The sequence below is a fragment of the Chrysoperla carnea genome, chromosome 3, assembly GCF_905475395.1.
Source record: "Chrysoperla carnea chromosome 3, inChrCarn1.1, whole genome shotgun sequence".
NCBI classification, from domain to species: Eukaryota; Metazoa; Arthropoda; class Insecta; order Neuroptera; family Chrysopidae; genus Chrysoperla; species Chrysoperla carnea.
Window position 1 is genome coordinate 55,684,160 of NC_058339.1, and position 129,663 is coordinate 55,813,822.

The 129,663-nt window shown below is 27.9% G+C and overlaps 3 protein-coding genes across 8 annotated transcripts; all 3 read right to left on the reverse strand.

The window, feature by feature from the left end:
- Window positions 1-12,290: 12,290 nt before the first annotated feature.
- LOC123296747 (eukaryotic peptide chain release factor GTP-binding subunit ERF3A) lies at window positions 12,291-26,383 on the reverse strand. Of its 5 annotated transcripts, none has more exons than XM_044878381.1 (9): window positions 26,019-26,383; window positions 18,199-18,477; window positions 15,200-15,346; window positions 14,764-14,909; window positions 14,387-14,688; window positions 14,133-14,307; window positions 13,803-14,066; window positions 13,560-13,728; window positions 12,291-13,092 (listed from the first exon to the last, which is right to left on the reverse strand). In XM_044878381.1, exons 1-9 carry the CDS (start codon window positions 26,260-26,262, stop codon window positions 13,049-13,051), a joined length of 1,770 nt encoding a protein of 589 aa, XP_044734316.1. In that variant the 5' UTR covers window positions 26,263-26,383; the 3' UTR covers window positions 12,291-13,048. The 5 variants fall into 5 exon arrangements, with proteins under 5 accessions (XP_044734316.1, XP_044734312.1, XP_044734318.1 ...); XM_044878377.1 differs by having other exon boundaries at window positions 25,977-26,383; XM_044878383.1 differs by lacking the exon at window positions 26,019-26,383 and adding an exon at window positions 20,244-20,390 and having other exon boundaries at window positions 18,199-18,480.
- Window positions 26,384-31,992: 5,609 nt separating this feature from the next.
- Window positions 31,993-111,254, reverse strand: LOC123296748 (protein singed). Of its 2 annotated transcripts, XM_044878385.1 has the most exons (8): window positions 111,168-111,254; window positions 73,729-73,773; window positions 51,157-51,427; window positions 49,828-50,291; window positions 49,558-49,765; window positions 33,898-34,054; window positions 33,019-33,317; window positions 31,993-32,342 (listed from the first exon to the last, which is right to left on the reverse strand). In XM_044878385.1, exons 3-8 carry the CDS (start codon window positions 51,380-51,382, stop codon window positions 32,140-32,142), a joined length of 1,557 nt encoding a protein of 518 aa, XP_044734320.1. In that variant the 5' UTR covers window positions 51,383-51,427; window positions 73,729-73,773; window positions 111,168-111,254; the 3' UTR covers window positions 31,993-32,139. The 2 variants fall into 2 exon arrangements, with proteins under 2 accessions (XP_044734320.1, XP_044734319.1); XM_044878384.1 differs by lacking the exons at window positions 73,729-73,773; window positions 111,168-111,254 and adding an exon at window positions 51,508-51,546.
- A 9,904-nt stretch (window positions 111,255-121,158) lies between these two features.
- On the reverse strand, window positions 121,159-124,313 carry LOC123296121. The gene is made up of 5 exons (XM_044877583.1): window positions 124,171-124,313; window positions 123,818-124,047; window positions 122,895-123,213; window positions 122,301-122,516; window positions 121,159-121,401 (listed from the first exon to the last, which is right to left on the reverse strand). Exons 1-5 carry the CDS (start codon window positions 124,311-124,313, stop codon window positions 121,197-121,199), a joined length of 1,113 nt encoding a protein of 370 aa, XP_044733518.1. The 3' UTR covers window positions 121,159-121,196.
- Window positions 124,314-129,663: the final 5,350 nt, after the last annotated feature.

Below are 129,663 nucleotides of genomic sequence, written 5' to 3' on the forward strand. Positions count from 1 at the left end.
TTATAAATATAGGCAATAATTACTAGATTATTGTAAACATCATTGCATAACATAACTTTTCAATCTACAATACTGTTATTTGAATTTTTAATGAAAATCTATTTTATAGCTAAGGTAATTTGGCCCCCACAAAATTTTTTTTCGAGTTAATTAATTATAAATCTTTTTTAATCCATTGTTCGTCGTTTGTTCTTCATTGTTTGATCATTAAAATTGTTTGTTCGATCGTTGTTTATTTCATTATTAACTTCCCAGTGGGAACATATCACCACGTTTCAAGGCCTTTAGAGTTGAATAGCATGGTTTTTAGAAGGATGTCCGTATGTGCACATGTATCTATGTATGTATGTATGAAAATCTGAGAAATATAATAAATAAATGATAAAAAAAGGATAGTTTTTTATCCTCTCCACTGGGAAGTCGTGTGGACCTTTCGGGTCGCACCTAGACCGCTTTGATATTAAACAATTATTTGTCATTAAGTTAGCCCCCCCTCCCCATACTATCGGTTTCCACTTTTTACTTTCTTAATCAGTATAAGTATATGTATTAGTAAGTCCCTGGCGGAAAAAATATTTAAAGAAAGAATAAGATTTTCTGAAAAAGTCTTAGGAACTTTGAATTTCGCAACGTTTTCGGACTAGTCTAATTCAGAGTTATTCAGAGTTCTTAATACTTTTTTAAAGTTTCTAAGACTTTTTCATAGTTTCCTAAGACTTATTATTTTTTTTAATATTTTTTCCACCAGGGTAAGTAAGTATAAGCTCGAATCAGACGTTAATCTAGGAATTTTACTTATTTTGTATAAAAATTTTAATAAGAAAAGAAGAATATTTGTTGATTTGTTTTATGAAAATATACAATATGATTTTCATGAAAATTTAAAACATTTTTGTTTGTTTGTTATAAATAAATAAAAATCGTTATACATTTTAAATTTTGTTATATTTTTTAAATTTTCTGTCCTATTTTTTCTTTCAGAACAAAATTATCAATTAATTAATTATTTAGTAAAGGTAAGTATCAAGTTAATTATATTGTTATAAATGACCTGGGTGGCAGGGTTGATATAGCACTTAGCTATGACACCAAGGTACGCTGGTTCGTATCCTGGTGTGGATAAATATTTTTACTTTTAAAATAAATGAATATTTCCTGTTGGTTAAATTTTCCACTCTTTTTATGGTTAAAATTATTTATATAACCCGCCCTCTTGCCATAAATAATGTCAATTACACATATGTCATAAATCACTATTCTGTCAGGGGGTGGGAATTTAAATAATAATCATAAATATATCTCACTCTTTAAAACCATGTTCTCCTGTTACAAAATATTACAAATATGTACAAAAATGCTTTGGCTATGCTAAAATAAGAAACTTTGTAATAGGAGAACATGTCATATAGTTTAGCTCACTCATATTCTCCTAGTATTAAAATTTGTATTTATAAAAATTAAATCTCTCGTTAAGACTAAAATTTGGAATTTTGTAACAGAAGAACATGTTATATATTTTATCCCACGTTTATATGACATATTCGCCTATTACAAAATATTAAAAAAATACTTATTTTGCTTGAGCTCCGCGATCTTAGCACCTCATGTGCGGAATTTCGATTGACCAATTGTACATCTGAAAGGTCAGAAATTGGTCATAAAAGGTCAGTTGGTCTCATTAATTGGTCAAAATCAGAAAATTTTTTATTAAAGATTAAAGTTCTTCAAGGTCAATTAATAAGTTTAGCACCTCATTCGCAGAAAAAATAAAAAACTCCACCTATGCGCGATCGGGAAGCATTCGCTGATAATTGGTCAGGTAATATAAATAATTGGTCAGTTTAATTTAATATTAAAAAAAATTAAAAAAGTTGTCTCTGTCGTAACGCGCATGCTTTGAGCCGGATGGTTTTATCAGGGCAGTGAGTACTTACGCACAGCTCTTCACTATAAACCAGACAGAGTAGGGGAAATATTTTTTTTATAATATTTTTTTTTGATATGTACTACTATCAAATATACATGTATATTTGATAGTAGTACATATCAAAAAAAAAAAAAAATGGATAAAATTTTTACTTTTAAAAAAATGAATTTTTCCTTTTATTTAAATTTTTCACTCTTTTTATACCATGTATATATGAAATATACATAGTATATTAAGTTTAGTCCCAAGTTTGTAACGCTTAAAAATAATGATGTTAGTATAAAAATTTTGTCATAGGTGTTCATAAAATCACCTAATTAGTCCATTTCCGGTTGTCCGTCCGTCCATCCGTCCGTCTGTGGACACGATAACTCAAAAACGAAAAAAGATATCGAGCTGAAATTTTTACAGCGTACTCAGGACGTAAAAAGTGAGGTCAAGTTCGTAAATGAGCATCATAGGTGAATTGGGTCTTGGGTCCGTAGGACCCATCTTGTAAACCGTTAGAGATAGAACAAAAGTTTAAATGTAAAATTTTTTTTCATAAACATCACTGTTTCCTCGTGAGGGCGCCAATTAGGCGGAAATTTTATAATAGGTACTATACTTGATTATCAGTTATGTATGTGTCACATGTTTGTATGTGTAATGTGATAAATAAATCAACACTGACTATGCATGGTATTTCAACAATTAACTCAGTCAATTGTTTGTTTTCACTTGTATTATATATATTTGTACATATGTCACCTATAAAAAATTTGAATGAATAATAATAATGGTTATTTTATATAGTAAAAAATCAATTTTCGGGATAACGTTTTCAAATTAATATAAATAAATAAATATCGTTATATATTTTAAATTTTGTTTTATTTTATTCTATCCCATTTTTCCTTTCAGAACAAAATTATTAATTAACTAATTAATTTTTTTTTAGTAAAGGTACAAACAAATTCTTATAAAATATAGGTGAGATAAAGAAGTTGGATTGTAAATACGTAATATTCTTTTTGGATTTTCATTTTATTTTTGTGTGGTATTTGGTTTGTAAAAAAAAAGTTGATGCAAAAAAATTTTTTTAAGATGAAATTAATTATATGGAATTATGTGCAAGTAATTCGTAAATAGTTTTTATGTATTTTGATTTCATTTAAATAAAGTTGAAAACTCAAACCCTGTTTTTATTTTATTTTTCCCCATCTCTCTGTAGCTATACAATATTATTTCAGTTAAAAATAGGTGAGTATTTTGAACTTCACGATAGGTAAGTATTTCAAACTTCGTTTGCCATTTTTTTTGTAATAATACTACTCAAAATTTTCCGAAAATGAGTTTTACTTTTTGTTATAATTTAAGAAAGTCGAAAATATGAATATAATTATTTATTAATACGAATAACAGAGCCCTAATGGTATAATGGTTAGCGTATCTGACTTCGAATAAATAGTCCCTTGGTTCGAAACTAGGTGAGGAAATATATTAAAAAAAAGTTCGTTAATTCTTTTAAGCAAAATCTGATTTTTATTTTCATTTTTTTTCAAATTTCCACCACAGCATGTTTGCCTAGTAAATGATGAAAAAATTAGTTTTTTTTCGTTCAAAAACTTCAATTTTTTTCACATTTCTACTAGGAGAACATCAAGGACGGACGGAATAAGTAGTACCTGATAGCAAGGTAATTGTTGTCACCTCGTAAGTCAGAAAGTTAGTGGTCTGCACACCCGTGTTTGGTGAGTGTGACCTTTAGTGGGCAGACCAATAACTTTCTGCCAAAATAAAATTTTAGACTTTCGGGGTGAAAACACTTACTCACCTTTCTCCTTATCAGGAACTACTAATTCCAACTTATGTTCTCCTAGTACAAATGTTGAAAAAATTGAAAATTTTTTCGAAATTATATATATTATTTTTTGAATATAAAATTAAACTGACTGATTTATATTAGCTGACCAATTATCAGCGAATGCTTCCCGATCGCGCATAGGTGGAGTTTTTTCAATCTTTAATAAAAAATTTTCTGATGCTGACCAATTAATGAGACCAACTGACCTTTTATGACCAATTTCTGACCTTTCAGATGGTATAATTGGTCAATCGAAATTCCGCACATGAGGTGCTAAGATCGCGGAGCTTTTTGCTTGCTTTTTTGTTGTAGATGCTAAAAATTTATTCTTGTTAAATGAAATTTCATAAGATTTGGTAGTAGGAGAACATATTATTTCACTTTCCTACTTATGTCATAAATCACTCTTCTGTCAAGGGGTGGGAATTAAAATAACATAAAATATACCTCGCTCTCCTACTTATGTGTAGCTTTTGATTCTCATAACAATTTGTCTAAAAAATTGACTTTCTCCGACATAATTACTTATTTAATTAAAAATTAATCGGGACAATGCTAGATACGAACCGAAGTACTATGTAACCAAAGGGGACTGAGCTAACCACTAATCCACCTTTGACATATTATTCTTATCAATAATGTAATAAACGATGTCCCAAGATTAACTTCCGATTCGAGCTTATACTTATACTTACTAATACATATACTTATACTGATTAAGGAAGTAAAAAGTGGAAACCAATAGAATGGAGGGCTAACTTAATGACAAATAATTTTTTAATAAATAATAAATAAACAACGATCGAACAAATAATTTTAATGATCAAACAATGAAGAACAAGCGACGAACAATGGATTAAAAAAGATTTATAATTCATTAACTCGAAAAAAAATTTTTTGGGGGGCCAAATTACGTTAGTTCTACTTTATTGAATTATTCAGTCTAAACATATAAACATAAATGTATGAAACTCTGCAGTCCATCGACCCTATGTCTATCAATATTGGACATCGACCCTATGTCTATCAAAATTGGATAGTTTAAAAACGTCTGGGAACACTTATGCATACGTTTTTCCTTGCGTAAATGTAATCGAAGTATTTCAAATTGCGCTAATAATTACGAAAATAATTTAAGCTAGGAAGTAAATTCAGAAAACAGAGTTTTTAAAAATTCTGGTTGAGATTCATTGTAAAGTATACGGCGAGAGCAACATACTACAAAAAGATGAAAGGATTTGTATGAGAGGTTCGGAAGTTCAAGAGCTGGTAAACTAAATAGTTATATAGCTGTTCCAATAACATTCCAAAAAAGAAACAAGAGGCTCGTTCCTTTTGTTTAGAGAATTTAAATCTAAGAATTTTTAATTTACCATTTACTTTTAACACTTTCTATATTCTAGGATTTGGCACGTAACAAAATCCATGAAATCCATTCTCTCATAGGACATATATATGTCAAAACGGCTATTTTCGCGATAGAGGAGCCTGATGAAATCTGGGGGAAAAAGTGTAAAGCATCCATTTTTTTATAAGCCGGGAAAAATAGTGGCAAACAAAAATTTTTGGCGATTTCGGATAGAGGTGGAATTGAAGTAAACTGGAAAAAAAAATCCTATCCGGATAAATTCAAGTGCGATTTTCTTGATATAACATCTACTTTTATGAAAAAATAGTGATAGACATCGCAGACTGGCATTATGACAGTAATTTGAAATAAATTGAGAAAGAAGTCCCTAAAACTACTGTAAAACAAAGTTAATACTGAAAAAAATTTCTGCCGTTTGCCAAATAACTTCAATAACGACCGCACAAACCTTACACAATACTGGCAGACATTACCCTCTCCCCCTTTAGTTTTACACTAGTTTTCGGGACATTTTACACGCTTGATTTCAAATTACCGTCATACTGCTGGTCAGGGGTTTTTGCTACTATTTTTTCATCAAAGTTCATATTGTAACAAGAAAATCGCACTTGAATTTGTCCAGTTAGGATCCACTTTTTTCCGGTTTACTTCTGCTCCACCCCTCCCCTTTTTCCCCACATTTTACAACCCCATCTATCTCGAAAATGGCCGTCTTGCCATATACATGTTCTATGAGGGAAATGCTCCACATCGACTCGAAGCTTATTTACTACTTGGCAGAAGCTTATGGTTCATGGATTTTTTACGTACCATATCCTAGAATACTACAATTTACTTACTCTACTGATCGTTTTTACCATTTACTCCAACTTACTTCTAACTTCTACTGATTTAGCGCGAGTTTACTATTCCGAGGGAGAAACAGGAGAGAGAAGAGAAAGTATAGATATGGAATAAAAAGAGATAAGAAAAACTCAAGAAATATTATCTTTAAAAAAAATTTTATTAATAAAATTCGGATTTGTTTTCATTTAGCAGTAAATTAACCACTTTACACATACAAAGCTGCAGCTCTTTACATTATAAATAACATACAATATTTTTTATTGAAAAAATTAAAGACAATATAAAAGTGACAAATATTTGTTTATTCTATTTTTTTTTTTAATATTGGTGATTTATTTTTTTCAATCAATTTCACATTTTTAATTTTCACTATCCATTTTAACACAAAAAGAAATTCGAAACAAAAAAAAATAGCCTTTTTCATATTCTCAGATAGGTATAAATTCGTAAAAACCCATTGTCGTAATTAATTGGGTTCAAAAACTTGCAAAAATATATGATAATTTCTAGAGATCATTATCGCACAACACGGAAATTTAAAGTTGTCTCAAAATCGAATGGATGGTCGTTAAGATAACTTTTCAAATAAATTTCAGATGTCGAGTTTTGATCAAAGTACATTCTATAAGTTAACCGACCAATTTATAATTTAATTGTGAGCTAAAAACTCCATCTGTCGAGGATTGGAAAAATATCTAATGCCGGTTGAGTTTGTTTTCTAAAACTTGAAAAACAAAACAACTGCAATAGCTAACATATTACATTGCCAGTCTTCAAAAAGTTTGTAAAAAGTTGCAGTTTTCTTTTATTCGAGACGAGTTTGGATTTTGTTAGTCCGTTTAGTGGAAAACCGGCATAATATATTCATCTCGAATATTTTCACAAATAAACTTTTCAGACAAGGGAATTGAGGCAATTTATTATTTTGAGTTTGACACAACCATTAACTTACTTCTATGTGAAAATTCTCTACAAGAGCATATCTAAGAAACTCTCCGTCAAATGAACAAGTTACGAAATTTTGTATTCTAATTACTGTACAATTTTTAATTCCATTGATTTCTTTGTTACGAATTTTATACTTACTTGTTAATGTGAAATAGGCTAATGATAAAGTTATTTAAAAATCGATCCTGAGTTGAATGCAATATTTTACGGCAAAAACTTCTAAATTTAACTAAATCCAAGTTTTTCAAGGAATTAATGAATTAAAATACAATAGTTATTTCTGAAAAAAATTATGCTGTCGATGTACCACAATGATTGTTTTCAATAGCATCACCACTTGTATTTAAATCTGTGTAAACCCACCAAGCTTAAAGAAATTTAGGGGATATCAAAATTTAGGTAGCCTTTATACAAAATAGTTTATCATCTTTTGTTGATTTACAAATTTTCAAGTCCCCTTATTTGAAAAACATATGAAGCACCTGATGAGAGCAATAATAGCTCACGAATCCGAATCTGTATGCTCAAATAAAAAATATATTAGAAATTATTAGCCTTATCCACTATTCAACAAATTCTGTCCCTAATGAACGATAATTTTGATATATAGTTTTTTTTCTGTTTTCTTTTTTATAAATAGAAAAAGATTACTTCTTACAAATTATGGATCCACTAAATTTACAATAGAATTGTGTGAAAGAAGCTATCACTTTTTTTTTGTTTATCTTATTGCATAAAATATCGATATTTTTTTTTTTTTTTGATTAAAAGTTAAAGTATAAATCTTATGTAGAATTAAATTTTAATGGACCTGCCTATGAAATTTAGTTTGTTGATGCAATAACAAAGTTTTTCGTCCAATCAGTTTCTTTCTAAACGATTTCTATCAAAAGAAAAAAGTGGCTAATTTTTTTAACCAACAAGTTAATTGTTAATACCAGTATGATGCCCAGCGCAATGCACGGCAAACTTGGAATAAAAACCATTGATGATGTGCAAAACTCAAACACATCATCTTTTTTGTAAAATTGTTTTTTGTTGGAATTTCTATTTAAAAAAAGTACCATTTAGTGTGACATTTGAAAATAAGTTAAATTGACTCAAATTGGGTAGATTAGAGTTTGGTTTATTTGTATTACCATTAAATTAAGGCGAATTATCTGAAGGGTCATTTAATTTTTACTTATTCTAATTTTGATTGGATTTTAAAGACTAAAATAATTGCCTTTGCCTAATGAGTTCATTTTGGCAGATAGGCAGTTCATATATCGAGAACCTATCTTTGAGAATAGATTATTGATGCATTTACTCTGATGTATAACAAAATGACAAACAGATGAACAATATAACTTTCAGAATCTGCATATTGTGTCATCCTCAAACAGAAAATTTGAAATTTACTTCTTATTCAAGTTTTATTATCTTCAATCTGTACTGAAACTTCGTTAAATTAAAACTCATTGTTAAATTGAAATACTCTTCGCTTTGGCTTGAAATGTGTAGTTCCATTTTCATGGACAGATCCATTTTATAAAAGTACAACTTTATTTTGAATTAAAATTTACGAGGGTAATAAAATTGAAAAGCTTATACAAATTGTCCCAGAATGATCACTCATTGACTATAGAAAATAAATGTCTAAGCACTACAAGTTCTAGAAGTTTTTTATCCAATGTGATAATAATTTCATTTATTACCATCCATATTACCAGAAGAATCTTCATAAACCCCCTTGGTGCTACAAAATAACGCTTATCAAGCTTTTCACTGTAATATTCAGGCGTGGTCATTCTAGGATATTTGTTAGCTTTGAATTAAGGATGTATTATATACTTTAGTTTTCTAAGACAATTGGGTTTTAAAAATACTTTTTTTTTCAACCTCATTAAAAACTCAGATTACACAACAGTTGTTTTTAGAGAATACTTCACTCTGATTTAGAACCACATCACATGAAAAAGGGTTCTATCTCAATATAATATCGTGTACTTATCATAGCGCAAACACACGTTAGTCGGCTAAATAAACTGCAATTTATTATTTATAAAAACTTTAATTTAAAGTCCCCCATAAATATTTTACAAAATTAAAGTGGCACTTTTGTTCATATTGTTAATTATGCAATACTTAAAAAATATTTACGCGCAACGAACAAATTTAATATTAAAACTTATATGTAATTGAAAAAAAATTTTAATTTCATATTGTCATTAAATATGAGTCTCTTCCATAGAGATATTATTTTATAGGGGTTGTAAAATATTAGCGTTTATTTAAAAAATACAAAAGTAAAACCAATTGATTCTTGTCGTCGCTAGAAAATGCTCGATTTCTAGGGTTTTATTACCTCCATTTTATAATATTTCTATGGATTCTTGCGTCACAATTTTATAATTTAAAAAAAATAATAAAATAAAATAAAAAAATAAAATAAAAAAAAATAACTAAAATGAAATAGGGAAAATGGAATAAACAAATGAATAAAATGAAAACACAGAGATATAATAATTTATCAATCATGTCATTTATTCAAAAAGAAAGGATAATAATCTATTGAAAAAAAAGGATAATAATAATATAACCTTAAATATGTGCTTTATATACAGAAGTTATTTTTCTTTTCTTTTTTTATAAAATATATTTCAATTATTTAGAACGCGCATATAATGTTCTTATTTTCAGTTAAAATGTATATAAAGTAACATAAACCCAAAAAAAGGGTGTTCATTTAAAATGATAAACTTAAATTAAACAACTTGTGAATGGAGATATGCAAATCTGTTTATTTCAAAGAGTGTTTTATGACAATTTATGTGGCATGATACCAGTCAACAGCACCTCAAACATTATTTGTGCTTACTTTCAAGGGCATTCGATCAAACCTCACAATATCGACGGCGTTCGCATTTAGTTTGATTATTTATTGAATAGGTTTTTTCGCATATTGTTTAAATCGATTTAAAATTTATTACCAAACGACACTCATATTAACGATATGAGCCAAAGAAAATTATATAATACACGGTAATTAGCTCAAAACTGAGCATCCATTTTGATAAAAAGTTTCAACATTTTGCATGCGTTGTTCCAGTGAATTGTTATTACATATCACACAAATTGACATAATATACTGTTTCGAATAAGATCAAAATTTTTATGATATTTCATAGACAACTAGTTTAAGTTAAAATTTTTATCATTTTAAATAAAAACCTTATAGACAAACAAAAAAAATTTATATACTTAGGCTTAAAAGATCCAAATTATTCCATCAAAATATCGAAAGAATCTATTAAATGTGTAAAAACAGTTTAAGGCTAAAAAACGTATGTTCTAACAATGTTTTTTTCTTGATTATTTGCCGTTGGTCTTTAACTATTATGTTTTTCGTATAATTTGAGGGATAAATTTTAATCTTTTGAAACCGACATATGTATAAAGAAAGAAAAATCGAAACAAATTAATTACAAATCAATAATTCTTGTTCCGGTTTTTTTGGGGAGCATTTTTTTTTTAATATCATTTGCCACTAAATATACTTTTATAAAATATTTTCTGTTACGAAAAAATTATAAACAATTTAGTATCAATTTTTTTAACCTAAATGCTTTTTATGTATAATTAAATTTCAAATATTTACAAATGAAATAAAAAAAGCACACAAATGGACTTTGTTTTTACGTGAAGCTTAAAATTGATAACACCTTGTTTTTCAGTTTTAAGCTACACATGAAATTATTAATGATAAAATATTTATATGCAAGGCGGATATTAAATGAATTTGAGTAAATTAAAATTTAATTATAATTTATAACAATTTTCTTCTTTTTTAATCATTACTTAATGAAGCTTAAATAAATAAAATTTATTTTATAATGCTAGGACCGCGTGTACACGATTAAGTGAAACTACTATAGCGAAAAATTCTTTGTCAAGTTGCCAATGGTTTTCAGGCATATCAAGTTGATGAAATTGAAACAAAAATTAACTTACTTCCACTACAGAAGTTACACTTCAAAAGAAACACTGATTGGGGGCCACATTATTTTGGGTCCATATATAAATTTCAAATAAAATCAACATACATTTTATTAATTTTATTCGGATAAGTAAAAAAAATTAACTTAAATTGTAACAAATAACAACCCCATTTTCTTAAATCTGATAACAAGACAGAATATAATTAATATAAATGAAGAAATGGATCGTTTTTGGATATTTGAATCCATAATTTACACTCTCATTGTGGATATTTTTATATCTAAAGAAAAAAGGAACAATCGAAAAAATTATTAGGTATGGAAAAAATAAAAACAATTACTCTAGATGAATTTTCGTACTAAAATTTCCATATAAAAGTATAAAGAAATTTAATACGTAAAATATAAATTAAAATGACGTTAGCGACTAGTTGATAGACAATATGGCAGAAAGTAATTTGATGATTAACGAACGAGTATCGGTAATAGGTACGCAACGTCAAATCAATTTTTGATCTCTCTTATATTTTTCAAATACAAAATTACACATAAGTGAGACAAAAAATTGATAAAAGCTTACAAGAACATGTTCAAAAGATAAAGATATATTCGACTTACTCGCAAGTAATAGTTGAAGGAAGTATCACTTCACAAAATCAATTCGAAAGAGAAAATAGTCAAATCTTGAACGAATTGTTAGGTTCTCGAAAATTTAACTTTCTTAACAGGATACAATTATCCGTGACTTCCAACATATATATGCAATACAGGATATTCTAAAACCACCGCCCACAAACAGTACATCAATGTAGAAACATTTCTAAGCATAATAATTCTTAGAAATTTTATAATACAATGTACTATTATTAATAAAATTTTATTTAAATATCCTCACCTTCTCCCCATTAGTGGAAGGAAAATATGAGTATTTTTAGAACTTCCAAAAAAGCTCTTTACAACTTTTCTGCTTAAAATATTTTTCTGTTATGGTCCGTGATCAATCATTTTGAGATACCGTATATAATTGTTTGATTTGGTGTATAAAAAAAGTAAAATAAATTTAATAAAAACTTTTAAAGTTTCATTATTGAAATATGAGCGTCGAAATTTTTAAAACAGATGAAATATAAGAAAAAAACGATCAAATTTCAAACAAAGTTTATATTTCTAACTAATAAAAAATACAATTTCTCGTAAACTGTAAAAATCCACCTTGTATATATCATATGTATAATTTTATATTTTACTAAAAAATAAATATTTCATGTTTTCAAAAAAAAAAAAGAAAGGAAAAAAGAAACAGACTCATAGTGGAATAAAAACACTGCTTCTTAACAAATTTTTAGTTAACTTGCTTATTTTAATTTAGAATTGATATTTTTTTAAATAGAAGGGGTAGAGTTTTTTATTTATAAATATTTATTGACGCAAGTATTTAGATGCGATTTTCTCATTCTAATTCTAATTATTTATTGGATAACAAATATTTTTTTATCGTATGAAAAATCTTTAATATAAAACATTTTTTAATAAATTAATTAATCAAAATTGATGATCTTCTTTTAAGATACGCGCTTTTAAAAAAATAAGATTCGTTCTTACTTATATTATACCAATATGAATAGAATAAAATATATGCCCAAATTACACGCCTGTTTTTCTGTTCGTATCTTTCATCCGTCATCTCCATCCCCTACAAAGCAGTGTAATTACTCGGTTAAGATCATATTTCATATGCACAATAGTTTGTTTGTTTTTTTTTAAATTCCTTGCAGTAGCAATTGAGAAAAATGAAATTTGTCAGAATTTTTTTAATACACAAAAATTGAATAATAAAAATTGATTTGTTTTTTGGTCGACGGATTCGACAGTACTTGGCGGGTGTATGTTATGTATTTATGTTTTGTTTTTGTTTATAGCACTGACTGACTGCATATGTACACGACCTCTTAAAAACAGATTTTATTTTTGTTAGATCGTTATTCTGACAGCAACACACACGTCGTCTGCCAACAATTCACTTATATTGTAATATATTTTTATTTTTTATTTATTTTTTTATTTTTGTTTCATCATATTAAAATGTCGTAGTCGTAGAAATATTCTAGTCTAGCTTATTCTAGTTAACATACTTATTCGATAACTTTGAGGACTTTGCCAATGGCAATTGTTTTATCTGAAAAAAGGAAATAATAAATATAATTAATTCATATTCATTTACTTCAGAACACCCGATTCGTTTAAGTAAGGAATTAAGAACAGGATAGTTCTCCCGAATCTCAAAAACTCATATCGAAAGTTAATAGGATATACTTCGATGGTAATAAATATCAAGTATTGATGATTGACGAAAAATTGTGTTCTTTATTTAACAAATTCCCTATAATTTATAATTACGACAAAAGATATATTATTAACTTTAAAGAATTTAAGTCAATTCTAAAACAATAATATTGGATTAATATCGATTAAAAAGTTTTGAATTGATTAAAATCACTGTATGTTTCAAAGAAATTAGGTATATCCGATTTTTCTAGCCACTAAAGTACTTATATTTATTAGTGGAGTTTCAAGAGTAATGTAAAATTTGGATACGTTTTTAAAAAATGAATATCTTTAAATCGAATTAAAAAAAAAACTTACTTTCATCTCTGAGCGTGAAACGGCCCATTTGTGGAAACAATTTAAATTGTTCCAGACAAATTACACCTGCACATTCTATCCTCATAATTGCTACTTGATCTTGTTTCACAAAACGTGGTCTCGTTTTTGATTTTTCACCAGTTTTTTTGTCAACGAGGCATATTAAGGCCTGTTTTCCAAAAAAGAAATACATTAGTAAACTTCAAATCTTAAAGAATGTATTTATTAAATGATAAAACTTACTTTAACAGTAACTTCTTCGGCAGCGCAATGTATGTGCATAACAGCTGAATAACCCGCACATATAATACTCTTATGTTCTAAAATAACCAATTGAGCATCAAACACTCGACCAGTACGAATTGGAGTAGCTGCGTCACATAATACAAAACCAGGACTAACATCTTCTTCTTCAATACCTTTTAATTTGATTTTAACATTTTCACCAGGTCCTACAGCAGTTACTTCTTCATCGTCAGACCAAAGTTGATCGACAGTAACAGGTGTCTAAAATAATTATTAAGATTATTAATTTTAAAAAAATCTTTGGGAATTGTCATGTATATTACTTACTCTATTGGGCATGAGTAACAATGATTGCCCTTTTTTAGCTTCTCCAGCTTCAACTTTTCCCATTACTACGGTACCCATATCCTTATATTTGTCTACAACAGGCATTATAAATGGTCCATCCATTTTACGATTTAATGACGGCATTTGATCAATAAATGGAATAAATGCTGGTCCTCTGCAAAAATTTAAAATTTATTAGCAAATAAGAAAAAAAAACATTTTGGCAAAGCTTTATACGTAATTAATACACATACCTGTACCACGGACATAATTTCTCATCCAATTGTTCCTTTAATCCTTGACCAGTTTGTCCCGAACAAGGCATAAATGTCAGATCTTTAGCTGGATTAAAACCTAATTTTCGAAGGTACGGTAAAATTTTATCTTTACACTCGTTGTATCTATTTTCATCCCATTCAACAGTGGGATCATCCATTTTGTTAACAAGGACAATTAAATGTTTAACGCCGGCTGTTTTAGCTAACATAGCATGTTCTCGAGTTTGACCACCACGATCAAATCCCGTTTCAAATTCACCTTTTCTTGCAGAAATTACCTGTTCAAAAAAAAAATTGTATTATAGTTACGGTATTATTTTATTTATAGTTTTGAAATAAAATTAAAAACTTACTAAAACAGCGAGATCAGCTTGAGCAGCTCCACCAATCATATTTGGTACAAAACTTTTATGTCCCGGTGCGTCTAATATAGTAAAATGCTTTCTTTCAGTTTCAAAATAGGCCCTTCCAACTTCTACAGTTTTTCCTTTCTCTCGTTCTGTAAATAAACGTGATATAAATTAGATACATGCTTAATTATTTTTTTAGGACGACTACCCGATTTTTCACTTATCTGACTAATTTTTTTTAGTGATTAGGCAGATAGAAATAATCCTGAATTTATCTGGGAGTAAACAATTAATGAATATATAAACTCTTGATATAGCTCGAATAGTCTTTCCGTTTCTAAATAAATTTTTTTTAAATTTGTGTCTCTGACCCATACTAACCAATATTCAAAGATGCTGTAATGACAAAATTTATATTTTTAATAATACAACTATTTACCTTCTTGGTTAGTATCTAAAGCCCACGAAAGGTACCATGATTCACGAGACTTTTCTCTTGCTTCTCTTTCATATTTTTCTAAGGTTCTTTTGTCTACCATTCCAGTTAAGGACATAATTTGACCACCAATTGTTGATTTTCCAGCATCTAAAAAAATAATTTAGAAATTTTACTTTTCAATTTTTATTTGAATGATTTTTCAATTTAGTGAATTAACAAAACTAAAATATTTATTTACATGCTTAGGTGTTTAATTCAATATATTAGACCAACAAATTCGATACTTATTTCTGAACATATTTTAAGGGCATATAAAACTTATGTGAAGGGTGGGAGCAATATCTTGCAGATCTCGCGCATTCGACGCTTAATTGGAGACCATTTTTTCGATTTCGATTAGTCTAAGAATCGAAATTTAAAATTCCCCGGTGTTTTTAGATTTTTCAGTATAATTTTTCTCGATTTGTTTAAAAATTAATACGAATTAAAGGCACACTCAAAATGGACGAAATTAAAACGAATGTACCAAATTAAAAAATTACTTTTTACTGGGTTAATTATATGCTTTTTAAAATTTTTTTTATTAATTGCAAATTTTTTATTTTGAAATTTGATAGAATTCGGTACAGAGGGTAATTTTGACTCAAAAAAGATCAATAAAATCAGGTTTAGTTTACGATTGGTCGAGGATTTTCAATGGTTCGCAGAAAATCGTATATGAACTCCATATTTTTTAGAGATTTTCGGCTGAATCTCTAGAATCAAACATCTAATCGTTAAATGAGTAATATATTTTTTCTAATCTGTTATACTAAAAATAACATACGTTGGCATAAAATTAAATTCCAGTATTGAAAAAAGAGTTTATATTATAATTTCACATATAAACAGGAAATAAAAATTTGAAAAAAAAAATTTATATATATAAAATTATATAATAATTAATTCAATAATAATCCAAATATTAGTTAATTCAACAAACAACAATAATGCCAAGGTTGTGTTACTTTTATACTTTAATGTACACATTATAATATAATATTAAACCAGGTGATTGTGCTATGTCTAATGTCTATCGTCTGATCCGGATTCAGCCAGTTCACATTATGTGCGCTAGGCTAGTAACTACATAGTAAGAAGTAAAAAGTAGGTATATTTGTTTGTTAATAAAAAAAATTATAATAAAAAGTAAAATTTATGATGAAGAATAATTAATAATAAATGTATACAGTTAAAATTGGTTATAGCGACATCGCTTATAACGGCAAATTGTACCCGTATTTTTTTTACAAGCTTTACAATAATGAATAATTTAAGTAATTTTATTTACTGTTTAAGGGTGCCAAAAATCGCTTTTTGAACTAAATGATTTAGCAATTTGGCTTATGGGATAAAATGGCATACAAGAATAAGGTAATTTTAAATTGCGAGTCAACTCATTTGTCGGCTGTTTTGATAAAATCCTTTTCTTTTAGCGAAGGATGATTTGTAGTGGTACCGAATTAGCTCGAGGCAACATTTCTCTCTGGTCGATAATTATTCCATTTAGACAAAAGTGTCACTTATTATGGCGACTTGGCGGCTATTTTGATAAAATCCATTTTTTTAGCGGAGGATGATTTGTAGTGTTTCCAAATTGGCTCGAAGCAACATTTCTCTCTGGCCGATAATTATTCCATTTAGACAGAAATTATCGCTTAAAATGACTACAGGATATAACGACCATAGTTGAAGGAACCTTCAGTGTCGTTATAACCGGTTTTGACTATATTGTGAGAATGAAATAAAGTAAATCGTGAATAGAATAATTTTAACTATTCAAAAAGGTATGGTCAACTGATAAGTAATTGTTCTCATAGATTTGAAAATAGACAAAAGATTTATTTCTTCTACACTTCAAGTCAACCTGGTGGGGAGAAATATCAATGGGAAAGTGGTATCAATTAATGTTTTACTAACCATCTGCAGACGAGTTTTACTCCAAGATATATTATAATAATTAAAAATGCATGTTTTGGCAAGGTTGCGAACACCTTCTCTACCAATAAAAGCAAGCTTTTGCCAGTGTACTACCAAACTTTTTTATGGAGAGTACGATTTTGGGAGTAATCTTTTTATAGGAGTGTAATGTTTCGGTAAAAAGTAAATCCTGTTTAACAGATACAATACCAGGCGTCAATCGATATGTTTTTTTGAGATCTACAACTTTTCCATTTAATTTTTTTGGATTGGACGTCAACTTTTTTTAACCCCCGAACAAAAAAAAGAGTTGTTTAAGTTTGACCGCTATGTGTTTCTGTCTGAATGTGGTGTCGTGGCGCCTAAACAGATGAACCGATTTGGAATTTTTTGTTTCGTTTGAAAGGTAATTTAAAAGGGACTGTCCGTAGCTATGTTTCAAGTGCGAGTATAGGATTCCGTACCCGGAACAACAACAAAATGGCGATGATCCTCGAAATCGTTTAAGTTTGGGAAATGCTCCAAGGAAAAGGGTAATTTAATGGAGAGTGTTAGATACACATACATAGTGCCAGTTTAGAGTCCCGTACCCGAAAAATTTCTGGGGATTTTTTAAAAATTTGTTAATTTCACTTGTTATCGTAAAAAAACCGTATTGTGATTTTTGCGAATTTTTTTAGGTTAACTCAGTCATTGATTCTATAACAATGTATTTTTAGTTTTCTGATCACAATTTTTCTTAATTTTTACATTGGGCCGTAGGTTAATTGAATTAATTTTGCAGAAATGACTAATGATTTATACCAATTATTTTACACTGTTTGGAAAAAAAATTATTTTCGAAAGTGATTATTAGAGCATAAGCTTTGCATTATGATGAGCCATGTGCTCTTCAGCAATCCGCTTCATGCAAAAGAGTTTTCAACGATTTCTCTAATAAATGTATACAATTTTTGTATACATTTGCGGATATTGAATTAAATTAAATGCGCTTGAAATTAAGCAAAGTTAAGGAAATATATTTTAAATTTTGTACTCACCAACATGTCCTATAAAGACAACATTAATATGTTCCCTTTTACTTTTTGTTTCTTCAGCTTTTGGTGGTTTTTTCTTCATTGTTTTTGCCGGCGTTTCAGTATCTTCAACATCTAATTCTTCCTCATCTTGATCTGGTGTTAATAATGGTTCATCTGTATCGGCATCCCAACTATCAACAGGACCACCTGCGGGCGAACTACCCGGGGCTGATGATACGCCCCCACCTGCTCCCGGTAGCGGTGGAGGCTCCTCTGCCGTGTCACCAGCTTCCAAAGTTCCTCCTTAAAAAATTGTTTTAAATTAGAGACTGTATTGTATATTCGATAGAAAACTAAATAAGCAACTGATAATATTATTTAGAAAATATTATAAATGTCATGAAAATTAGTATTCAAGTGTAAATTCGCTGTACAAACATTTTATACATAATTATTTGCAGTTAAAGTGAAATTTAAGTAGCAACATTCTGTTAAAATTGATTTTTATTAAAAAAATAAAGCCTTGATTTATTGAAATTTATTTTTAAAAATCTTATCGATATCTAGTTCATAAAACTATTTAAAAACGATTCAAAAAAAAATTAATAAACCTGATTTAAGTTTTGTTTTCATTATTCTTCACACAAAATTTCGTAATAATTAGCACATTTAAATTTAACCACAAAAGAAACACTACGCACTTTCAATGCGCATGTATGACTAGTAAAAACACAATTATTTAAAACTGCTTTCTTTTGATAAACCAATTACAAATATTATTTTTAGGATTCCCTTCAAACACTTTTTAAATATCAAAACACGTGCCACGTTGTTAATTTCAAATTAAAAACACCACGTGTTCATGTACGTAAACCAAAATTTGTGTTTCAAAAAGAACCTCAAAATATATATTGTTTTATCTATTTTGAATAATAAATATATATAAATTTTATCAATAATTAGTATAGACACTTGATAAAATACAATTTTTTACTGCATTATAATTGTGAGTGTGGTTTTAACGCAAAATATATTCTGGATTTAACTAGATTTGTTATATAATTTCAAGAAAATATTTTAGGGTAAGGTATAATTTCACCTGGTGGTAGAAAAAATTACTATTTTAAGATTACATTGAATTAGCTGACTTATTTTTTAATCAACATAACAAATATGGTTATAACCTAACCTCATAACTTTTGTCCCATATATAGGAAAAATATTTTACAGCCGTAAAGCCAAATTGATAGATTGAAAAAAAGTTTTTTTTTCTAAAATTTTGGATTTGAATATTATAACTACCCGATAATTTGAAAGTTAAAAAAGAAATTAACTTAATACTTGTTCAAAATTTCTCGTTTAATAGACTTAAAATATCATATGTTGTGATTTTTCGTCATCTAAAATGAAAATTGAATGTCGCATATTTGGGGCGAAAGTTATTAACGAACGTAAAAATGAACTAAGTGGCTGACTATCATGAGGCTAAGTTAACGATCAGCACACATTGCCATTGTTAAATACACCCCTAGAGTTTATGTGTGGCTTATTTATGCTTAATCTAACAACTTTTTATCTGCGAAAGTGGGGCGAGAGTATTTTTGATAGATGATCGATCGGTAATTATCAATTTATCACCTAAAATTATTCTCGATTAAAGAGAATTAATCAAAGTATACCTTTAACCTCATCATCAGGCATAGGATAGTATGATTTACTGAATTTTCTCTTAACTTCTTCTTGGCTATCTAGACGCTGAACACTATTAGGCTAAGGGGAATCGATGATTTGGGTTGATTTTTGACGCAACGAATGTAGTTTATATTTTTTTGAGTTTTATTTTAACTCTGGTTCGGATCACACCAACAACAATTTTTGTTAAAACTGACTATTTCAAAAAAATAAAGCCTTGATTTATTAGATTATATTTTTTTTGAATCTTATCGATATCCGGTTTATAAAACTAGTTAAAGGCGGGTTTTTTTCAAATAGAAAAAATTTATTTTTTTTATTCTGCACACATAACGTTTCGTAAGAACAAAAAATCAAAATAGAAATTTACGTACTTTTCAAGCGCATATTCACTTAGTAAAAAAACACTATTAAAAAAATCATTTTCTGGTCAACAATTTACACATACATTATTTTTAGGATTTCCTCAAACACTGTTGACTGTATAAATACTGAACACGTTGTTTATTCCAAACGAATATAAAAGCAAGATATGTTGAAGCAAACAAACCATTAACCCCAAAATTTGTGTACAAAAACAAACCACAAAACAATATTTTTTGGCATTTATTATAAATAAAATATTTAAAATAAAAATTTTATCAACAATATAATGAGTATGGATGGGGCACTTGATTAAACAAAACAAAAAATTACATTAAACGTATAACACTTATGTGATTTAATGGCGAAATTATATTCCGGATTTTACTAGATTTGTGATGTAATCATTTTCCATATTTTATTTATGTATAAAAAAAACATTTTCTTTTTCAAAGTGGTTTTATTAACCTTCCTTGCTCATTTTTTAAATATTTAAAAACACAGTTAAGTAAAGAAAATGATTTAAATCTAGCGTGTAATAAAATTTCAAAATAGTTATTGTCATCGCAGTTTGTAAACTTTCAATTATTTTAAATGAACCAATCACTTGCCAATATTAGCAGGTCAATGTTTTAGAGAACATCTTGATTTAGACTTTCTCTGACGGTTTTATATTCTATAAATAGGCTCAAGGATACAAAAGTATATATTATCCTTGAATAAATATTAATGGTTTTTATACTTTTATTGAGTTGGGATTAGTACATGGGCTTTGATTTAGGCGACAACTCTCTGAATGCATTTAGCACTCTCATATTTCGAGAATCTACATTTCCTTAACCCGTCAGCACTCGCGCTATGAGCATTTTGCTCACCTTCGATCAAATAGTGTATGTGGTTTAAATTTTTTCTATCGTCATATAATTTTATCTATTTTCAAAGTTTTTAAAAATATAATTTTTTAAGTTCTTCAGAAATTATGAGAATTTCTCTCATCACGAAAGTAAAGGTGTAAGCATAAAAATATTAGCTTCGGGAATTTTCGGACCTGTTCGTGTACTTTTGTTAGTTTAACATAAGTCGTCAAAACAAAATTATCCATATATGGAGTGATAAGTGTCTGGTTACTGCATATCGTCAAAATTGCTGCATTCAATTCAAATTAATACACCTTTATATATCCACATATAACATATTTGTAAGTTCGTCCCATTTCAAGAATTTAAACAATTAAAACAAAATAGTTGCGACAATGATTTTGTAAGTTAGATTCTTATATTATTAACCATGCATAGTTGTGGTAACTAGCGGCAAATATTTGCACTATTGTGAAAAGGTTCGAAAGTATTTACATCCATAGTTAGTTCATTTCCGTGAAGTACAAACGAAATGATTATTGTCAAAAAATATTGCACGAAAAATTCTGATCTGAAGGTCATTTGAGGTTAATAACATTTTGATGGTATTTTTTTATTACTAAAAACATTAATATTTTGACATTTTGACCATCTTTCAAAAGAAACAAAAATTTTAATACTTTTTTTACTTGCGTCTAATATTTAAGAAATCCGAATGTGTGTATGCTTGTTCGACGTATCAGACGTAAGTTTCTAACTATCAGAGATTTTTTGAACTATAAATAAAATACGTATATCGATATTATGATTAAAATGTGGTCATCTTCAGTATGAACCATCATAACAAATTTTGAAAGTTAAATTAAAATTTATTAACATTAAAAAAAAAATTGAAGTTATAAGCATTCAAAGACTGTTGCTCGGATCTTTCTTGCAAAACAGAGTTTTATATGTAATCTGTATGGCGATACTCAAAAATACCGTCACTTTTTAAGTATCTTCCTCTTTGTTTAATTAGGAGTTTTAAATGTTCATATTTTGCGTACTTCTAAATATTTTCAAAAAACAACTTCACTTTTCTGTCCGTGCAGTGAGAATTCTACACCTGAAGTGGTAAAAAAATTTAGTCATTATACCAACTACCTATATTTTTGCATTCAAAATAAATTTCAAGATATGGTATACAAATTTTGACCTTCAAAAAGACAAAAGAAAGCAGTTGTACACCTGTACCATTCAATTGATAAGATTGGACAATGAAGCGAAATATATAAATTTCAATAATTATTATCATACAGAATGGGGTGTAAGTGGATATACAATAAAAAAATTATTAATTTCTTTTACTGTTTATCATTTATTTGTTTTGGTTTTGTCGATTGGAACTATCCGAAATTGAAACCACGGACTTCCATGAATGTCAGACTACTAAGTCAAAACAGGAATATTCTCGTGGGGATTGCAAAAATAGATTTCGGTGCTGGTGTGAGGAAAGCACACATTATTAACATTATCTATATAAACCCTGAAAGAAAATTTTTTATAAATTACTAATTAGTTTGTAGGAAGTAGGACTAGGAGAATAAATGAATTAATTTAAATAAATTGAACGTTTCGTCATTTATTTATGATTTCCATAGCAACTAATTTTTAATAAATGTTGATTTGTAAGTAATACTTTTTACAACAGTATATCCACTTACGCCTCACTCTGTATTTTATTTTAAATAGTATCGTTTCTTGTAATTAATACATTTGAAATTGTTGTAAATAATTTATCATAAAATAATATATTGGAAATTTAGATATTCTAGCAAATTTTAGAACATAATCGCGATATTCGTTATTGCAAAATTTTTAAGTGAAATTTCCTAAATTTAAACCAGACAACGTAAGACGAAAAAATCTAAATTGTATTATGGGGTTAGGTTCTCTTCAATACCTTGAATTTGAGATCAAACACGGTACCTATATCATTAAAAAAAAAATTAGATTTAGCTTGCTATACGTAGTCGGGCAATAAGATTTATGTAACTTTTAATAAGTTCTAATAAAAGTCAAGTTATAAGCGGGCAGGCAGAAAGACCTACATAACACATGAAACTTAAACTACAAGGGAAGCTGTCTAGAAACAAATTTTCTCCGGCGAACTTTTTACGAAAATTGTGAAAGCTAATGTCTGGTATTATTAGCCTGACAAAATATTTTTAGTCCAATAAACCAACTTCCTTAATGATATTAGTATATACATATCTTTATTTAACCCTTCCAACATTTCAATAATTTGATCAAGCGTCCCACTTTATAACCAAGCAATTAGCCAATCCATTCCCCGGCGTGGTTATAGCTTAATAAAATCGACGCCACAACTACCTTAATGAAAATATTAGTGACTATGACTCAATGAAATAAATTATCGCTGTAAGGAGTCGCATGTAAAAAAGTTTAAATTTGTAAATGTTAAAAGTATTATTAGTTTTCTTGATAATTAGTTTAGAAATTAGTTGTGTGATTTTATAACATAGATTTTCAAGTAGAATTGTCTACCCCAATTTAAAACATCGTAGTCCGCGGGGCAGCACTTTTTTTGTTATATGATCAATACTTACTTGAAACTTCGTGAATGGCTTTCTTTTGGCAAGTCTACCAAATTTTCTCTGTACAACTGTTTTCGAAAGATCTGGTATTAAAAACGCAGTAGGGAATTCACACCTCGAACATGTCGTACTTTTTTTTTCAGCCCGATAGCATAAATATGACGTTATCGTGTTCATTTAAAACGCACAATTTTCGAAGGTCGTTTTTCGCACAAGTCGTAGAAAGTTTGGTATACTTCCTAAAATGAAGCCACTCACGAAGTATGAAGTTATAATTTAACAAAAAGGGTGCTGTCCCGCGGACTAACTATAAATAAACGATTCCTAGAATTTTTGTCAAAATTATTTTAAGTATAAACAAATTTGTTTAAAAATATTGATTTAAAAGTAGTCGAAAAACTTTTAAATTTAATTTTTAATCTGTTTATCTATTTACATAGATACGTTTCATTCATTAATAGACTTTTTTTAATGTTACATGCTTAAAGCATAAAAATAATTAATTTTTGATATTAATAACTTATGTACTTATGTACCGTGTGGTCTAATTCAAATGGGCAATCTTATCAATTTTATATTTTAACAGAAATAAAAGGTACAATAACCGAATAGACTTTCTAATATTCAACTATAGACAGGAACATTTATTTTGCTATACCAAGTTTAAAAATAAAATTTAATAATTTAAAAAATTCATTGAAAAAAAAAATCGTATTTTGGACTGAAATTTCAAAAGAATATTTACTTTTTCTAAATCTTATCAACTGACTTAAATGATTATGATGGTCTAAATCAGTCTGTCCCAAGGTGGGCGCTAGAGGCCTACAATTAAAAGTAGTTCTTAATACGAAATCAACATGAAAATTTGAAATGAGAATAGTACTCAGTGTTGCCAACTTTCAATTCTCAATCCCACTAAACAGACAATAGAAAATCACTAGCAAACCACTAGAGAGCAGTGTTACCAGAATATTTTTCGATTTTTATCACAAAACATTCAATAATTAGCATAAATGGAATTAAAACATTAATTAAATTAATAACTCACTAAAAAAATTTTTTTATCTACTATAAAAACAGTAAAATTACTAACTTCAGTTATAAAACCACTGAGTTAGCAACAATGATAGTACTACTTTCTCTTTACTGGTAGTAAACTCTCTTACAATTAGTTATTTTCAAATTTTGATAGCCAACAAAAAGTGGCTATAAAAATGTTTTATAAGGCTACTAGATTTGAATTTTATTATTAATTGAAAACAGATTACATTCTCATCCAAAGGTAATTTGGAAGGTTACACAGTTGAAACTATTACAGATATGTTGGATCTATCCAGCAATATCACGTTTCTAATTTTAGAGTAAAGCATATCAAATTAACTTTCATTAAATATTTAATAAATTTTTTCGAATACACTAGTTTTTACTGATATTATCGTCCAACAAAACGTGCATTTTTAAAGACAAATTTTATCGTACAAACTATGCCTTTATTTATTGTATCATCCTGTAAGGTTTTAATCACGTATTCCATTAATAATTTTTAATCTTAAGTACATTTCTATTTCATTCTTTAATACAAAAGGTTGTATCGTGTTCATTAAATCACCCAGTAAATTTCTCGTCTGTATTTTGAATACTGCAGACAGTTTATTATATACAATGCAGATACCAATTATTTCTTTTTTAAATTTAGGAAAGTATAATTTTGTAAACAAAGATATTTTTATTAAATTTTATGAGTTAAAAATGTTCTGTCATTTTAATAAATATTTGGTTAAGAATACTTACGATCTTCCATAGTAGAGATAACCAAAATCAAATTCACAATTACAAAACACACGGCCGAATACTGAAAATTATGTATTTCGAGCAATACAAAATTTTTAACAGTAGTTTAAAATTACAAATAACATAAAGTAACTTGATTTTTAAAAAGTATTACGTAAACTGCTCTAATTCATTCCATTCGTATTTCGTTTTGGAATGAATCTTGAGTTTTGGAGAAAGCTTAAAATTTTTGGAAGCTAAATTCAATTTTTTAATTCAATTAATTCCACATTTAAATATGTAAAAATGTATTTAAATTAAATTTTGCTAACAAAAGAGTGACAGCTCCTGTCAAGAATATTATTTTGAACAGCTGTTAAGCGAAAAGTTAAAAAATTTATAAAACGAAACAATTTTCAAAGTATGTCATAAAATAATGCATAAAGTAGTAGGGGCAAGTCTAACCTACATTCCACATGGTTCATAGCAAGAAAGTAATGCAACCCCAAAAAATTTTAACTTCCATTATGAATCACATTTTTATCATATATTAAGTACATACCATTTAATACAGGGCTTTGATCGTTCGATGGTGGTCCACTGTCTGATTTTTCTGATTTTGCAGATGTTTCCTCTGGGTCTCCTTGTGATGATGGTATGCAATACGAAGGCACAAACTCCACTGCATTAACATTCAACGTGGAAAATTTTGCCGACAGATCGACTGGTTCATTCTGTCCACTTTGTTCGCTAGGCGTAATGTCAGCTTGTTGCTCCCACGAATCTGGCGCACTATTAGCTGACATTATTAACTAATTATATGCACCTTTTTAAATATTAAACACAGAAAAACAATTATTTTAACCAGAACACTACAGCCTAAGTATCCGCGTGTGTTCCACAAGACTGACCGGAAGTTAAAGGCAAAGAAATATAAAACTGTTATGAAGTTCGTATAGATGTTATTCTTTAATATTCAAATATACAAATCATTTAAAAATTATTTATACATATTTTATTTTATGCAAATGTATTACTTTCATGTCTAAGCTTTCATTTTAAAAGCCGAGAAATTTTTTTAATTAATAAATATCCAGTAAAAAATAATAAAATAATCTAAGCATACTATTTGACATTTAAAAAAACGAAATTAATCTTAATCGTAATGAAGGTGAAATTTAGTTATATTTTTTAACTATAGATAGCACTTCAATATGGTATTTAAATCTTTAAATTACTTAAAATTTAAATCACAAGTTTCCAATTAATAAATTTTAGATGATATCAATTTAAATACATTATTATTTATTTATTTGATTTTAATTATTTATATGCAAATATAAATACTAATCCAAATATTCCCAATTGAATGTAACAAAAAAACCACATTAAGTCTTTATGAGAATCAGCAAACATCAATTTTTTCAAAGAATTATTTAACTTCCACTTCATCCACTTTACTTGGTTTTACTTTGATACAACTTATGTCAAATAATTTAAGTTTACAATTCTAAAACAGTGTATTTATCTTAACAGAGATGCAATAGTTTTTATTTGGAATAATATTCGTTCCAGTGTGGATCCGTGGCTAGAATTAATTTTTAATTAACGTGTAAGGTTTCCCTAAGATGATCCCTTAGTTTATGCTGTAGAAAATATAGTTAACTTATACGCATTCGAGTAATTGATATCGTAATGAGTTTTGCAGTCCCTGCTGCGAGAAAATCTGTTATTTTTAGCATATATGTACTTATAAATTAAATTTTTTTTCTATGTATTATGATCAGGATTTTAAATATTTTAAAATAAATGACAAATTCCCAATAGACAATTCTTTCACAGCAAAAAAATTAGGGAGTCTTAAGCTCTCAATTTCTCAAATAAAAGTTCTCAACTTCTCAAGATGTTACAAATACAGGAATCTATTGTTTAATCAAAACCTAAATACCCGCACTGATTTTGTTGCCACCTGTTTGTGATTGGGCCAAGGAATTTATGAAAAGTGGAAATAAGACGCCACTACTTTCGTAGAAAAAAGCATTACGATTTATGATTCTCTCTTAGAACTCCCCATTTTGATATTTAAAATTCGATTAATGCATATGTGTGATAAAATGTATTTGTGTCCGACATGACATGACGATCCCTCAAGCCTTGATTCATTGCAATGAGACGCGATTTATAGGTAGCATGTATTGAATACGGGAGATGAATAAATTTTAGTGGTGGCAACTTTCTTACTTTATGTATATACAATTTTGAAAATAAAGTTCATATAAAATATATATAATGCCGAAATTGTAACTTCCATAGGTTCATTGATATTTTTTCCTACACTTACTTTCGGTTAAAGAAAGACTTCCCAACATCCTTGGAGCGATGTTTGCCGGATGTCATGCTTAGCGGTAGACTTCATGCTTTTTTACCTATCTTACGGCTCTACCGTGTTTTTTTTTTTCATAGTATATTGTTTTAAGGGTCTTCTTCGAGTGATACATTAAAGAATACTCAATATCGTCAAATAAATCTTATTTTCGTTTTTTGTGTATGTTAAGTTTATCGAATTAGGGAACAAAAAGATGATCGATTTGATCGATTGATTTTTTCAAAGAGGATAAAAAAGTTGCAAAAAATCGAAACAAATTTTTTGCTTCCAATTCGATAAAAACTCTGTACACATGATAACTTTAAACCAAAAAATACAAAATTGAGTACATTGGACAATTGGACGAGTATTTTCTGAATTCTGGCTTGATATCTTAAAAATGTAAGCGATATTTCAAAAACTTCTCGTCCAATCAAAAAATTTATGCGATTTTTGTATTTTATGGGCCAATTAAGTAACCTTTGATGAGTTTTATTAATTTTTTCTATTTAAAATCGTAAAAAATCGAGAAATTTTTTTATGTCTGATTTCCATAAAAGTATATAAGGTAATTTTGATTAAAATTAAAAATTGAATTTATTCAATGATTGGATGCATAGTTTCTTAGATATTGACAGCAATCGCATACGAAAAGCGATTTCTCGGATCGGCTTTAGGAAATTTTGGTAGAATAAACTGGATTTTCATTACTTTTAGATTTAGAATGCTACAGTAAATTTAAAAACAGAAACAAATTGTTTTTGGCTTTTTAAATTCTTTAGTTTATGGATTAACCATTAAAAAGAGAGAGTAAGATCGTAAAAATCATAAAACATATTTTCATTTTAATTAGGAGTAATTTCAGAAATTTTTATTGATAGTAGTATTTTGGCGAATAAATGAAAATATGCAAATTAACCGCATTTTTATTGTCTTTACTATTTTTTAGAGGTGATCTTTAGAGAGGTATAAGGTAAAGAAATAAAATATAAAAATTTAATTAATATTTAGTCATATAAATTTATTAAATAAACTGCTACAATCATTTGTGATACTCATATAAATAATAAACAAAAAAAATGATATAATAATAATAATTATGATATTAATATTAAATATAAGAGTAACACAGAAAAAGAGTGATAATGATAACTATGAAAAATGTATATAATATTTTTATATTTATAATACTTAGATAGACAGAGACAAATATCAATATACTTTTTTTTATTTGCTTATATAATAGTTGTTATATAATCTAAATTTTATATAAAAGAAAATACAAAATATATAAATAATTAAAATTAGAAGAAGAAGAAGAAAGAAAGAACAAGACTATTGTGTTTATATTATTACAAAATAATTAAATATTTTGAGCTATATTTTATTATTACATTAAATACTAAAATAAATACACGCATTGTTTCATTCAACTTTAATAATCCTAGCACACAATTTTGTTGTTTTAGGAATTATTTATTTGTGTTTGAAACAATTTTGTATATTCAAAAATATTTTGATACATATATAAACAAAATATAAAAATAATAGATAATTTAAACAAAACTCGAATTCATGTCGATATCATAAATGTTTTTATTAAAATTTTAATCTTTAACGACTAAAAATTCTGGATTAATTTTTGATGAATTTCAATATGTTTTGATCTTTGTAGGTGTACCACATGTATTGATTACGGGGCCAATAATCACAGCTAACCTTGTTAGGAATCATGGTATTTATTAGTAAATTTTTCGCTTGTAAAAAAAATTTGATGACAAATTTCAGAACTTTTTTAGATGTTTGAAGGCATACCTCAGGTATCGATTATGGGCCCCTATATCCATTATCACTGATTTTATCCATTGTAGGTTGATATTATGTGGATAAAAATTGATATTATCTTCGTTCAAAACTACTGTTGGTTTTCAACTGAGGAATAGAATCCTCCCTTCGAACTTTAATCGAAGGGAGGATTCTATCGAAGTTTAATCAAAACATTTATGATAGGCTCAAATTCAATGAGTAGTGCTTACTTTTTTTTTGAAATTTAAATGCATTTTCTGGTATATTCGTACATCGTAATGTGTCGTTAATAAGAAATACTATATAATAATTAAACACGAGAAACATTTATGTATAAATTTGTTTTTTTTTTTGTTATAAATTAAACGTCAAAACTTACATTTTAAAATGGAATATTACCTAGTTTTTTTTTAAAAATTGGTGATGATCTTGGTAAAAATTGTAGGCCCAGAAAATCTATAAGATTGGCAAAGTTTAACATTTAAAAAAATGTTGTTTTTTATATAGATTTACTGGATAAATTGGTATGTTCTGGTTTAGGTAGTGCCAGATTAATTTGTGAAATTGTTTTTTTAGCACATTTGTTAATTAAGTAAATATTTACATAAATGTACAAAAATTGATAAAAATTTGTTAGTAAGATTAAGTTTCCTGTTCCTTTGTGTGAATCTCTTTTTTTCTTCAAAATTTACATCAAACGATTCATTTTAGGATTTTGGTATGAAGAATGTATTATTATCAAAATTTTAAAAATTTTTGAACAATATTTTGGAACATATTAAAGTAAGTAAATACAACTACAAGATATTATGAGGTAAAATTCTTAACGTTATTTTTTTTTTTAAATATACAAATTTTTGATTGCACAGCTGAAAAAGAAAAGCTTAAAGAATTTTATCGTTGTTATTTAATACAAAAATGTATTTAAAAATTTCAGCCTTTGTTTTTACTAAAAAAGTTTATTTTGTTTTTTATAAAAGTATATAAAATTGCTGTAAAAATTGTTGGGTAAATACTTTAAAAATTAAATAAAAAGGCGTTTTTTTACGGCAGTTACTTTTTTAATTCATTGTATATATTGGTTATTATTTAAAGAAAAAAATGGATTTTAATTAATTCTAGTAAATTTTAATCGAGTTATGAAAATATTTGTACAATACTTGGTTAATTTTCTACTAATAAAGCTGTGAGTGCTATTGATTTTCACCTTTTTTTAAAGGCAGGCCTAAACAATATCGAAATGACTTGTCTCCTAACTCGAAAGTTATTTAGATTTACCAAAAGTATCGGATTAGGCCCTAACTATTTAGTTGATGAGGTACTAATTCGTTGATAATTCGTTGGTAACCACAGCTGCTAGACCATTACACTGTACTCGCCTGAAACTCACTAGAGCAAAATTGAGGAGAGTTGTAGTACTCTTAACAGGACATTGACACGATATTGAACTATAACATGGTTATATAAGGACAATTCCACTAGTAGGGCCTATATGGAGGACGATGACACCTCGATTCATGTTATTTGAGACGTTAGATCAATCAATCCTAGAAAAAATTTCGGCAGAGAAGCTGTGGACTCTTTGTAGGTTGTTCTCTCATAGGATCCCTTGGTCTAGGTGCTAGGAAGCTAGGAACCCATTAGCGGTACTTCTCTTATATATTACTATTATTGATATTATCTACACAGGTCTCTTTCTTTCAACTTGAGATGTTTTTTCGTTGCTGGCAGTTAATTCATTTTTCCTCTGATAAAATTTACTAGAATATGAAAATCAAGGATAGATATTATCATTAACGAGTTTAATTAATTTTTTTTTATATAAAAAATCAGACTTTAAATTAATACAAAGATAAAAAAAATCATTTTCTTTTAAATGAAAAATTTTAAATAAATAAAAACAGTCAAATGAAAAAAAAATACGATAAATTAACTAGATCTACTCATACTCAAATTCTCACTATTTCAAGCGAAATTTAAAAAATAAAAATTTCCCTTAATAATATACCCACAAATAATTAATAATTAATAAATTGGTTATAATAAACTATGTTATATAAATATTTTTTTAATTTTATTTATATTAATTTTACACTTATTAAATTAAATAAATGTAAAAAAAATTATAATCGTCCAGCTCTGGTTGATATGAGACAGCCTCAATCTCCTTAAAAATGAATTTTTTGGAAAAAAATTAATAAATTAATTGCATTTTTTTGTATTTTTTTAAATTGTGTACGAACACAAAATTTTTTTTTAGGACAATTCATATCAAGTGACTTTAGGCTGTTATTTATAAAACTAAAGATATTTTTTAAGCACCTGGGGGTTTTTTTTTTTTTTGTAAAAATTTTAATTTAAAAAAAAAAAAAAGTTATAAAATTTTTATTTGGAATGCGGTGTTATGATTTTTGGACGCCATATTGAGAGTGGTTTTCATTTTTTTGGAAGGTTTTTTGTTTTATAAAAAGCGATATAATAATTATTTTGTTTTGACCATTGTTTCATTAGTTTAGTATTCCCATTGTGTAGCGCTGTCAATTTGTGAATCACCCAAACGGAAGTTACCATTTTTACTGGCAGCCAAATATTGTCCGTTTACTGATTTAATACAGATACGTGTTGGTTCACGTAATTCTAAATAGAATCCTTCAGGTGTGTCAGAATCGGCGGTAACACCTTCACCATCAACATGCCAGTATTTTCCATTTTGTCCTAAAACAAAAATTTCATATAAATAAAATTCCCATGTAAAAGAAGCAACTAAAGATATCGAGATCGTGTTTTTCTTTTATTGTATAAGTGTGCCGGTCATTTCTTTCTTGTTGCTTCGTGTATATTAAGATGAAGCTTTTAATGGGCCTAATTCTGTTTAATAGGTCATTGGTTATTTTAATCTTTCAGAATGTATAAATGGGATGATAACTAAATTTTTTTATCACTTCAGGTGAAGAATTTTCAGTGCATAGAGAGAAAAGTGAAGTTGGTTTTTATAAATCTTTAGAAGTACGCAAAATATGAACGATTAAAACTAATAATTAAACAAAGCGGAAGATACTTTTAAAGTGATGCCATTGTTGAGTGTCGTCTAAGAGACTAAATATACCTAAAACTCTGATTTGCAAGAAATAGACAGACAACAATCTTTGAATGCTTATAACTTCTTATTGCCATCTATGTTTGTATTATACAACTAATACATAACCCACTAGCGCCAAATACAATTTTTTTAAAACTAATTAACTTTTACTTGAGTGGAACAATTATATAGTTCTGAAAGAGAATATTAATATTTGGCGCTAACTTGTTTATGGTGACTAACAGGATAAAACCAGACGTGAAATATTTTCTTTGCTTAAAATAATTTTTACCGAAAATAAAATATTCTTACCTTTGAAAAATACAACTCCTTTTTCACTTCGTTCAACTTGAATTGTTTCATATGTAGCTTTATTACATTCCAATTTTGGACTACTGGCTGATTTGTATCCAACAAATCCTTGTTCACATTTTAATACTAAAATTGGTCTATTAATTAGATAGAAGAAATATTTGCAATTTTCATCGGCAGTTTCAGCTGTTGCATATAAATGTCCTGATCGTTTGGTTAATAAATATTTTCCATTATTAGCACGGAAACATACGGATCCATCTCCTTGCCATATTAAATCGAATAATGCATTTGATGAGCTAAAAAACAAAAATTTTCATTTCAATTTTCATTATTTTACATCATTTTATACTAATTTGAGTCTGGTGAAAACGTTTCGAAAAATTTGAAAAACGCGATTTTTACGATTTTATCCCTCAAAAAATGTATGAAAAATCAGATTTTTAATTTTAATTTTAGATATTTTGGTGAATTGTATATTTCAGTGGAGAATTCCCGACTAATGGAAGAATTTTCCGGATTTCCAAGGAAACTAACAAGATACCATAAACGGACCACTAATCACTGAATGTTTTGCGTTTTCAAAAATGATTAATTTTTATGAGATCACAAATTTCCCGTCTCCTCCGCCAAGGAATTCTTATCTGTGCTGTAATTTATAAAATAAAAAACAAGGAAAATTCTCTACTAAATATGAATAGAGGAACTAAATCTCACTAAGAGAAACTCGAGTAGAATAAAGAGAGTTAGTTGAAAAAAAGTCTTAGATAGGATAGGACAAAAATGGCGTCAGAAAACGCAAAAAAAGTCACGGAACAATATAACTGACTTTATTGTAGGACGTAGTAGTCACAAAAATTAATTTTTTTTTTAAATTACCGTTTATCTCCAGATGCTTGAATTCCACCACCAGTTTCTAATGTCCAATAACGATCTTGCATTGTACGGATGTACCAACGTTTTGTGCTCCAATCAAATTCTAATTGGAATGTTTCGTAATCAGAGATTTCATCTTGATTTGCAGTCACATCAACACCTGTAAATCATAAAAAGAATTTATTTAATTAATTTTTATAATTATATTTTAGTAAAATTTAATTTAATTTTAAAAGTTATGAATTTTACAAATCCATAAACCTATGACATTAATTGTAAAAATTTCGAAAATTTTTTAACTACAGATTTTTCTTAGAAATATAATCGTTTTATTTAGGTTTGCTAATAAATTTCAATTTACACCGTGTAGTACAGTAATAATTTAGGAAATAAAAATTAAATAGCATAAAATTTTTTTATTTATATGACAAATTTGTTTTAAAATCATTAAAATTTAGTTTGATACACTCTACTACTAATTCAGCACTTCAAAAATCGTAAAATACGGGTAGGTATAATATGTTTAGAAAGTTAGTTTCTAAGTATCTTTTAAAAGCCTTTAAATTGCAGAATTTTGACCTAGTTTTTCTGGAAGGTAGTGGCAGTGGTTACCACCTGGGAATACTTAGAACAAATTGAATTGATTTAGAATATATCAAGAAATTTCTGCGACGTTATTAATGTTATAATTTGCAGAAGGATTTGGAAAATAAATTGAAAGAAAATTCGTTATAGAAGACTGCATTAAATTAAAAAATACCGCGAATGTTAGAGATAATTTTCGGAACCTTTCAGTTTAAGCAGAAACTAATGTATTATAGAAAATACGGATTTTAAATTTAAGCGCCATTGTAAGCACAGGAAGTTTGCTTCATAATGCTATAACCTGAGAATATTTTGAATATAATTTTAAAACTTTGGTGATCTATGTTATACTGACATAGGAAATAGGATTAATGTCTTTGATTAATAATTTAAATTGTGGTAAAAAGTTTTGGTTAATAATTTAAGGATGTAAGAGCGCCAAGGCAGACTTAATCTAAATCAATTCTGAAAATTTTAGGGGAGAGTTGCCCGATTATTTAAATAAATAAATGACTTCAAAAGTAGGCATATTTAACATTAGTCTTATGGAAAAATGGTAGATGGATGATATGTTTTCATAGATTTCTGCAAAACTAGTTAGTAGAAATTAAAAAAAAAAACGATTACAATTAAAGTTTAAACCTTAATAAATTATTGAAAACAAAAATAACCCGTTGTGTCTGACTAATTAAGGATAGGATGTATGATCACAGTATTGGGGACACAAATTAAAAAAAAATATATATTTTCAATTTTGATGGTGAATTATGTTATGACTTGATAATATATAACGAAAAGTAAGAATAAAATTTTTCAATATCTGGAGTAATTTTTAAAATATCGAAAATTGAAAATATACAAATATACAGATATCGAAAAATTATATTCTTATTTTTCGTCTACATTCATGAAGTTATAACAAAATTCATCATCAAAGTTGACAATAAGGTATAAATAATTTCAACCACAAGTCTAAACTTGCCTAGGCGCCCGTACTGCCGTAAAGTAATCTTTTGTCTTAAACTTGAAGAAGTAATAAAATATTGCGAAACGTTCTGAAAATTATTGTTATTATTAATTAAGCAAAGAAATTAAAACCTTTTTTCTTCAAAAATACGATACCAACGAATTTTGAAGAAAAATTTTTTCTCCCAAGATTGTTTAGGCATCACTCTTTATAATAAATAAAATTATGGGTTGTGTACGGAGGTAAAAATCAATGCGATTATTTATAATTGAACGCAATTTTTTATTAGATACAATTTTAATTTGATTTTAAATTAAAATTAATCGAATTTTAATAAGTAATAATTTAATTACCTCATTTTAATTATACGGTTAAATAGAAGCAGTTATTTAAAAAATTTAATAATAATGAATCTAATTAACTCTGAGAAATATATTTTTTTTTGTTTTAAGTGTGTGTACAAACATGTTGTAAGTACATTTATAATACAATCGATATAATAAGTAATTAAAATTAGTTTATTTTAATAATAAAATAAAAAATTTAATAAAAAAGTCATTACAATTTAATTGATTATTATAAATTTTTTTCCAAATTTTTTAAAATTAGGAATAATTTATAAAATACATCAGAAAAAGGTGGAAGGAGGGGGAGTATTCTGCGTTACAAAGTTAGAAAATGCGGAGTTATATTTGTAGGGATTGCAAAAAAATGTACCAAAGGTGGGACTCATTTTACGACAAATTAAAACATTTAGACTATTTTTAAATTCTATCCTATTAAGGTAGTACAAGCGCCAAGGCAAGTTTAGACTTGGGCTTGAAATTATTTGTACTTTGTTTCCAACTTTGATGATGAATTTTGTTATGACTTCATGAACGTAGACGAAAAATTAGAATACAATTATTCGATATCTGCCCTAGTTTTCGAAATATGGAAAGCTAAATAATTTTAAAAAATTTTCAATTTTCGATATTTTGAAAATTATTAAAAATATTGAAAAATTGTATTCTTATTTTTGGTCTTATATTATCAAGTTATAAAATAATTTCCCATCAAAATTGAAAACATAAATTTTTTTAAATTTGTGTCCACACTACCGTGCTCATATATCCTTAATTAGTCGGACACAATGGTTTTTTTTTTTGTTTTCTAAAATTAATCAAGATTTTAACTTTAATTTAAATAGTTTTTTTTTATTTAACTTTAATTTAAATAGTTTTTTTTTATTTAACTTTAATTTAAATAGTTTCGATTTTCGAAAATTGATATCTTTAAAATGTGAACGGTTTCCTACCCCGAAATTCTAACCACATATTCTTTGAGTAAAAGTTTACCTATAATAAGATGTTTAGCCGTAAAATCAAACATTGTTGTCATGCTTATACATCCTTTTAAGAAAATTATGTAATGAATTATTGTATGTTTTGTTTTAATATTAATGGTGGGAGCGCAAATAAATACAGACTACATAGTTAGAATTCTTATACTGAATAATTTAATTTCGTTTCCACCATTAATTTATTGCAATCAATACTACTTATATTTCAAATCAAAGAGATATTATTTTTTAGAATTCTTAATCTTGAAATTGAATGGCATTTAGACACAAACTGTACATGACATTGTTAATATTTGGTGTTTCTTTGTCGATATCGGGTATTATATTCCTTGTATTGTGTTTGTTTGAACAAACAAACTTACATACTTATACACATACATATTTTTAGAGATAAATGTATAAAAATAATTGTATATTATTGTATGCTTGAATATATGAAGATAATTCGTAAATTATCGAAAGCAGATTTTCCTTTAGTTTAGGCTTTAAAGATGTTAAGGGGGGTAGGGGTGTTTACGTTATCAATGAAAGTGAACAAAGTTCTTTGATGCTACCAGGAAACTTGGATGCTACCTAAACTTGGACACCCTGCTTTGAGAGAAAAAATTTGGTTGAAAAAGGACTTATTTGCAAATTTCACATCCGTTGAATACTTTTTTATTAGCATAAATAAATTCAAAACTTTAAAAACTAAAATATATTCAACCAACATCACTCAATCTGCTTGCAATTAGAATTTATTTTGATCGATTAAGGGACATAAATATTGATTATAAAAAAAATTATTTAAAAAATCAAAAACGCGACTGTGTTAATTATGAACTGAAAAGAAAGGACAAGTCCAGCAGTTTACTTAGCGACTTTAACAGTCGATTTTTCTTGTTCACAATATGGCGTCTATTGAATTTTCATTGCTATATTGAATTTTCATTGCTGCCATATCTACAGTAGTACTCAAAAGGTTAAGAAAAATCGATTGATGTAAGAATCAACAAAATCGGCCCACGCATTTGGTTCTAGTATGCCACATAGGAACACATATATATAATTTTTGACAATTTGCCATCTGGTGGTTGTCATATTGAATTTTTATTACTGCCATATCTTCAGTAGCACTCGCAAGATTAAGATTTAAGACTAATCGATTGACGTAAGAATCATCGAAATCGGGCGACGCGTTTGGACGTTAGTATCCCACATAGGACCAAACATATATAGACCGATAAACACATTACCACTTCTTTGAGTAGTCGGGTAGAAATAAGAAAATTTTTATAAAAGTCCAGAAAATTCATGACATCTTCCTTGAATGAGTGGGCAGATCTGAACATTTAAATTAATCAAGGCATCCTGAGAAATTGTTATATGATTTCTACAGGGAAAAGTTCAGTTTGATTTTCTTGTAGCCAAATTTTGAAAAATATTAGTAGGTATACCAATTCTACTTTCAACTTATTAGAAACTCCCTACATAAAATTGTATTGTATTGTATTCGTATGTATTCTGACTACTCCTATAAAATAAACTTCACTGTAGGTTTTAGTGTGCGTTATATACAGTGTTCGTTGTTAGGAGTTTGTATTTATGTTGCCAGTCAACGATAGAGACCTTGAACTTGGTTAAAAGAGACATTCACAACGTAAAGATACATATTTAAAAGCTTATTATTAAATTTTATCAAAAATATTTATCTCTTTTTGTTTTTAATGTTTATTTTTTCAAAATAATAATTAAAATAAAGTGTGAGGTTTCAAATTATTGTTAATTATTGTTATTTAAACAAAGAAGTTATCTTCTTCAAATAATTAGAGACTATTCGTTATTCGTTACTATTAAATTTATGAATTACAAGTGAGGAATTTCCGATTACTGTAAGAATTCTTTCGGATTTCAAAGGAAACTAACAAGTTTCCATACCCGGACCACTGGTTAGTGGTTTATCGATTTCAAAAATGCTTTTGTTTTAAAAAGATAATAAATTTCCCATTCCCTCCACCACGGAATTCTTATCTATGTTGTAATGTATAAAATACAGAGCAAGAAAAATTTTCCTATAAAGTGTACTTTACGAGTATCCGATAGCATTAAAATGGGGGCCAAAGATTTTCCACCACAGATAAAATAGAGAAAAAGGAAAATTTACTGGCTAAATATGGATAGATATACTAAATCTCAATTGGTGACTTCATCTTTTTGAGAAGTTTTTATACCATGTATATATAAAATATATCAAGATATATAAGTTTAGTCCCAACGTATACCAAGTTTTTAACGCTTAAAAATATTGATGCTAAGAATAAAATTTTGAAATAGGTGTTCATAAAATTACCTAATTCGTCCATTTTCGATTGTCTGTTCGTCTGTCTGTCGACATAACAACTCAAAAACCCAAAAGTTATCAAGCTGAAATTTGTATAGCGTGCTCAGGACGTAAAAAGTGAGTTCGAGTTTGTAAATGAACAACATAGGTGAATTGGATCTTGAATCTGTAGGACCCATCTTGTAAACCGTTAGAGATAGAACCAAAATTTAAATGTAAAAAATGTTCCTTATAAAAAAATAAACAACTTTTGTTTCAAACCCATTTTCGTAAACGTCATTGTTTATCCGTAAGGCCGCAAATTAAGTTAAGAAACATTATATTCGTTGTGTGCGTTTCCAGCGCTTCCAGTGAAAAATTTTGGAGTTAAAGGGGGCTGTTATGACTAATTTGCAATTCTTTACATGTTAATGTTATAGAAATGTCAAAATTAAAATTATTGAAAAACACGAATTAATTAAACTTAAAGCATTAAAAATTGTTAAAATAAGAAATCAAATTGAACAAATATTATTATTCAAATGTAAATTATCATAATTATTTATTTAAATTTGTGAGACAATAATATTAAATTTTAAATGTAAGTCTTAAATGCAATCCATACAATTATATATGCATCCATACAATTCTATAATTAAAGTAGTGTATCGTTACCATGGAAACGAAACTCACGCACGGAGCGAATAGTATGAATGTACCTATATACAATAGATACCTGTACCCGGAGGAAGTGAGAGGAAAGATACTCTTATAGCTTTGTGTATAAGAGTGGCTATCTTTCTTTTCCTATATGACGTAAAAAACAAACCATTGCGCATTCAACACTGTCTATGGTATTTCAACAATTAACTCAGTCAGTTCAATACACATGAGCGTACTCAGCTGTTTGTCCAACTGGGGAGACGATTTTTTGTCATAAAGGGTGGCAATCAAGAAATTTGCCAAAAAATTATAAACCATAATATTTATGCATAAACACATATGCAATCAGCTCAATGTATGAATAGTTACCTCTCCCCGTCATGATACGCCCATGCTTCAAATCGTTTTATATAAATCTTTTATTTATTTATAAAAAAAGATCGTTTTAATATCACTTTATTCAAGTCTGCCTTCTTATACATTATAATCTTTAGTAGTTTTGTCATTTGTCTGCATTTTTCATAATTCAAAAAAAATGATTAATATTCAAACATCGAAAACATAAAAAGTCGTCTTTCATCGACAACAATTTAATTCATTCATCATCATCACACACACAAATGGCTTTTTTTTCCTGTTATTTTGGTATTTGACAAAACATAAGATGTTATACAATGTACAAAAATGGGAGAGTTTCAAGGGTTAAAAGTTTAAAATAATAATGCATTTATATATATTTTGTAACAAAAGTGTGTTTTGTGTTCTAGACAGAGCCAGCAACTGTAACATTTTAGTAAGGGTGGTTAGGGGATAATAATCAGTATGGTTGTATGTTTGGTACTTATACACCTCCCCCACATTGAACAGGATTACTATTATATTTGTATGTATGTGTACAAAACCCAACGATCAATATATTTTATATAAATGTTCATTTCGTCGCTCGGGTAACACACCCTAGTCTGTTTCAAAAAAATATATTCTTGTATTTTAACATTTGTGTTACCTGGTGAAAAGACTTCTTTTCAAATTATTCATCAAAACTATTGGGAAAATCATTTTTCCATGCGACAGTCAGTGGCTTAAAAGAGAACTACGATAACATGCTTAAATAGATGTGTATTAAGAAACCATAGTAATCTATAACATTACTAATCAAATTCTAGGATATGTTACGTAAAAAAAATCTATGAACCCTTACTTTTTGCCGCGTGGTATATATAAGCTCCTGGGTCGATGTGGAACATTTTCTCTCATAGGACATATATATGGCAGAGCGGCCATTTTCGAGAGGGGAGGGGGAATTAACTCAGTAAAAATTGAAAAACGTTTCTGCTCCTTGTCAATTCAGTTCCTTAACAACCGCACAAATATTACGTAATGCTAGCAAACATATTCCTACTTCCCTTCCCGACTTAAATCAATCAAACCATGTTTTCCACGCGTTTGCAAGGAGAGAGAGAAGGGAAATATTTGCCTGCAGTATCTAACGTTTGGGCGATCATTAGGGAGCTTCTTTGGTAAGGAGTAGAAATTTTTCTCAATCCTTACTAATTTTATTTCTTCCTACCTTCTATCTCGAAAATGGCCTCGGAATTTAGAATATGTTAATGAACTTTCTAATAACAAATATAGTCCTATCTTATCATGTTTTAGTGATCTAAGCCTGGTAATGAATGCCTTATTATCAGTTTGACGTCATTAGTAATTTTCCCAATACTTACTTAAAATTTAAATATTTAGGTTAGCTTATTTCTAAGAGGTGCAGGCTATGATAAAGTTGTTAGAGGTGTATACAAGTAGAGCAGATCACCAAAAAGAAACGATAAACTTGAAAAATAAAAAAAAATCAGTCAATGCCAAATATGGAGTTGATTTGTACTAGAGAGATCTAGAGATATTCTAAAGACGTACAACTTTCAAAACGAATTGTAGCGTCGATAATGACGACTACTTCTTTCTCACTTAATATAGCTGTTCGAGAAATATCGATTCAACAAAAAGTCTGAGAGAGGAAAATGCATCAATCTATCAAGAATAATTTCCACATATATGGAAACAGGCGAAGAAAGTATTATCCGAAAGCTCACTTTAACCAACCCGTACGGTTTGCGAACCTAGCTTAATCAAAATTGACAAAGATGCACAAATCAACAATGCTAAATCTTGATTGACCCAGGGTAATATTTTAGGGGCGTTCAAGGTTTAAAACAGGTTGTAGCGTTGATAGTGCGAAAGTTTTGGTAATATCGATTCGAGATAAATAAGCGAAAAAGAAACTTGCATCGCCATGAAGCATCATTTACCTGTTGGGGGTACTATCAGATCTTTTAGAACAGTATTGAAAATTTAATCACTGAACACACCGTAAACCGACTTAGATGGTAACTAACTATGGGACGTTGAACTTTTGTAGGACTAAATAGATCCTCAAGAAAAAGAAGTAGACCTTGTCTACGGTTTGGACGATAGTTCCGAAGAGAGCTCACTGCCCAGGAAAGGGAAACACTCAAAGAATTTTTGTGATTTATCAAAAATATTTTACAAAGTTAGGCTCCAAACTTTTTTTATCTTTCATTCACAAAAGAATGAATCACAGTTTTAAAATCATGTTGATTTGTCGTTTTGAAATAAAAGAACTAACTAAATGTGTACACACATACACAAAAAAATAAACAAAACAACAAAAATAATATTATTTATGTAGTCTAGACCTTAGACTTTGTCAAAAGTGAAAGCGTGTTGGAGAGATGATATGTTTTTGTGTGGCGTAAAGATGATACAAATGATGTGTATAATATAAAATAAAACTATGTATTCGAAAAATAACTGTACTTTTAAAACAAAACTTCAATTCTTTGTTAACAAAAATGTTCTTTTTAACCCCCGAACTAAAAAAAAGTTTGACCACTATGTGTGTTTCTGCCTGTCTGTCTGTCTATCTGTGGCATCGTAGCGCCTAAACGGATGATGCGATTTTGTTTTTTTTTGTCTCGTTTGAAAGGTAATTTAATGGAGAATGTTTTTAGCTATGTTTCAAGAGCGAGTTAAGAAAAGCTCAGTTTGGAAAAGGCTTTACGGAAAAAGGTAATTTAGTGGAGAGTGTTCTAAGATGTATTTCAAATACGAGTTTAGGATGCCGTTTCTGAAAATTTGTCGGGGAATTTTTAAATTTACATTTTGTTCACTTGTGGAAAAACATTTTAACCTTCCATGTGTGTAAAATATCAGTGATCAGTAAGGTTAGGTTTTAGTGACTGTCGCGTAGTGAGGTGCACGTAAGCCAAAAGCCCATTGTAATATCTAAAAAGGCATCTTTCGCGTATCCAACCTCTACTCTCTACAATCTCATGAGGATTTGTTTAAAAGCAACAAGAGATTTTTTAAACAAATAGGTTTATAATCCCTGAATTCGTCAAAGACCCTGATTGGAAATTTTCAAAGCAAGAACTAAGCACTGGACTGAACACGTTAATTATTTTGCTTCTTCGTTGTAGAAGTTTCTACAACAGTCGCAGTGATCTGATGAGGCTAAACGTTCAGCATGATTCTTTAACAAGTGCCTCTAATGTTTTTGCCTTTAATGATATTTTTGCAAATTCAGAGTTTTTAATTGAATCTATTTCAGGGGCGCGTTAGGTCGCAAATAAAAAGTGACTTCTAGTTTCTTAACGCTTCCGCCACATGCTGTGTCAATAGAAAGGTGATTTTTAAATCTAGAAGTAGATTGCAGTTCGCCTATGTACGACAGCATTCCCTTATTTTTGCCTCGATGGCTATATAATTAGTTTAACGCTTCCGTAAATGATGATAAGTTCACGTAACATAAAAATCAAACAGTTTAATTATTCGTTAATTTTTGTGACATACGGTATTTGGCTAAGTAAACATAAAATGCATTATAAATCTTTTACTAATAAGAATGCGCTGTAGATGCATTGCACGCCTTGAATTTAATTTGTGCTATATTTAGTGTGTAAACAGAGTCATTCCCTTATAAACAAAAGAATATTATCAATGTGTAAGGTCAATTACTCCATAATTAGATTAAAAATAAAATTATTATTATTAATAATAATTAAATGCGTTGAGAATAAAATCTGAACTTAATATAAACTGTATTAATTATTATAAATTAAATTTTTTTATACTTAAAAAATTATATAGTTATTTATTCCATGGAGGAAGCTAGATCAAAATCATAAAGAAGAATTTATGCAAGCCTTCGACTGCAAGAGTAGTTAGATGATTTCGATTCAGTACCACTTTCAGGATTGAGTCTCTAATAATTGTCAACCTTTGAAACAAGTTTTCGTATTATACCTGCTAGAGATTTAATCAAAACAGCATCTATGAGCAAAATTCCAGCAAAAATAATAGTTGAAAAAACAAATATTTAGAAGGCCTGGACTAAAATGACTTGTATAAAGATTTTTAATGGGCCGGAAATTTGAAAAATGTAGAATAATGTAGTCTTTAACGGCAATATATCGTAACAGGATATGGAGCTATACATACAAAGAGCATAAATCTAGAAGCTTGTAGATTTATGTCGAGATTAAATTTTTTTTTATGGGAGTCTATAAGTGGGGATCGGAAGATGATAGTTGTTAAGCAACCGATAATATTCGCCTTAATTTCGCAAATATTTTATGAAAAATTTTCCCTCCTAAATAACTTATCTAGCATAATTCTCACTATTAACAGCAATTCGAGGCTTAGCTTGTTTCTCTGTACGAAAATTTGTCGTAAATTTAGCGTGATAATTTAGAATTATTTTATTCAAATTAGGCAAAACATGTAAAATTGCGTAAAAATATGTGCAATACAAGGTCACAAAAGTTTATTCACATTTTATACATTTTACCACAAAGATATCACAATCATTTCATATTTTTTAGTGATGACAGCTATTTTTATACTAAAAAAACAAATATTTTCTAAATTATATGCATTTTTTGTAATATTTAAATTTTATTTCACTTGCAATAATAAAATCTATTTGCATTACTAAAAAACACTTAAGTTTTCAATTGGGTAAACATGAAAGTCAAACCTCATCAAACGGAATGAATTGTTGTAGCAAATTGAAAAGAAGAAATACTAACCGAGAGTTAGTCGATCTCGTACAATAAAGGTTCTGTATCAAAGATTTATATCAAAGAAAATTATAAACAGAATTTTTTATTAAAATGATGACTTATCGGTATCAAATTCACTATTTTAAGTGTCTTTTTCCCACTGCTTCCATTATAAAAATAATAATAATCTTTTATACTCGTAGTCTTTTGTACACTATTAAGTGCTGACTAATGAAACGTATGAATCAAACAATTCTTAGAAATTTCGAATATAACAATTTGATTCAGAATTTATAAAAGTTTTTTTTGCCGGAAGATTTTAGTGAAAAAAAAGTTTATAAGAAAATTCGAAAAAGCTTAAGAATATTCGGCATTGAGCTTTTATTACCTCTAAAATAAGTTGAAGGCTGGTGAAAAGCTGCAAAACATTTATGAAATCAATTTGGTGCTATGAAAAATTCGTAGACTTTTTAAAATTTCACCCTCAATTTTTCGGAATTACCTACCAGTCATTCTATTTTTTGTGGATGATTTTCGTAAATTATAATTTAAGTGGTAGGGTATACCTTTTGGTTAGGTTTTGCTTGGTATTTTGTTTTAGTTGGTTAATATTAGTGTGATTCATTAAAATGTTGGAACAAGTTAGAGAAAATATTCAACCGTTTTTGAGATATTGAACCCTGAAACGTATTAAGTTTCATTTTATATTATTGCAATTTAGTTTAATTTATTGCTTTTTCATATATTTCTGCAATAATAGAAATTTAAAAGTATGTGGGTAGAACTAACGTTAATGTAGGCGTTAAATTTGAATTACATAAATCACTGGGGAAAAAGACCTTTTATAAATTGTGAAACAAATTGTTGTATTCGATATTTCTTACAGTTGTAATTTGATTCATCATCTCATGTTATAGAAGCTTTGCCCGGTCTTAATAAATGAAATTTGAAAACTTAAAACAATAAATCTCTTATGAGGAAATTAAGATTTTGCTCTACATTGACTAGAATGAATTTCCTTTGAGATTCGGGATGAGGAATTTCTAATGTAAAAACGTCTATATGATATCAATCTTTTTAGCGAGTAATATGGATAAAAAAACGTTATTTTTTTAATTAATTCGTTATTTGATATTTCTAATTAAGCTTACCATTATCAATTAAAATTAAGTATTATTAAAACATTATACTCAATTGTCAATGATACTAACATGTGCTTTTAAAAAAAAAATTAGTAATTTGAAACATTTGAACAAAGTGGGGGTCCTCCTCAATGCATGCAGTTATGTAATAAGTAACCTCGTGCGTGGTATTAATAAGTTATTAACAAGATGTATCAGATGTTCTTTAATGCTTGTCAAGATGGCATAAAAATATGTGAGTATATATTTCGACGTGTGTTCGACATCTTTACACGCATGTGTGTGCAGTAGATTGAAGATAAAAAAGTGTTTACACTTTACAAATAATAATAAAATTACCTATATTTTTGAGCTAAATATAACTAACTTTATCACATTCCAAAATTTATACAACTTAAAATTAAGTCAACCTGGTAAAAGTGATTGTTTGCTTCCCGTAAAAAGTAACGTGATTAAACTGAACATATATCGAACTCATAAGACTTAGACCGCAGGCCCACGTCTACAAATTTAATGATTACATAACTGTTGAGGCTTTATATAGGTTTTCTGTATGTGTTATTGGACAACTTCTTACATAAGAACTGTCACGCAAAATTTTTAATTACACGGCCAAGCTATAATTGTAATAAATGAAAAAAGAATTTTACCGATATTGAGTTGTATTGAGAAAATCACTAATGATGTCAAGTAGTCAATATGACAGTCATAAGCAGGCTTAAATCTTAAAAAACTGCAGTGATCTATGGTATGACTAGACCTCTAAATGAGTGTGCTTTAGTCTAACCTCTGACATAAAAGAAGGTTTCTGAGTGCGTCTTTGTGGCATCGTAGCTTCTAAACGGATTAACCGATTTTGATTTTGTTTGTTTGTTTGGAAGGTAATTTGATCGAAGAATGTGGTATTCTTAGTTATGATTCAAGTTAATCGTTTTAGTTTGGAATTTGGATTGTGTTACAAGGAAAAAACCGCAATTCTTATTAGACATTCGTTCATACATTTGAAGTTGAACAGTGTTTTGTAAATTACTATGGTTTCTTAATTTCAATTTATTCAATGCTTACTGAAACAAAGTTTGGGCCTATTATCGTAGTTTTATTCTAAGCTACAGATTGCCGCATTGGACTATGATTTTTCCAATTCTCAAATGATTCCACTGAACGACTCGCTGGCGTCTGCACTAATACTTAATTTTTACTAAACGACACAGAAAAAAACTTTTCGGTAGTTCTTTTAAGCAGAAGCTAATTTTACCAAAGATAACAATTCCAAGAAATTCTTTCACGTTCAAAATAATTTGTATGTTTATATGAATGTATTTCAGTTATTTAAAAAAAATATTTGATAAATCATGTCATACTGATATGCTCAGGAAGATGGAAATGGTTTAAATATTTTAACACTTAAGAGAAGCACTTAAAAGCAATCAAAAACATAATCGAACATGTTTATTAAATGAATATTAATACGATAAAAACGCCTATACATTACTAAACATCGCATAAATATCTGTTACACACGCAAAAATAATACATTTGTACAGAGTGAAACAAAATTAACGATTCACTATTAAATTAAAAGATGGTGACCCATAGTAAAAGGGCTAAAAAGTTACTTTTGCCCCTGAAACTGTTATTGATTGATGAACAAGTAGCCTTAGTGGGCTTCTTTGATTAGGAAAGTAGAAAATATACACAGTATTGAGAGAGAAGATAGAAAATACTTCTGCTCTACATATTTGTTAGCTAAGATATTCATTTCTTCATTTCTGGACAGTATTAAAATGTGTGGACATCAAAGCATCCCAATATTTTCTACAAGTCTTGGTGCACAAGTTTTTAGGAAAATCATAGGGTGTTTGAGCAATATCAAGTTTATATTATAGTTTTTCTCCAGCTACGCTATATTCGCCAAATAAATAGTCATATTGCTAAGAAAATTAATTAATAATCATAATTACTTTGATATTCTTAGTCAAGTAAGGTGATTATTGCGTTTAATCTATGGAAAATATTGATCCTAACGTTTGCATTCTAACGGTTTACTTTAGATGCACTGAAAAAGGAAGTTAAAACTCATTAATAAAACACACGCGACGGGTTTATAAAGAACCGATCATCTACCTCGTCTGTACTGCAATTTGCGGATCTTAGAAATGTTTTGATAGAAAATTTTTGAAATACAGTCAAGGCATTTTATCATATTTCCTTTTTTTTTAATTCCCACCAAAACTCTGGATCTGGGAAAGTCAGTCACGTCTATCGTCCTTTCATTTATCAGATCTGAATTGGCCTGTGCTTAATCTTTCTTTACAAATTCTTTAGGGTAGGCTATATGCCAAAGACAAAAGATGTAGGTAAGCTGTTTCACTTTTGTCTGCGTTAACTCGACCACCATTTAATCACTTAATATAAACTAGGCTTTCGTACACAAAATATTACCAATATTCAATTACCCTATCCGGGCATAAAACAATTTTGGTTTTAAAACCAAAATATTTATCTTTTTAATTCCGCCTTTAAATGAAACGGAAAATACAAATTTATAGTGAACTTGTTTTTATAAACTTCCCAAGAATTTGAAACTGATTTAAGAAAAAATAAAGTTTCACTATTATGTCGTTCGCTTTCTCAACATGGTGATAACGTCTTTCTATTTATGGACAAATAAATTCTATATTTTTTTTTACAATGATCTTGGCATAAAAAACAAATGTGTGTTTTTTTAAAAACAGTGAAAAACAATTTATAAACTTTCTGTATATGGAAAAATTCACTAATTGAATCATGATTTTTATTTCCTTTTAATAATTGAATTTATTAAATCAAATTTAATCATACAAGGATTAACAGGGATGTTTACCCCGGTGTACAAATTTAAATGTAAATAAAGAGGTTTTAAGAGAAACAGCGTTTTATCCGTGCTTTCAGGAAAAACTGAAACATATACTGCAAAATATAACTCTTCTTGACATTTATTGGCGAGTATATTCATTGTATCTGATTCGTTTCGTTTACATGGTGTGTGGTCCGCGGGGCTATGTCAGTTTTGGTTGATTGATAGTAAGTACATTACCGAGATATTCAAATTGGTATTTAGGTGGAGACATTTTATAAACGGTTCTTATATTAGTGATAAAATTTGTGCCTTTTTAACACAAAAAATACCGATCAAAGTTCGGTCATCCACGTACTATAGTTAACAAAACTAACATAGGGCTCGGAAAAATCCGCAGGGATTTTACTAGCCGTACAAGTGAATGGTTTAAGTACGGGTTTCTTTTTCCACGGATTAAGTAAAAATTTTCTGATTTATTAATTTTAAATTAAGACTTAATTGGCAATCTTTGATTGTTCGATTTTATATCCACCGACTTTTATCTTTACAAATTCCGAATACCGAATTTGTAAGATAAATTTTACAAATGCGATATCCTAGCATCCCAGCATTTCAGTTTGTATATAGAGGTGGTGTGGGGTATATCAGATATAAAACAACTGAATTTAACGTGAAATAAAAACCATGACCAATTTTTTATTTTTCATATCAATGTTAAAATCTAAAAAAAATCAAATTGACAAACCTTGTTTAACTGAGACATATCGTGAATTTAATGCGGCTACGAAACTAGCTTGTGGTAACGAATCTTCCAATGAGAATAACTCATCTTTGGTGACAGTTTGTGATCGTGTTTTAAGTACAGCCTTTGATCCAATAGGACTTAAGTAACAGCCAGTTCTATCTCTAAGTGCTAATTGCCCGCTGTGATATTCGGCTGAGAATAAGCAGTCCTGTAGCGAAAAAAAGAAAGAATTAGAGAAATATTTATGAAAATAAAACAAAAATAACTTACCTTTGTGCATGTGTCTAATAATTTTCCATCTTTTGATAAGTATTTGTTGTTACAGGTGTGTAAAGCATATTTGCCGGATTCTTCAAAACGGAATTCCAATGTGAATAATGTGTCCTCACCCCATGGAATATTTGCATCCACATGAATTTCATCCAAATTCTCAGATAAATGTGCGAAACGTTTACGTCCCACCGAACGTAAATTAATTTGAGGTCGAGCAGCTAAATGTACATGCCAAAATTCTGAGTTACCTGGTACTTTAGCTGTACATGTTAATTTATCTGAACTTGATCCCAAAAAGTAACCACGGATTACGTTACGTAAAGCCCAACGACCGGTACCATCTTCGGCAACAGATATTTGAAATTTACATCCCGGTTCTTTTTCTTCTGATTCACAAGTTACGTTACCAAATGAGTCAACGGCCAAGTATTTATCCAAATGTGATCGAAGATAGATGAAACCTAAAGAAATTAATTTTAGAATATAAATGAATAGAAAAACTCGAAACAACTGTAGATTTTTTTCTAAAAAAGTGCAATTTTTCAAAATCATTATCTTTTGATGAAGTTTGAACAATCTTTGGGGGTTACAATTTATTTGTAACCCCCAAGTTAAAAAAAGGGATGTTATAAGTTTGACCGCTTTGTGTGTGTGCCTGCCTGTCTGTCTGTGACATCGTAGCGCCTAAACAGATGAACCGATTTTGATTTTTTTTGTTTCGTTTGAAAGATAATTTAATGGAGAGTGTTTTTAGCTAGGTTTCAAGTGCGAGTTTAGGGATCCGTACCCAGAAAAACTAAAAAATAGACGATAATATTCAAAATCGGTTCAGTTCAGGAGAAGGCTCGAAAAAAAGTAATTTAATGGAGAGTGTTCTTAGATATGCTTCAAATGCGAGTTTAGGGTTCGGTACCCGAGTAATTTGTCGGGGGTTTTTAAAATTTTGTAAATTTTACTTGAAAATTTATGAGCTTCTTTCTATCAAGAAGTACAAAAATTTTACTAACATCGTTTTGAATAAATAAGCACATATTTTGAAAGTCGAGCGCGATCGAAATTTTATGTTTTCCATTTACTTTACTAACGGGATTTTAAAGTTCCACCATTAAAATCAGGCAAGAAAATGCGATTATTTCAATTTGTGCTATCTAAATAGAGAGACCGTAATAAATTGCACTCTCATTTTGATCATATTTCGAAAGGCACCACTTGGGTCGGTTATAATGGCAGATTAAAGATGTTTCTCAAAATCACGTTGTTTTTGGGAACGTCCTTAAGACAAAATTATTAATATATTACTTTAAATTTAATCCTAAATTGACTTACTTTCGCCGCCACCAGCGCTGATTGGTTCCAAAGTCCAAATTTGTTTCTTTTTTAATGATGCCCCATTCGCGTTGATTTTAAAACCAAATGTTTCAGCAGTTAAATATCGTGATGTTCCTGAATTAATCAAACCAATTGTCCAGCATCCTTTTTGTTGATTTTGTGTGATAATGTCACCAGCGCATCCATTTAATTCACCGTTTGTGTGACCGTTTAAACCGTTCATTGTCGATGTAAATTTTAATTTGTTTACGATGCTAAATAATTTAATCTGAAAATAAGAAAAATAATTCAATTAAATATAAACATCATATTCAATTTGTTCTGTATTCTTAAAGGATAATTTCGTACTTTCTTTTCCATTTTGACTCGTGTGGTGATTTAAAATCGTTAACCCTAAACTTATAAACTATAATTAAAATTAAATTTGGAAATTCGTTAAGGAAAATGTAATTGAAATTTTTTTTGTAAACATTAGATGTTTGGAGAGGTTTTAAGTTTTTGGTCAAATTTGCATTATTGAATCAGATATTTTATTTAAAATGTGACTCAAGTTTTGATGAATTAAAATTTGGAAAAATTTTAAATTTTGTAATGTTACCATAGAAATTTTTTATTATCTATATTTTGAAAAATCTAGCGACTACTTGTAAAGGGTGCTAAAAAATGATCGCACATGGGAAGTAGAAAAAAAATTCTTTTAATCCTGTAATTTTATTAATGTTTCGTTCAATATATAACGGTTTTAATCTTTTTGGAAATATGTTTACGACTTATATCAATGGAAAAATAAAACTTTCCTTGAAAAACCACCAAAATCTGGTACATTTTGTTATTGAACGACAAGTTTTTGACATATATTGACTGAACTTCCTTCGGAAAATCGCCCTTTATAAATGATTTTGGACGATATGTCGATAACGACACATATAATCTTTACATGGATTCGATTTTTGTATTTATTTGAAGGTTAGAAAAATTGTCCGTATACGAAGAGTATCTAAAAGTTCGTAATCCTGTACGAAGAATCTTGAATCGGAGCAATTCTGGAGGCATCTCGCAAACTATTCAAGTAATCGTCAATGATCTGGAAGTGTTGATTCTTTGAGTCCTGATTTACTTGTATAGTTCATAGTTAAGTATGCGACTAAGACACAAGTTTCTGAGATTGCCTGAAAAAATTATTACGCTATACCAGCCCTAGAATTCGATTTTAGTCGATATATCAGAGGATATCCGTCAATTGTCAAAGGGACCCATTTTTCAAATTTCTTGAAAGAATTAGTGTAGAAAATAATAATTGACTATAATCGGAGGGAATTATCTTTGCTCAATTTTTTAATGGCAAATAAAAAATTCGAAGGCAGCAGAATTATTTATGAAAAGGAGCGTTGTACTGTGGACTAATATAAATGTGTTCTGAATATACTACACGAAATATTTGTGTAGAATTAATCGTAGTTTTTTTTCTTTAAACCGCTTCAAATCAATTTGGATACGCCGAACAGATTTAAACTTTTTTTTTTATTAAATCAAAAGTGGATTACTGGTGTAGGTACAATATTTGTTCTAGTAAATAATAACTGTTCAGGCGTTATACTTTATAATATGCATTCAAGATCAGACCCAGTATGCTACTATAACTCATACAGTAAAAATTATTATTATTTGAACAGCTGTTATTTATAAATTAATATTATAATTTTTTAAAATCTTAAATATTTATTTATTTATTTATTTTTATATAGGTAAACATTTTAATAGTAGTTGGTTTTGTTTTATTTCTACGCCAAAATGCATTTTATGACTTACTTTGCGGATTGTAAATTAGTAGTGTATTGGGGGGATAAGAATACAGGTCGTAATAGGGCGTATATACCTATTCTGAAGTTTGATCTAACAAATTAGTTCAAATATTCCTTATAAAAAAATAAACAACTTTTGTTTGAAACTATTTTTCGTAAACATTGGTGTCTATTATCTCTAAAACTATAAAAAATAGTCAGTTGAAATTTTGCAGGTAACTTCAACTAGCGGTCTTGTGAAAGACTCATGAAAAACGAAAACAATTCTAGAAGATACCTTAGAAAATTTTCGAAAACCAAAACAAATGTGGGCCGAAAGGCGGCCATAATTGTGTTGGTTTTTTAAACATTTCTAATTTATTAAAAATAATGCAAACAGTGACATACATGGCATTTCAACAATTAACTACGTCAGTTGTTTGTTTCATTTGTTAAATCATAAAAAAAAGTTTAAAAACAGTTTTTTTTATTCTTGCGTATTTTTAAATTTTAATCGCTTATAAGTTATAGCTCAACAGCATGCTTGTCTTGATTAGGTCATTTTGCAACAAACGACCCAAATGTTTATGAAATTACAAAATTTTATAAAATTTGCTAATAATTTTAATATAATGCACTACATTTGAAAAGATTCTATTGTTCGCAAAGTATAATTTTACAAAAGTATGGTTTTATGATATTGTTAAATGGTTATTGATTTTTAAATAAACTCAAATTCAAGGCTGGGAGAATAGCTTCGTGATTGTTTTGCAAAATTTGAACATATTGGACGTATGTTTTGTGATTTTCTCGACTTTTCAATAGTTTACCTTAAAAAAATACAAAAGATAACTTTTTTTTTGCATCCAATTTAGGTAAAGATTAATTCCAAGAGAAATTTTGATAAAAAAAAAGATAAAAATCGAAGCCTTTGGGGCTAACATCGTATACGAAGGCTTCATTTGGGAGAAATTTTAATCGATATATATCGAACCGAATTTTTAACTTATTTTCAAATAAAGCAAAGGTACAGTGTTAGGAGAGAAACAAACTATAAAGTAAGATCTCCTTCCTGGAACAGAGTTTGAATCCGTTTCTCTTCTTATTTTAGCCCACTCAAGGGGAGATTATTTCGCTAACTCAGTGTACAATAATAAATATTAAACTTTTAAATCATGGCGGAGAAGAGAAAAATATTACCGGTTTACGATAAAATTATTTGAAAATAATTTTACACTCTTCATTTAATAGTTATTATTACAACTATTATATTGCTAACAGTATTTTAAATATTTCATTATCATTTGAAACAAGTTTTTTAAAATATGCATAAATGTATGAATGCGTAGGTTATAAATAATCTATTATATTTTAAACTTAATTAAAAAATTAAATTTTATCTAAACATTAAAATGTAACTTCTAATTAATTTGAATATTTTTATAAATGTTTTCATAAAATCCTATATTTATTAATTCAAATGCAATAAAATTTAACTATAATTTAAAATCATTAAAACATATATAACACCCGTCGGCAGTTTTGTCGGTAAAGTGGAATTCCATTAATTTATACAATAATTGTAAATTATTTGTTATTTGAAGAGAAAAATGTGTTAATTGGAAAAATAATTTATAAATTTTTGTTTACTGCCCTGCGCCAACACCATCAGACGTTATTTCTACAAATCCAATAGACGAGTATATTTTTATACCATGTATATGAAATATACCAAGGTATACTAGTCCCAAGTTTGTAACGCTTAAAAATATGAATACTATGAACAAAATTTTGGTACTTGGGTCTTGGGTCCGTAGGACCCATCTTGTAAACCGTTAGAGATAGAACAAAAGATTAAATGTAAAAAATGTTTCTTATAAAAAAATAAACAACTTTTGTTTGCAACATTTTTTCGTTAACATCACTGTTTACCCGTGAGAGCATAAATTATGTGCAAATTGTATAGTATGTATTATATGGGATATCAGTTATATATGTGTGTCATGTATGTATGTATGTGTAATGTGACAGAGTAATCAACACATTCTATACATGGTATTTCAACAATTAACTCAGTCAATTGTTTTTTTCCACTTGTTTGGAGTAATTTTTCCTCCACCTTAATATTAATTTTACAAATAATTGAAGTAATTCTTATGAGTAAAATGTCAAATCTAGCAAAATGTTGCATTTTTTTATTGTCAAATTTAAATATTATATATTTTTTCAATTTTGATGGTCAATTATGTTATAACTTGACAATATAAGACGAAAAGTAAGAATACAATTTTTCGATATCTTCAGTAATTTTCAAAATATCGAAAATTGAAAATTTTGTTTAATTATTTGGCTTTTGATATTTCAAAAACCAAGGCGAATATCGAAAAATGTTATTTTTATTTTTCGTCTACATTCATAAAGTTATAACAAAATTCATCATCAAAGTTGAAAATAAGGTACAAATAATTTCAACTCTAAATCTAAAATTGCCTTAGAGCTCATACTACCCTTACTCAATAATTAGCTACAGTTAATATCGTAATTATTCTTAGTAATATAATTTTTTATGACACAGAGTGTACAAACGTTGTGAAACTCATAATTTTTCGTTGTCAGCATAATTCTACAAAATACATTTTATTTCTAAAACACGCATTGTATTATATAAAATGATTACAAAATTAAATAAATTTATCTAGATGCAAGTACATAGTTTTTATAACATTAACCATAATTATTATTTCACCACCGATGGATGGATGGATGATATTTAAAATAATTAAAATCAATTATTATTAACCTCTATAATAATAAACTTGTTTATACATCCATCCATCTACACTGCATACTTTAAGTATTAATTATACATAAATAAATATAAATAATATATACTTAAATAATAGTAAATAGCATTATAATTAGTGAAAGAATCATGTAAATGTTATATTGAAGCTTACATTATTATAACGTTCAAGATGCACTGTAATTTTATATTATACTATCTTGTACAATATAATAGCATTACACATAAGAGTCGTTTTTGAAAAGTTCAGAAAAAACTGAATCAACAAGGGCAATTTTCTACAATTTTTTATTGTGTTTTCGAAAACATCGAGAATTATTGGGAAGGAATACGTTCGAATGAACTAATTTTTATAATAGCTCATTCAATTAGATCCCAACAAACAAAAAATTTAGATAAAAAATTCCTTTTAAAGGAAAAGCTTTTATTGTACTAAAAAGTAGTAAATAAATAAAAAGCGATTTCTACAATAAAAGCTTGTTTTTTAAAAAGTATTTTTAATTTAAAACTTAAAATGAATATCAAATATGGTGGAAGCGAAGGGGAAATCAGTTTCATCATAAAAACACATTGTCATCCAAACTTAACGTATATACAAAATTTCAACTCAATCGATTGAATATATGTTCGCCAAAATTGAATTGCAAGATTCCACTCGAACAAACATGTATTGCAACTTAAATAAAGGTTTGTAAAAAAGGGTTGCTATAAGTTTGAAATATTTGCCTTTTTGTGTAGGTGTTTTGAAGATAGTCAACTTTTTTCTACTTGTCTAAGGATTTTTCCTACTTGTCTATTAAATCAGTAATAAAACTGTGAAAGCGTTAAGAAGAACAAGGCGATATCTCAAATCTCGAATTGATTGTAAAGCCACAAAAGGTATGGACATTAAATTATTATGACCATTATTGAAAAGTTGGGAAAAATTTTAAACTTCTGTTTGTGTATGAAAAATGACTAAATTTCAATTATCACGGGCTTGAAGCTATTGATTTTTGTAAGTGATCCAGATTTTATTACTTTTCGTAAAGGTATACAGGGCAGATCATTTTAATCTATTATGACTAATGACTCGTTTTGTAGTTAACCAATCAAAATTTAACTTAAAAGTTTCAAAGTTTAATGGAGGTCATCATGATCTGACGTCAGATTAGACTTAGATCTAAGGGTTGCTTTAGATTCAATTGTCAATTTAGATTCTAAAAGGTGAGAGAATAAAACTTTAAATTAGAAAGTTGATGCTCATAAAAAAATTAACATTTTTTATTTAAAACTTTTTTTTGAAAATCGTTAGCTTTCGGAGGAAGTGCGACTTCCCTGTATATCATAGACAGACTTGTATTGAAATTTTGGGAAAAACTTAAATTTTTTTATAAAAAAAATATTTGATTTAATAATCGATGAAAAAGTGCCAAAAGGTTTTTCCCCATTTCAATTTTATTGTAGAGCAATGCACACACACATACCGTATAGAATAAAAAATCTGTCTATTACTATAAATTACACCTTCTGTAAATAGACGGAAATGATTTAATAGTTTACATGTAGTGGATAGTAAAAACTAGTTTTTAAATGTTATAATCATATACTTATAGCTTTTTTATTTAAAAAAATAAAACGATTTAATAAAAGTTCGTGCAGTTATTGAGTTGAAGTTGAATGCACACATGATGATCGATCAGGGGGGTACTTATATTTAATCAAGGTTGCACATGTTGCAGAATTTAATGATGAATTATTATAAATATGTTCAAGACGCATGCAAATATTTCACGATTACAAGTATGCAGTGGCGATATGTCGAATTCTTCAGGGGATCCTCTTAATGATCTATCTATATTATCATATTTTATTTTTGAGAAAGAATTTTCGAAGAGTATATCTAATTTAATCTCCTGTAAAAAGGCTTCCATCAAGAAGACTTTGTGCACGGGCGTCAGGCCCATACTGGTTGGCGATACCCACAATACTTCTGGTGGATAGCCTTATTTAATAATGTAATAGTACTTATGCTAACATAGATATTATAGTATCTGTCTGTATACTATACCAGCATTGTAGTAAACGCCATCCCTTTTTTACCGTGTAGTTCTTTCTTGCAAATTATAAATTATGCGATTTTATTGGTATTATTTCCATGCTTTGCCTAAGAAAATGCAATCAATATATTTTCTCAGAAAAGCAAAAGTACTTAACGAAAACCTAAAGTCGCAAATGAAAATCTTTGTAATATAAGAATACTACCTAAACTGATTGCCACATCGAATTTTACGAACCATGCATTAAACAGATTTCTAATAAACATTTTTTTTCGTGTCTTTGACTAATATAAATATTTCTTAGATACATAATTAAATATATAGATGATTAAATGCCAAAAATATAGAAAGAGATAAACTTGTCCCCAATTAAGATTCTGAAAATCATAAGCATACCACCAATAAAAGTAATTTCCTGTGAAATGCTAACAAAATTTAAAAAAGTACAAATATTACATATTGAAAAAATATTTATGGGAATCTCTGAAAAGTCGGTAGGTATATACAGAGTGATTTAAAAAATGTAGATAAAATATTACAAATTCCATTTTCTGGTTTAACCTTAAGATAAGGCTATTTGAAAATATTTCAGGTATTGAAATATTTCAACAACCTTTAGCTCAAGCACTCAAAATCGTTTCGGTGCTATATATTTTCTATACTTACAGTTAGGAAAACAGTTAAAATTATTGTTATTTTTGGTGTCAGCCAAGGAAACAACTCTGACAGAACAGTTTGCTACATTAGCTTGGCTGACACAGACTCCAAAAATAACAATAATTTTAACTGCATTATATTATCGTAATTGTTTTACTTTTTAGTGCACATTAATTTGTTTGGAAAAGTTTTTCTTTTGAAGTCAGTTTTCTTTTTGTTAAAAATTTTTTTTATTTTGTGATTTTTAGTGAATCCGAAGTACTAACTAATTTGTCACTAAAAAAAGAAAAACCGAAATCGTGATATTGAGTTATTCGTCCTCTTGTCGTGCATACTTAATGCAAATTTAAGACTTTTATGGTTTTCTCATGGATGCCGTTGTCAGAACTGGGCCAAAATGAAAAAGGACAACACGGGAAGCACCAGCTTTCAAATAGATAAAGAATCATCAAAATCGGTTCACCCAGTCAAAAGTTCTGAGGTAACACAACTAAAAAAAATACAGTCGAATTGATAAATTCCTCTTTTTTTGTTTGAAGTCGGTTAAAAAACAGCAAAAATTACGCTGCTCTTAAGACTGTAGCATCATATATTTTGAAACACTCTGTAAGTATTTGAAATAAAATGTAAATTTTTCATAAAACTATACATTATTAATAAGATGCTACTGTCAGTACAGTTTTTTTTATCCTAACTGTTAACTAATTTATTTATCTGATGATTTAATACAACGATAAATTTTATTTTTAAATAAAAAATTCTAATAAATTTTAGAAAAAAATCATTAGCAAAGACAACAAATAATGATATATTAAGATTTAACATTTGATTTACGGATATATAATTTTATCTTTTTCCTGTTTAAAACACTTTTTTCTTTTAAATAAAAACTGTATTATTGTTATTATTATTTTAAAATTCCAATATTATTATTAAATTAAATTTTCTCTTTGACTATTAATCGATTTATGATAATAATTTCCTAAAAATGGTAATTGTTTTAAATGTATAATTATAATAAATCATATATAATTATTACAATACGTTCGATAATTTTATACAGGATATACAGAATTATTTTATTCAATGTTTTAGTTTTTAGAATTTCAATATTTTAAGCCTCTATATACAAACAGACTGGGCAAAATAAATTCATCTTAACTCATTGAAAATTATGAAATTTTCAAATACCAAATGCCCAAACATGAATGCGTTTGGGGATTTAAGGGCTATGTCTTAACCACGACAAGAGGATTGAAAGGTTATCGGTTAAACTAACGAAATTTAGAGAAGATACTGTTTATTTTGACTGAATCTTACACACTGACTTGAATATTACTTCATGGAACCTTAATTCGTATCCTATAAGAGGCTTAGTGGCCGAACGAGCTAAATCGCAATCGACTTTAACCGTTTGACTACTTAGACTTATTTTACGAGCTCGAATGTAGGCAGGGGCAGTCTGATCAATTATAATTAATGGGGCGGTAAATGAATCACACTGTAGCCGTTTTGAAAAAAGAACATTTTAGGAAGGGTTTTCCTATCTTATATTGCGGGATCCTTTAAAAATTTTCATTTATTTGAAACCCAATGGAGTGCTCAAATTATTTTTCTTTATATGTACATAGAGATCGAGTGAGTATTTAACATCAGATTTTTAGATGTTGTTTATAGGAATGTGTAATTGTCGCAATTATATTATTGCAAGCAATAATAATAAACAAACAACTCATTAAACCATATCACCTAGACCGTAAGTCAGCGTGATATGTATATGTACGATTGTGTCATTTTGATATTGCATAATCGGCAGTCATGGTGTAAAATTATATGTTATTGTCATGAAATGCCTAAATTGTATATTTTAAAGATAAACTATTGTTTAAAAATTTTGTATTGTTTTATTTATGAAAAAAATATGTATTTTTAATATAGTTACGTTATGCTATTTTATCGGTGCCAAATACGTAACTATTTTATTTTGTTTTTTGTGATTTGATTTCTTTAAAGTTTTGTTTGAATACAAAGATTTTTTTGAAGCTTTTGGAAAAGCTAAAATTTTGAAAACATATAAATTTAAATTTTTTATTATACCCAGCGCAAGAAAATGATGTCAAACTTTGAATAACTGATGAAGATGTCGTAAAAGAAACTTTGGAAGATAAAGCAAGAGCTTCAAACTTACAATTAACACCTTTCTTTTTTATGAAGAGGTAAATTCAGAATTAATGTTTTTCCAATTTTCCGAGTGGTTTCGCTATGAAAAATGGAATTTTTCGCACTTTTCTGTTAAGTGGACTTTATTTCGAGTCGATTGGTGAAAATTCCTTCTTTCATTTAGCATGTATATAACAGAAAATCGTTATTTTTCGGTTTTTCGCGCGCTCTCTTAACAATCAACAACCAAGCACTTTAAATGTAATTAGGCCAAAAATTGTTAATACAAATAAAGTTTTATACATACTAATAATTTTTTCATACACTTTTCGAGGGATGAAAATAGTAAAAAATCACGTTATTTCAAATTTTTAATAACTAACAAAAATTGGAGGGTTTAGAGGATAATGTCTAAGAACATTTTTTGTTAATTTTGATCAAAGTTATATGATAAAAATTCCGAAGCAATTCGGTCAATATTATTCATTTGTTAAAAAGAAGGTTAGTTTAAGCAATATCGGGGCTACCCACCGACAATCCGCACTTTTACGTTTAGAAGTAAAAATAGGACCCATTAAAAACTCCTTAATTTAAGTCCTTATATATATAAAGTTAAAAACTCGATAACTCAAATCATTTAACATTTCCCTTGGTTTTTAACTTATTGAGGTTCTACTGTATTAAGACATTAATATTGCTTCAAGAGCATTGCCCGTGAGTAGAGGCTAGTCTTATGAATGAATATGCGAGATTTTGTAGATCCAAGTATTTCGTACTTTGATTTTTATTTTAATCATATGCAATACTTCAATAGGCATATAGGCTTTTTAATACATAGATGCCTTAAGAACTTGGCACAAATCCAATTCATACTTGATCGAATTTAAAACATATTTTTCTTCAAGCAACACATAAATTGTATTTTAGACCCCATACTAGTTTTCAAATAAAATTTATGTGAATATATATTTTCAATACATTTCAGATAAAAATGTTGAATAACATTGAATGTCACTTCCCATGTAAGTTATGTAATTGCAATACTTAAATTATAATACTACCGAAGTACCTCGTACACTTACGTACAAAATATATGAGACAGTTATAGTCACATTATTTGTTATTTTATTCTTAAATTATACGAAGAAGATTAAGTGTTTTACCTATTCTTAGCAGGCGATACTTTTTCGTAACGATTATTAATAACAAATATCTCGCCTCCTTGAGCTCCTATGACGTGTTGGAGCATGTTGGTACTTTCTACTGGCGGATTCTTCTGTTTAGAATTAACTGAGAGGAAAAAATTTGAAAAAATGTAGACAACCAATGTAGACTTTTTTATTTATTAAAAAAAATATAATTATTTTCCAATTAAAATCTCGTTAATTTTTTATGTTAAACAATTTATTTTCATATAATTTATAATTGTGAAAAGTAAAAAGTCAGATCAAGTTTCCATATAAGTCCTGGCGGAACTTCGAGAACTTCAAGTCAAGGTCGTGTAGAAAATAATATCTAAAGTTGCAATTAAAATTTAAAAATGTTTCTTATTAACGTTCCATAACACTTGAAGTGATTGTTTAACGCAGCTAAAAGATATGCACAGTTTTCAATTTTCTAAATTGTAAAGTAGTCATTAAAAACCATTCGCTAGTTTTTGCGTGAAAGCGTAACAAACAAAAAAGCATCCTTACTTTCACATTTATAATATATAGGGATTTTTAACTTTTTTGAAAACCATTTGGACTGACGAAACTGCGAATACCTTAAGGAGATAAAGGGAGATTAAATGCATTAAAGAGATAAAGGAGATTAAATCCAATAATTTATCATAATTCTGGTGGGAGCGCAAGATATAATTGGTTTTATTGCAAATACAGATGTTTATTGTACTGCCTTGCGCTTCCATCAAATTGAAGACCATTAGAATAACAATGAAAAAGTTATCTTTAAATACATCAACAGTTTTTTTTCTGTTAAATGTTTCAACTTTTATGCTTTTTACTGTAGAATATGAGTATATAAGAATATTTTATCATATTTTATAATCTTCTTATTATTAGAGGCTATAACTGCTCTAAATCTCCTTACTACACACATTCTTAAAATCTTTGAATGCATTTATAAAATTTATTATAATAGTTCTTCTACAGAGTAGTCTTTTTTAAATGGACATTAAGATGTCGTGAATTAGATGTCAAATAATATTCAACAAATTATTTCCTGCATTTTTTAAAACTGTGAATAGTTTTTTTTGTTTGAAAGAGAATAATGAAAAATTAAATTTTTTTTATTCCAAAAATTTTTAACATTTTTCGAAGTTGAAAATACTCATTAGATTAATTTATTGCCAAAAGGACTTTGGCAATGTTTGGCTTTTCAGCTTGATTGTTCGTAACACTTTTGGTAATGACGACATGATAAAATGTTACAGAAGGAGTAAATGAAACATTTATGATGACTCAATCAATACAATCTGAACTATGATTGAAGAGAGTATTACTTCAAACGAAATTTGTTTATTATAGTTTATTAAATCATGGAATGTTTTGGAGAGATTTTTTTGGATCAAACAGTACATATTTGTCTAAGATAAAAAAACTTCCTACATGTGCTTGATATCATATATACAGGGTGATCCAAGTTATAACAGCAGGGATTCTTCAAATGGTAGATATCGTTAATATCTGCTTAGAAAATCAGAAAATTGTTGTTTGACATAACAATTCCCGGCTATGAAGTTTATAGATTTTTTCGAACCAGTAAAGAAGGAATACAGAGAGAGAAGTTTCCAGCAAGAGAAAATCGACTTTTTTATCTATACGGATTACAATGTACAAAATGAAAGGGTCAAGTGCTGAAGGTAGTGGGGGAGGTAAGTGGTTAAATGGTAAATTAAGTTTTTTGAAAATTTCTGAAAGTTTTTTTTTTTTTTTTTTTTTTTTTTTTTTAGAATTGAAAACACAACCCCGAATTTTAACTGAGTTGATCTCGACAATCAATCGACTTCAATTTTTTGTGGTAATTGTATTATAAATATCCTTAATAGTAAGTATATTTCAGTTTTCATTATGAGTTTTCTAACATTGTTTTCCAGTCCACAATCCATCCCTAGATTTTACACTACTCTTTCTAACTTACCCCGTATGCCGTATTTTGTATTATTTGTTTGTATTTAGTTGATTTTCTTTTTAATTTGTTTTTTTTTTTTTTGTTTTTTTTTTTTTTTGTATCTATAAAATACGCTAAAGAGTTCCTATAAAGATTTAAATGACATGAAATTAATCAAACAAGAAATAAACAATCAATTCTATTTTATGTATATGAAGTATAAACGTACGTTTATATAAAAATAAAATATTGTTTAACATATGAAACAACAACAATAAATTGTTGATAGTCTGGTTTAGTATTTTATGATTGTTGTACTTGTCCGTTTTGGTTTGTTAGAATGACAGACACTTCAATTAATTATAATAGAAATAACTAAGTATATGCATATATTTATTTGCTTATACTTACGGTGTGTTGGATTGCATCGTCATGTAACAAAGATGTATATAGACGACAAGTATAGAATTTTAATTATTTAATTATCAACAAATATAGATAATATAAAATGCATTATTTTCCGCAGCTTCACGTTCTGCAGATCATTTAACAATCACTTTTATTCATCAATATACTAAGATGAATCAGGTCTGCCAAATTAAGTTTCAACATAATAATTGGAACGAAGTTGATTAACACGGCTTGCCATGGTAAGCAAACTGGTAGAGTTCATCACGTAACATTGTGAATATGCTTTGTGTGTGTTATATCCATGGAAACCACTATATTTTAACCTACTTTATATTACTTTTATTTATTATAGTACACGAATTTTGCATCCAATACTAGTTATGGATACAAGATCATAACTAGTTTTTGATGTAAATAGTACAAAAATGGCAAAATTCGTGTACTATGATTGTGTGCGCCTGGGATCACTGCCTACTCGACACTGATCAAATAATCTATTACTATGCTGTTGCTGTTAAACGAATATCAATTTATAAACGTTAATTATTTATTAAAATCATAACTAATTAGGTAATATCTTTATTAAGGTGAGCAATTAAAAACAGATTACCGATATGTATTTATTTACATTTGTTGTTGTAAAGCTTTCATTTTATAAAGTTTCAATAATTTGTGTTAAAAGAGATAGATGAAACAGTGAGGCCTTTCTTCCTAACATGCTACAAACCTTTCAATTGAATCTAGTATATATTTGTATATAATTATAGTTCTTATGCTAGTGTTTTACCATTCTAAGTGTTATAGCTATAACATTATATGAGAATTACATGTGCTGTTATAGTAATATCACTTAGAATGGTTTAACTTTAGCAATTATTTTGACTTAGAGTATATATAATTTTTTTTTTAAAGGTATACAATCTTTTTCCTGCCAGGTATATAATGTCTGCCTTTCTGTCTGTCATTCTGCTTGCGGTCACGATAGCTCGAAAACGAACATATATATTAAGCTGAAATTTTTATAGCGTGCTTCGAACATAAAAAGTCAAGTCAAGTTCGTATATGAGCAAGATAGATCAATTGGCGCTTAGATCCATAGGAACCGTTTTTACATAAAAGTTTCATAAGTAGATGATAAGCTATGTAAATTGTAAGAATTGTAAGCATCTGGTAACACTGATTAAAGGATAACGAAGAGTTTAATAATAGTATTCTATTTATTTGTTATTCGTTTATTTCTAGCGTAATAACAGATTTGAGATATCTAATTCAATGTACCTCTACTGAAGAGATAAAATAACCACTGCACCACAAAGTAAGAAGTAAGTATGTATTAAAATAAGTGAAGTGAATTAGTTTTATATTAAAAGTGCATTATAACCAGTTTTATTTTTTTAATAATAACAACAAATATTTTTATATTATTATTATTATATATCTACACATTGCAAAGAAATTCAAGTTGTTTAGATGATATTGTATGTTGATGATAACACACTCGGGAGTACCCACCCCACCAGTTAGTTATACTTATACTACTTCTTAGTATACTACTGGTTTGGAAAAACTTGTGGTAATCATTTCATTTTTTATTCTATTTTTATGATATCAATAGTAAGTATTGAATTTGTGTGGTTTAGTTAATGAATAAAAAAAAATGATATGGTGGTTGTAAATATAAAAGTATTTCCGTTATGCACTTTAATTAAATAAAGTTAAGATGCGTCAAAATTTGCTTTTATTAGCAAGGCACCCGTAGGTTAGTGTTTTGTAAGAAAATATGCTCCAAAGTGAAACTATATCAGTATCGAGGCAGGAAATAGTTTAGATAATTAAATATCATAAAAACATTTTTTTAAACTGAGTTGACTAATATATTTATCTGTCAAATTCAATGATCAGCTGTTGTTTAAATTCATAAATATAACCTCAAAATTTCCCCCTTTTTTTTACAAATAGCAACGTGACTTTAATTTAAATATTATTTTGATTATGAACAAAATAAAAATAATAATATATTTTATCATTATTTGATGGCATTTAATTATGATATCATTCATAAATCGTTATATATAATCTAAGGAATTTTTCAGCGTTATATATAATCTAAGAAATTTTTCAATATTCAAATTTGTCTGCATAATGCGTTTTAATATTTCCGATTAACAACAGAGACAGAAACAAAATTATGATAATAAAAATTAAATCAAAACTATGCAATCGAGTCGGTGCGACCGTTTAGGGGCTACGATGCCACTGAGAAACACACAGACGCACAGATAAACACTTTATACTTTACACACTCCTTCTTAAATCAATATCAAAGTGATGGTAAAGGGCATTAGATGCGATGAAAGGATACTTAGAGAGCTATCATTTTTTGTGACAAATTTTTGGAAATATTTTAATTGAAATATTTGAGTTGACTTTGTTCTTTTGAATTATTGTTTTGAATTACTTAATTATTTTACCATTTCACGTTTCATAATGAATGAGCCAGGTTTATTGAACCATTCATTTTCACAGTAATTATTTATATGTTGATATTATATGTCATGCCTTTTCCAAACTGAATCGATTTTGAAAATCATCATCAATTTTATAGTTTTTTCGGGTACGAAACACTTATCTCGCACTTGAACACTCTCCGTTTAATAACCTTTCAAATGAAACCAAAAAAATTAAAATCGGTTTATCCGTTTAGGTGATACGATGTCAGAGACAGACAAACACACAGGCACTAGGGACTGAAGAGAGAAACGGTTGACGCGAGTGCTGATGAGTTAAACATGGGTGTATCTTGAACGGAAACATCATTTCCGATTTTAAATCCCTTTAAGAAAAATTTACTTTAAGCAATAAACTACCAATTAATAAAGTTTTCAATATTTTAAGATCAAAAACACGATAACAAAATTTTTGCGGAAGTATCGTCTATTAATAACATTTCATTCGTCATTTTTTTGTTTTATAAATTTTTTACGCTTCACGTTTTTAAAATAAAACTTGTTTTGCTGCAATTCAATAATTTTTATGCTTTGCAACCCATTAAGGTAAATACTCAATCAAAATGGTACAGTAATAATAACTTTTATACCTATAAAAAAAAAAATGTTTTTTTTTATCTCGAACAATCAAAATGTATTAAATTTAATGTTATCAATAACTTTTAATGCATTTTGTTGATAATAAAAATTAGTATTTTAAAATTATACAATTATTGACATAGATAATAGAACATTTAAAACAATTTATTGGGTTTTGTTCAGGAAATTTTATGTGAATCGATTGTTTGATTTGTAATATTGGTTGCTTTATCCAGTAATTTATTTGATAGTTGTTTAATTTTTAGTTATCAGCCAACTGGATAGATGAAGTACCTTCGTACTTTTATTCGTAAAATCTTTTGTGGATAAAAAATAATTCCTTTTTTTCTTTAAGAATAAACATAACAGGAAATTAATATAAAGATTCTAAAGGAGTCAATCTTTAGAGAAAACTGGGTAGGAATTGTTTCAGGACCCTTGTCCGAAGAAAATAATTATAGAAATACATTTTGTGAGACTGAAAAATTAATAATAATATTTGATGAAAACTGAAGATTTCGAGAATTTTATTTCAAAACGTGTTTTAAAAAAATGAATACTTAAAACTTAAAAAAAAATTCACTTTGATAAAAAAAACTATGCGAATGACTGACTGAAGGGCACTTAAAAATATTTCGTATGTATAGAAGTAATTTTTTCTTGTTTTAATGAATTATGTTCCATACTTGACACCAACAGCGTACCATGATATAAAAGCTTATTCTTCTCATAGTTTAGTTGTGAATTTTAGTAAGTGATGCATTATTAAGTGCATTTTACATGTACTTGCTTCTTCTACTGGTAAGTTAAGTGTTGCTTTGATACCCATTTGATAAGAGCTCTTGATTTATTGTCAAATTCAGAAAATGTTCGTGAGTTTTTACTCATATTTTTTTACTTAAAATTCGATATAATAAGAAGTTTTAAAAGAAAGCATAATACGGAAAGTAAAACCTGTGTATCAATTCGACCAATCAGAATTTACTGATTGCATTTATTGGCATACCGTCAAACTCGACGCAGATCTGCGGAAATATTGACTATAGGAATATATGAGTCCATAAATTTTTTCACATAAAAAATATCACTATAAAGGTGGAGGTATTGGGAGATGCAAAATGATACAAAAAAATTCTAAACTACATCGCATAATTAGAAAACATGAGCCAGGCGTGATCTTAGTATTCCCGATCTAATCCTGGGATTAGAATGTTTAAGAATAAATAAATCAAAGTAACTATATCATTTGCCAAAGTTTGTAATATGTAATAAATTAACAGATCTGACCAAAAGAACGTTTAGGTACTGGAGAGAAGTAGAGACGATTTATTTTCTAGCAGCAAAATTCTTTAGAAAATCATTTTTAAAGTTAGTTATAACGATGTGAAATTCATCTTTAATTACTGTATTATTTTAAAACAGAATTTTTTATTTTTGATAATCTATGACTTAAATCCATTTACTGTAATTAATAAAGTATAGTAACTAATATCTTTGATAAGATCTTTAAAATCTATCGGAATAAATATAATCCCAAGAGAAAAAAATTTGAAATAACTAACTGTATCACACTGTTTTATGATTTGAAAATAAATCGCCATTAACTTCATTTAGATAAATTTATGTAAAAAATAATCAGATTTTAACATTTTGAAGATTTATCACAGATGTTAGGCTATTAAGGTAGTTCACTCGTCATAGTAAAATCCACAAAAACATACTCAATTTTATTCGTGCACTATTTACGACAACAGTGTACATTACTTAGACATTGTATCTATACATGTATTCAATACATACACATAACTGCTTTATAAGTTTCTTTTTGGCTTAACTTATCAACAAATAGTGCAAACAACCATATTTCAACCTTTGAATAAAATCGCATTCAAATTCAAAACATTTTTAAATAACGAAAATCTTAAAAGAATCGCGTTTCATTGAATACGTTCCTTTAATGATTTTATACAACGAGTTGCATTTATCAATATTTGTAATCCTATTTAGAATTATCAGTCAAGATGTTTCATAATATGGACCGATTCACTTGTTCCTTCAATCCAACGTCTACGTTAACTCAAACAACCCAATCAAGTGTAGAATTTATAAAAATTTATTTTCTTCTATTAGTACTCAAATTCGTTATTCTGATTATATAAGACATAATTATCGGTTTTTTTAAAACTTTCAATCTCTAGAATCTTTTATTAAACTACTTGACAAAAGCTAAAATATTTAAAAAATAATAAATCAGTATAATTTACTTTTTTTTAAATATGTGTATCTAATTCAAGTACAGTAGCGTAATTTAATATTTTTCATCTCTTTTGATAAGAATTGAAATATAATAATGACTTCATCTCTTATCTACTTTTAAATTATCCTTGAAAAATTTGTTGCTAGGTGTACTAAAATGGAATGTAGACACAGACGATCACATTGGTTGTAGCATTACAATATTTAATTACTTTTTTTTGGCGGTATGCGTTGGTTATATAGAATGGTCGTAGAATTATCGTTGATTTCGAAAATATTGTGTTTGAATTATACTACCAAAACATTAATTCTGGTTTTTGCATCTTGTTTTTAAGCTAAATCAGTGAAGAAAGATATAGTACCTAGAATTAAAATTTACATTTATATGTTTTTAACCCCCAAACTAAAAAAGGGGTGTTTGACCGCTATGTGTGTGTGTGTATGAGCCTGTGGCATCGTAGCGTTAATTTTGTTAGTTTCATTTGAAAGGTAATTTAACGGAGAGTGATCTTAGCTGTGCTTAACAATTGGTGATGATCATCAAAATCAATTCAGTTTGGAAAAGGCATGACGTATAATTGTAACATATAAATAATTACTATGGAAATGAATGGTCAAATAAACCTGATTCAATTCAGTTCGAAAAGTGAAATGGTAAATAATTAGGTAATTCAAAACAATAATTCAAAAGAACAAAATCAACTCAAATATTTTAATTTCAATTAAAAAATTTCCAAAAATTTGTCACAAAAAATGATAGCTCTCTAAATGTCCCTTTCATCTCATCTGATGTCCTTGACCATCACTTTGATATTGATTTAAGAAGAAGTGTTATAAGTTTAAAGCTTTTATCTGTGCGTCTGTGTGTTTCTCAGTGGCATCGTAGCCCCCAAACGGTCGAACTGACTTGATTGAGAACATTTTATAGCTAAGTTTCCAAAAATCGGTTTACAAGGAATAATTCGTCGGGGGTTCTATAAGTACATTTCTCGGGGATTCTATAAATTTTGTAAATTTCTCTTATTTAAGCCCATGCATTAGAATATCACAATGAAAATTGTCTCTGTTGTACAGCACTTTTATTTCTGAACACAATGTAGTTTTTTGAATATTTAAAAACATGTGATTCTAGGTACATTACAGTCTGAATCTACATTGTACATTAATTGGTCTAAGGTAGCGTCCCCGTTTGATTATCTCTCATGTAGTTCTCTATCATTTTGAAAACTTTTCTATGATTTTGAATGAACTTACAATAAAAGTAAAAAGATTAAGAATTGAAGCCTCTACCCATTGAACTTTGTAATAAATGCCATTAGTAACTCATAAGCGTATGAAACTACTCAAGATTATATTTGGGAATAATAATTAAACATTAATATTTTGGTATGCACTAAAGTAAAGATAAAACAGTTAATTACAGATTTTGACCATCAAAGAAATAATAAATTATTTTCAAGAATTAAAGAAGATTACCTTTATATTGGGCGGGACATAATTTCTCTGACCATTCTACAATTCATAATTCTCAAATGACAAACTATTAACTATGCAAATCAAAACGTTAATTATATACCACCTTATATTGTAAATATATTTGTGGTATGCCGTTTACAACCTGCTATCATTGTATGCATGCTATGTTATGGCTACGTTATGCTCGTCAATCCAGTATTACCGTTTTCTTTTTTACATTCACACTTAACATTCATTTTATTAAATTGTAATATAATGCAAAATTTTAATATTTAATCTAAACAATCAATTCTCAAAAATTTGAATTTTTCAATAAACAAAATAATCATTTGGCCTTTACCCTGGCTGAAGCTTTCGGCAGTGGAGCTTACTGCGCTCGTTAATAAATACCTATTTAAAATATCTGAATAATAATACATAATGCCTTTAAACTATTCAAATATCTGTTCAGAATTCTACATAAATATGGTGGAAGCGCAAATAAATACATAAGTACATTGTAAGGTGCTATAATGATTTATTTATATGCGTTTCCACCATTTATTGCATTTAAGATTTTGTCTTAAATTTAAGTTTCTACGCAATTTTCTAAATTTTTTATAGTAACAAACCTTTTAAGAAATATGAGAAAAAAACGATGAATCAGAGCCGTTCTCAAGTGTAGCATGACCAGGAGAAATAGGGTTTCATATATATATCGATAGACAAGTCTCTAGCTCGATTCCGATATTTTTCATTCAAGTTTACTTCGAAATATAACGACTTAATTTTTTTTCTTAAATATGAGCGCTTTTTAAATTACATATAAGCTAGTTATTTAAGTTAAGATATTTCCGCAAGCTATTATTATGTTGTCAAGAACTTCACAAAATTCACTGTATTAGTAAAACCTCAGAAAGCAAATGAATTTTTTCTAGAATTTATTCCCATGGCGTTTTAAGAATCGTTACGTAAATTGGAGAAATTTAACATGCATCTTCATAAACATGTGCAATAAAATGTACGATTCCGACTGTTTTTACTTTGAACCCTCTCAATAAAGTTATGGCTGTTCTGAAATTCAACTCATATACTTTCCTCAATTTCTTGGAAATATTTTCCCTTAAAACTTTGAGAGAAAATCAATAAAATATGCTTATAAAAGTGCATTTTTTTTTTCAAAAATATTATATAAAATTTTTGGAGAAAATATGTAAAAATTTGGACGTTATTTATCAGTTTCATTTCAATTCTGCATCTTTTATCGATAGTATAAAAATGGCGTTTCAAATTAAGTATGATTTAGGATTTGGTAATAATTTAAGGACGTTCATGCGTCAACCTGTTTTGCTATGTGCGTTCATAGGGAAACAGTATGTAAATTTTAAAGAATTTTAAATTAATAGAAAATAGAAAATTTTTTTGAAATTCTATTAAAAGTTTAAATAATTATTAACTGGTAAAAGTTTCAAGTATGGTTATCGATATAATTTTAAAAAAAATATCGATTTATATTTTTCATTTAGTCCCATGTTAAAACTTACTTTTAGTCATTTTTTAAACTTTAAAAAAATTTAAATTAATTCGATAACAGGTTATTTTTCCTGTCTCAAATCATAGAAAATCATTTAAATTATCGCATTATCATATTGTTTTTTATTTCTCTACTAATATTGTTGACGCATGAACGTCCTTAAAAGAATTTAAAGCGATAAATAAAATTTTATCAATATTACGGTTATACCAAAGATTTATTACTATATAAAATTGCCAGTCATTAACGTATATTAAGATGTTATTTGATTCGTAAATAATAAATTATCATAAATTATGCCATTAGTAAACAATAAATTGAAACAATTTTTCGAATGATTTCACATAAAAATATTCGTTGACTAATGATGCACATAAAAAGTGATATACATTAAAAGTAACTCACGTTTTACAATTAATCCCGTATACCGATTTACATGAGAATTCCGATATAATTATATAACCTTATACATTTTTTAATTCACTAGATTCCTAGATCATGAAAACTCGATCTTAAATCGGCTGACCAGATTTGCATAAAACATAAACCAAACCACTTCGGTCAAGCGCCAGCTTTAAAATTAACAAAAAAATTCCCAATGAAATCTACCAATTTGTATGCGATCGGATAACCTTAAGCTAACTGAACTATCATCATTTGTAAATGATATTTTATGCTAATTAACCAAAATTTTGTTTTTTTGTTCAATAACCTGTATTTCGTTATTTTTTAAAAGAAGAACCAGAGAAAATTAGGTTTAATTTTTTTATATAAAAATAATGGGTACATGGATTTACTTAATAATTATTCACGATCAATATTTAATTTTGACTTGATAGGTAGGTAATATAAAATTATTAATATCGACCATCTGTTATTCTGATGTGTTATAAGTATTAGTTATGCCTGAAACCGATATATATTATTTTGTGTTATTGATTTTGAAAAACCACTTAAGATAAATAACGATTTAAATAGAAACATATTTTTAATTAATGTGTTATTTATGCAAAAGTGAAGTAAAAGAGCGGAAATCAACATTCATTAATAAAATAATTTTCACGATCAAATGGATAGAAGAATTTAGTCTCGTAATTCACAGTTTCTCGTCATTTCACCGTTTCCAAAAATATAAAATGATTTCAATTAATTAAAAAAAAATTAGTTTACAGCTTAAATTTTTTTTTTATTTGGTTTGATAATAAAAAATTTCTTAAATAATTTTCATTTTCATTCAGTCGTCGAGAAACCCTTAAATATAACAAATTTAACTTACCTAAAAAAGATAATATCCTTCTTAGATGAAAGTAAAGGATTTATTCTGAAAATAAAAAGAAAAAAATTATTAAAATATTTGTTTAAAATTACATAAAAAACCGTTTGCAAAGTTATTAAGATTTGATTTCAGTTCTCAATAAAATTTGTTAAACAGAAGTTCCACCGAATTTTCTAGTTATAATTGTGATAACGTTTATAATTTTTGATATGATTAAATATGATAATTACTTTCTCATATTTCAAGGCAACTGACAGAATAAACAATTTTTCGGCACTTGACTATGTTTCTTTGGATCATTCCAAAGAAAATTATAATAAAAATTATAATATTTTATGTTAAGGACGTTCCCAAAAACGATAAAAAAGTGGATAAAAATATTTGAGGCTTATATTTCAAATTTTGAGGGTGGATGCTGTTGATCTTGGGAAAATTAGATGAAAATTAGGAGTAAAATTTTTCGATATATATCATAGTTACAAAATTTATGCCTAAAGATTTAAAGAAAATTTTACTTATAGAAGAAGTAACACACAAATATGCCATTCATTTCATCACTTTAAATGTATTTTATGGGAAAACGAGTGCCACTTTCCGTTTGTTATCTGAAAGCATATTAGTTTTCCATATTGCCCTTAAGCCTTGTTACATAATTCAACATTCCTTTAAAAACACTTCAAGATAGAATTTACATGTTAAAAACGTTAACTTTAATAGCTCAAATCTAAAAATTTAACACCGTAAGGGGTATTAAAAAAATTTACCTGCTTATAAAGGGCATTCATGAGAATGCATGTACACGATTCAAACATGCTCCTAAGAAAATATGCTTTTTTGGGAATTGCCTCAAAGGAACTAATAAAATATATTGAGTATTAAGAAAGCATGTAGCGATATCTCTAGTAGGTGATTCCACAAGTATTATGTAACATTTTGTACCATTTCGGCCTAATTTAGCCGTAATTCAACATTTTACTTTTAAATGTAGTAAATATTTCATAAACTCTTCAAGATATTTTTATTAAACTCAGTAAAATTCTTGAAAATTGCATTTACAAAAAAACAAGCATTGTAATTCGAAAGTTTTTTAAGTTTTAGGTAACTTTTTATTAAAACAAAAACAAAGCTTATTAAAAACAGATCATTTTTACAAAAAAAAAAACTAAAAATATCTTAATTTCAATTTAATTAGATATTAAATCTTTACAATAGTTTACAACTTAATAATTTTCATTAATATAAAAACCGTAACTATAAAAGTACGTACAGTTAAAACAAACAAAAAAATTCAATAATTAAAACATTCTAAGTGGTACTTATAACAAAATATTATACATGTATAAACGCTTAGAATGTGAGTTATTATTTTAAATATGTAACATTCAAGTCTACCTATATCTTATATTTTAAATAAGTTAAGTATAGAATAATTACATAGTTTTATACTTATACTGTCTTTATTGTTTTGTGCTAGAAATGTTTTATGAATTTCTGCACGCGATTTTTAACTTTTTAACAACTAATTAATTATTATTTTAACAGTTTTAGTAATTAGGGAAATGTACACAGGTTAGCAATAAAAATATTTTTGGAATTATAATTAATAGTTGAAAATAAATTTGCTATAAAAAAATTAACGAGTTGAAGAGATAAGAGCAAAAAATATCACTAAAATCATACTGATATTTGATTATGTGTCTAAGCAAAAAAGAACCCCGATCCAGTCAAACTTTCTAAAATTTGGAAATGTACCATGTTTATCGGACAAAAAACTATAAAATAATAAATAACTATTAAAATACTTGAAAGATTGGTAACAAAAAACATGGGGCGCATGCTTCAGACACTACACTCTTTACAGATATGAATTGTGTGCGCCTCATGTGTTTCGTATCCAATCTTACATGTATTTTAATAGCTTTTTATTATTTTATACTTTTTAGTCTGTTATAAAAACATGATACATTAAACAATTTTTTTCCTGCTTTTTCAAGTTATGTGAATGTATTGTCATCCACGCTATAGTCCAAATTTAAAGACTGTAGCTCATCAAAAAATTAAAATTAATTACAAATTTCCCTCAAGACATACAAAAGCGAGATAATAAAAACATGTCAAAGTAGAATAAAATTCTGATGATTATTTTCTATACTTTTTTCTTTCGCTTTTAAGACTGCTTTAAAAAGGATTTTTAAACAAACAAACAAAGTCCATTCGTTTGACTCCTTGAATATTATCGGATTTTGGTATGAGATTAAGAAGCTCACTTTTTGAAGCTAAATAAAAAATTTCAACACTTTATGGTTTATAGTTTTGGAGAAAATAAAAACATGAATAGAGATAACAATATTTTCGAAAAAATGCTTCAAACAAAAATTGTTTATTTTTCATAAGAAACGTCTATCTTATCAATCTCTTACGATTTACAACGACCGCACGATTCAATTGGCCAATATTGCTCGTTTCCGATTTCAAGGATACTTGTTATATCACTCTTTTCGTTTTTCTATCTCCCTATACCAAAAACATCAATATATCTAAGCATAACAAACTTGGGACTAAACTTAATACAATCCTGAGGAGTTAATTTTAATTTTAAAATTTGTTTTTTAAGATAATAATAAAAAATTATGACCGAGATGCATAGACTTATATAATTTAGACTGACTGTGTTGTTAAAAAAATTTTCCCTTGCATATAAGTTGTTTTAACACCGTTCGTAGTCAGATTTGTGCCTTGTTAGATTAATATTATTACCAAATGTTGACAAATATATTAAATATTTCTGGATGTCTATTAACAGTCTATATTCTATATTACAAAGTCTGTGTCTAATAGCAAACAACAAAGAACAAATCGTTCATATGCCAAAACAATAAATAATTTTATTATTATTATTATTTATTGAAATAAATAAAACAACAAGAAATGGATATATTCTTATAACAAATAAATAAATACAATATTTTTGTTATAGTTATTTATAGTTTTAGTCATAGATACAAAGGTACCTAATACTCATTTATTGTAGTCAGCTATTCAGTCATAAGTCAGTCATATAAATACAAACAATACTTGCTTATGCCGCGTGGTATCTATATCATAACTAACAATTACAGAATGATGCAGAATAAATGTAAAGCTAATAGAAACCTGTATATGGAGTTGGCATCTCAAAGTTCTGGGGAGTTGGAAGATAGTGAAATTAATTTAATTATACCACCGAATCATCCCTGATAAAAAAGTCTGATTAATGAATCGGAAATTTCCAATTCAACCAATCGGAATAATAAAATTCAAATGGAAATAAATTCCCAATTCATTTCAATTCATTAATTGAAATGATTCGGATTTAATTAGAAACAAATTTTCACTTCATTCTATTGGATTCCGACTCAATCCAATGAATTATCTGGAAATTTCCGATTCATTAATGGGACTTTTTTATCAGGGATAATACTGCATGATATTTTATATGCTTTAGAATAATTAAAAATTTAAATAACTATTCCTCAAATAATCCCTATATATTATAAATGTGAAAGTAAGGATGCTTGTCTTTAATGAAATTGCACTGCAATTTAGCTCATACATCAGAATAACACATGAGCTACAAATTAAAAAGATACAGATACTAAAAAGAACAATTTTTTTTTAAATTAAATTTTATCTGACATTTACTATTTTATATTTTTACAGGAATCTTTAATTTATGGTTCAAAATGATGATCACAGATGGAGTAGAGCTACGTTCATCATTTTGAACCATAAATTAAAAATTTAATATAGTAAATGTCACAATTCATGGCTACCTTTTCTGATATACTCAATGAATTATGACTACTTTACAATTTAAAAAATTGAAAACTGCACATATCTTTTAGCTGCGTAAAACAATCCCTTCAAGTGTTATGGAACGTTGATAAGTTAGATCAAAAGAGGTGAAGGCTATAAAGCGGTGGTTTTTACTTTTAAGCCCTGTGAAACGGGTGGATAACAAGCTAGTTTTAAATAAGGGCTGCTCAAAATCTTGCTATCTAATTTATTTATCTGGATATGAAACAAATAATACAAAAATATCTTTATTGACTGAACTTTGGAGGATATGTGATGAAATCGAAAGACGGGAGAAACTACACGATTTCTGGAATCACCCGATCAAATCAGGAATTCTTTTCATTCAATCTGTGAAACCTCAATAATTGAAGCTGTTTCTATGGCGATTGTTTAGGTAAGAAACTTAGCTAAAAACTGGAGAAAATAACGATAAAAACATTACTTAAAATATCGAAAAAAATCTTAGTTTATTGAATTTTCAAATTTTGTAGATTTTCGATGTCAGAATGTTCAGTTGTCCGTTTCAAACCTTTATACCATAATTTTAAAATCTAGAAATAAGAAACTAAAAGATTTTGAGTCTCCTGTTTCAATCAAAAGTGATACCAATCCAAAAAAGCTACATTTGAACATCTTGTAATTGTAACTACAATAGAAATAAATATTGTATTATACTTTAGGTGATTGACTTGAAAGGAAAAGAAATATAATAATCATAATAATAGTAATGAAACAAACAACAAACGCCACTGACCTTCGCGCTGCTGCTGTTACATGAAATACTCTACACAAGTAAGCATGGCAGGCAGCAGTATATAACATAGAAACATAGAGCATATGTTAATATAATAATATTATAGGTATTAATTCCTTGATCATATGATATTTTTATATTGGCATAGAAAAAAATATAGTAAAGCGGTCAAGCGCAAGGTAGACAGGCTTCAATGATTTAATACAGTAAAGTCTATAAAATCAGTTATAAAGATCTCTCTATTTGCTTCACTAGAGTTTAGTTAGATATTAGATTATCGACGAATTTTTAGATTTAATAAAACACAAAGTTTTTTAGATAAATATTTGAAATCAATATGTAATTTTCGTTTCCGTTATTCAAATTTTGAAACTTTATGATAATTTTTTGAATATGTAAAAAGTTTCAAGCAAAAGTAGAAATTTTGTTATCAATCTCAATCAGCCATTTTTCACCTCTATGGTCTCGAGATTTGTAATTAATTTCTCTTCTTAATGTAGTCAAAAATGGAGGTAATTTTTTTGAAATCGGAAGAAGGAAATTAAATTATTAATTTTCAATACTTAGAATTCGAGCATTGATATCGATACATAAATCAGAAATGGAATTCAACCTTTAATAGCATGTAGCCCAGTGATTAGTGGCGGATTTAACATGCGGGCAAAAATACAGTTGCAGAAAAGGAGGAAAAAGACAAATTTGTATAAAAGGGCATTATAAGATGGCACCAAGGTCATTAACGAAGACTTCCAAAAACGGCACTATGCATAGATTTTGCCCAATGGATCCTCTCTCTTAAGTCCGCCACTGCCAGTGATGAAAACATCCAGGCGTTCTGCGAGTTGGAAATGCTTCTAAAGGGGTCGAGCTAACACAAGCATGCATTTTTTTGTCATTAACTTTAAAGCGGTCATGCGCTGTACGATTTGAACTCGATATTTTGAAAAGTATTAAATGAATAATTGATCTAATATATTTATATTGTGTATTCTGTTAGGGTCATTTTTGCAGGTGCATTTTCGTTGGTATTATTTTTGCAGATTTAATTTTGTTAGGGTTATTAATATTAAGGATATTATTGCGGATTTTTTGTTTGTTTGAGACATTTATATGGGGATACATTGATCTATTATCGTAACAATTCTATAGACAGGCATAGTATTTAACAGTCTTTTTAGAACGGCTGAAAATTTAAGGCAATGTTGTCAAGGCCGTGGGAGGGAAAAAAATCATTTTCCAGTTGTTCGTGGTCATCTTCTTATAAAAAGAAGACGGCCACATCTCCTGATTTTTTATATTAATTGCAAAGTAAGAAAACATCTCTAATTGTAATGTTAAAAAATAGAAAATGCGTTATTTCATGTTAGTGAATAATCTTATTGCAAGGTGGGTGAATTTGAAACAACAAATTCAACCTACCACGTAAAAATAATTACTAATAAAAATGCAATTCACTACACTAAACTGCACCTAAATTATATTAAAAATAATAAAATTTATTATATTTTACCATAATTAAGTGCAAACAAACTCCACACTGACCGTGAGCCTATAATGAAGCGAAATTGTCTTTTTTATCTGGCTGTTGTGAAAAATGTAATTTTGGTAATAAAGAAAATGGAAGCGTGGAAAAAATCACAAGAAGCAACCTATAAAGTTGTTGAAAAATGGAGTGAAATTGTAAGAAACTAAATCATTTTTTAACCTTTTCGAAAATTGCAAATTTCCTTTAAAACATAATTTCTTTATTACCGAACTTATCTTCAACAATTCTCGAAAATGCCGATAAAATGAATCATTCATTAAAAGTTCACTTTATTATAGGCTTACGGTCGAATACTTAAAATCACCAACTGTAAATTTTTTTTTATTTTAAATTAAATAATGTTTTATTGTAAAAATAACATGCATAAAATATGCAAATAATTAATAGGAAAAGTATAACTGTATGCAAAAATATCTCTAATCAGATATTATGAGCTATATAATTTAGTTTAAATAAGCATTACTACTCAGTTATGTATCGATATTTATCGTTATAACTGAATTAGTTGGCGTGGTTTACAAAATGGGCATGTTCACGTTTTTTATAATGACTTTATTTCAAACATCTGAAATATTTCTAATACCAAGTATAATATTTGAAATATCGATTTTCTTTCCTAACCAGGGACATTTCTCTTGTTCTCTTTAGATAAAAATCATTTTCTAGATTGGGCGCTTACTTTTTGAGAGATCAACTTAAATTGTATATGAGAAGTCATACTTTATGGAGCAATTTCTATAATCGATATGATACCCCAAAAACTTCAATCTCAAATCACAAAAGCCGTTCAATCATAAAATCAACTTAATTTCGTGTCTTTGAATTATTTAGATGACTTAGAACCTAATAAATATCTTCATGTATCGCATTTTCGGTGATATTTTAAAAACTACTCACCCAATCGTTAAACGAACGCAATTTTTATAAATTTTGGGGCAAAATTACCTTATATACCAAGTTTAGTCGAATTTTGAAACAAAAAATATTCTGTAATTTTCTCAACTCCTTCGAGGGCTTCTTTTCCTTAAGTTTTTTTGAGAAAAATTTAAAAATCGAGAAACAAATTTTTTACCTTCGCCCAAAGCAATTTCTTAGAGTAATTTTGATCCAAAACATACAAAAATCAGATTCCTATGACGAATAGTTTTTGAGTTATCGACTATATAAACCTTTCACTAGTGGGCATATCTGGGAGCAATAACTGGTTGATATTTCAAAAACTTGTCGTACCATCGCAAAATGAAACAGATTTTCTTTTCATGGAAACTAAAACCCCAATGAAAGTAGACAACGAAATAGACTAAAACGATCTAAAATTCAAAACAATACGTTAAAAACATTAAAATTAAAAACTTGTAAAGGAAATGTTAATTAATTCGTATACATCTTCTGTCTGTTTTTATTTACATTGTCATGATAAACAATTCAAGCGCCACCCATCTATCATCAATTAGCAATTAGCAATTGTGTCTACGTGAACTTAGTTCATATTCTCAATTAAGTTTAATTAATAACAAAAAAAAGACAATAACTACTAGAGTTATTTTATTATTGTTAGCTCAGATATTCGTTAGTACGTACAAGTTATTTAATTTGTAAAGTTTTTTTAATAATCTTTTGTCTTAGTAGGGGGATGTGTAGTGCCAATGATCATTTATACCTTGCATTATTCTTAAAAGGTAAGGAACTGAGAAAATGATTATCCATGTGCATTTATTATCAAGTAAAATAACATTTTTTAGTGTTTCAAAGTAAAAATTTTGCTTTCCCTGTTCGTTTATTAATATGACTTGAACAGACTTGACTCTTATGTTTTAAATGACACTGTTCGTTAATCACTGCTTATTGGTGGACTGATTTTTATTTTGTTTTACCATATTTCAGTTTTAAACTTGACTTAAAATGTTGGGGAGGTTAAGTTTGAAAGGGCACACCTTCGATAAGCCAATGTACTGGACCCCTAATCAAAGATAATAGGAATAGGCACTAAAATTTAAAATTATTTTCTCCTGTCATAGATTACCACCATTTAAAAGTTAACCTCGAGTTTATCAAAAATCCAGTCAAAGCTGTTACCAGACGCTTAAGAAGGGAGATATATAAAAAAGAAACTTATAAGGTACTCAGGGTTAACTGTCGATTGCTAGTGAAAACTGCATGTTTAAGAGAGAGACTCAGGTACAATCGATGAGGATAAACGTTGGTTCATTAGAGTGTGATCCATGTTCCATTAAGATCTTATAGTATAAGTCACAAATTAATTAAATATGAATACTTTTTTATCGATAGTTAATATTTAAATTCTATAAAAAATGCATAGTGTATAGGAATGATAACATTACAAACAAAGACTTCAAGGCACTACACTCTTTCCTACATACACTTTATAATTAAAGTATTGTTTGAAGTAATAAGGGGGTTCAAATGTCAAACAAACATAAGATTGTTTCTTTAAATAAAATGTTATGTTTAACTTATTTATTCTGAAACAAACTAATTAATAAATAAAACTCGAATAAATCATTTTTAATTTATTTTTTATTAGATTGTTTTTAATAAAAGTTTAAAAAAATATGTTTTTTTTTGCTTTGGCAAAAAAATAAAAAATATTTCCCTGTTAAAAAGGACTAGTTCAAAGAAAACGATGAAATAGTGCCATTTTACGTAGAATTAAGTTAATTTTAGCTTTCATTATTTGACAATTAATCGTGTAGATTAAAGTGAATTCAAAAACGTTAAATATTTCTAAAATATCAATTCTTAAGGGAAATCGGATGATGATCACGATGGTGACCACAAAAAATTTAATCAGAAACTGGAACACTCTCCAAAGCTACGCTTAAAAATAAAAAGTTAAATATTTATCATATTCTCAAAAAAATAACAAAATTTGCAACTAACCGTATATATCTCAACAACACGTTATTATTTCTTTGGGTTTTCCCAACGCTTCCACCAACTATGAATCTCTTTTATACTGGAGTAATTCGCCCCGTGCACGAGCTTCGTTTCCATGACAAGGATACACTACTTTAATTATAGAATTGTATGGATGCATATATAATTGTATGGATTGCAGTAATGACTTACATTGAAAATTTAATATTATTGTCTCACAAATTTAAATTAATAATTATGAAAATTTATATTTGTAAAATAATATTTGTGCAATTTGATTTCTTATTTTCACAATTTTTAATGCATTAAGTTTATTTAATTAATATTTTTCAATAATTTTAATTTGACATTTTCTTTAACATTAACAGGTAAAGAATTGCAAAGCAGTCATAACAGCGTCCTTTATCGCCAAAATTTTTCACTGGAAGCGCTGGCATCGATTTTATTGTCCCTATCATGACTACGCACATAACGAATACACATCTTGTAGCAAGTATAGCTTATAATACTTTTCTTATCTTCAAAGTGATCCTTGACTCAGTTTTGAAATCACTCATAAAAAAATTATATCGTTTATAATATACCGAAATGCACTTCCAATTTCGAGTTTTTTAGAACAAAATACCTTAAATTTATCCAAGTAAAGAGTTTATAAATTAAATTGTAAAGTTATTTTTACGAACGTAAAACAAAAAAATTATCCATCAATTAGAAATCAAAGAAACTCGATAAATATGAACATTTAACAACAAAATAAATAAAAAATGAATGTAAATAAAACAATAGACGATTAAAATAATAAAAACAAATAAAGAAATTTTAATGATATTTTAGTACAAATAAATAAGAAAAGTTTTAATTTTACACACATAAACTGTTTTATTTTATGATTTAAAAAAAAAAATTTGTAATAATTGTTCTTGTATGTTTGTCTGTCATGCCTGACACTTTGTACGGCTCATATTTGTTAGTTTTGCAGGAACGATAAACATTTTTTTAAGATAGTTCACTCGTAAATTCACTTTCTCTAAAAATAATTGATGAATAATTGATGAAAATAATTGATTGAACCTTAATTTTTACAATATAGTTTCTTTTTACTTCCTATTTTGAAGTTCGTAGCATGAGGCATTTTGCTTTGATTCCATTATCCTTATAGCTTATCTTTATCTCTAGTAAATTTCGCAAATACCTACATAAGGTGATTCTTGAAAAAATCATGATTTTGTGTATTTTTCTTAAATTTTAAATTAGATTGGAAATTTTTGTTTTCACAGAGCCTCCACCATATTTTTAGTATACGTTATTTTTAACCCCCGAACTAAAAAAAGGGGTGTTATAAATTTGACTGCTATGTGTGTGTGTCTGTCTGTGGCATCGTAGCGCCTACCGGATGCACTGATTTTAATTTTTTTGGTTTCTTTTGAAAGCTAATATAAAGGAGAGTATTCTTAGCTATGTTTCATGTGCGAGCTTGGAGTTTTGTACCCGAAAAAACTAAAGAATTGGCGCGGAAATATTTCATTATACATTTTTGTGTCCGTGAGAGCTTTTGATCAGAATGAACCAAAGAACATTTTAGGTTGAGTTAGAAAAAGTTTCACAGAAAACCATTTTCTTATCTAATATCAATGAATAGGCGGAATCCTTTATATTTCACACTTTACTTTTTATTTCAATTGTCAAGACAACTACCTTAAAACCTACATATTTTTTATGCATGTAAAATATATGAGTCATTGTTATTTGCAACGCTGATAAATTATACGCATAAACTTTTATGGCCTGTAAACCAGTTGTAAGGAATCACACATAGGTAGATAAATGTCATTTCATCAAGTTTGCATTTGTCATTCTGGGAATAGAATATCGTTAAAATTTCAGAGGTAGGCTAGAAAAAAGTATGTGGAAGAACTATAAACTTGTGCTACGTAAAACCAACTCTCATAGTTTTCGATTGTGCACGACATGAATAAATCAACGTTAACCTATAAAAGTAAACATAAAATTAAAGTCGATATACTTTATATTGCTTTATAAAAATTATTTAGTACTTCTGTATGAAGTATATTTTCAAAGTATATTCAGTTTAGTCCCAAGTTTGTAACGCTTAGAAATATTGATGCAACAAACAAAATTTTAGAATAGGTAGGTGTTATAAAATCACCTGAATATAATTACATTTTCGATTGTCCATCCGTCCGTCCGGCCAGCATCACAAAAACGAAAAGAGATAACTAATTGAAATTTTATAGCACGCTCAGAACATAAAAAGCTAGTTTGAGCTCGTAAATGAGCAACATAGCCCAATAGGGTCTTGGGTTTGTTGGACCCATCTTAAAAATCGTAATAAGCAACTTTTGTTTAAAACATGTTTACGTAAATATATTAGACAATAAAAAAGATAGAGGGTTGGAAATTTGTATAGGTAACTTCAAATAGTAAGTCTATGGATCCTATGGAGTCTATAGATCCGATAATATCAGAAGTCAAAGGGGTCGATTTTCGGCGAAAAATTCGATTATTTAAAAATTCATTTCAAATTAAAAAATTTATAGAAAAATTTTTGAAGAAAAATGGCTGCCATTTTATCCTACATGAATCTTTTTATTTTTTTTAAACTTACCTTATTTATAAAAATAATACAAGCACTGTCTTTATAGGGTTTTTTAACAACTAACTGAGTCAATTGTTTACAATCACTTGTTAGTACACATATCAATAGAAATACAATTTCGTAAAATCTATTTTATAATATTTTTGTTCTTTTAAAATAAATATAATATAAAATGACAAAAAGGAATTTTTTTATTGATTATTTTTGATATCAATGTCATCAAATACCACAGACATTGTTTGATGATTTGAAAGACTATAATAAAACAAAAAAACGTGGATGACGCGACGCAGCCACATAATACGTTAGTTTAGAGGTTAATGCCATTCTAAAATTATTACGCGGACAACACACAAACACAAAAATAAAAACAAAACACGATATACAAACACTAGGTAACCACTAGAGTTGATTGTCAACTTTTTTCATCTTAAAACAAAATTCCAAATATCCAGTTAGTACACCTCTATGATATTATATGACTTGTGTTTATGTGATTTCAAAGCCTATAACCTTGATATAAATAAAAAAATTTTATTATATTTATAGCTAAAAAAAGGTTAAAAGTTACGGGTTCATTCACTGTTTAAAATCTTTCAATCGCTGATTTTCACGAAGAAACCTTTTCTATATCGATTGTAATCTCTGATTTGATCTGGTGTATATACCTCCGGTGGGTCTTGAGCTGACATGTATAATACCAATTTTACACTTTGGATTTCTGGCATATACCCTCTGAATCTTAAAGACAATATAATGTATACTTTCTGCTGAAGTTACGATTACCGATTATGTAAAGCTTTCTAAAAAAATCAAAATGATTTCCAACATCGAAAAAAATCCTTAGCCCTAACAAAGTGTCAAAGCAAATTAGCAGTTAGATTAGTCATGAAATCTTTTTTGTTGATAACACAATCCAGGAAGCTATAAAATTACTCATAGCCCCCGTTGTATTCCATAAAGAAACAAGTATTTATTTTAATCAATAGATCAAAAAACACCACCTGAACGTAATACTTTATGAAATATTTCAAGAGAAAAATGAAACATTAAACAAAATTTTGATACATATCATTGATATCAAGTCAAAGAGTTGGTTCAAAACATGTACTAATCAAAAGTGAAAGAACAGTTTGAAAAGAATAACTTTACGAATTACACATCCAAAAACTTTCATCTTCATTCGAATTCGGATTGATTGTTCTGAAGATGACTAACAAGTTGAAATGATCATAAACAAAATATTTTGATAGACAAAATTTTTAAATAAAGTGGATTTTAAGCAAATAAAATGTGTTTAATTAATTCATTCGAAGAATTTTGATTTGAAAGAAAAGATATCATTGATCACATTCAAAATATACAGCGGTCGAGATATATCCTATTCCAAAGCAATTTTAAATGAAAAACGTCTAGAACAACATCTCTTCAATGTCGCTATAACCGATTTCGATTGTATCAAACACTTGTAGGTATCTTTCAATTTCCTGAAATTTAGTTGGTGGATTTTGGCAAAATTTTTCTGTATATACATCGGATGTGTAAATTGATCAAATTAAAATATTAATTGAATTAAAAAATATTAATTATATTAATATAAATTTTTTCATTGAAAAAGCAGGAAATAATTTTACTTAATAAACAAAAGTATTTTTAACCATCTTGCGGTTAAATTAAATTTAAAAAAAAAATATTAATTTAAAAAAAAAAATTACTTTATTGGCTAATAAATTATATTTGTAATTCAATATTATAACATTCTTTATATGTATGCTATGTATGTATTATATATTGTCACAATCCATGCACCCATAAAACTTTAGTTTGATTATTATTATTCACTCTGATTAGAGTATGCATAAAATTTAAAGTTTTGTGATAAACTGTATGTGGAGTTTTTATTTGATCAGATGGCGAATAAATCCATCCAAAATAAAAATTAAGTCGAAAATACTTTCATACTTTTTAACGAACAAGCTTTTACTATAATTAATAGTAGAAAATAAGTCAGTCATCCCTGGCTATTTGTAAAAGCTGGAGGCGCCCAAGCAAAGCCAATAAAGTATTTCTATTTAAAACTAAAGGAAAATTTGACTTGGAGGCATTTTCCTTACTTAAACATTATTTGCTTGTGTCAAGTTAAAGAAGAAATATCTTATATTGAATATAGAAACCCTGGTACATCTTTTTAACCCCCGAACTAAAAAAGTCGAGGTGTTATAAGTTTGACAGCTATGTGTGTGTGTCTGTGTGTTTGTCTGTCTGTGGCATCGTCTAAACGGATGAACTATTTTATGGTTTCATTTGAAAGGTAATATAGCGGAGAGTGTTCTTAGCTATGTTTCATGTGCGAGCTAAGAGTTTTGTAACCGAAAAAACTAAATAATTGGCGATGATCTTCAAAATCAATTCAGTTTGGAAAAGGCATGACGTATAATTGTAACATGTAAATAATTACTATGGAAATGAATGGTCAAATAAATCTGGTTCAATTCATTTGGAAAAGTTAAACGGTAAAATAATTAGGTAATTCAAAACAATAATTCAAAAGAACAAAGTCAACTCAAATATTTCAATTTCAATTAAAATATTTCCAAAAATTTGTCCCAAAAAATGATAGCTCTCTAAGTATCCTTTTCATCTCATCTGATGTCCTTGACTATCTCTTTGATATTGATTAAAGAAGGAGTGTTATAAGTTTTAAGTGTTTATCTGTGCGTCCATGTGTTTCTCAGTGACATCGTAGCTCTTAAACGGTCGAACCGACTTGATTGAGAACATCCTATAGCTAATTTTCCAAAAATCGGTTTCCAAAAAATAAATCGCATTTGTCAGGGTTTTTTTTAATTTTGTAAATTTCACTTGTGTACATTTTCTTTGAGATACTTCCCTCGATTAAACTTATTTGCTTGTATCAAGTTAAAAAAGAAACATCCTATATATTGAAGATACAAACCCTTTTGTACATCTAAATAATACCTGCATTTATATTGTTTATGTTCTTTTCAAACATATACTTTGTCTAACTAAAAGACGTATAATTGTTTTGAAACAATACCCTTAAAATTTACATTATATATACGTTTGAATGGTTTCCTAATAAACAATTTCTTTAACTTTTGTTAAAGTTTCTTAACAACAGCTTATTTCAAACAATGCTTACGTTTTGAATATATACCCTGTCTGAATAAATGTTGGGTGTGGTCGTTTTATATAACATTATTATATCAAAATTAAATCCAGACTTTGTATATCTTAGCGGGGCAATTAGTTTTAATTATTTTATTATAATTAGAGTTGACAAAAATTGTAACTTGTTTAATATAAAAAAACATATAATTGTTTTTTATTAAGAATTTATTAGCGTGAATGATCAAGTAATTTTAGGTAAACTTTTGATTGTAAATTATGTTAGAATTTGACGATATAAGACGAAAAGTAAGAATAAAATTTTTCGAAATCTGGTGTAATTTTCAAAATATTGAAAATTTGTTTAATACTCAGCTTACGATATTTCGAAAACCAAGAATTCGATTTTTATTTTTCGTCTACATTCGTTCTAATAAAATGCATCATCAAACTTGAAAATAAGATAAAAATAATTTCAACCCTGAATCTACCCTCCTCGTGCATCCCTTATATGAATGGAGACACTTGGTATTTTTATTTCTATGTTATGCTAATAAGTTTACTTTCTATTAAAAAGTTTTTTTTTTTTATGTTTTCATTCGTTCTAAAGGAAAATCATCAAAAACTTTTAAAATATGAGTTTTTTCTTCATTTTTCAATAAAAGCAATATATATTATTTCGATTTTCAATGATTTTTTTGCTTAAAAATTTACATGGAGACAATAAAGCTTTAATGGCTTAATGGCCCTTGTCAAATTATTTCAAATAAAAGAAAAAAAAAACTTTTTAAACTTTACTGAACAAGGAAAAAATATTTTAGTGAACTAAAACTTTTAATTGCATTAAAAAGTTGATAGTGATGATTGTTCAACGATGTTTAATTAATCAAATAATTATTTAATAATTATTAAAATTAATAATTATTCTAAAAATAGTAATAGGTAATAATAATACAAAATTTTAGTTTTTTTTTTTTTTTGTGTAAAATACAAAGTAGCATAATTTTATTTTAACGCCGATAAATTCCTGCAACTAATATTTTCTTACCATGGTTATAAGGTCATTTTTATGGCATTGAAAAAAATAAAAATTTTTTAGTTTTTTTATTTCAATTGAGTGATATTTAATACTATTTCCGATATTAACATGTAAAAAAGTCTTAACAAAATTTCTTCGTTTAAATATAAATCATGCATATTAAAATTACATTATTGAGAAGTTGTTCCGCTTTTATGGGTTATCAATTAATCATAAGAGTAGTAAATTTTCGGTCTTAGGTTACCGACAATTGTAATTAAAATTATATTGGTATTTGGTAATAAATATTATATTGGTATTTGGTAATAAATACGTTTTTTATCTCATTAATAAAATTAATTAAGACGTAATAATGTTCAATATATTTATTTAATTTTTAATTATTGAAAATTGTATGGTAATTGATAATTCATCATCAAAGTTGAAAATAAGGTACAAACAATTTCAACCACAAGACTAAACTTGCCTTGGCGCTCGTACTATCTTAATAGGTTGCGTTGTCGTATTTTTACTACGTTAATTTACATCGTTTTGAGTGTGGTAGTGTGAAAATTTAAAAAACAAAAATTGATATTCAAATAATAATTATAATACCTAGTTCTTTTATTCTTGTGCTAATGCTTTTACATTGTAAATAACTGTAAAATTAATAAATTCTATTAATTCGTAAAAAAAAAACTAAGAAGAAATTACTCAATAGGTAATAATAATAAAAGAATTTATATCTTTAACAAAATTATTAAAACTATACAGAATGTTCGATTTACATCTAGGCATATAAATATTACGAGTATGACAGAATACATGTGTTAAGCAATGCATCTAAGTGAGAGGTATTATATACATGTGTTAAAGCTTCGATATGCGTTGAGATAGTTGTAAGATGCTTGGAGAGTGGGAGTTTCTTAGTTGAATAGATGAACTACAACAGATAAGCCACGATACAAGTCACTTTTGCAATTTCATATAACACTATATTATATTTACTTAGATGCATTGCTTAACGCAAGAACGCTGTTATACTCGTGATATTTATATGCCTAGATGTAAATCAAACACGCTGTATAATCTTTTTGTTGCGTTAAGTTTAACTTACCAGTATTTTTTCATTTCTAAACAAACACATTCATAATTTTTTTGAATGTCCGAAGTTCTAAAGTCAGCCAGTATTGTCTCATAAATTATTTACAGAGACATAATTCAAAATATTTAAATAATTTATTACGTTTGACATTAAAGGTCATCTTTTAAAACTTTTCAGAAAATACAACGAAAATTTACAAAAAAAATTATATTTACTGCAAATTGAAGTATTGGGATTTTAAAGTAAAACGTTTAGTTCTTTTTTAAAACCAAATCGATTTAAGGTAGTAGTAATATTAAAAAAATTTACAAAACTTGGAAAATAAGTAATTAAATGCAACACCATGTTAAAATTTGAAGGCGATTTAACATATCGATAATGGCGATTAAAATTGACATATTTTACACATACAGCATAATAGTAGTTATAATTTTTTGCTTAAGGTATTTCCAGCATGGTATTTGCAGTTTCTATGTTAAAGCAATGGTACAATTTTTTTTTCGACAGAATTTAACGAAAAATTAAATTTAAGAATTTAATAATGCTTACTATTAATTCCCAAAGTTTCAGAAATTTTGACCGTTTAAAATGGGAAATAATTATGCCAACGTCCCAATTTCGATCAATTTACGTCAAAATTAATATCTCGAAAGTGAAAATTAATTTCTAAATTTTTTTTTAGAATTTTATTGTATAAACATTTTTTTCTGCTTTTTCTTCAATATATAATAATATCATAAAAAATAGTTGGAGAGACCGGACATTTTACATGCTTTAAATGGGACATGACCCTCAAAATCGCGAACTTTGTCTTTAAATATCTCGCGATCTAAATGGTCAAAAATTATGAAATTTTAGGAATTCATAAATAAAGCTATTATCCCGAGAAAAAAAATTCGGCCAAATCTGTCGAAAAGTGATTTCATGCTGGTACTACCTTAATAGAAATATAATCATCTTTTCGAAAACTCATATCTCCTAGAATTAAAAATAATCACACATTTAGACTATAATTTTTAGTGAAAGAGATACGGAAAGAATTGTGTGTACAAGGCAACGATAGTAGAGTATTGTGGTTGTAGTAGAAACAAATAGAGTAGAAGTATTAAAACTAATGGCACACTGACTATTGTGTGTGAAGGCTTCGCTGGTATATTAAGACAAATAATATACCTCCTTTCACTACAAGCTCATATACTCTAACCAAGCATACAATCCAAAATTTTTTGACAATATTGTAGCTAAGTAAGAACCTTAAATTTATCTATAGTATAAAATTTTTTTTCAAACAGTAACTATTATATCGTTTTTTTTTTCAACGGGTTATCATCACCTTATAATAATATAATTGTAAAAATTTTCTGGTATTTAATTAATTCAAAAAAGTGTGTATGAATTTTTCATGTATTTGGAATAATATTTAAATATACAATATGGTTAATAATTAGTTATGCTTCAGCGCAACGATTATAAATACCATGATGTAGGTATATCGTTCTAGGTATTAAGTCAAACACCTGAACTACTTAGGTCCGCGTATCAAAAAAGTATTCCATATTAATTATTAAAAAATATTTTAATTTTGATTACATGAGGTATATTACTTCTTCCAATTTATCCCTGTCTTGAAAATTTTAACTATAGAATATTAATAAAAACATTTATACTCTCTGAATTTTGTAATTAATAAAATAAATAGAAAAAAATTCGGTATTGTTTGTGCGATATATTTCTATCTCGAACAATTCTTGGCAACTATTGAAAAACCTATTTCAAATTAGTCTTAACACAAGTTATTTTGCCTAAATTTCGTCTAATTTGAGTGTGGAACAATAATGGCAAATTTTCCAAGAAAATAATAAGTTAATAATGTAAAAGCACGCTTTTATTCAAATTTGGACTAAAAATTACAAAATAATTTTTTAGTACAATATAAAAAGGTCAGGAAACTCGAAACTCTTTAAGCTTAAATGCAAGCAACTAAGCGTTGATATCAACATATATTTGCATCGGTGATACAGAAAATGTCCGTGGAACTGATGAAATTGTGATTTTGAATTGAAAATTATGCTGCTTTATCATAAACTTATAACTTAAACTGCTCTAAGGAAACTAATTATGAGAAGGCATATATATAGACAGCAACCCCTTTTTATATTGAATTAAACATTTAAACATAATTTTGTACGTTTTAGTATATATTGCAGTAAAAGCATGTGTTTTAAGTTATTAAAACCGTAATATTTCTATTCTTCATAATAGAGAAGTTGCATGTTTCTTAGTTTAACTTTTTTCGAAAGTTTACTAGAAATTACTAAGAAAACTTTTTAAACAAAATTAATTTTTCATATAGTTTTACAATTGAATATAGTTTAACTAAAGAATAAATTCAAACGCCAACACATCGCTTAAGTAATACCAACGCAAGGAGAAATGATAAAATAACATGTAGAATGATAAATGGTTTATCTCTAAACTTGCTTTCACTGTATAACGTTATTTTCCATAGAAACAAGCCAAAAATATGAATTTAGATTGATTCCGATTGGCTCATAGTATTTACACCCAACAGGTGTAAATACGCCACAATCAGTAATAAGTCGGTTTTTTATTAGTTATTAATAAAAAAAAATGGAATTATTAATTTGTAAAAAATTACTTAAATATACTTTAGATTTAGATGAATTATTCTTTCATTTATATATGAATTTAGTGAAACTTCTCTATTCTTCATGACATATTCACCAAATTTTAAATTTCTATTTTATAACTTATTTTCGAATTCCGTTATGATCAAATAACTCATAAGTTTTGTTCCCGATTGTGGTTAAACTAATTAAAGCTTATGAATAAATAATAAAGTGGGTAATTTCGTTTATAAATAATTATTTCATGTTATACCTACTTTAATGAAAATTATTTGCAAGTTTTATGGTTAGTAGAACACAATATATTTAATAGTAATTAATAAAAATAAGTATATTTTATTATTGTTACAGTTATATAATAAAGTTAAACACCCTGTATATATTTGATTATATTATTCCAGGTCACCGATCATTTTAATTAATCATTTTGTATCACGGATATTCTTTCATGTATAAGTAATATAATTTTTACAATGTGTTTTTGTTAAAAAATATTAATAGACTTATATGTGTGTGTAATTAATAAACTTTATATGTATGTATATAATCATCTTGCAATACCTATGCATTGCAATTGTAAAATGAATGATGAAATGAATTATATCTTTCATATAAATGTCTTAAATAATAATTTATATTTACCTTATGGTTTAATATCTGGAATAAATTTTTTAACTGTGTTAATTGTGTATTATAGTTTTTATTACATATGCTTGATCCTCTTCAATTTTAATTCGATAGTAGTAAGAGAGAGAGGTATAGAAGATTAACTACATTTGAAATATTTTCTATATATTACTTTCTTTATTATGTTCGAATCAACTCTATAATACTTGAATAAGTTTGCAAGCCCCTCCTTTCCACTGGGCAGTCTGGGCAAATGCTCAATCAACGGGAACCCCTACCTGCCCTCAAAAAATCATTCATTTCAGCCGGAGGGTGTCGTTCCATTCTATGCATTAAGTGCACGATTCAATGACAAAATAATTGATTTTGAATTCGATTTTCGAAATTTCTTGTTCCATGTCCCTGAATACTTAAGTATTATTTCTTTTAATGATAATTTAATAAGGTTGATTTGAACATTGAAAGAAATTCGATTTGACAACTATCAGCATACGTTAAATGAGACAAAATGCTTCTATTTTGTATTTCGTGACAAAAGAATGAAATATTTTATAACACATCTATTTGTTTATACATTCTGACACAAAGACTTTTGCCAAAGCCTGTGTCTTTTTTATATGTCAGTAATGACGTGAAAATAGACATAGAAAATGAAATGCGTTCTTCATCAAGCTGTCCAAATGAAGTTTTACAGAAAAAAGGGAGCCCTGTGATGCTCCAAAAGGTTAAAGATAAACCTGTAGATTATCTATGTTAGACGATATAAAACCTTTGTTCAAATTTTAATATAGCTGATCTATAGAAGAGACTTACCGTGCGATACAAGAGATTTTATTCGATCCTCAAAATAATTTTCAAATCTTATTAATCTTAGTCCTCTTAGTCTTCGAAACCATAAAAGATAGTTTTCATTCATTCAGAATAGTTATTCTCCTTACATGTAGTAAATAAACTTTACGCACCCAATATCAATCTAGCTATTGGTCGTTTCACGGAAATTCGTACACAATAGCAGACTAATATTTGTCATTTTTCATATGCTTATTTCAATATAAATAGGATATTTTAGACATTATTTAACACAAAAATAAAAAAAATTCAGCTCTATGATCAGGTGCGAAGGTCGACGTCAATTTCCATTTGAAAAAGACGGAGATAGGTCATCAATTAAAGCTCTGAAGCGAGGGGAAAGAAGGCATTTTTGTTTTAACACAATAACTGAACAGGCATTTCATTATCTTTGGCAACATAAGTAATTGAAAATGAAACTCGCAAATAATCATAAAAGTGACACTAATCGCAAAAGAATCTTTTTATTCGATTTACAGCAAAAAAATACAACAGAATCCAAAAATCGAACAAATCTTGCTTTTCATTAGACCTTATGATACGGGGTGCTTACTAGATATTTACTTTTTATAAACTTATTATTCGATTGAAAAGTTGCACAGCTCATCTTTCACCAACATTCATGTTCGATTCCTGGGCTGTGTGTTTTTTTCCAATTCTTTATTAATTAACAATTTATTCGAAATTTTGCTTGTCTAAACACTGTTCGCTATTTGTTTCAAAATATTTATCCTTATTAAATGGAAAGATTATTTATCTTTATAGTAAACAAAGTTTATCAAATTAAAAAAATAAACAATTTGCTTTTATGATTCCATATACGGAGTTTGTAAAACATTGAAATAATGATTAACTCCCATGTTGATACTCAATTTGACATGCAAAACATTATACATAGCTAATATTTTAAATAAATATGTGTTTATTAATAAATAATATTATTACAACTATAATATAATAATAATAATGAAATCAACAACGGAAGTCAACTACCTGAATACCAATCAACACAATGATTATTAATTTATTATGTACTTCAAAATCATGTGAAACAAATTGTCTAATGTCTTTTGCATAGCCCCTGCACAGGATGCTCTTATGATACGAGAGCTGGCAACGTCCTCGAGACTTCGAGAGTGAATTTTAAGACGGATAAATTTCAAATATATATTCTTTAATTATAAAAATAAATCATGTTAAAATTGAGTTGTAACATATGGCGTAATAATTTTAATATAGAATTGTATGCAGAATTTAACAAAAGTTTTTTTTTTTTTAATTTAAGTTTTCGGATTTTTATTTTGAAAGGTTCAGTTAAAATTATCAGTTTACTTAATTATTCAACAAATGGAGTTACAGTAAACCGATGAATTTTATACCAGAAACATTTGGATATTTGAATATAAATTTTTTTTAGGAGCTGCGCTAGTAACGCGATATAATCACACTCTCTGTCAATACCAAACATACTTCAATTCTATCTAATTTAAGAAAAGAAATATCCAAAATCTTGAAATCAACTTTTTAGTGAAATTGCCAGATCTTACACTATTGTAGACAGACTTTAATAAACTGCAATAATATACGTGTAACATACATGTAACAAGGATTACAATTTTTCAAGGATAGAGAAGTTTAAACAAAAATAGAATCTGTCGAACGTGAAAAGCTACAAAATCACTCTCACTGATTCTCATGTCCAATTTCAATGGAACAATTTGTATGGTATAGAGACCGATACTATAGTAACTATGTTAGCATTAATAATATTACAGTATTGAATAAAGCTATCCACCAGAAGTTTTGTGGGTATTGCCAACCAGTATAGGCCTGACGCTCGTACTGCATTGGCTCGTCCGCTTTAACTATTACTAATGTTACTTTTCCCTCAATACAGTACACAGCATGACGTTCACACCGACACTGGCACAGTGATATCCACAAAAAATTTCTTTCCGTGTATTACCAGTCATAGTCAAATTAATTTTTTGAGTTTCAAGCATAAGCCAAATAAAAAAAATCCTGTATATATTGAAATGAATCCAGTATATTCGTTGTGCGCGTAGTCATGGTAAGGACAATAAAATCGATGCCAGCGCTTCCAGTGAAAAATTTTGGCGTTAAAGGAGGCTGTTATGACTAGTTTGCAATTTTTTACATGTAAATGTTATAGTGACTGCCAAGTTAAAATTATTGAAAAACACTAATTAATTAAACTTAATGCATTACAAATTGTGAAAATAAGAAATCACATTGCATAAATATTATTTTTTAAATGTAAATTATCATGATTGTTTATTTAAATTTGTGAGACAATAATATTAAATTTTCAATGTGAGTCATAAATGCAATCCATACAATTCTATAATTAAAGTAGTGTATCGTTACCATGGAAACGCCTCCAATAAAACTCACGTACGGTGCGAATTGATAAGACATTCAGAAAATTGAATAAATCAAATATAAAAAAAAATGACCCAATAGCTTAGAAAAAAAACTTATTTCTCTTGAATAGAAATTGACGTAAAAAATTGATTCGATATAATTTTAATAATAAGCAGTAGTTAAGTTATTATATGATTGTGAATACTTAATTCAGAGGATGCGATGATTACAAAAATAAAAAATAATAAAATGATTTTCGTTTGTAATCTTAGTGTATAAAAATTTATATGATAATAAATGGCCATGAGACATGACACGATGATGTTCATGATGTGATGATAGTGGAGGACTACACCACAGCTAGGTCTTATAAAGACTTCGGGGTATAACAACATTGTTTGTGTTGCTTGTTCGATTCTAAATAATTATTCTTCAAATCATTATTATTCTCTTCTTTCTGAATGCATTTAAAAAATCAAAATATTTTATACTTAGTCAGAATATCCTCTGTTCGATGAACATTGTCATCTGAATTTCAATAGTCGACAATCTTAAACCGCTGACTGCCAATGGCAAATTAATGGTGGGAGCGCAGCACAATTTATTCTTTAATATGTAGTTACAGAAACGAAGCCCTGAAGTTCGAAAATTTGAACAGTAAGGCGGACTTGAATTTCCTTGAACGAATTTCCTGGAAACTACAGGAGACAATGGAGATAATGTTTGCCCTGGGCACCAGGTACCTCGGTGACCAATTTTGACGCGATATTCCCAAAAACCCCCGAGTGACTAGTTTGGAATCATCTTCATCAATATTAACCGAATTGTGAATTTAGTAAATGGTTAATTTAAAATGCAATTATAAAATACATAATATTTATGCAAATTGCATATCTTTAATTTCTTATAAATCAATTTAGGTCACAAAATTTCGTGACGCTTTAACGAATTGAATGCAGAAAATCGCATTCAAATCCGTCTTACTGTTCAAATTTTTCGAATTTTGACTGTTTATAGTATTTCGTTTCCGCGACTAATTATAAGACTTCCTCACATGCTTTACAGAACCATTTGATAATAATAATTGTAAGAAGATAATTTATTGCAATCATATTTTAAACCGCGAATTTCCTCTTGATTCGCCATTATCGTCAGTATTTATCCGTAATAAAGAAAAACTTAATTAAGTTTACTTATATAATTAGGGTAATTTGATAACTAATTTTAGAGACTTTATAATCATATTAACAAAAAGGGTAGAAAATATCACCGGGAAACTTTTTCTTAATCTCATCCCGATTTTTTTAATGTTTATTTCATAGTTATCTTCCAACTGAAAACTAAATTATTTTCAACGTTACAAAATGTTATCGACTTTTTTGCAACATTTTTTTGGAAAAACAGTATCAAATATTTAATAATTTTAAGTCGGGTAGTAAATCGACTACATTTCTAATCTAAGCGCTACTCCCTCAACAACTTCTAGACCTTCCAGAAAAAATAATATATTCTCAATACAAATTGTCTGATTTGAATTTTCTTTTCGATTTTTTATTAACGTACTTATTTTGTAAAAAAATATAAAAATTGATAAAAAATAATGTATAAAAACTCATTAGAAGAATTGAACACAATAATAAAGTTTCGTTGAGTTTTCAACAGGTTTATCGTGTCGTTATTATTATAAAATATATTTAGTCTCATTTATATTCATGGCAACGATATCAAAAGCCAATGAATGACAGACGTACGGGCCTAAGTTTAACTCTTTGTAATCATAAAAATTTATTCTTTTTGTTATATAAATCATTATATTGTTTGTAATCAGTTTTTAATTAAAATTGGATTTTATCGGTACCAGCAGACTAGCATTGATTCAAAATATAAATTTTATTATCTTAAATTTTTTTGAAAATTATAGTTTGAAGAAAAACTGTATATTTTAGTGGTTTAAACTTGTTTATTTTCAATGAATGAAATTTATTGGTATATACTTAAAATTTTTTAATTGGTATATACTTTAAAATTTACTAAGCTGTTCATGTGAGAGCGACCCGTATGGGTCAAACATTCAACTTCCCAGATATTGAAAATACCTTTCTATAACTGTCTAAAACATTACAATATTACACAAATTTATCAAATCGATTATCGTAAATATTTCTGTAGGTAAATATTACAGAAAAAATTATAAGGAAATCAATTGTTGTCTAAGTAATTTTCTACAATTTTAATTATGATCAAAAACATAATGCTATTGTAACTAGTTGAACTAAAGAGTATAGAAAATAAGTTTAAAAAAATAGCATGATTAAGAAAAAAATCTTTTTATCTTAAAAAAGCGTAGGATACCAGATCTCAATTATTGTAAATAAAAAAAAAGCAGCTTATAGTTACAAAAGTGCGTCTTTTTTAGTTTTTTCAAACTATTATTTATTTTCTCTTTTTAGTTGAACTAATGGTACAAAAACGTTTCTCATTTTAGTTTTTTAAACTATTATTTATTAATATTATGGAATGTTATCTGCGCTTCCACCATCAAGTTAATCGTTAATAATGAAGATCTAAATGAAGTATGTCGAACAAACTTATTAAATTTTTGTATTTTCATCGGTTTTCATTGATACATAAGATACATAGATACATACGAAGCTAATAAAAGCGGATTAAAAATGTATCTTATCAACAGCTTTTTGTAAACAACAGTCTGGCAACTTTAATTTCTAACTTAAATGGCGACATTTACATCTTCATTACATTCTGCATTGAAGTCGCCATAACATGTTGAAATTAATTATTCAGAATTTAATATTTTATCCCTTATTTTTCAATCATGCATACGAATTATTTTACAGTACATACTAAATCTACCCACATGGTAGCAGCAATTTTGTTTATTCATTGTAAGTTCTGTTTTATGACAAATATATAATTTTACATAATTAAAAGTGCCGAAAAAATTGTCTAAAAATATGAATTTTGGGCGCGACAACAGAGACAATTTTATACTTATAGTAGAGAAAGAAAATTTTCCCAATATATTACAAGGAGAAATTTGACCCTCATTTAACTAACGCTTTTTTTATTGATTTTACTTAGAAAACAATTGGGTAGATGACTGATATCGAATTTGCCATATTAACGTTAAAAATTTAAAAGTGATATCATAACAAAATTTAAAAGTTAAATTAAAATTGATTAAAAAACGAAGTTATAAACATTCGAAGATCATTGTCCGCCTCTTTCTTACAAAACAGAGTTTTATATGTAATCTCTAGAGCGATACTCAACAATGATGTCACTTTTAAATTATCTTCCCCTTTGTTTAATTAGGAGTTTTAAACATTCATATTTTGCGTACTTCTAAAAATTATCAAAAAACAACTTCACTTTTCTGTCCGTGCAGTGAGTATTCTTCCCCTGAAGTGATTCCAAAAAAATTCCAATCATCCCAATTCATCAAGTCATCATCCCAATTATTTTCTTGGATCTAATAAACAATTAGGATATCAAATAAACCCAATAACAGATGCAAATAAAATTATTACAGTTATGAAACAAGCAAATAATAATAAATTTAAAATATGTGTATTTGAATGAATATAAATGATATTTTCCGATTAAATTCCATATTGAATGAATAATACATGATTTATTGTTTATATTATTAAATATTTGTTTAAACAAAAACCAATCAATTTAATTTACTTATTATAAATATTCATATCCGAAATATGTAATTATTAAATTCAATTTTGATAAAATATTTGAGGAAATTATTTAATAAATATAATGAATTGTTAGTAACAAAATAGTAATAAATAAAATACAAGAAGTTTTATTAAAACAAATTCCGTTATAGCATCTAGTGCCGGTTTTAAGGCCGTATCCCAGAGGGGTGACCCAGGCACTCACCCTAAAGAAGCCCTCGCATTTGAATGAAAATTTGAATAAATCCATACATTCACATGTTATAAATCGTGTATTTATTGTTTGAATGTATCGATGTTTCAAATAAAGTAAAACTGCGGAAATGGCCTAATAAAAAAAATCGCAACCCGGGAGCTGCGTTAGCTAAGCAAATTTCCTCAGAGATTGCAAAAATAACACATTTCTCTTAAAATCGAATACAGCATTTTTAATTTTACAATAATATTATTTTGAAAACTAAACGTCTAGAGAAAAAATCACAAGAGTACTTTTTTGCTTAAAATTGACCATATTTGTTTAAAATTTATTTTGAAAAAATTTTAAATTTAGTATGTTGTTAGTTTATATGTTATTACTCGAGCATGTTTTGTTCTGTCCTACCCTTATCTTCCTTATTCCTTTATCAAATTCCATGATTCACCCCTCATTTTCAAGCTTATTATGTCTAGGTTTGACGAAAAATATAGGTACTCACATTTAAAAATGTACCGCTTAGAAAAAAACTCGCTAGACAAATAGGAAAAACTTTTCATTTTTTTCACCACTTTTCTACGAAATTTGTATAGTTTGTTGTTTTTTAGCCACGGGTACAGGGTAGCCATGGGTTACGGTAACTACAGTAGCGAAATTCCGTACGGGTAGAGCTAGTTTTTAATAACAGTAATCTACTAACTAGTCATAATAATATCTTTAAAAAATATATTTATAATGACAATCGTATTAATCTAAAAATGCACAGGCTAGATTCTTTGAATCGATGGACACAAGCAATATGGACAACCAGTTGGTTTATTGGTATTAATGGATTTTTTAAAAATAAATATAAAAATTTATTAGTATAGGAGCTGACATACATTTACCGCCTGACCACTGATATGTTCATAGTTGTACAACACTTGTATTTCCTTTATACTTGGCTGGAAAAAACAAAGTTTTTGGGCTACCGGAAGTTATTAAGCATATTTTCTTGAGAGAAGTAGTGAAAATTAGTAACTAGATGGACTTAATAAGCATGATTTAATTAATTCCAAGTGATACTGTTTTAACTAGATGTTATTGCTTGACTAGTGTATAAATATGTATAAGTTAATTTTTTATAAGCAATTTAATGAAAAATTGATTAAAGACAAAAAATGGTCGAGTAAGTTTCATAGAAATATAATCAAAACACACACAAATCGCAAAACACGCCAATCATCAAAAAGTTATTATTTGAGTTTGAGTTTTATTTTTGTTTGCCCGTTTAGTGAAAAACCGGCATAATAAATTCACCTGAGATTTCTAGTTTTTAATTATGAATTCCAGTCTTAAAATCTTGTTGGATTAAAAATCAATATTGGAATGTGGGGTATTAAAATTAAAATTTTTATTTGACCACGTTGTTATAGGTACTTTTGGTACTCGATAACACCCAATAGGGAATCGGACTAAATTTTTGTTATCACTTCAGATGCAGAATTCTCATTTTACGAATAGAAAAGTTAAGTTGGTTTTTAAAAGTATTTACTAGTATGCAAGATATGAACATTTAAAATTCCTAATTAAACAAAGAGGAAGATACCCACTAGTGACGATATAAGTGGGTACTGCCATGGAGATTACATATAAAACTTTGTTTTGCTAAAAAGAGATGGACAACCTTTGAATGCAATCTTTGATTACTTATAACTCTTTTTTAATCAATTTTAATTTCACTTTCAAATTTTGTCATGGTATCAAGTCTAGTTTTGCACTTTTTTATCGGTTGTATGGCCAATTCGATATCAGGGTTATCTCCTATTAGTGGTTAGACAAATATTTATAATTTAACCCCTTCCAGCAGATAAATGTACAAATAGCAATGAAATTCTTTCATAGAAAAGTAAATTAAGGAGGACTACTATATATAGATAAAAATTCATGACAGCTCCTTAACTACATATTTTTTATTGAATGAATAATAACCTAGTGGTATAATTATAATTGTATAAAAAAATTTTTTATTATAATTCCTTATTATTAATGTACCGTTAATACAATATTCTGCTATATGCATAAACATACCGCATTTCAAATACGGTACGATCTTTTGATGAAAAAAATAAAAAATGTAAATATTGTCAAGACTCAAGATTGAAGAGTTGAAGACATTCTTTTATTTTTCAAGAATATTGTAAAAGATTTATTCAAACTGGAAGTTATTTTTTATTTTATTTTATGAAACTTATTAGAGAGGCTAAATATATAAAACATAAAACGTGAATCATTTAATTACGTTTATAATAAATCTTTAAAACGATTAAAACTGTTTTTTACTTTATACAGAATTCAATATCTATCAGGATTTAATTTTTAAGTTAAAATTGCTAGTTTATGAACAAATATTTCAACCTAAATCTGAACCAATGCAACGTTATCGAAAAAATCATTTCGTCATGTGACTATTGGTACCTTAGCATAGAAGTATGATATTAGGCTTGAACTGTGTCCCAGCAAGTATTGAATAAATAAATATATTTTAAGAAATCATAGTAATTTATAATAATACTGTTCAAATGGATTCATGAACTACTTAATTTTAAAAAAAGATTGAGAGGTGTTGTGCGACACTCGGTAGGAACTATATTCCTTTCGAAGCTTAGTACATTATAAATATAGCGCTTACTTCTTTAATTTACAAGATATTTTCCTGAAAATTTAAGATATTAATTTTAGAGGTCGAACTTGTTTCATTCTTTAAAGAATTTAAATTTATAGATTTAGATAGAACTTTTAGTTTTTACTGTATGAAATAATTGTACTTCTGATTTAATAGTCAACCCAATGTGTGAGTACATTATGTACTCGCTATAAATTATCTCTGTTTTCTTTAATTTCTTATAACTTTCACTCAGCTCAATTTTTTTAAATGATAAAACATAAAATTTTGACAACAAATACAAATTATCACTTATCACAAAGATTTTTGCATATTCTCAAAATTCATGGCAACCATAATTGATTAAAAAAGTTTTAGTTTCCTAGGTAACCTAGATATTGGTTGCAGTTTTTTTGGTTTTAACTCCCAACCCGCAAACAAATATCGTGCGATAAGGAACATAGTTCCAATTATACTGCAAGTTGGTTAAAAGAAATTTGAGAAATATTTTTATTTACAGAAAAATAAGACCCTACAAATCCTACTTCAAAAACAGACAAAATATTTGCTACTTCACAAAAACAAGTGAATACCAAATCTCCTTAGTTCTAAGGTTATTCTAATAATATGCATTTAAAAAAAATATTCATCATAGATCACTGTCATAAAAAAATATATTAAATATAATCTCCCCCACTTTTTTCTTTTGATTTTAGTTACAAAAACTTTTTATTAAGAACAATAATAGTATTAAAATAACGGGATATTTTTTATGATTTTTCGTTAATAACTTCTTTGTAAATAAAACTTGATTTATAATTTTGATAGTCCGAAAAAATTTTTTGCATATGGTATGGATTAAAATACTATTTGAAGGCTAAACTTTATTGATGGGTGACCCTGACATTGGAGAAATATTTATTGAATTTAAAGATGTTTACTTAAAGACTTTATCGATTCATTCACATATAAACTTAAGTTTTTTTCATTAAAATTAAGATATTTAAGATGCAGTAGCCAAAAAAAAAAAAATTAGCATGCATTATCTATGATTGGGGTCATTATGGTTTCTTGTACAACAAATATTTTAACAAAATGAAGACTATAAAGAATTATGTAAGCATTGGCAAGATCGTCCCCGGCATTACGCATTAATTTCGATAGAAAACAAGGTGACATCGAACTTGAATTTCAGTGAAGCTATAGACGAATTTGCAAAAATTAAAGCGCACAAGAGATTGTGAATATCGGAATTTTTTTCGGAATATCGAATTAATTCCCGTTTTACTTCATTATAAACACATACCCTATTCTATCCCTTATAAAGACGACGTACATACTTGACTATAGACGTATAGGATTGACGCATAAAAACGTCGTACAGACTTGAACTTATTCCTACTAAGTTCAAGTATATTATTTTCTTATCACTAACTGCAAGTTTGAAGGCAAATCGATCAATATAAGTTCAAGCTATGTGGAAAGAGAAGGGGGCCCCTTTTTCTCTCTTTGCACCGGAGGCCTCGTCCACTTAGCTACGCCTCTGCTCTTACATGCCTTTATTCAGTTATTTTTAAATATCGATTCCGCGGAAACTTCAGGATGCCATGTATTTATAAACACTCTTGAGTATAAATGCAACAACTTATCAAAATTAACAGCACATAATATTCTCGAACGGTTTGACTCCAAGTACTAACTGTACCCAATGTTGCTTAATTCTAGAGAACAGTTTTGAATCGGTGTTTCTAACGTGGGATGCATGTCTTTTCCGAGGTGACGATCCAAATCATGGTGACCAACAAACTAAATTTTTTTCCCTTACTAAAAAACTATTATAATAAAATCGCTCATCAGACATTGTCATCAGACTGTTTTGCTACTTTGTAGATTACCTTCTTCAGTAAACACCGGTAATAATGAACGATTAGTCATCGCATCATTTAAAAATAAATCTGATAAGCCATCTTTGTTGTCATAACTATTTGTAAGACATAACACGTGTCCATCAATAATTGAAAATCTATGTTTATAAGATGGCTGGCTAACGATAATAAACATGAACTTGACCCTAACCAAATAAATTTTAATATAACTTAAATAAATCACAATGTGTGTATAAAATAAATATTCCATACACGAATGAGTGTTAGTTCCGGTCTGTTGAGATGTTTCCGGTGAACAGTTCGCTATGTGTTCTATGCTCTTGCTACCATTTCATATTATAAGACATTATGGATATTTGTTCAGTTGTTTTATTCATGAAAATTCATCTTTTTTTTTTGTGTTTTTTTACTAAGTATTGTTTTTGTGGTTTGACATTTTTTTTTGTACCCAGTAATTATTTAAAAGATTGCAATTTCTCTTGTTAAAGAGATGGTTGGCTTTGTTGATTTAGTGGTTTTTCTGTCTGGTAAGATGTAAATGAATATGTGTTGTCGATGTATTTATCACGCCACAGCGAATTTGAATGGATAAAGAAATATGAATTGTTCAGTAAAATGCGAAGTTGAACGCATTAAAAAAAAAAGACAATGTTGTCAATTTTAAGACATCAAATTCATCATATCTGATCAAATTTACTTAAAAATGAAATTACGTACTTTTTTCTAACTGTACAGAAACATGATTCAAACTTTCTTTTAAGGTTACTAATTTTTAGATTTTAACATATGTTGGTAGGTATGTGAGTATTTGAACCAAACTCCGTAAGTCGAAATAAGGTCTAAATTTGGTTATTTCTAGTAATCAAAAAATGAAATATTCGAATATTATTTATTTTATAGTCCGAGAGACAGCACGATTTTTGTTAAATGATTAATACAAACTTGAAACTACGTGACAAATAAAAATACTCAAGTACGGCATGTTCGAAGGGAGAGAAAAACTCATCGGTGCAATATTTTTGCCGGACAAAATATTTTATTTAATAATTGTTAATGATATCAGGTGCCCAAAGCTGTGTCGTTTCAAACCGAAAGCGTAAATATGACGTTATCATTCTCGAAACTTTGGTAGACTTGCCAAAAGAAAGCCACTCACGAAGTTTCAAGAATGTATCAATTACTCACAAGTATGTATTATTAATCATTTATATGTAAACTAGAAATTACCCAATTGCTTCGCTGGGTATTTTCAACAAGGACTATCGATTTATATCCTTCACTTTTCTTGTCCTGGTGTATCCTACCATTAATTAACAATTTAATTTTTAAATGCAGAGTCCTAATTATTTTTCTGAAATAAAAGTAGTCTAAGCATCTTCTCTATATATCAGCGAAAGTTCCGTCAAAATCAGCCCAGCCGTTTCAGAGATTAACCGTTACAAACAGGCAGACAGACAATAATTTTAAAAACTGGTTTTTGAGTATCGTGTAAACACCCACATGTATTAAAATAAAAGCTGTTATTTTGATATTACAAACAGACACATCAATTTTATTCATTTGTATAAATTACTCTGAAACTGCATATCAGATAGTCTACTAGAGTTGCTAAAGTTGCTAAACCTTACATTTGTAATAAATTTCGATTTTTGCCCCAATTCCTAGATCAGTTTTTTGTATTTTAAAAATACAAAAAACTGATCTAGGAATTGGGGCAAAAATCGAAATTTATTTCGACATATCCTAGAGTTCTCATTTATTATCTTCGATAATATTTATACTTACATTTGTACTCTCAAACAATTTCAATTTCAAGATTTTTCTTGGTTTTTAGATAACTTTAAAATAACTTTTGATGAATTGTCAAGTTTTAAAATAAATGTAGATTTTAGACCTGAAATCTCTAAAGAATAGAAGCTTTTTAGATAACAAAACTTAATTAGATAAATATATTTGACAAAAGCCTGGCACATCCAAGAAAGGGGTTATAAGTTTGACCCAAATTGTTTATCTCGCTATCTCTGACATCATGGCTTCTAAACAGTGCAAGGAATATATGATATGTATTTCTATTCTGATTCACGCTTCCATAAGAAATGATTGAAATCTACAGAAAAATAATTATAATCAAAGGTTCTCAACTTCATGTCAAAGACATCATAAATTTTGTAAATTTCACTTGTAACTAAAAATCAGAGGTACCTATAAACCAAAACCAAATAAAAGATAAACAAATGCATATAAGGTACATTTATGTAGGTTCAACGATTGAAAAACGACATCTGTCACAAAAAATTATACAGCTGTCTTCTTTGATAAACACTACCCAGTCTACTTTTGAAAAATAAATTAATCCTGACATAATTGTTTACATAAATAGTCAGAACGGTATGTACTTAAGAATTAGAAAACTCGGCACATGACAAAAGGTTTGAATATTGATATAAGGTATCGAAAGTATACTTTGTTTACAAGAAATTCAAAGCGCTTAATCTGATTTTGAATTCATATGTAGATGACTCACGAAGATATCGGTTAAACATCTTGAGGAAATGAAAATGATATTGAATTATTATCTTAGATTATTTAAGCAGTAATTCAGAAATTGACTCAATAATTTAATATTTTAGATAGGTGAACTTAAACTTGTTTCTCAGCCTACAACATCATGCAACTTGGGAGGTCGCTACCACTCAAGTCTTGAGTCTTGTCTCTAGATTTTCCACCTCCAGCTCCACCTCCACCTCCAAATCGACATAAATCCCCCAGAGTTCAGTAAATAAAGAGCTTTTTGTATTATTTGAATTATATTCAGGTAAATTCGACAGTTCTGAGTAGCTATTATTTGAAGCATATTTATGTAATTTTTAATTATAGAAATACTGAGTATATAAATAAAACTAATAATAATGGAGTTTAACCTCCGTTCTTCAGACATATACGTCTATAGCAGAGGCCACCCACATCATATTTTTAATTTTTACTTATTTTAATTTTTACTTACATCCGATTACAATTTTTTAATGTTGTGGGTGGAGTCGATTACTTTTTCCTTATCTAAGCGACAACAGTATTATCAATTTACCACCCCATTAATTATAATTAAACAGACTGCAGCTGCCTGGATTCGAACCAGCGACCTATGTCTAAGTAGTCAAACGGTTGAAGTTGATTGCGCTTAGGAAATACTGAGTATTCAAAATATCGAAATTATTGTACAGTATTCATTAGTAGTACTTCAATGATATAATTAAATTAATATCACTATTACCCGACTTGTTGGTTTATCTGCCAACTTTTCGGAGCTTTGAGTGGGCAACCCCACCTGTCTCTTAAAGTCTTTTTATGTTTTTATTCCACAAAAAGACCATAATTCAACCTTAATTGAATTTTGAATCAAATTATCTACTTCGAAGTATAAAAAGCGCATTCTCCTTCTAACAATTTGAATATTTCTATACTCCACATCTTTTTAAAAAAAAAAACCTACAAAATCATCCAGTTTTAACAATAATAAGTAAAAATTTTTTGGATATATTCTTGAGTAGACTCATTGGAATAAATTAAAATGATTACTCATAAACAAGAATAAGGGGAAAAACGAATATTGTACATATACTGAATGTTACAGAATTGCACGGCCCTTTATTTTAAATATGAATTCTTTGGGATAAAATAAATAAAAAGTGAATCCAGTTTTTTTATCCTTAAGCCTGTTATATAGTCACCACGATTTCCCGATTTAACGCCATTAAAGATCTTAGGAATCGGATCTCGAAAGCCGCATTATCGCAGATACTATGATTATTATTAAATAAATATGATTACCCTCCGTATCTCGGTAAAAAATAAGTTTAAACATATTTAAAAACAAACAATTGACTGAGTTAATTGTTGAAATACCATGCATAGACAATGTTGATTACTCAGTCATCACTACACACACATACATAACTGATATCCCCATATAATACATACTATACAAGTTACGCTTAATTTGCACCTTCACGGGTAAACAGTGATGTTTACGAAAAAATGTTTCAAACAAAAGTTGTTTACTTTTTTATAAGAAACATTTTTTACATTTAAACTTTTGATTTATCTCTAATAGTTTACAAGATGAATCCTACGGACGCAAGACCCAATTGACCTATGTTACCCATTTACGAACTTGACCTCACTTTTTACGTGATCAGCGCGCTATAAAAATTTCAGCTTGATATCTCTTTTCGTTTTTGAGTAATCGCGATGACAGACGGACAAACAGATGGCAGACGACAGACAGACAACCGGAAATGGACTAATTAGATGATTTTATGAACACCTATACCAAAATTTTGTTCATGGTATCAATATTTTTAAGCGTAACAAAAATGGGACTAAACTACCTTCGTATATTTCATATACATGGTATAATAAACTTTTTTGTTTATTTCGTGCGAGAGAAAAAAAATCTTAGTGTCAGGTAATTCTGAAACACCCTTTATTTAAAATTCAGAATTGGCTCTATATTATATTATGTATCATGGATATTTCACACAAACTGTACATGAGAAAATAATCGTAATAATTACAATAGAAATTGTATTCAATTTAAAAAATCGTTAATTGAAAAAAATTGCATATTGTTATGAAAAGTAGTTTTTAAAACATTAATAACTATATGATTAACTAATTATATTATTTATATTCAACAAACCACACATATCTCATAGAAAATAATAATTATAACAATATTCAGTCTGTCAATCTGTCTTGTTCATCAATGTATATGCAAAGTGGAAAATATCTCGGTAGCACCCACAATTCATAAAAACTAATCACTTAATCAATAAATCTGTGTTGAAAATTAACAAATAAACAAATGAAAATAATAACTAACAGAGTAAATTGTTTGAGTACCCTGCATATACCGAGTTAGGATTTAATTTGAGCGAAAAATCTATAAAATCGGCTGATTTTTAATCACAGGAAGTAAAAAATTTGCAATTTTTTAATTTGTATGGTATATTTTATGTTTTATTATTTTTGTGGAAGCGCAAGGTAGTTCCCTGCGCTTACACATATCATCTCAAAATGGAGGTTATGAACGAAGATTCAAGTAAAATCTGTTTAGAAGAAAAACGAGCAATTTTTGTCTCGTGAATTTTTCGGATAAAACGATAGAAATAGATGAGATGAACACCTGTACCAAATCGATATTTCTAAGCACCATAAACTTTAAAGAACATTTTCATATTTATAAAAATTGAGACGTCTTTCTTTTTCCTATAAAATTTCCGGTTTTGACATTCTTTAAATATCTTCTTATTGTTAACATTGACCTTCGTTTTTACTACCTAAGTTTAAATAACATCAAGAGAAAAAGAATAATTCAAAATTTCTTTTCTAAATTATAAATTATTGATTCGATGAAATTAATTGAAAATTTAATCAAAAAAATCAAAGTAAGGGTGTGTTCCTAAAATGAAGGGCAAGTGAATATATGAATGGGAAATGTCTCTACTACTACATATAAAACCACCCTTACAACTGTACATCTGCCGGAACATTGTATTTCCTCGCTTACAAAAATATATATGAAAAAACTTACCGGTAATAAAAATCCTTTAAAATGAATGGAATATCAAATTCACTAACAAAGTAAAATCCACGGATTTTTTTAATAAATAAAATCACTAAATAAATAATTATAATAATAAAGGTATTATAAGTATTCTCTCACAATAATAATAAAAAATGTTTGTTCCAAGAACCTACAGAAACGTATACGAACCAAACTCACCAAGCTACACAGTTCAACTGACTGTATTCTCTTATACAAGAACTCAATAAATGTTACGATGTAGAGGTATATTCGCCAATCCAGTGGTAGTTCACAATACATCTATGTACACCCCACCAATCAATGCCAACGTTGCAAACGTTATACGAGTGTGAGCACCGCGTGAATTGGTTCATGTCGCGCAATAATATAAAAAATAATAATAATATTTTTTTCAAATAAAATTTTGGATTAAAAATTATCATATTGTTGCATTCTATTTTTTAATTAGTTTTCAATATTTCAAATGTTTTAATCGTAGACACGATGTTATATAGCTCCGAAACGAATGGATAAATTTCAACACGATTTTTTTTATAAAGGTTGGTTTAGTAAGAATAAATTTTCGTTATATTTGATGAAAAACCGTTTAAAAATATTATTAAATTATTCCTAACTGATATAAGGATCTTCATAGTAATGGGAGCGCAGGTAACTGCCATTAGCATATCCGTTTATAGCAAAATGCATTGTGCCTTGCGCTTCCACCATAATTACGTTATTTTAATCAATTTAATACATTTTTTTAAATTGAAAGTCTCGTTCAAATACTTTTACAATTTGAACAGGACTTGCGTCCCATACAGATCATCTACTTTCTTAAAGTGGAGGTCTGGGAAATTTTCGTCGACGAGACACCACTCCCATCGTACTTAACCACATCGGAATAATATATAACTAATTATCATAGCGACTATAATGACAATATTGTGAATTTTTAACTCCAAAAATATTTCTGTAAAATTAAATGAGATAAATAAAAGCTTGTAAAATTGCCTAGGTGATAAATTCGTGTGATACTTTTTTGGAATAATTTTAAAAAATCTAAAATTTGTGAATAATACAATGAATAAGCCGGAAAAAAGCGCCGAAAGTGGAAGAATGGAGAAGTAGCACCGATTTTAACTAAACTTTTTGGTTGCTTATGGGATCCCAAGGAAAGTTCAGCCAACTTAAAGGGGTATAGGGTCCCAGCGGGAAATTCCATTTTTACCACAAAAACCGAAAACTAAGTATTTATCGTCCAAACGGTTATCTAGGAGATGTTTTTGATTGCTGATTTCTAATCTGATGTTACATTAACGGATTCTTTCACGTATTCTGAAATCCATGCCATTTTTGGCCAAGAATTTCTCTTTTTTCATCAATCTCATCAGATTCGTAATCAATGACCAAAAATACCACCTAGAATCCTAAAATACAGTTTGAACGATAAATACTTACTTTATTATTAATACTTTAGCTCGCCATAAAGTAGAGGCTTATTTCCAAATTCAGTCATTTATTTCAATTCTTGTACCTATTTTCTAGACTTTAAGTTTTATTGAATTTCTTCTTCAAATTTTAAAAGTAGAATTAATTTAGAAATATCGTAATCTTTTTAAAATAATCTCATATAAAACCATTTTTGGTTTATGTCATAAAACTGTCTCACTATAATTTCCCTAATAAGTACATGAAGGGCGTATCAAATGTGTAAGCTTAATAATATTTAATTTCGAAATCATTAATATTTTTATTTTTTATTAATAACATGTAAATAATTATAATAAAAAAGTAATTGAATTTAATTTCTTGACAATTAAATCCTTGATCTCAATTTATAAGAGTTTGAAAGAAATCTTTCATATTACCTAAATCATCAATTTAATTATTTTTAACTTCCTTATTAAAATAATAAATGCAATTATTAAAAACTACATAATCTTATAACAATATTTTAATTCGTAATTTATTTATATTTAATATTTGTTTAAATAAATATAATTTATAATGTAATAATTTTGTTATAAGCATTAGGATAAGATATGGTACCTCGGATACAATGCTGCTTGATTGATTCCGATAATTTCTAGACATATTTTACATACTAGAAGATAAGCAACCAAGAAAATGGCTGATCTGTGTAAGATTTTAGTGTTTCAAAGATAAAGAACTTGCTTTACTTAAGGTAGTTTACTCGTGAAATAGCTTTTCTTGTTTAAAATGCAAACATAACATTAATAAAAGTATTCTGTATTTAAAGAACAAAAAAGGAAATTTTTTCACCGTTTGTGGTATGAGATATTAATAATATAAAAAAAAAACACTTATAATTTTGCAGTTGTGCGTGTAAATTGAGTAAGTATAGATACAATGTCTTAGTATTGTACACTATTGTCACAAAAAATGTACGAATATAAGAGCATATTTTTTATGGACTTGACTGAAATATTGTAAGCCAGTTTTTAACATAACGTCAAAATATAAGATGCAAAGTTTGAGAAGACACAAAGTCATGTATCTTGAATCTAACAGTATAATTTTCTTCTTTATGGGGTACTATCTATAGGTAAGCGTAGCAAATGTGGAAAAAAGAAGTCTCATTCAACTCGAGTTATTCAAAATACCAGTTGAAGCTGTTGCTGAAGATGTTAGAGAGGAATAATGATCCCAGGTACATTAGGGTCTGTTTCTTGATACTTTACAATCTTGTACCATGGATCGCACATATTTTACCACGGATCTTGTAACCACGGAGAGCTGTTTAATATTTAAAATTAAAAAAAAAAAAACATTTATTGCATGAATAAAAAACGGACTTATGGTGCTATAAACAGATATAGTACTATAAGTTCATTGTTATTCTTTGAAAAATGGCATTTTAAGCACAAAAATGTAAATTTTGATCCTTGGTACTAAACACTTCCCAATTAATATTTATGTTAATTATTTTTGCTGATAGTTCGTCTTCGTTTTAATTTTTATTATAGTTATTATTATTATATTATTATTGTTTAATTAATATAAGAAAAAAACTAATATTACAAATAAGACAATATTTTAGGATTAATTTTTATTGTTTTCAAGTTTTACAAACACTTCCGTCATATTTGTTAAAACCAACCTAACCAAGACTCCGATCATTGAAGATACCATAAAAGTGAGAGCCCAAAATAGTGCATTGAACATATCGATTTATCAAGAAAGTGACTGTTCCAAACTCTTCTACCACAATCAGGTCCGTAACTAGGGCGTGGCAAAGGAGGCATCCGCCACCGGCGCAACAGAAATTGAGGCGCATGCAAAACAAAAAGTTAGAAAGGAATCATATAAAAGGCGCTCAATAATTTACAATCAAATTATGGTGATAGAGCAAAATTAAATTTTTTGAATCCTTCAAAAATTCGATTTTTTTGATAACACAGGCAAATTTAATGCGATCTTATTAGAATTTTTTTTGAAACCAACAAATTTTGGGTATTCTTTTTACCTGTGATGCCAGTTTTTCGCTAGCTATCACTTATGTGCTTTCAGAAAAAAAAAAAACAAGGGACTGAATTATGTACCATTGAAAACAATTGACAAGTTAGCTGACTCATATTGAGAAATAAGCGATGTAAAGGAGTTGTAAAAGTTAAAAGTTTTAGGTAAAAAATTCGAAAGCTGTAAATAAAATTTAAACGCTATAATAAGCACGAAATAAAAATATCTGACATATTTAAGATAAAAAAACTTCACTATGATTAAAATCCCCTATCATAAATGATTTTAATGCTCTAATTAATCAAAATTTTCAGAATTATCAATCCTTAAACATTTTTCATATGCGTAAAATACGTTTAACAAAAAATGTTTAGGTAAAAGAATACTTTCTAAAATAATGCACTTTCTATAATCATAAATTTAACAAATTTACACGATAATTGTAAAAAAAATGTATATAAATTAATAAACAAATTATTTAAAAAAATAAAAGATGGTTTAATAACATTTAACGTAGGTATATTTCTAATTAAAAGATAACATAAATTTAATTTCATTCATTATTATCCTTCCAATTTTATAAATTTTTAATAAAACATTAGAAGAAATTAATAATATAAAATTTAATTTGTGTATACCGTTTGTTCATCTTTAAAACAATTAAAATTAATTTATTTTATTTTATGCGGTGTGCAGTTCAAGTAAGAAAAATGTTTTAACCATTATTAACAAATAAATATTTGATCCTTAAAAATTTCAAAGATATTTTAAGCTCGCCATTTAAAACACGTATGCATTAAGGTAGTATGAGCGCCAAGGTAAGTTTAGACATTTGGTTTTCGAAATATAACTCAAATTTGACGTCATCATGCTTATTTGGAAACGCATTCGAAAAAAATCATAGAGAAAAGTTTGGTAAACTCGTCAAAAGCAAGCCACTCACGAAGTTTCAAGTATGTATTTATCTTTTAAAAAGGCCGTGGTGTCTCCCGATCTAATACCTTGGAGCGAGAAGAAATTTACTTGCGGATTGGGTTTCAAGAAAATTTTTGTCTTGATTTTAAAATTGCGACAACTAGAGAGTTTACAGACACATAAATGTATAGATAAGTATATATAGCGGTCTCTAGCGATCGCAATTTAAGTCCGATTTGAATAAAATTTTGTATCAATAAGGGTTTTGGAATTTAGAAGGTCAAGTTTGGTAATGAGAAAAATCGACCGATAAAAAGGGGCAACATTTTTAATTGGATTTAAGCAAGAAAGTACTCTTTTCTCTAGACACTTAGTTTACAAAATAAAAATTCTTGAAAAATTAATAAAAATGCAATATTCGATTGTAAGAAAAATTTGTTATTTTTTTCTCTGAATGCCAACGCAGCTCCTGCGCTTCGAAGTTTTGTATTTTAAAATCAATACTAAATTTCTTCTCGCGCCAAGGTATTAGACCGTGAGTCATCAATTGCCTTTTTAAATGATAAATACATACTTGAAACTTCGTGAGTGGCTTGCTATTGACGAGTCTACCAAACTTTCCGATTCGACCCAAAATTTCAAATATATGGTTTCAAATTTGAAACATTTTAATGTTTTGATAATGATTCTAAAATACATAACGTTAAATATTAAATTGTATAAAATACATGCGTGCAACCGTTCTAGTATACCCAATCTGATTCATTTAAAATCTGCTGATGTGGAAATTTTAGATGATAATCTTGACCAGGCGCGACTAATTGCTAAGGTCGGCTACACATTTGTGATCTTACTGAATTAACATTTTTGTGTGTTCTATTTTTTTTTACATACATTTTTATTATTTATTCTTAAATATGCACAATTTATTAATTATTGTTTTTATATATTTAATGCAAATATTTCAAAATTAATGGTTACCTTTAAAAATTATTAATTAATTATTAATCAATTTAATAATTTAATAATGCATTTATATAAAGTGTAACAGAAATAACGGTTAAACAGATATTGAGTGGTCGCAAACATTGTTGTTAAGTTGTTACACGGTAAGAAATGCATGGCGTTTATTACAATGCTTATATGGTAAAGGGACAGATATTCAAAAATTATCTGATAATACTAATATTGTCGTAAGATCCATTACTATAGCGTTATTTACAACACTGTTTGGTATAAAAAACTTTACCACCACTTACATTAGTACAGTATTGCCGTCTCACCTATATACTTACATAATGATATCGGCAAACAATTTCTACCGTGTACCAAAAGCATTTCTTAAAGAGACCTCTCAATGTGATGGGTTCAAAAAATCGATTTTTTTGGCGTAAATTGATTCCTTAACATAACTCGAGAACGATTCAACCGATTCACTTGAAATTTATGAGTAGATTCAGCACATGTAAACGCATAAGATATGAACTGAAGAATCATCCAAAAGTTCCGAGTATTTCTATTTGTTTCTTAAAGAAAATATAAAATAAAATCATGGCATTTGAAAATTTTTTCCCAGCAGTATGCGAAAAATCTAATTTTCAATACTTTTACTTAATTCTAGCTATTCGATACATTTGAACTTCTAGACTAAAATTCAGTTTTGTTTTTTCTCTCAGATAAATCAGTCGAAATCGTGAAGGAAGTTATCGTCCTTTTTTTTTCGAGGTGTCTTCGAAGTGGTAGTACAACTTCTGTTCCAATGAAGATTTTTGTTTAAAAAATTCTTACATAATCTTAAAATAATAATAAAAAATGATAAAATTTTAATTTATTTTCAAAAGTTATGATGGTATTAGATAAGTCTAGTTTTACAGTTAAATGTGTAATGCGGATAATTCAGTAGCAGGTATCTACCTAATTCCCGTAACACTCTGTATACAAATTTAATAATCGATTAGATTAATTAATTAATAATTATATATTTAATGAAAATATTATCAGATATCACATATTAATGAGTAATTATTTAAATTTGATAGCTCCTACATTTATGTACCTGACAACAAATTTTGAAATATGTGACAATAAAAAAAAAAAACTAATTAAATATTATTAATAAGCATGTATGAAATTTATATTAAATAATATGTATAGGTTGCAATTGATTATACTTTTGTTATTAATTATGTTATTAAACTCAATTATTCAAAAAATATACCGTATGTGGATTTGGATTCACAAAGGCGTAAAATTAAAAAAATTGGAATAATTTTTTGTCTCCAATTTGGATAAAAATCATTTTCTGAACAAATTTTGACTTTAAAAGTACATAATATCCAAAAAAAAAAGGACCAAAGTCTTAAAGTAAATACGAAAGGTCATATTCCGAAAAAAAAAATTGACTTTGTTCGTATTAATAATCTTCTCGGCATTTCCACAATAAGAAAGGAGCAAATAAAAATTGCTTAGATAACATGATTATATTTTAATCATTCATAGAGTAAAGAGTACCATTCTTTTATTTAAAATTTATGCGATTATTAGGTAAATATCAATGATGTATTAAATAAAATATGATTGATTAACAGATTGGATAAATTATTTATAGAAGAAATTGTTGGATATTCATTAAATATCAATTATCGTGATAAAAATACATAATAAAGTGATTAAATACTTCGAATAAAAATTAATTTTATTTAATATTATCAACATTCTAACAGACCGTGAAGTCCATAATGAAACAAAATTTCCATGATTCTTTTTGAACTCGTTTGCAATAATTTGACACACGAACCACAGTTTAAAAAAACCAGTAGAAAAGTTTTTAAGTTATGATGTAAAATGTATCATTTTTAGTCAGATAATACCTACATTTAAGGTTGATAGCGCATTAAGACAATGTATAGATAAAATGTAAATTTTTAATGTTATTTACTAACTCACGCGTATAAAATAAATTTTTGAAAAAAATCTTACGAAAGGGTTTTCATTAAATCATTAATCATTAAAAATTGAAACTCCTTAAATTTTAATAATGTTGCTCCACCTTCAATAGATTAAAAAGTAAAAAGGTTCTACTTTTATAAATAAAAGCTCGTTCATTACGTAAAAATTTTAAAGTTTGGCGAAGTGTTTTGTAAAAATCTTGATTAAAAAGAAAAAAAATTCGCAAAAACTATCATTCGCCAAGACTGACAAAGTCAAACGACGATTATTTATTATTTTTAGTAATTATAAATAATTACATAAATCCGATTACTAGTGATATTAGATACTATTTTTGTTTTAAATATCTGATTTACAGATTTTAGATTGTACTGTAAAATTATAGTATACTGTCCGAACAACTTTAATCAGGGCAAAAAATTCCAAATTTGATAGAGAATATCTCTTTTACAATACGGGCAATATATTTTAAATTTAGCAATTCACAATTGAATCGAATGGTAATTTTTAACATCTATCCAAAATGTTATTACACTCTACAGAAAAGTAGGTTTACCCTGTTTACAGACGTACAACCTTAAATCATACATTAAAAATAATTATTTACCACTAGTACATGGATTCAGTAGTCGATTTCTATTTTTATATTCTTTAAGTTTATGATAGTAAAAACCCCTGCAAAGATTTATAACGTATAATGCACACATGTTTATTAATTATATTAATACTAATAATTCTTATAAACTTCTATAAAGAAATTATAATAGTATATAAATTAGATATGAACTTAATATATTTAAAGATTATTATGGTCAAGTCCTTGCTTAGCATAAAATTCAGAAATTTGCGAGTCTTATGATAATGCTCATTGATACAACCCGTTATATTAACCACACAAACGTTTAATGTGCATATGTATGTTTTAACGAGTATTAAAGAAACATTCCAGTCAGTTCTCAAAAAATATTGATAGTTTATGGGGTGACCAAGCTTTATCAATTTTTATCGGTTATAATTGTATTTTACGTATTATTATTTTTATTTTATTTTATTTTTGCTGTTGTGAATTACCATTTTATTAAAGTAAAACACGAACTAGTGATATAAAGCTAAAGAAATGAACTGAGCTTCTATAGCCTGGTGTTGTCACATTCTGCATCAACTCAACTAATTTCTATTCAATATAGATACCAATAATTTATTTTAATTAATAAACGCATACGAAGGTTTTTTATATCAATACACCTTAGAATTCTAGCTCGATTTAACAAGTACGCATTTAAAAAAAAAAAATAAAAATGCTTCCAATTAGTTAAAAATAATTTAATTGAAGAGTTTTCCACTTAAAATGATAGAACTCTTAAACTTAAACAACTTGCGAATGAGATATCACGCAAGTATTTTGTGGCGATTTGTGTGATATATATGAAACTCGCAACTTCGGTTCGTGATCATTAATGGCATTGTTTACTTTTAAGAGCACCCAATCAAATCTCACGTTTCGGCAACGTTTGCATGTTGTTTGATTATTTACTAAAACGGTTAATTTTAAATTTCTTACCAAACGATAGAAAATCAATTCTACATGATAACTTTTCTAAAATTAATTACATAATTCATACCCAAGTTGTTTAATTTAATTTTAAAGTTACATATCATTTTAAATGAAAAACCGTTTATAATAATTACTAGACGGAAAGATCTTAAAAGAATTATATTATCTTACGGTAAATTTAATAAACGCATATCCATTAAATGTAGGGTATTCATTATTCATAAAATGGCGTTTAAATTGCAATAAAAATTATACTTTTTCATGCAATTTTATTAAATCAATTTAAATCTAATAAAAAAATTTTTTATGTCAATTTCAATTTTCTAAAAATAACTATATTAAAATTTTAAATTGCACAATTTAAAATTTTCTAAAACGTAATCTTCAAAAATTTCAATTAGCGATAAATATCGGATTAAGAGCTTGGACGTTGAGATCGTTAAGCTAATCGTTGCTATAAAAAAATAAAACAGTAAGTCTTTTAAGTAACAGTAAAATTTTAAATAAAGGCAATTTTTTTTATACAAAGTTGCACACATTTTTAGCAAACAAATTTAATTTGAAATAAGGACTTAAAAGAACTATGTTGAGGGTTTTATACTTGCGGAAACAAAGCTCCAAAAATGGTCAAGTTCGAAAAATTTGAACAGTAAGACGAATTTGAATGCGGTTTTGTACATTCGATTCGCTAGAGCTTCTGGAAACTTTGTGACCTAAATTGATTTATAAGGAATTAAAAATATGCAATTTGCATAAATGATACCTATGCATTTTATAATAATTGCATTTAAAATTGACCATAAATACTAAATTCACAATTCGGTTAATAGTGATGAAAATGATTCTCAACTAGTTACTTTACTAGGGAGTTTTTGGGGTCGCAAAACAAGAATATCGTGACCTAACTGGTCTTCGAGGTACCGGGTGCCCAGAGTGAACAGTATTCACTTCCTCCCTTCCACTTGCCCTCCCAATACATACTATTAAAATAAAACACATGAATCACAACAGCAATAATTTGTTTTATTCATGAAAAAAAAAAGGAGCTGAAAAATGATTTTACTCAATTTCATACGCCCTATTTTTAGTTTTGAAATCAAGTAACCAACATTTTTACAGTTTTAATGTTTTCTTCAAATCATAACATTATTATGTAAATGAGGTTGTGAAAATGTTGATGCTAATTTCTTGGCAATTCGATGGTTACAATTTTGTCCATCACATAATAAATTATGTGGACACACGTTTAATGTTTGATAATCATTTACCAATAGGTTTCCACCGTCACGTAAAGATGATTTTCCTCCTTTACTTAATGGTTTTATTGATGGATTAATACTAGAAAATATACCAAATATTTTTAAAGTGTTAGTGAAAATTGTCTCAGGTTTAACTCATCCGGATTTAACAAACAAAAATAATTATAAAATTTCCGAGTATAAAATTTTTAAAAACTTTGTCTAAAAGTCGTCGTTATATAAAAGTTACAATCATAGCAATCTGTGTGATATATGATAGCATCCAAATGTAACCCCCAACTTCAAAATTGAACACGCAAGTAAACATTGAAGTTTTTTAGTAAAATGAGTGTTCAGTTCGAGCTACTTACTTTATACCACATGATTTTCTTATAATATTTCATAATATCAAACGATATGTCTTCGAAACGTAAGGTTTGATTGAATGCCCTAATAAGCTCAAACAATGCCATCGATAATGTCGAACCGAAACAATATTTGACTAGTTAATCAATATATAAACTAGTCAATATTTGACCATATTACACAAATTGCCATAAAATATTCTTTCAAATGAAAAAAAAAATTTTGTTTAAGAGTAGGTATATTATTTTAAATGAGACCCTTTACATGGGTATCATAAAAACACCAACTTGCATAGCGGGCTATGCAAGTACCGGATCGTACCTATTTTTGTGCACCCTAAAAAAGGCATGGACGAGCTATTTTAAGTCTCGACTCTTTTATCTATCTCAGTTTCTCTAATAGAAATGAGATATGTAGAAAAAAAAGTTGTCTCTCTGTCTTAGGAGTCTGAGGGACTTTTATAAGTCACGTTTGCCCATGCCTGCCCTAAAACCATAAAACTGCAGGTACGTTTGCATTGAATACGATTTTCTCAAACGTATTTCCAGATACGTCATCATAGTGTCATAGAAAAAAAATACCTATTCAATTATTTACATTGTTTTTTTTTTTTTGTTTAAATAAAAAACTTACGGTTTTCGTATTCCTAGAGGCACATTTCCCAGTATATTATTATTACTTTGATAGGTTACTTTTTTACCCTCCTTAAATTTTTTCTCATTTAATAGGGTCAATGTTGCATTCCTAGTTTCTCTTGGCATTACCAAATTTCTAATTTGATCCGAATCAGTTATTTCCCAAGCGGCATCTTCGTTTACTATATCTTTAATTTTGTCGTCTTTCAACTGACTAAAAATTTCAAGATAAAACTTTGAGAAAGAAATTAACATTATGTTTCCTTTTTTTTAAAAAATATTGAAATTTACACAATATATTCCATTAAACACCTACCTACTTGAAAATTTGTGATACCATATATGTGTTTTACCACCTTTTCGCTGATAATTTCGTTTATCAGCTTCTCAATTTCAAAGGCTGAGTGCACCTCCTTCATTCATATACCATGCACTACACCAGCCCATCACAACTATTAATTAAATTAACTTTTTTTGCGACGGCAGGAATCGAACCCGCTACCCTAAGTATACCGCGGACGGAATTGGTTACGCCTTAACCAACTGAGCTAATAGGGCGAAAGTTGATATAAGTAGTATAAAAATTATGTACCTATTTCCACTATTAACCGTAGTGGATTGAACATTTACGGAAGTTTTCGACTCTGCAGTCATGACCGTCTCATCAAAAAGTCCCCTTTTTACAGTATTCGATTTGGACTTTTTACGTTTATTACCAGTCGGCTTCGTATTTTTCCGATTCTGGGTATTAACATTATTTTCTACCGTTTCGTTTATTTTTTGATGATGTTTTATAAACTTGTCAATGTCAACCATGGTATTAGATTCCAACACGTTTTTCTTTTTCTTATCTTTTTCTTGTTTTACATTGGAAGGCGTCAATGTATTCGGAGGATTCTCATTTGTACCATCTGAAAAATGTTAAATTTCATGTAATTTTACTTATACTTCCTTACTTATACTTAAAATTTTTACGCCAAATATATCATAAACATTAATAATAATCGAAAGACTTTTATGTTTAAATTTGTATACACAAGTTTGTAAATAAAGAAAAATAATAAATTAATATATACGCATATAGAATTCTGCATTAAAATCGCAAAACGCGATGTATAGCTGCTTTTTTGGTATGTTATTTACAGCCATTAGAGGAGTGTGGAACTACGTTCTGCAAGCAAAAGAAAAACTTTGCAAATGAAAAACTGCAAAATTTTTGTTCCAAACAGTTTTGCGTAAACATCATTGATTTCTCGTGAAGGGACAAATTAGGGCAAAACTTTGGTGTCCTTTTTCTCTAAAAATATATAAGATAAAGAGAGGAAAATTTATGAAAAAATTATTAAAAACAAAAAAATAGTTTTCTAGAAAATACTTCGAAAAATTTTCCAATTTTTCGAAAACTATAGTACAAGTGGCGTCTGAAAGGCGATGTTCCTAAAGCTGCTCTTACCACACACACAACGTCTTATATTTACAGCCCAAGTAATCCTATATTTTGAATAACTTCCTTACCTTTTCCACAATATTTATCAATATTTCGCATTAATGCCTTTAACATATTATCGTGAAAACGGGTACAATTATTTGCAGTCGATGGTCGACATGGTAAACTTGCCGTTGAATGTATAATTTTCACAGAAGCACACGTGGACGGTCTTTGTGATTTCGATGGAAATTGTTTTGGTGGTAAGATGGTTGTTGAATGTCTAATATTATTTTGTTGAACTCTTTTGTCAAAATACCTAAATCAATAAAAGCTATATTTTAAATTGTACGAAGCCTTTCAATCGTTTCCAATGAAGGAGAGTCTCGTTTTATAGAGCTAGAACTTCCTAGATCGGCCCTGAATGATGCCGAATACGTACGATGAATGTGAAGTTAGTAAATCATTTGAATTTGACTTTTTATTATTTGATGTAGTATCTTGAACACCATTTACATTCCAAGATTCATACATATTAATTACACCTCTTCTTGATAATAAATTTTTATTCAACCCATAAGCCATTTTAAAACGATTTATTTCCAGTCTTCAATACCTATAAATGCAAATACCTATAAATGTTTAAGTAAAAATTTCAATTTGACCTAATATTAATCAAGAAATTACTATATAGAATGTTCGATTTACATCTAGGCATATAAATATCACGAGTATGACAGAATACATGCGTTAAGCAATGCATCTAAGTGAGAGGTATTATATACAAGTGTTGAAGCTTCGATATGCGTTGAGATAGTTGTAAGAAACTTGGAGAGTGGGAGTTTCTTAGTTGAATAGATGAACTACAACAGATAAGCCACGATCCAAGCCACTTTTTCAATTTCATATAACATCTATAACACCTCTCACTTAGATAGATGCATTGCTTAACGTATGTACTCTGTCATACTCGTGATATTTATATGCCTAGATGTATATCGAACATTCTGTATACTGATGAATGATGAGAAAAAAAGATTTAAATCTATACCTACGATATAAGATATTTAATAAGTGACAATTTTCAAAAATCGTTTGACCTAATTTTTTTCATGGCCGATTAATTTCCTACTTTTCATAATTAATATTTTTTTCTTATTTATATAAAAAATAAATTTAAAACACAAGTACATATAGGTATGACGAAGGTAGAACTATATTGATCCAAGTACCTATCACTGGTTTTAAACAAGTGGCACAAGCACCAAGCAACAAGGCACTTATCCAAGTGCTTTTTGCTATAATTTTTCCAAAAAATCTCAACTTCTTACTTTGTAAAGAATTGATTTTTTAAATGAAAATAATTTAATGGAATATTATTTTTTCGTTGTTCCAAGAATGGATCTTTCTTATTTATATTATGATTTTTATATTAACCAGTAAAAACCATTAATTTCCTTAAAACTTAACAACACATTTTCTTTATTTTCTCGCGAATAAAAACAAGTTACTTGGATCACTATGGTTCTACCATCCCCATAGATTTTAAATTTACATACTTTTTTATAAAAAAACCACATTTTTATTTAATAATTATAATTGACAAATTTCATTTTATTTTTAAGTACTTTCTTTTTGAGAAAAAACATAAAAACTTGAACATTATTAAGTTTATCTATTAATTGACATTAATTTAAGCAAATAACTTATTTTAATAAGAAAATCAGAAGATTCAATACATCAAAAATTCAAAATTCCCCATAACTAAAGTACAAGTTAAGGTTCTATTTTGTAAAATTTTTTTTTTTACAATTTATATTGATTAGAAAATTTGTATTAACTTCACATTATAAGTAAATATATCCAAATTGAAATTTTCAACAATTTCATAGAGCTTCCTTTACGTTTCACGAGGGCTTCACAAGGAATCGCGACAATCACGTTGTCCCATACAATCTTTTCCCTCGTTTTTCACCTCTTTAGGGGTAAAATTTCGGGAAATTCTTTCTTAATGAATGCTTTCGTCATACAAAATATTCCTAAGTTTCAGATCTCTGCGATCAGCGATTAAGGCTGTGCGTTGATCCGTTAGTCAGTCAGTCAGTTAGTCAATCATTCAGAACAAAGCATTTTATATGTATAGATGATTCTTAATGTTATGCTAACTTTTCAAATCAACAAAAACATTCACAAATGCATAAACTGCTTATGAAATGATATTCAGTCTTCTGAGAAGTGCTGTCATGATGTCTATTTCTTCGCTTGAGACATCCGATATACCTATGAATATTAAAAAAAGCCAAACCGTTCAATCCGTTCTCGCCAGTCACACTTTGTTAGTAAATTTTCATCCTACGAAGACTTGATAACGACCATTTACTGGATGCAGTAGATACATATAGAGTTGCAGATATTTTCAGGTATCGATGCACAATTAAAATTCAAAATATGTGCGTCATACGTGCTTTGTTTATTAAAATTTTTTTACATTTCGGAGGGGGGGGGGCGATTTGAACTCCCGGTGTGCAAAAAATTTTGATTTTAGCAATTCACAAAGGGGCGGTTATTCTCTACTAAAAATTTTATTTCATTCTGTAAAAAATTGGGTTTACGAACAACCTGCCTTAAGAGTCAATAATGAATACAATATGAATAATAGATACCTACATGGTGTTTAAATATTTATGAAAACTTCCATAAAACACAGATATTTTAAAGGTAAGATTTTAAAAAATAGCTTGTGCTAAATCACTGATGTACAACCAATTTGTAATTTAATAAATGAATGATGAATATGTAATGAATTTTATTTATATGTTTCATGTATATAAAAAGGTATGGCAGCAGAAGGATATGAATTTTGTTCTGCTTATTAAATTATATTAATGTCAGTAACCGCGTCAGTATTTCATCATTTATAAGAAAAAATTTACAACATTTTATAAAAAGTAGATCGTGTGTGCTTAGGTTTATCATTAATTAAGATATTCACAGTATCCATACCGCATCATAGTTACTATTTCAAAATTATTAAATATCGTTTAACCAAAAACCGATGTTTTTGTTCACAAAAAATCAACCAAGGTTATCATATTTTCTACTTAATAATTTTGATTTTTAATCATAGTTTGTCTTATTTATGTCCTTTTAATGAAAATCTACATTTGAGATTTAAAAAAAAAAAATTTAACAAAAAGAAAACCGGCTTCAAAAGAAAAACTTTTCCAAAACAAATTAATATGAACTGAAAAGTAAAAAAAAAAAAAAACGATAATATAATGTAGTTAAAATTATTGTTAATTTTGGAGTCGGTGTCAGCCAAGGAAACAAATCTGACAGAACAGTTTGCTACATTAGCTTGGCTGACACTGACTCCAAAAATAACTTTGGAGTCAGTGTCAGCCAACACTAACTTTTTAGTGCATATTAATTTGTTTTGTGATTTTTAGTGAATCTGAAGTACACTAACTGATTTATTCACTAAAAAAAGAATCATCGAAATCGGTTGGTGTGATAATGAGTTATCCTTCCTCTAGTCGTACACACTTAATGCAAATTTAAGGCTTTTATGGTTTTTTCATGGATAATGTTGTCAGAACTGGACCAAAATGAAATACAACCACACGGAAAGCACCAGCTTAATTGATAACTTTCCCATTTTTGTTCAGAAAAATTGAACTATGAAGATTAAAATTCATATTATTTTCTAACAGACAAGTTTATCTCTCTCCAGTGTTGTTAACTTTTAACTTTCAAGCCCACTAGCAGACGATAGAAAACCACTAAAAAACTACTAGGGCGCAGTGTTACTAGAATATTTTACGATTTTAATCACAAGAATTTCAATAATTAGCATTTCTCGTGAGGGGGCAAATTAGAATATAACTTTGGTGTCCATTTTCTCCAAAATATAGAAGATGAGAGCAAAAAAAAGTTGTACTACCTGCATAATAGGTGACAAATTGAAAGAAGTCTCTCCCAAGGGGTCTAAATAACATACAAAAAAGCAGCTTTACATCGCAAGGCATAATATAAAAATATTAAATTATATGCCCACTAAAAAAATTTATTTATAAGAAAAAAATTTTTGCCTACTAATGGAAGAGTAAAACTATTAGTTTCAGTAGTAAAACTTCGGAGTAGGCAATACTGACCGCAATGCATAAATCTTATATTTTCTCGAGCCTGTTTTTCCTGCCGACGCGATATCTCTTAAATGCTTTATCAAATTATTTGATTGACCTCTCATTTTTAAGCTTATCGTGCTAGCTACTGACATAAAATAGACTTGAGGTTTAAAATGTACCGCTTCGGAAAAAACAGGCTAGAGAAATAATATTAACATTTAATTTTGTTCATTATGTAAAATGTATGTCATATCTGTAATAAAATTGCCTATATATAAAAATAAAGTAAATTACTGTTGATATTTATCAATGTTTTTAGCCAGGGATACCGCACTGTGGAATTCGTTCGTCGATCAGTTCAGTGATTTTGGAGCTTAGCGTAAACGACTTTCGTGGCACGGGGTTTTTAAATATTAAGATATTTTATCTCCTCAATTTCGCCAAAAATAGGTTCTTCCTAAATCTCTTCGAAGTAAATCATTGTAAACCTTTTTGCATCAAATATTTGAAATATTTATAACTCTATGGTGGAAGCGCAAGGAACGCCTAAAAAACGCCTTAACGCCTTGCATGTAAGGGGGTTGGGGTGGTTAATTACTATAGAATATTACAAATTATAAGAAATCAAATACTTTTAATTATCACTCTTATCAACTAAAATCAAATTGGTATTACTATCATCTAAATTTGAGCATACCCTTTCTGAAGGTCATAAAATTAATTTAGTTTTATCAAATTTGATAAAATTTTTTCTTTTTAAATTGTTGTAATTTAATTAATTTAATCTATTTTAAAAATGCACAATAATGTTCTGGTCTGAATCATCAAGAGAATATTTGTACGTTGTGACATCATAAATAATTTCTTTAAATCATCTGCAATTATCCTATTTAAAAAAATTTCCTATTTTTGACGGAGGTTAACGTACTCTGCTTTTCCTCCTTCTGTGAGTAAACGTCACACATGAACATAGGTAAGTTAACTTTTGAAAATCACTGAAATTCAGTTCAAAATCAATCAGATATCTCCCCCATCTACTTTTTAGTTCATTCGAATAAAAACTTGTGTTAAAGAATGCCTTTTTTTACCATGTATATATGAAAAATATCAAGGTATCGTAAGTTTAGTCCCAAGTCTGTTCCAAGTTTAGTCCCAAGTCCTTTGGGGCTAGTCCCAACTATTTATATTGATACTACCAACAAAAGTTTGGTATAGCTGTTCTTAAAATCATCTAATTAGTCCCTTTGCGGTTGTCCGTCTATTCGTCTGTCATGTTAACACGATAACTAAAAAACAAAAAGAGATGTCTATATGAAATTTTTATAGCGTGCTTAGGACTTAAAAAGTGAGGTCGAGATCGTAAATAAGCAACATATACCATTTGGGTCTTGGATCTGTAGGACCCATCTTGTAAACCGTTAGAGATATAACAAACGATTGCATGATGAACAAAACACTGTCTATGAATGGTATTTCAACAATTAACTCAGTCAGTTGTTTGTTTTCGCTTGTTTATTAATTAAATTCGCACTTAATGAAATATGAATGAATCATATTTCGAAATCAGACCAATGGCGTATGTTCTCCACTTTTATATACTTTCGTATTTTGCTTTATAACACTTTTCGGGAAGCTCACTTTCCCTATTTTTAAGCTATACCCGGTACAATAAATTTCTTAAGTTTCTTAAACAATTATACAAAACATGTTACATTTAATTTGAACGCATAGAGAGGTATTATAATATTAATATAATATTAAAAATAAACAGTTAAATTTATACTTACATTAAAAATATATAATTATAA

What these genes read in the sequence shown, in the direction of transcription:
- LOC123296121 (XM_044877583.1), bottom strand. Translation starts at nt 124,313, where the DNA reads ATGGCTTATGGGTTGAATAAAAATTTATTATCAAGAAGAGGTGTAATT. An exon ending in TTACTAACTTCACATTCATC is followed by an intron (nt 124,048 to 124,170) that starts GTACGTATTCGG and finishes TTATTGATTTAG; the next exon opens with GTATTTTGACAAAAGAGTTC. An exon ending in CCTCTAGGAATACGAAAACC is followed by an intron (nt 121,402 to 122,300) that starts GTAAGTTTTTTA and finishes TATATTTTCTAG; the next exon opens with TATTAATCCATCAATAAAAC.
- LOC123296747 (XM_044878377.1), bottom strand. Translation starts at nt 26,262, where the DNA reads ATGTCAGCTAATAGTGCGCCAGATTCGTGGGAGCAACAAGCTGACATT. An exon ending in TTTAGATACTAACCAAGAAG is followed by an intron (nt 14,910 to 15,199) that starts GTAAATAGTTGT and finishes GTTTATTTACAG; the next exon opens with AACGAGAGAAAGGAAAAACT. An exon ending in AAGCTGATCTCGCTGTTTTA is followed by an intron (nt 14,689 to 14,763) that starts GTAAGTTTTTAA and finishes TTTTTTGAACAG; the next exon opens with GTAATTTCTGCAAGAAAAGG.
- LOC123296748 (XM_044878384.1), bottom strand. An exon ending in CAGCGCTGGTGGCGGCGAAA is followed by an intron (nt 50,292 to 51,156) that starts GTAAGTCAATTT and finishes TAATTTCTTTAG; the next exon opens with GTTTCATCTATCTTCGATCA. An exon ending in TATTAGACACATGCACAAAG is followed by an intron (nt 49,766 to 49,827) that starts GTAAGTTATTTT and finishes TTTTCGCTACAG; the next exon opens with GACTGCTTATTCTCAGCCGA.